This window comes from Harpegnathos saltator, unplaced genomic scaffold (genome assembly GCF_003227715.2).
Source record: "Harpegnathos saltator strain DR-91 unplaced genomic scaffold, Hsal_v8.6 scaffold289, whole genome shotgun sequence".
NCBI lineage: Eukaryota > Metazoa > Arthropoda > Insecta > Hymenoptera > Formicidae > Harpegnathos > Harpegnathos saltator.
The window spans coordinates 210,221-351,986 of record NW_020230082.1 but is presented as its reverse complement, the minus strand read 5'-3'; the positions used below and the strand labels follow the sequence as shown (position 1 = coordinate 351,986).

The 141,766-nt window shown below is 44.4% G+C and overlaps 11 protein-coding genes and 1 non-coding gene across 36 annotated transcripts; 9 read left to right on the top strand and 3 right to left on the bottom strand.

Moving 5' to 3' along the window:
• Positions 1–3,813: 3,813 nt before the first annotated feature.
• Positions 3,814–9,948, bottom strand: LOC109504550 (E3 ubiquitin-protein ligase MARCH2). The gene is made up of 6 exons (XM_025299700.1): positions 9,891–9,948; positions 9,616–9,789; positions 7,586–7,784; positions 6,429–6,603; positions 5,890–6,080; positions 3,814–4,341 (listed from the first exon to the last, which is right to left on the bottom strand). The coding sequence occupies exons 1-6, from the start codon at positions 9,946–9,948 to the stop codon at positions 4,149–4,151; spliced, it is 990 nt and encodes a 329-aa protein (XP_025155485.1). The 3' UTR covers positions 3,814–4,148.
• A 19,002-nt stretch (positions 9,949–28,950) lies between these two features.
• LOC105190662 (solute carrier family 25 member 44) lies at positions 28,951–34,928 on the bottom strand. Of its 8 annotated transcripts, none has more exons than XM_011153511.3 (6): positions 34,904–34,928; positions 34,276–34,504; positions 32,897–33,206; positions 31,949–32,253; positions 31,561–31,747; positions 28,951–31,122 (listed from the first exon to the last, which is right to left on the bottom strand). In XM_011153511.3, the coding sequence occupies exons 3-6, from the start codon at positions 33,069–33,071 to the stop codon at positions 30,803–30,805; spliced, it is 987 nt and encodes a 328-aa protein (XP_011151813.1). In that variant the 5' UTR covers positions 33,072–33,206; positions 34,276–34,504; positions 34,904–34,928; the 3' UTR covers positions 28,951–30,802. The 8 variants fall into 8 exon arrangements, with proteins under 8 accessions (XP_011151813.1, XP_025155471.1, XP_011151817.1 ...); XM_025299686.1 differs by lacking the exon at positions 34,904–34,928 and adding an exon at positions 34,734–34,839; XM_011153515.3 differs by lacking the exons at positions 34,276–34,504; positions 34,904–34,928 and adding an exon at positions 33,964–34,261.
• Positions 34,929–36,153: 1,225 nt separating this feature from the next.
• Ets96B (ETS variant transcription factor Ets96B) lies at positions 36,154–58,554 on the top strand. The gene is made up of 9 exons (XM_025299685.1): positions 36,154–36,444; positions 41,965–42,082; positions 44,848–44,901; positions 46,160–46,219; positions 49,415–49,547; positions 49,718–49,857; positions 55,427–55,950; positions 56,995–57,352; positions 57,501–58,554. The coding sequence occupies exons 1-9, from the start codon at positions 36,388–36,390 to the stop codon at positions 58,028–58,030; spliced, it is 1,974 nt and encodes a 657-aa protein (XP_025155470.1). The 5' UTR covers positions 36,154–36,387; the 3' UTR covers positions 58,031–58,554.
• Positions 45,036–45,108, top strand: TRNAK-UUU (transfer RNA lysine (anticodon UUU)). The gene has a single exon. It is a non-coding gene; the product is annotated as a tRNA-Lys (tRNA).
• Positions 58,555–58,869: 315 nt separating the features above from the next.
• On the top strand, positions 58,870–61,636 carry Ude (Uracil-DNA degrading factor). 2 transcript variants are annotated; one of them, XM_011153523.3, is made up of 4 exons: positions 58,870–59,150; positions 59,834–60,183; positions 60,259–61,023; positions 61,166–61,636. In XM_011153523.3, the coding sequence occupies exons 2-4, from the start codon at positions 59,840–59,842 to the stop codon at positions 61,443–61,445; spliced, it is 1,389 nt and encodes a 462-aa protein (XP_011151825.1). In that variant the 5' UTR covers positions 58,870–59,150; positions 59,834–59,839; the 3' UTR covers positions 61,446–61,636. The 2 variants fall into 2 exon arrangements, with proteins under 2 accessions (XP_011151825.1, XP_011151826.1); XM_011153524.3 differs by lacking the exon at positions 58,870–59,150 and adding an exon at positions 59,277–59,612.
• A 748-nt stretch (positions 61,637–62,384) lies between these two features.
• On the top strand, positions 62,385–64,093 carry BCAS2 (BCAS2 pre-mRNA processing factor). Its single transcript, XM_011153526.3, has 3 exons — positions 62,385–62,549; positions 62,700–62,962; positions 63,241–64,093. The coding sequence occupies exons 1-3, from the start codon at positions 62,475–62,477 to the stop codon at positions 63,653–63,655; spliced, it is 753 nt and encodes a 250-aa protein (XP_011151828.1). The 5' UTR covers positions 62,385–62,474; the 3' UTR covers positions 63,656–64,093.
• Positions 64,094–64,349: 256 nt separating this feature from the next.
• On the bottom strand, positions 64,350–114,237 carry LOC105190669 (colorectal mutant cancer protein). Of its 8 annotated transcripts, none has more exons than XM_011153530.2 (15): positions 113,348–114,237; positions 112,087–112,731; positions 97,646–97,875; positions 93,982–94,118; positions 70,424–70,685; positions 69,083–69,228; positions 68,742–68,969; positions 68,270–68,458; positions 67,987–68,177; positions 67,352–67,618; positions 66,655–66,850; positions 66,385–66,576; positions 66,048–66,235; positions 65,757–65,903; positions 64,350–64,477 (listed from the first exon to the last, which is right to left on the bottom strand). In XM_011153530.2, exons 2-15 carry the CDS (start codon positions 112,197–112,199, stop codon positions 64,474–64,476), a joined length of 2,490 nt encoding a protein of 829 aa, XP_011151832.1. In that variant the 5' UTR covers positions 112,200–112,731; positions 113,348–114,237; the 3' UTR covers positions 64,350–64,473. The 8 variants fall into 8 exon arrangements, with proteins under 8 accessions (XP_011151832.1, XP_011151831.1, XP_011151833.1 ...); XM_011153529.2 differs by having other exon boundaries at positions 65,773–65,903; XM_011153531.2 differs by having other exon boundaries at positions 65,757–65,875; positions 113,348–114,236.
• On the top strand, positions 65,120–65,449 carry LOC109504553 (small integral membrane protein 4). Its single transcript, XM_019844850.2, has one exon. It carries the CDS (start codon positions 65,170–65,172, stop codon positions 65,401–65,403), a length of 234 nt encoding a protein of 77 aa, XP_019700409.1. The 5' UTR covers positions 65,120–65,169; the 3' UTR covers positions 65,404–65,449.
• sloth2 (ubiquinol-cytochrome c reductase complex assembly factor 6 sloth 2) lies at positions 65,366–65,668 on the top strand. The gene has a single exon (XM_019844851.2). It carries the CDS (start codon positions 65,435–65,437, stop codon positions 65,606–65,608), a length of 174 nt encoding a protein of 57 aa, XP_019700410.1. The 5' UTR covers positions 65,366–65,434; the 3' UTR covers positions 65,609–65,668.
• LOC105190668 (uncharacterized) lies at positions 72,660–73,577 on the top strand. The gene is made up of 2 exons (XM_011153527.3): positions 72,660–72,797; positions 73,253–73,577. Exon 2 carries the CDS (start codon positions 73,273–73,275, stop codon positions 73,477–73,479), a length of 207 nt encoding a protein of 68 aa, XP_011151829.1. The 5' UTR covers positions 72,660–72,797; positions 73,253–73,272; the 3' UTR covers positions 73,480–73,577.
• Positions 114,238–120,070: 5,833 nt separating the features above from the next.
• On the top strand, positions 120,071–123,837 carry grp (serine/threonine-protein kinase grp). 10 transcript variants are annotated; one of them, XM_025299695.1, is made up of 9 exons: positions 120,071–120,208; positions 120,412–120,597; positions 121,012–121,124; positions 121,212–121,235; positions 121,390–121,710; positions 121,873–122,076; positions 122,694–122,911; positions 123,030–123,164; positions 123,303–123,837. In XM_025299695.1, exons 2-9 carry the CDS (start codon positions 120,536–120,538, stop codon positions 123,501–123,503), a joined length of 1,278 nt encoding a protein of 425 aa, XP_025155480.1. In that variant the 5' UTR covers positions 120,071–120,208; positions 120,412–120,535; the 3' UTR covers positions 123,504–123,837. The 10 variants fall into 10 exon arrangements, with proteins under 10 accessions (XP_025155480.1, XP_011151835.1, XP_011151834.1 ...); XM_011153533.3 differs by having other exon boundaries at positions 121,012–121,235; XM_025299697.1 differs by having other exon boundaries at positions 120,075–120,597; positions 121,202–121,235.
• An 823-nt stretch (positions 123,838–124,660) lies between these two features.
• LOC105190672 (probable peroxisomal acyl-coenzyme A oxidase 1) lies at positions 124,661–136,009 on the top strand. The gene is made up of 11 exons (XM_011153538.3): positions 124,661–124,981; positions 130,941–131,100; positions 131,399–131,567; positions 131,701–131,824; positions 132,414–132,533; positions 132,628–132,743; positions 132,909–133,078; positions 133,474–133,636; positions 133,833–134,176; positions 134,252–134,507; positions 134,671–136,009. Exons 1-11 carry the CDS (start codon positions 124,864–124,866, stop codon positions 134,929–134,931), a joined length of 2,001 nt encoding a protein of 666 aa, XP_011151840.1. The 5' UTR covers positions 124,661–124,863; the 3' UTR covers positions 134,932–136,009.
• Positions 136,010–141,766: the final 5,757 nt, after the last annotated feature.

The following is a 141,766-nucleotide window of genomic DNA, read 5'->3' as shown; positions in this document are numbered from 1 at the left end:
ATGTACTGATTCAGTCGTCAGAAGTAAAATTTGTTAAAAATGACAAAGGATCATGTTCAGCGTTCCCAAAAATATAATAAAAATACGTTAGTTTATTATTCAAAGCACTTGTAGTCTCCGACATAGCTCAATACACTATGACAAAGATTTTCAAAAAGTCGAAAAAATGGCTTTATTCTAGTCGCGATATCTTTTTCTAGAAGCAGAATTTTACAAAACCAGTGACAGGATCTCATGCTTAGCACACACGGAAACTCATATAAAAGCACATTTCTTTGTCATCTAAAGTACTTTTGGCTCTTGGGCGCTGATATTCTCAAATATTCTGCCTTTCTCTGGCAGTCTGTGAAAAGTCCAAAATGACAAAGATCTTTGTCATTGGCAGTTGAGGGGTTAATATCTATAGCTTCCGCAGAGAATCAATGAAGATTTAATTGACGTGGAAACTAGAGCCCTACTCAGCGCCTCTTAAATGGCGCAGAAAACGCAATTTGCTACTTGTAGAACTGATATCTCTACCGGACGTATTACACGTCGCGCATTCCCTTTTGCCGTCGATTAATCCACGAGCGAAATCTCGCTCGAGCGGAATAGCGCAATTATTAAGCAAATCCTCGAGCGTCGCATCCCGACGCTCTCTCGGTGTGTCTTATGACGTCTCACAACGGCGTGCTAACGAGAAAGGCCCTTTGGCCCGAGGCGACGTAGATCGCAATTAAGAGGAGTTCAAGTCTGATTTAAGGAGCCGTAAACGCTGATTGAACCGTAAACGATTCGCGAGTGCGCCGAAGCTACCTCGACGCCGGTAATTTGTTCGCCGCAAGGAGAACCGATAAATTCGTTCGCGGATAGAACGGATAGACTCGCGCTCTGCTCGAGTCGTCCCAGTCGATTTACCCGTCCTCCCTTGCTTTCGCCTCTTATTATTCATAAACTTAATTATCCGTCGTGATAAAGAACGAAAATGGAGACGCCAAGTCGAACATCGACAACGCGCGCTAATTGTCCGACCCTTTCGGCGAAACGTTTCCGAGTTGAAATTTAGAATCTACCGTAAATCTTGCGAGTACCGATTTATGTCCCTGATAATGTTCTCCGAGGCCGCAAGGCGCATCTTGATTATCCCGTCAACGCCTTTTTTCCACGGTTACATTTCCGGTAACCCTACTACCCTACTTAGTGTCAAGAAATCAACGATAACGAGAGTATATACACTCGTATATGGCATTCAATCAAAGAGAATTTCATTCTCCCGCCGACATTTCACAATCATCGCACCTTGTTTCGTGTCAGAGTCTTCGTCGATATCTTTCTCCGCGCGTCCAATGCTTTCGTCACGGCCGAGACTCGCGCCTGTCCCGCGCGTGGATCAAAAGATTTAAGGACTACAGGTCCACACTAAATCCAGCCGTAGTGAGGAACGTCTGTCAGCGAGACAAATATCCGCCGCATAAATATTACTTTTTGTCGCGCGACTGAACGGAGGAAAGGATTCCGCCGTAACGCCCGTTCGTACTCCGGGGCGGTATCCTTTTCGGTTCTTCTTCTCTCCCCCTTTTTTTCTATTCCCTCGCTGCGTCTAGGAGCGCAGAGCGAGGAAGAAGGGTTCCGCGCGCGCGCGCACCGTCGCGTAGAATCTGGAAGAACCGGATGCGACCGTGTAAGATTCATTTCTTCCTCGACGCGCCGACGAGCAGACTCCAAGTTCCGAGTTCTGTTTTCCAGCCGGGCGAACGATCGAACGAGGATTGAAATAAAAATAATAGCAATTACGAAAGATTAAAGAGAAAAGAAACCAGACGAGTAGAGGAAAAACGGTAAAGATTACGCACAACGAGATTTTCATTCAGCAAATCATTTTCCATTCAATAATTCGTAATTTAATCCGATAATTTATAAAACGAGTGAAATTTTGCTTTATATAAATATTCTGTTAACCAAATCTGTTTCAGAATATTTTACGCCAGACTTTCGCGCCATACGAATGAGAGAGAGAGAGAGAGAGAGAGAGAGAGAGAGAGAGAGAGAGAGAGAGAGAGAGAGAGAGAGAGAGAAATACGTCGATTTTGATAAAGCAATTTTCGGCAGATCCGCAGGGAAAACAGGTGAGACACTTCCGGCTGGACGGCGACGGAATTCACGCCTGACTCGGTGCGCACACGAGAATTTCAGCGATCTCGGCGAGAGATCGGCGCGAAGCTTCTCGGTCGGATCGTAATTATTACGTTTCATGAATCAACTACGACGCATGGCGGACGATACGAGTGATGCATGCCGGTCATTATCACGCATTAAAATGTAAACTACATGCAGGTCGTCCGCGTGAGGGATCCGCGCAGCGATTCTCATGATCGTACGCGCGCGACATTGATTGGAATCGACGCGACGCCGCGATGTGCATCCTATACGTACGTGTGTGTGTGTGTGCGCGCGCGTTAATAAGAACGACGTGTCACAGCTTTTATTGGTAGTTTCCCGCGGTTCCCGCAGCGAGTCATCGAGTTCAACCAGAATCACTTAGCTGAAATCATCTCGTTACGGTAGACGCTCTCCATTATCGGCCATAAATCGCCGAGCCATCGAGTTAATCGTGGTAATCGATGCGTCGCGCGACCGCTGGAATTCCAATCTTCGCGAGCAAAAGAGAAAAAATTCTGCGCAGCGCGCGGTAAGTTGTTCCGCGATACGTGCACCGGAAGTGAAAGAAGTGGCGAAGGTAATGAGATTATCGGTCGCGCTTGAACATCGCGCTTAATTAAATCGCTCGACTCAATGACACCGACGAGCGGAAGTGCCGACTCGTTATAGTCGATGAATTCGAGATCGAACAGCGGCGACACCGATCGCGCAACCGACGTTTCGAGATCTCTCATTTTGTTGTTGAACTGCGCATCCCTTCGCCTTAATCGTCGGATACGTCGCCCACGCGAGGACCCAGAAAAGCGATTTTAGATCTTGATTCGAGGCGATTCACCGCGACGAGACCATTTTGTTTGTTTGAATATTTCACGAAGATGAGGGCGGTCGAAAAATTTGTAGAAAACATTCGATGTTACTCAATGTTCGATTATTTCAATATTTCCTTTGCGTTTAACTTTTATTCTCAATTCCAGTAAACAATATATTTGTGTAGCTTTCTTAACCACAGGTGAAATATGTGCAATAAGTAAATATTAAATAATCAACGTAGCTAAATAGTGAGATAATGCTGGATAATAAATATTTATTAAAATATTTATTTTATTGGCATTGGAAATTTCAAAGAGATGAAGAGGAAGAGAGAAATCGTGAAATGAAAAAAGCATGAATCAGCTCCTGCGCGACGCATACAGTAAATTTTAAATCTTAACTAGGCCATTTTCCTGATAAGTACATACCATATGCGTCACGGTCCTGATAATTTGAAAAAGTCCTCAGAACGGAGCTCAGAACTCAGCGGAAAATGTCGAGATTGTTGTAATTTCTCAAGCGCTCAGTAGTAGACAACTGTTGTTGATTAGTGATGGATGGTGTACAGCCCTTTCTTGCCCATTGTTTTGGTATTTTCGTACGTCACATCCGTAACCAAGTTAATTTATGTCTCGAAGCAACAAGTGACACAGGGCATATATAACGGCGCGCTTAATTATATCGTTCCCGTTGGCTCGATTAAAATATCTAATCGATCAAATCGTTCAAATATTTCGTCGGCATCGCGTTTCGAATCGTGTCGGTGTCATTGCCAGTCTAAACTAGAATGCTGGGTCCAGAAGGCAGGATGAAGGATTCAGAATGTTGGAACTTTGACTCTGATGTATCATATATTTTCAGGTATATATATCAAATTGTTTATTTCGCAATTGTGTTCATCTAGTTTTACAATCGTGGTGAGAAAAGACCTAAACAAAATTCAAATAACAATATTAAATCCGGGCGAGATCAGACGCGGAAATGCGAGCCGTGTACGTCTCGATTTGACTTTGATGCTGCGACGAATCGGCTTCATTACGCGACAATGGGCTTCAATTGAAGTGTTCGCATTAATAAAATGCAATTAAATATCGCGCAGCTGTATAAGAGTATCGTCGAGCGGCAGCGGCGACGGCATATTCGAATGAAGATAAAAAATGATTGTCGCGATTAATCGAGGTCGTTGCGCAGTTCAAGGGTCACGCGAACTCCTCGATCTCCTCGAGCATCCACTGCTCGAAATCTTGCGCATCGGCATACTCCATTGATTGATGATCTGTCGCGTTGCCCTCGTTCGGAATCGTCCACGAATCGGAATTGTCCACGTTATTCGGAATCAAACGAATTACAAAGTTATTCCTCCAATAACGTCTCCATCGATAGCCATGCAATCTGCGATAGAAAATAGAAAAAAATATATTTCCGTGATTATATTTTTAATACCCACAGTGAAATATTTCAATTCTAAGATATTATTGTCACGCAATAGAATTAAAAAGAATTAGTGAATTTCGAAGAGAAATTATAATCGAAGGAAACATCATTTCTCTATATTATACCAAGTTTTTCAAAAGTAACGGACCTCCCCTTCTCCCCGATCTCAGAATCTATGCGTTATAGGGGAAAATGACCCGAACAAAAGCTTTGGGGTTCATAAAGTTCTGCTTCTTTTTGTGACCTCAAATTTGATCTCGACCTTGAGGGTCTTTTGAAGATCATCAACTTGCGTTTTTTAAACGGGAACCCCTATTTTTTATTATACTGTTTTCTTTCATCAATTAATTTGAATAACTTTTGTCTAAAACATTTTCTTATTTGCCTAATATTTTTTTAGATATTTGAGGAAAACTTGATAACTTTTTCAATATTTAACTTACGATATCTCGTTAATTATTTGTCGGAAGAAAAAATGGTACTAGATTTTCTTGCTTTATTTAGTCTCAAGAATATATTGTTACAATAGTGCCCTGATTTTTGTTAATTTGATAATTTTGAAATTTCCAAAAGTCAGTAAGTTAACAAAAGTCAGGGCGCTATTGTAACAATATGTTCCTGAGATTAAATAAAGCAAGAAAGTCTAGTACCACTTTTTCTTCCGACAAATAGTTAGCGAGATACTATCCTAAGTCGTAAGTTAAATATTGAAAAAATTATCAAGTTTTCCTCAAATATCTAAAAAAATATTAGGCAAATGAAAAAATGTTTTAGACAACAGTTGTTCAAATTAATTGGTAGAAAAAAAACATATGTAATAAAAAATAGGAGTTCCCATTTAAATAACGCAAGTTAACCTTCAAATGACCTTCAAGCTCGAAGTCAAAATCAAATTTGAGGTCACAGAAAAAAACAGAACTTTATGAACCCTAAAACTTTTGTTCGAGTCATTTTTCCCTATAATGCATAGATTTAAAAATTCTAGATAAATTATAAATACTAAATTACAAATTTAGGGAGATGATCTATAGAGAGATTATAATTTAAAAGAAAAAGTTAAAATTTAGAGAACTTCCGAGAACTTAAAAGAACTTAAAAAGCGGCACTTGAAAGAAGAAAATGTTGAAACGGTGAAAAATTTGCCTTCTTAGAAACTGGGAGAGACTCGATGAAATTTACTCACGATAATAATGTTCCAGAACAGCTTACAACAATACGCGGTTAAATGCGCCCCTAATCGTTTTTTCGATAAGTACAAGCGATTCGGTACATGCACTGCCGCCGTTTCTCATGGTTCGCCAAATTTTTTAAATATAGCGCAATCGCGAGCGTGCGCGCACTCTTCGTGATGCGCGATATCTTAATTAACCCGTTTGCCATTAACGATCGCGTTTTTACGGTGAACGCAGCGCACGAGCGGCGAGCTGGTTTAAACTTTTTTCTCCTCCCGCTCTTCTACCTTTTTTCTTTCTTTCCTTTTCTTTTTTTATTTCTTAACGGGCGTACCTCCCTAACGTAATTATCCATCGCCAATAAGCTATCAGCGTCAATAAGCAGGTTGGCAGCATGGCGATTATCGTCCACGGTATCTCGTAAAAGCCGTTTCGCAGCAACATTTTCAAGGTCAGGGTGCACACGTAGCAAGAAAACGCGGCCACGGGCGTGGTCATCACCAGATACCCGATGTCGAGTAACATCTCGCGGAAGAGAACAACATATTAAATCGATGTGAATGGTAATTGCGATTAGTTAATGTCAATTAAGATGCAATGTTAATAGTAATTAAGAGGCTAATTAGACACAGAACGGCATAGCTCGTAAAAATTACGTGTACAGCTTGTAACATAATTTTAATCTTGCGTTGCGGAGCTTATGTATCAAGATTATATAGTCGATCTATCTCGTCGTTGCTTCGGCCATGTTAATAACTTTCAAGAGGGAATTTGGATGTTCTACTTACATTTGAAAAACGTACCAAGGACATTATTGGAAGATATTAAGTGACTTACTGAGAAATACTGTACTTTGACGAACTGTCGTCTCACCTGTCGGGTGGCTATCACAGTGTGGAACCATATCGCGACGCTACGAAAGAGGCCGTAACGCGGCACCCTCTTCGTCGCGTACTTGTAACCGCAGAGTTCACATCTTGCGCGACCAGACTCAGTTAACCATCTCTCGAGACACTCGACGTGCACCAAAGCCACTGTGCCTCGGCACCTGTCACGTCGTTAAAAAGGGATATATGCGCGGTGCTAAGGAAAGAGGGACGACGAGAGTGCAAATGCCGTAATCGCAACCGCGATTTAATCTCGCCGCGATAGCGGCGTAATCGTGTAAAGTTTACTCACTCGGGCCTTTTGTTGACCCTCGTTCCTCCCGTTTCGCTAATGATGCGCGAGTTACTGATATTATTATTCATTTCCGGAAGGCAGAGTGTATCGCATTTGGATGAAAATTTTTCAAATCTGTGAGAACATGTGGTGCTCTCTAAATTTCTCTATTTTTGCTCGAAACGGTAACGAAAATACTTGACATTCGAGCGCTCTCTCTCTCTCTCTCTCTCTCTCTCTCTCTCTCTCTCTCTCTCTCTCTCTCTCTCTCTCTCTCTCTCTCTCTCTCTCTCTCTCTCTCTCTGCCTTTCGAGTGAAATTACATTCCAAGAAATGTAAAAAGTGCACGAATGGCTTCCTTCACGGCCGTCGCTACTAATGATCGACTCTAAAGGTAACATAACTTATCTAACGTTAACAAAAAAATACGCAATCTCTGATTACGATTCGCGGCAACCCGACGATCTTACACGTCTAAACTGTGATGTCCATCATCCCGCGGCGAAATTCAGACGATGCGCCTCTTCGCGCGTTCTCTCTTCCTCCTTCTCCTCCTTATGCGCGATTTTTTCGCGAAGAAATACGCGGAAAAGCACCTCGGGCGCATAAAGTCGGACGATACGCGGTGGAACACACGCGATCTACTCTCGTTACATTTTACTCTTTGGAGCGTGGCTCATTTGCGTTCCGTTACGTCGCAAAGAACCTCGAGGAAATCGACGAACGGCCGTTTCCTCGATCGAGAATTACAGTTGTTGCGCAGAATGTGCGCGTTCGCGCGAGATTCAAGTAAGCCTCATTCGTTCATCTTATTCGACTTTTTTCCCTATTATTTATCCCTACTTTTTCGTAACGGCTCGAGGGCTTACTTGCACGCTGAAATAAGAGGACTGAGGTAGATGAGGTTTGACGGCGTCGACGTCCATTCGCCCTGATTTCGCGACTCTCGTGTGAACGAATGATTCTCCGCAATCGAGCCGTGCCCGCCCATGTGGCAGATTCGGCAAATGTCGCCGAAAGAAACGCGTGCATCTAAAATTATTGTACTCGCTTGATTAATGCTACTATCTTGGCACCAAGTGTCAGATTAGAACTCCAATATCTAAACGATCATAGTTGACTGCTAGATACACGTGCTGAATTTTCTAATAATATTTCTCAGCATTTACTTTCCGTGCCGTGATAACACTTTAAGAGGATCAGAAAGGTTTGAAATTTCTTAAAAATCGAATTTTCGCTTTTTACATAATCGGTTAATACAATCTTTTAAGAACATTTAGGCGTAAAAAAAAAATTTTGATATTCGCAAAATTGAATTCAAGAGAGTCAAAAATGTAAGGCCGCTCACGGCCGCGGAGCGCCAGATGCGTGATAAGGAATGCTTGTTGGAGATAGACAGAAAATCACTGGCGTCAACAGAAGAGATTAGGACAGAAATCGACATTCTGCGATTGTTACTTAGATGGAAGCTGAGCTCGAAAAGTCATTTTACAGCACAGGCAATTTTGAGCTTCGTGTCAATTTTCTAGCCGTAATTATGTTGCCAAACTATAACTGGTTTTGCCTCGAAACAACAGTTTCCGCTAGTTTTGCCGCGATAACTCAAGAAAGTCTGAAGATATCGACTTCGGTTTTTTTTTTTTAATTAGAGATAAAGACGTATTACATAAACTGAACCCATGTCTACATATAAAAGTTAATTTTTTAATACCGTTTTAGCAACAAATATCTTGAATTTTTCGACATTTTTTATTTTCTGGCCGCCATCGCTCTGATTTTGACGTTTTTTTTTTTTTACAGAATTTAGGTTGTCTATAGAGAAAGATCTCACCAACAAAATGACGCAAAGAAAATCGAAAAATTCCAATTCGTTAACCCGGAATCGCGGCAAGAAGGAAGCAGTGCGCGAGTCACACGGTTGCCTTCATATATGTTACCGGCCAAACCCGATTTCGGGATAAACTAGTTTCGCCTAGGCCAAACTAGTTCATCCAAAGTGGATGTATCCAATAGGATGTATTAGTTTTGCCTAGTCCAAACTAGATTCTCCTAAGCATACTAGGATGAATCAGTTCGGCCTAGTCCAAATTAGTTTGATAGTGCGGTGCATGTTTGTACTTTTGAGTTTCTTGCTGCTATGGAAGAGGCTTCAATTATTGGACAAAGTCATCGAAGGGAATGGAGAGAGAGAGATTCTTGGCAGATATTTTAAAATATGAAACTATAATAAAAAATCCACTCATTTTATAATAATATGCTTACTAAGGACAACTTAAAGACAAAATTAGAAAAAAGACACCCCTCCAGCGAAGAAGGTTAAAACGATTTAATGTCTTCGGAAATCGGGGGTATAAAAAAGCTTGTTGTGGACAATAAAAAAATATAAAATACTGTCTCTCAGCTGATGAGACTAGATCGAACTGATTCATCCTAGTGTGCTTAGGAGAATCTAGTTTGGACTAGGCAAAACTGATGCATCCTACTGCACTTTGGATGTACTGCAGTTTGGCCTAGGCGAAACTAGTTTATCTTGATTACCGGGTTTGGCCGGTAACATATACAAATATTTCCCTTCATTGCTAATATTTTTGGAAATTTTAAAGCTTGTTTTGTTTATCAAGGATGCATTAAAAAACTTGCAAAAAAGAAATTTTGTGTATTATTTATTCGTTTGTCCACAACCGTCATTCAAATCTCACCTAGTTTTCGGCCGTTGAAACCTTCCTGGTCCCCTTAAGGGTTTGAAAGGTAAATATTGCCAGATATTATTATTAAAAATTCAGCACGAATATCCTGCAGTCAGCTGCAATTCGCCGAATACTCGCGTTCAATGATTTCGGGGGAAATATTTTTCCTGCTTCTTCCTACACGAGGAGAAATCAAGAATAGTTTGTTATACCGTTCTTCCGCGCTTTTGTATCGATGTATATCTCGGTATTTCTGTCCGTATCTAGCCTCGACGTAGCACCGAGCACTTCACTCGTCGTTTTATTCTCCACCTCGGTTCCCTCGTCGTCGACGATGGGTCTCTCCGATCTCGCTCCGGCGACGGATTTATCTAGCGCGTCCGCTGCTAGCAAACATTACCCCAAATATTACGTTGGAGGTGTAATAACCTCGTAAGTGTCAAACGTTGATCCGCGCGAGGATACGCGAGAAACTACGCCAACCTACCTACGTCGTTCGTACGTCCGCTGCCATTCTTGCGCTCCGCGTTCTCCACGTGTGACATCAAAGACACTTTGAGCGCATCGTGCTGTACGCTTCTCCGGATGAAATCGACAATTTTCTCTCGGGGCTTGCCAGCGTTTCACCGCGATCGGCGAATACGCTTTGATCTGTGTGACTCGCCGCGATATGTGACAGACCCGTCCTTGTGAACAATCGAATCGAAAATTCAAGTCGATTACTCTCAACAGCAAAATTCGTAATTTCCATTGGAATTGGATAAGCAGTTTTTTTCTCGCAATTCTCACGCTTAACTCAAAAGCCTCGGTCAAAAGACCTCGGGATTGCCTGTTCGAATATTAACAAGTTATGGCGGTTTCTTCGTACATTTGTAATATTTGATGTCATACAGATTATCATTCTCGAGTCTCTGTCTCGACTTCACGACGACGCGTCAATTGTTACGCGCAAAACTCACTTCGCGAGTCAGCCGGAGGAAATCGCGCTCGCGAGCGGCCGCTGATCGTCGCGATTGGGACCCGCGAAGGACAGCGATGTCCTGATGATCGAGTCGATACGAAATCTCATGGTGAACGGCTTTATTGAAAGCGACCGCGCGGATAACTATCCTGTAGGGAAACGGCCGCTGGCGTTCTTATCGGTCATTCTTATCGTCTCGCGCTCCGAAACGGCTTATCTCGATGCACGCCACTCACGCGAGATTAAATGATCCCGGACATAATGCGCGTCTCTCCCTCTCTCTCTCTCTCTCTCTCTCTCTCTCTCTCTCTCTCTCTCTCTCTCTCTCCCCTCCCCTCTCTTCTTAAACGTTAATAATTTTTCCTTTTTTTTGTTTCCCTTTTTGTCGCAACCGAAGCCCCCCATATGATATATTTCAGCACGGGAATCGTTTACAATCTCGTTTCTAGCGAGAAAAGTTCGAAAGCAATCAAAATCGCATGCAACGATGCAGCAAATCGGTGTGATTTGTCCTCGATAAAATATAAAATATACGCCGGCAGGGTGGCAGATTCGTATTAGCCTCGTTCTCTGCACTGTATTAAACGTCTCGGCAAGAAATTAGATTATAGATTAATTGCAAGTCAGCCGATACGCAGCGTCGGGCGTTAGAAATTGCCAGCCTCGTTGCGTCTCGTGCTCTTTGACGTGGCAGCTTGAGTGACGATATCGTGACGCGGCGACTCAACCGTTACCTTCGGTATCGAGTTTTAATTGGTGCGCACGATTTGACTGAAATTAAATTAAATTTAGATGGAATCAAAATGCATTTAGCTTTCTCGTGACGCGCTCGTAGAGCTCGTCTATCTTCGATCAGAACGCGAATTATCAGGCGCCGGAGACGGAGGTGTGTGTGCGTGCGTGTGAAGTGAGAATTGTCCTGGAAATGTTCAATTTAGCTTCCGGGTTGGAGCTCGTGGTTTCTGTAGATTTGTCTCTAATGCTTCGGGAGAACTTTGGTTCACCTTATCACACGGTCTTGGGAGCATTTAATCTCTTTAAAATATTACATCTCGTTGCGCCGTTCGTTATCTTTATCCTCAATACGGTAATTCCACTCGAAAAATGGAACGACAGCCGAGACGCTCGAGTTCGGGTATTTTTTTTATTCACAAACACTGAGAGGGAAAGATATCGAGAAAGATCAAAAATATTTACTTGGTAGACAATACTAATAACATATTCACTTGAATCTGAATTCTTTCATCTGCGATGGAATAAACAATTGTTTTCTCGTGACGAGCTACTGTTTTAGTCTATCCGCGGGAAAAGCGGCCGCGTGAAGCGCCGCAGCAACGTTTGTCGCGAAAGCGATCCTCCGTGTTTTTGGCACGCGACGCATCCCTCGTGGGCGGCGATTTCGACGCCGCGCGTCGCTACTCGGTACGCTCATTTGCGTGTTACACCTCTACTACATCTGTCCGCCCGCCGTGTCCAAGAGTGGACCGGCGGATTATTCTTTTAATGCTTCCGCGGTCTCGCACGGGATATTTCGGAATCGGTTTCCGGCACCGCGAAATATATAAATCTGGCCGGTGGGATATACGAGACACACGGGGTTTATTATTAGCGGCCGCGCGCTTACGGAACCCGCGTTTACGGATATCCGTTGACCCGACGAATTAAAAAGGGATTCTCTCTCTCTCTCTCTCTCTCTCCCTCCCTCTCTCTCTCTCTCTCTCTCTCTCTCTCTCTCTCTCTCTCTCTCTCTCTCTCGCAACTCTCGCCTCTATCTGGCAAGCGCCCGCATTGAAAAATCCCTCCTACTGACCGCGGCAAGAAAATGTCTCTTCTCGATCTTCTCCTCGTCTCGCGCGCATCATTTCGTTCGATAATTTCAAAGAAATATAACATGTCCCGTAATTCGCGTTATTCATATAATGCTATTTTTCATAAGAATTTTTTGATTTTAGTGACAATATCAAGAAAGGCCATTATTTCAACGACTTTTCAATGTTCGACATCATCATACACGTATATCTGAATGCAGACAATGATGATCTAAAAATGACACGATACCGAGCAGCTCACTTCGTCATTTGTCCCTTTCGTGTCTTCGTGTGTATCTCGAAGTATCATTTCTTTTTCGAGATTAACCTAGGGATTAGCTCTCTCTGCTTCGCAACCGCTGTACACCGCACAACTTGAATATTATATTCATGATATCGTCGTGATACCATCGTGATACCAATGTACGCAATGTACATGAAAAACGGAGCGATCAATGAATCGATCGGAATTGGACTTGCCCTGCTCTCGAAGAAGCCGAGAACGTCGCTGACAAGAGACGCTGACTCGGCAGGTGCCACCAAGTCCACTACCATCCCGTTTATTTCTCCGTTGCTCTCGTTTGCCCCTCCCTCCGCCCGCGTCACCGTCTCTGAGCTTGCCTGTCTCTTTGCTCTCTCGCAAGCGGAGGAAACGTCAAGAGTCGGCAGAGCCGTTTTCATGGCTGCTATTTCTGCCAGGTGGCCGACTAGCCGGTGCCTGAGCTTCTAACCGGCCGGCCGGCAGACCGACCGACCGACCGTCCGTCCGTCCGTTCGCCATTTTCCCCACTCGACGTTTTTGGTTCAAGATTAATTAAACGTGTCTGGAAATAGTTACGGTCGTCAGAGTCGCGCGAGAGTTGCCGAAGGGGGTGCGGAAGCAAAGGGATCTACCGGACTGCGATGGACGGTGCTCCACGCACGGTTGGATATCCGCAGCGCGTGATGTTAATCTTCGCGCGCACCTCTCCTGCCAGAAGCAATGAGAGCAAATAGTGCGCTTAGGTCGCGATCGGGACTCTGCGAGAAATCCCTCGGCGAGTCTCGTCTTCGCGCTCGTGATCGCTCGTGGTCGGGAAAGCGATTCTCATTGTATAATTGCCCCTCCCTCACTCAAGGCTAAAATCAAAGCCGCAGGGAAAGGCGTTCGAAATCGGTCGAAAATATTTCGAGAATATTGGAGACGGCAGATGGAAAAAGATGAGGTTCTCCAAAGAGGCGAATGCAAGTTATAGATACAGCGAGGCGATATTCATGCCAGCATTTGTCGATGTGTCAATTCGATGGCGTGTAGATATCTGTTGAGGGCGCCTTGCGACGCGACGCGACGTCTCTGTTATTATCGCGTTCGCCTTCATGTTACACTCGCGTGAGCTTCGTGAAGAACCTTTGGTCCACGGATCGATTTATTTCAAGTATCATAAACGACCGTAATATTAACGTAATAAATTAACGTAACAAACGTCGTAAACAACAAGATATAATTCACCGTTGTTTTCATCGCATTATTAAAATTTGAAATTTCAAACTGATTTTCCCCGAAATTTCCCCACGCTGTAAGCTGTTGTTCATCGTGCATGATGCTGCGGAGTCACGACAGCGGCTTGAGAACAGGCGGCGAGTGTCGCAGAATGAAAGTGACCGGGCTTCGGTAGACGAGCCGAGGATGGACCAAGGCTGGGACGCTGGGTCACGTTCAAGCTGAATGGACCTGGAGGCTCATTCATAATCGATATACTTGCGTGATTCCAACCTGGTCGCCGGTGCCAACAAGAATCCATTGAGTCGCGAGATTCCAGCGTGACCGAAGACCTTCGCGACCTTCGCGAGCGGGTATCGGTTCGTCTCGACCAATGAGCTCTCCGCGCCATTGTTATATTGTTCGGGTCTGCGTGCTTCCTCACGCAAATCAGTCTTGTACGATCCTCGGTCGACCCCCTCCCCGCCGCTTCTCTATTTCTCTGATAAAAACATAAAAATAAAAAAATGAAACTTCTCTCGGAATCGCCCATCGAAAAGTCCTGTAGGGAAAACGCGCGCCTTTTTCCTCCGGACTCTTCAAGTCCGAAGACTGCCGAGGACGAGCGGCGAGCATGAACGTTCGCGCGAATGCAGAACCGAAACCGTTTTTGCCATCGCACGTGTGCCGAAGGGAGCGCTGTTAGGGCCCACAAAACAGCTAAAGATAGCATCTAGGGGTCACTTCGCGGTTTCTCCTTCTCCTTCGCTGACCTTCTTCGTTTCTTCGCCTTCTCTTTCCACAGGATCGCAATTTATAGAAGCACTCGGCACCTGTCACCTTTCCGCGACTCGCCGAGAACGAGCGCGTATTTCGTTTCCACCGGTCGAGACCATCCAGGCCCCAGGAATAGCTTACGGATCCTGTCATGTCCGAGAGAGAGAGAGAGAGAGAGAGAGAGAGAGAGAGAGAGAGAGAGAAAGAGAGAGGGAGGCAGAGAGAGAGAGAGAGAGAGAGAGAGAGAGAGAGGGGGGAGAGAGAGAGAGAGGGAGAAGGAGAGAGAGAGAGAAGAAAGAAAGACGTTGCATTAATGAGAGACGGGGAGGGGGGAAGGAAGGGCGGAGAGAGAACACTTCGAGACATTTTATCGCTTTGCTCGCGGCTGCGAAACAACGGCTGCGAGTTCGAAGTTTCGACGGAATCCTCCGGCGAAACTGAAAGAAGCTCGCTGTCTTCTTCCAGTGATTGGCGTTATTTCGCGGACGTGAAGAAAGATGTTGGCTACATATGCAGACTAAACCGATCCCCCGTTATAAATTGCATGAAAACCCAAAAAGAAAGTGATATCGCTATAAATTGAAATCGCTCGTCGCCGGAAGATAATTCGAAGATTTCCCTGAACTTACTTTACTTTGAAGAGAATGATATATTCCTTTTTATCGAACGTAGCGAAAGCGCAAAGAGAACAAAAAAAAGAATAGAATACCGCAAGGCTCAAAAAGAATCGGCCTCTTCATGCGGCACCCGAGTATCGTAATTTACGATCGCTCCGTTCCGCGCAACCGTGAATTAGGGCGGCCCAGAAGACCGACGACAAGCCAAGAAGCCCGTCCGCGATCTCTCCCGAAGACCGAAACATCGACGACGACACACATCACTCGTTTCGGTTTATCGGTGCTGCGGTGCTCGTCGACGCGTACGCGCGCAACGAGCCGGCTAGTTCCTAGTTACATGAGACACGACATCAACTCGTTAGTACACGGGGCAGCGAGCGCTACCATTAACAGGAAGCGCACCTCCGCGTGACCCGCGCCTCCTCCGCCTCCTTCGCCTCCGCCGTTGCCCTTTAAGTATTAGCGACGGCATGCGCTTCGCCCTACGTGATCCTCTTGCTTTACAACGCAATCGTGCCGTCCATCGCGCGCGCGCGCGCGCGCGCGTCCGCGTCCACGTCCGTTCCGCAATCGCCGCGCTCAGATTAACACACCGGCGCGATCGGCGTTACGCGCCGAGATCCGCGCTGTTGAAGGAAGCGGGACCGCCCGCCGAGCGACCCGACACGAGCTCGCCGAGAGAGGAGTTGCGCAAAGGCGAATCGGCACCAACAAACTGCGGCATCGGGGAACATATACCGGGTCCCTTGCGCGCGCGCGTGTGTGTGTGTGTGTGTGTGTGTGAAGTTGCCGTCTCATTTGGTGGAAACTCACAATCTATTGAGAGTTCTGGCTTCTTTTTGGATAGTTCTATAGTTCCTGACAGGGTTAAACAAATAGTTCCGCTAATTAAAGCAAGAAAACCGCTTCGGACAAACTGAGACTTCGCCAACTTCACGCTGCGTCTCACTTTGCTCTCACCTACATGATTTCCGCGCCCATACATTGTGAGATTTGACTAAATTTACAGTTTTACAAGAGTTCTATAAAGAGTTCTGCTCCATAAAAGCAAAAAAGAATGATTATAATTAAGAAAAGATTAATGATAATGATAATATAGTAATAAGCGTGTATCGACTTGAGATGCCATCAAAATCTTGGTTCTGGCCTTTCCAAGAGTTTTCAAATAGTTTTAAGCATAAAAAAGAGTTTTCTAAAGAGTTCCGGGCACTAGCATGATTGTACAATTGTTAAATAAATTAATACTGCCCGAGCACAGCGTACTTCGGGAGAATAGAACGAGTCATTCTATTCTCTCAAAGTATGCCACGCTCGGGCAGTATTAATTTATTTAACAATCGTGCTACAATCATGCTACTGCCCATAAGTCTTTAGAAAATGCTTTGGTATGTTCAAAACTATCCACCTTTTCAAAATTTGAAAAAAAATTAGCAGAGTTCTGATTGCCCCCCAAGAGTTCTCTATCAATAAAACAAAGAGTTACGTTGATTAAAGTGGTCAAAACACGAAATAAAGTTATGGGAGGGCCAGCTTCACAATTGCGTAAATTTAAAGGGAATTAAGGAAATGAAGGCCATGAAGGAAAACCGATAGAACTCTTCGGGGGGCTACCAGAACCTGTAAAGAAATTGACCGATTCCCGCAAAAAATTTGTCTCTTAGAAAATTCGGCATCTGCGATACTTTGATGAGCCAGCTAGAACTCTTTCATTTCTGCTCGAATCGATTCGAGTCATAAGGAAACCGATAGAACTCTTCGGGGGGCTACCAGAACTCTCAAGAAATTGACCGATTTTCGAAAAAAATTTTTCTCTTAGTTGGACTTGGAAAATTCGACATCGACGATATTTTGATGAACCAGAACTCTTTCATTTCTGCTCGAATCGATTCAAGTCATCAGGAAAACCGATAGAACTCTTCGGAGGGCTACCAGAACTCTCAAGAAATTGATCGATTTTTGAAAAAAAAATTTATTATCATTAATTTATTATCATTATCATTAATCCTTTCTTCATTATAATCATTCTATTTCGCTTTTATGGTGCAGAACTCCTTATAGAACTCTTGTAAAACTGTAAATTTAGTCAAATCTCACAATGTATGGGCGCGGAAATCATGTAGGTGAGAGCAAAGTGAGACGCAGCGTGAAGTTGGCGAAGTCTCAGTTTGTCCGAAGCAGTTTTCTTGCTTTAATTAGCGGAACTATTTGTTTAACCCTGTCAGGAACTATAGAACTATTAAAAAAGAAGCCAGAACTCTCAATAGATTGTGAGTTTCCACCAAATGAGACGCCAACTTCACACACGCCCTTTGCGCTCATCGAACACGCGGCCGAGCCGCGTTCTGTCGTAACTCGACCGGAAATTATCTCGCCAAATGAATTTTACATCAGGTTCATTAGAAACATCAAACACATTATTAAAGCCATAGCTCCTCGCGTTAAGTTGATTTAATTGGGCGTTAGCGTGCTAAATTAATTTCACGTCGGCATTATTAAAAGCGTAATTCCTAGCGCTAATTCGTTTCATTGAAATCGTGGAATATAATTATATTTATATACAATTGCGTAAAAATAATACAGTTCTTTATTATCATGTGGTATGTCATATTATCTAGTATTATTTAATATAATTATATAATAATATCACATTATTATGTGATATATGTCAGTTTATGAGATTAAGCGTGACACACAAGCGTGAAACATTCCGTGGAAAAAATCGAGTAAATTATCGAGATTACTCGTCGGATGTATGATCGACGGAAAACGAAGAAATGCAGCTCTCTTTTCGGCTTTTTCCGTCTTCCGTTGAAATTGTCCGTATAAGGTCGACTCTGTGCAAGTACATGATGCAACTCCTCACTCGTGAAACGTAACGCGTTTAACTTGATTTACCGCTCCTTTCTTCGTGCCAGGCCGCAAGGGAAGAGGAAAAAGAGGAACGCGCGGACCTTGTTCGTTCGCGTCGATCGGCGCGATTACTCTCGGGGGATTTATCTCGGGCGGGGAGGAAGGGGGGACGCGTCTGGATTATTCGCGAGCCGCGGCAGAAACGTCTGGGACAAATGCCACCCTCGCACCGTTTATACCGCGCCGAAAGCAAACACAGACGGCAAAAAGGTCGTCGCTCGTAAAGGGTGATGATGCAGCGTCGTCTAGCGCGCGCGCAAGGGAGAGAGAGAGAGAGAGAGAGAGAGTCGTCGTCGTCGTCGTCGTCGCGACGAGTGCAGTCACCGTTGCAACGTTGACCGCCTTGCACTTACGTAAGCTGCACTCGGAATGTTTACTTTAGAGGCCGGAGAGACGCACGCGATTATTCTTAACAGTCACCGAGTCGCGACTGCTGTAGACACTACCCGAGAAAAATGCCCAAGAGCGAGAACGTCGTCTTTTGTATTCCACCATGTTTTAACTTTGTGTTACGCGACATTCAATCGATACATTTAAGCATGAGACGATAATGTTAAGAGAGAAAAAACGCACACGTGTAAAAACAACCGGACGCATCGGATTCATCTCGTAAGCCCGATTCCCCCGCGCGACTCCGTCGCGCAACGGCTCGCGATACGAACGACGGCGACACAATCCTATTTTTGTGAGTGCACCAGACAGTTGGACGTCTCTCCACCGGCGGTTCTATTTGCGTATCGTAGCGAGCGCGAGCGACGCCGTGGCATTATTAGCGTGATGTCCGTTGTCTGTGCACGCGAAACTTAATATGAAGGGATTACGTACGTTCCACTTTTGAGCCGGATCATTTCGCGCAGGTTTTATTTGTCGGCGCGCCGGGTGAAAGAGAAAGAGAAATGGGGAAGCAGTGTGCTCGCGCTCACGAAGACAAGAAATCGCAAAAACGGCTTTTCAGGAAATTGTCCCATTATTTAAATTCCGACTTACAGTTTCTCAAAGTTATCTTTATATTTCTTCCTCGCGAGACAATGCACGTCTACCGATACGTATATAACTAATTGGTAAACTCGCGTTTTGTTTCAGATCTGCCGATGATTACGTGGACATTTCCGGAACGTACAATTTGTGTGATGACTGTGAATGCTGCACCGGAGGATCCACTTCGGGCCAAGCAGAATCGGCTCGAAGGTGAGTATACAGATTCCTATTAGGTAAATCGGAAAGTTCCGTCCATCTAGCGGCAAGTAGCTGTAGCTACTAGAACTGTCGTTAACCTCTAACCGTCTAAACGAAGCTTAATGGTTGTTCTGACATCTGTCAATAACATTCAGTACATAAATGTATACGTTTGCGTCAATAACATTGCTTTTTACTGCATCGAAAATATCGAAATTTGAGCCAAATAAGCGTCGAAGCAAATTTGCGCGAAGTGTTAATCTTTTGCTTCAATTGGAAGAAAACTGCAGCTGAAGCTCATCGAACGAATTATAGTGATAATGCTCCTTCCGATAAAACATGCAGAGAATGGTTTCGACGCTTTAAAAGTGGTGATTTTGATGTAGAGGACAAAGAGCGTTCTGGACGACCAAGAGTATTCGAAGACGAAGAATTGCAGGCATTGGTGGACGAAGACTCATGTCAAACGCGAAAGCAACTTGCAGAAGCATTAAATTCAGTGCTCAATCTGTCATTTCCGGTCGTTTGAAAGCCTTAGGAAAGGTTTACAAGGAAGGAAAATGGGTCCTGTATGAACTGAAGCCAAGAGACATTGAAAGGGCGAAAAACCACCTGCGAAATTCTGCTTGCTAGGCAACAAAGAAAGGGGTTTTTACATCGTATCGTCACTGGGGATGAAAAATGGATTTATTTCTACAACCTGAAACGTCGAAAAACTATTTGCGATCCCAGCCAAACCTCAACATCGACGCCAAAGAGGAACATCCATGGAAAGAAGGCAATGCTCTGTATTTGGTGGGATCAGAGAAGGGTGTGCTGTACCATAAGCTATTGAAAAGTGGTCAAACAGTCACAGGGGATCTCTACGGAGAACAAATGATCCGTTTGAGCCGAGCATTGTATGAAAAACGACTAGAATATGAAACGAGACAGCATAAAGTGATTTTGCTTCATGACAACGCTCGGCCTCACGTCACAAAATCTGTCAAGGAAACGTTAAAAGCACTTCGCTGGGAAGTGTTACCCCATGCGGCTTATTCACCAGACTGTGCTCCTTCCAACTACCACTTGTTTCGGTCGATGACATACACACACACACACACACACACACACACACACACACACACACTTGCTGACGAATGTTTCAATTCTTATGAAGACGTCGAAAAATGGGTTTCTGACTGGATTAGCCTCCCAAAGATGAGTCATTCTTTCGCCGCGGAATTCGCTTGCTGACCGAAAGATGGGAAAAAGTCATCGCTAACGATGGACAAAATATTTTGATTGATGTACTTTTTCATTTTGTTTCTTAAATAAAGCCATACGTTTTGCAGAAAAACGGACGGAACTTTCCGACTGACCTGTATATTCCCTCAATTAACTCCTTGTTAAAAATCAAGTTGTACTTGTCGGGATAAAAATTGGATCGGAATCGCAAATTGCGGTTAACAAATTCTAATTGCGCGCACTCGTTCTTCAATCTAAACTTTTAAATCTCTCTCTCTCTCTCTCTCTCTCTGCGTCTTTAATCAGCAATGCTAAATTTTTATGTTACAGAATTGAAAGCAGAACGTGGCCGACCTTGTCTGCTAGTGTTTTGGTGAGTGACAAAAATGAGTTTAAAGATTGAAAGGTGGTGGGGTAATTGTAATATTGATAATTTAATTAATATTACAACAATATTATGAAATATATAATATTAGCAACTTAATATTAATAGAGAACATAAAGAGTCAACTACAAAAAACATTACATCTCATCAAAGTTGATGTATAAAGTTCAGGTTGTATTGAAAGTTCACTAACACGCGGTAACGCGTGTTTGCAGTGGTCCACTCTGTATATCTGGTTGATCAGAGAATAAGAAATAGAAAATACTACTCTCGGAATCTACGATGTCGATTCGCTTAAGAAAATTCGTACGATTACTATCGCGTAAAATGTGGATTTTCGGATGTCGAATTTCGCACATTTCGCCGAAGAAAAAAATATATAACTTTATAAACTTTTGCGCGAGATATCCTTTCGTGTAACCGACGGTGCGGCGCGGCGCGTCGCGCGTTCCGGTCTGATCGACAAGCCCTGTCCGCCGTATCGTGGCCCATCTATCTAAAGTGCGCTGCGAGACGCGAATCGGGATCTTCCTGATGACGGTGGAGATCCACGTGTCGCTACACGAGAATAACCCTCTTAACGAGAGACACGTTACGTTAATAAAAGTTAATTTCATTATCATCCCGATATCGGCAGCAGATCCGAGTCGTATTATATGATACAGCCTCCACGTAATGACGCGCAAGCCGGATAGTCTCCCGGTTTGTGATGGCCCGCTCGCGGCGAGAAGGATACCCGTGAAGGAGCATCGTGGCATTAAGGCTAATGGCCGTAATAAAGGGTGCCGTCTGTACAACGCGCCGGAACGGTTTGTCGTGGTGAACATGAAAATTCCCCGTGCGCGCGGCTATCCCTGCCGGCGAGGTCTCCTCTTCGAGGAGTGTGTCCTCCTCGCTGCGCCTGTGAGCTCGTGCTTACTCGCGTTTTATGCGCCCCGTTTCCAACTTTCGTACGCTGTGTTTTATTACTCGTAAATAAGGAAATGGATGAATAAATATGTAGCAGGGCGATTCCGCCTGGATGAGACTTAATAGATACATGGATAGATAAGTGGACGCGATTATTCCGCACGCTGGGAAGAATTCCCCTTAAGCACGGCGAGAAGTGTAGCGAGCGGCGGAAGAATCGCGGGGCACTTTTACCTCGAGGAAATTTATCAAGTCGATGCAAAAGCTTCCTCCATGTTTCTCAGATGAAATAGAATTTTCTAAATATGATCTTTTAAATAGATTGATAGATTGATTTGTCAGTACCTTGGGCCACAACCGCAAAGTCGGTAGATCCTCAATAAACCAAGAAATACGACAGATAATGAGGCAAAGAGGCGAAAAAGGCAAGAAAGGGATTTCTCGTGGACGAGAGCTCCGTTTCCATCGACACAGGAGTGTCGCTCCTGTTTTCCATCTTCCTGTTATTATTATTATTAGCGAACGCGTCTCCACCCTCTTTGCGGCGATGAGAATGTCGGCGGCGTAGTTATTACGGTACGGTCGTTATTATTATTATTATTCTCGGCCGCGTGAACTCGCGTTTTACAGCTTTTAGATTAAACTTACGCGCACCCGTCGAGAGCTATTGTCGCGCTTTCCAACCGCGCTCGTCTTGGATTTAGCGGCCGGTCATATTTCTCCTCGTTTCTCCTCGAGCGACGGAGGATTCTCGCTCTCGTGCTCCTCGAATTCCATTCCGTTCCATTCTACGCACCTATATAACGCGCGCCCGTTGTCGCTTCTTCTTTTTCTCGTTTCTTCTCCCCCGTGCTCTCCTCCTTGCTCGTTTTCGTCCTTTGAGTCCGCGAAGGCGGAGAACTCGCGCCGCGCCGCGCACCGAAAGATCAGCCGCGAAACAAGAGCTCCGCGGATATCGCCAAGAGGAACGACACGAGCTCGGGTCTCGGCTTGGTGTTGCTGCTTTGTGCGCCCGATTTAAGCCTTTCTGCTTGGCGCGACAGGTGCCTTCCCGCGTCGCTTTCGGTCGCGATACTATTACACCCAACTGGTGTCGCTGTCTGTCGCTGTCCCTTTGAAATTTACAGCCGACCGTGAAAGTTCGCGACCGTTTCATCACTTTGTCAGTGTGCAAGCGATCACGTCGCTTGCACGCTGAAAGATAACGCGTTCGGCCGATTCCTTTTTGAATATTATCTTGCTAAGAGAAATAGAGACAAATAAAATAAAAAAAAGAGAGAGAGAGAGAGAGACGCGCAATAAAAAAAAGTCGGTAGGTTCCAAAAGTTAACGAGGACCTAAAACCTACGTAAGGTAGTAACGATCGCGAATCATGCATCATGCAGTTCGTTAGAAAAGAAAGAGAAAAAACTCTCCAATTGTACAAACGGTAAATTCTTTGGCATGCTCGACTGGCTACTTTTTATTTTACTCGTGGTCTACGTAATTGACATCTTGCGTAGGCTCCCATCGGAGTCCTTTACAATCCACCGGTGGCCAAGAGAAAGAAACACGGTGCTCCCCGACCTGCGGCGGTCTGCTTCCGCGACTCTCGTAACGTATCAGAGTAATTTTAACACACCGTCCATCTCGTTCTGGGTATCTATAGTTTGCATCGTTCGTCCCTGCTGCGTGTTCCGCGACGACGATATTCGCGTGTAAGTATAGCGCCGTACGCACCGTAGCTCGACGAGCGAATCGCGACTAATCCCGCCGTTTCTTCATCAGCCGGCCGGGTAGGGAAAGAGAGAGAGAGAGAGAGAGAGAGAGAGAGTGTGAGAGAGAGAGAGAGAGAGAGAGAGAGAGAGAGTGTGTGTGCGTGCGTGAGCCGCTGCGAAGGGTTGCACCACTACTACTCTTAGCGATCTCTCTAAATTCGCGTCCGCGTAAATCATCGTGCTCACGCACGTGCGTGCCCGCGGCCACGCGCCGCACCACGTCGCACGAGCGTGCGTGCACGGTTACACCCTGTTTTTCTTCATTTTCTTCTTCATCTTCTTCTTCTTCGCTCTCCTCTTCCTTCTCCTCCTCCTCCTCCTCCTCCTCCTCCTCTTCCTCTTCCTCCTGCTGCCGCCGCCGCCGTCTCACATATGTCGTTTTTATCCGTCTCTTTTCCTCTTCTTCCCTGGGCCGGCCGTTCCTTCTTGAGCTTGTCGGAAGATCACCGTATCTCGTTGTACGTATCTCCGTTCCCCGTAGTTAATCCCGCGCCTCTTCGCCACGCTTCGTATCGCGGGAAACGTGTTACGCATTCGCGAGCCCTCGCTCGCGGTGAACGCGAGCTAGGGAGATCGCGGCCACGTCGCGCGAGCTCGCAAAAATCACGAAACGAGATTCTACATTGTATGCGGCTACGAGATTGTGGCAGGGGTTGTTGCCGATCGCGATAATGCGAGGTATCCTGGAATGAGGACGTTACCTTCTGCTTCCCTCTCCTTCTTTCGCTGCCTTAGGCTCTTATCAATGATTGTTATTTGAAACTTGTCTCAAGATGCGCCGCATCTTGCATTTGGAATTAAACACGCTTACAAATATACGTGTCACGTGCGTCATTTAGTTCTACCTATTCGAAGTTTGAGATTCTAATTCTGATATTTTCATATTAATTAATTTAATTTATTTATTCATTCATTTATAGAAAGCTCTTTCCATCCTCTTTAAAGTTTGTGAGACTTATATTAATTCGTCGTTACATGGAATTTATTTCAATCAAGATCTCGGACTTGAATGAAAAGTTAGAAATCTTCTCTGCGAAGAAGTTAAATCGCGATTACCAACTGAGATCTGTGTATCTCGCATAAAATAAGTTTCAAGTAACGACCATTAACGCGAGCTTCACAGCCGACTTCTCCCGAGCGAGAAATATCTTCTTCCCGAAGCATTTTATGTATTATGCATTGTTAGATCTCTTGATTTAGATTACGCGATTTCTCATTCGAGTGCTTTAACATCGGTGACTGTTCGAATCTCTCGTAATTTGGTCGATCGAATCTCCCGACATTTAACATTCAGTCAATCTCGATACTTAACCGAGCACTCGAGTTCGACGATCTAATGATGATTTAAAGAGCTATTTGTCGTCCACAGCCACGGCAATGTAACCAGTCGCGTATGTAACGATGACAGCGCACGTCGTAATAACCGTCGGGATCTTTTCTTTTTTAGCAATTTTATCGTTTCGCCGAGTCTAATGATACGGACGCGCGCACGCTACGCGGCATTGTTGCGCGTCGATTCGAACGGTGCGCGGAATCCAACGCGGTTCTGACGCCACGATGTTATTACAGGGAAGCGAGATGCGCGTCGCCGCGGGTGCGTTCTTGCGCTGAGAAAAACCGCGAAAAACGATGAAAAGTTCAGATCGAGATATCCCTCTCTTGTGCGCGCACAGTCGGCTAGTTAAGCGCCGCTCGCTCGCTCGCTCGGTCGTTCGTTTGTCCTTTCGCTCGCTTGTTCCTTCCTTCGTTCGTCCGTCGTGGCACGTGAGTGCTGCTCGCACGCACGCATGCACGCACGTGCGTGAGCGCGATGATTTACACGGTACGCGGATTTAGAACGTACCTACCTACCTACCTCTACCTCTACCTCTACCCCTACCCCCCCCCCCGTCGCGTCGCGTCGCTTGTGTTCCTTGTGGGAGTCGTGCGTGCGCACGACAGTATTTTGCGCGAGTTAAAGTATTTTTAACTGCTGCGTCTACGTGAAAAAAGCTCATTATGTAATATACACCATTAGGCTGATGCACGATTGAAACAGCCGAACGGTGAGACTCTATTTAGCTCTATTTAGGGACATTGACGAGGCACATTCTGCGAACGCCGATCTAAAAAATATTGTAGTATAGTAGAAATTTTATTATATAAAGATACAAGAAAATTTTCGGTTCTTATAGACCAAATTCGCGATTTTGAGAATCAGAAATTCTATTTCTTTCCTTTGATCAAAAGATGCGTTTGATTTGTTCATTGTCGCCTTAATTTGATCAATTTTTTTCAAACATCGCGATTACGAAAGGTCGTCAGGTCGTCGTTTACCTTCCTCTTCCTCCCGAGAAAGTTGAGTATATTTTTAGAATGACGTTTGACATTTCTGGTGGAGCGATTAGATGCGGGTTTAAAGAAGCGTGATTAGATACGGGATCCGTAAATACTCGGATTTTCAGTTCGAGATCGAACCAATACAGTAATTCCAGTTTTAGTTAGAAAAAAAGAAAAAGAGCGTGTAGACCTAAAAGATCGTTCAGAATTACTAATCGTCAAAGATAAGCTTCGGAATATTAAATTAGCGTTAAATGGCATATTGAGATCGAGAATAGCATCTCCATTAGAATCCTTAATCTAGGAATAATCCTGATCAGACTTGAACGAAACTCGCGTACGCGGCCGGCAAAATACATAGGTTCTATTTCTCCTAGGCGGCCGCACGTCGCGCTCGGCCAGACGGTTTGTGCTTCTTTATAACGAGCGCGCTTTTTCTTCGAGAGCCCTTAGTTAGTCGGAAAAAGGAAGCGACGTTAATGTCGCGCAACCCAGCCACGCTAGACGCTACGGCCGTGGAGGAGACCTTGCCGTAGTCTCTACCCTTCGTGTTTGAATTTAGACAGAACTTGTTGCCAGATTTCCAGGAAAAAGATATCGTGCAAAGAGCTTCGTCATTTTCGCACGCTGATCACTTCTGTCACGCTGCGAGAGATACAATCTTATCGCACGTTAAACTGACTACGATGTAAAAAAAACAAAAATGCACATAAATCTCAGAAATACAAATGTACTTTTAGCTCGTATCGCGATTCCGTATTTGAGTCTACGTTGCCGTCGCGTTTTGTCCTCTAATCGCGAATTTGTGCTTCGAGGAACTTGGAAGCGAGGACAGGGCGTTGTACGTTGTGCTTCACAATGTGGTGCTCTGTTCACTCGCGGTCGTTAACGAAATTTTCAGAGGTCCGCGCGTCATTCGGGAAGAGAAGGAAAACGCGGAACGATGCGCACCCGCGCGCGTTTCTCATTAGCGGCATTCGTCAGTCATCTCCCTTTCGCAGGGCACGGGGCAGTCTCTTTTCTCGAACGCCTCTCCTTGCTTCATTTTCCAAGGACTATTCTCGCTACCCTCATTATGTTCCAGCTGCAACGGGCAAAACAAATACGGCGACGGTCGTGGAAGAGAATAGCTCGCGGCGAGCGACGACCTTTCGCGCCGAAATGTCTCTTCGCACCTAAGGTGTACTTGGAACATTCGCGGAACAAATTTCTTCTCTTCTTCTTCTTCTTCTTCTTCTTCTTCTTCTGCATTTTGGTCACAACTTCCGCGTTTTCCCCACAATTTTCTGCGCATCAGTTGTAAAGACAAATCGAGGACAATTCGTACTGCAAAGGGTTAAGCTGAGGTCAATCGTTAAATTGAATGTGCCGTGGCACTCGTTCTAAATCGAGACACTTGATCTTCGCGAAACCTCCAAGGGAGATTAATAAAACAAACCGCACATTAATTAATTTCCGCTACAACGAGATACAGCGACCTCGAGTTAATTTATTACCTCCACGTATGACGTGCGTCGCGACATCGCGCGGCGTAACTCCCCTCCCCCCCCCCCCCGGAAAAATGATCGAACAGGCGACGGCCGATATTTCACGCTAACGTAAAACGTGTGATCTCGCGACCCTCCGCAACGGCTGTCATTTAAAAATCCCGAAGATAAAAAGGTAGGACTCGCCTTGATGTCCCCGCGGGATAAAAAAGTCCGCGCGACCCTTTTTAGACACCGCTCCGGCGGCGCGGCGCGGCGCTACCGACGAATCCTCAAAGAACGAGAGGAGAGCAGACGTTCGTTTGGTGCGCATCGTTCTCCGAATAATATTCCTCCATCCCCTCGCGTGCCGATCCGCGCGAATGTTTGATCTCGCTGGAAATAGGGAAGCGTGCGAACGCACTCGTGCGTCGTCTGCATGATGTTTGCGCGAGTGCGCGGCCGACGCGACGCGTCGCGCCGTTCTGCGGTTGCAGTTGCGACGTGCGTTTTAAGCGCGGTTTTAGCGAGAACCGAGATACATTCGAATCGAAACGTACATGATTTAGCGAAAATTTAAATCGAAATATATACCGCGAAGAGTAGTAATTCTAAATCGTGCGGGCATCTAGCGATGACGGTCGCGCACTAACGCAATTCAACGGGAAGGTCGCCCTGTGATCGCATGTGAGAGATCTAAAATGACAAGATACCCCGTAGATAAGAAGAACGCGCGCGTACGAGGCGCGCAGGATCGCGTTTCGATAATGCGTCAGCGCCACGGTAGATGGCCGTTGCACCACGTTGCGTGATAAAGCGGCCACGTGCTCACGCGTTATCATATACATGTACACACACACACACACACACATGTAAGTATAATAAAAAATTCACGCGCGAATCGTTTCGCGCGTATGTAATCGTTGCTCGACTAGGAAAATTGTGCAAGATTCATATTTCGACCTTACTCCGACACTTGACATTCACGCAACGGCTGAGCTCGGCACGAGGATACGCGCGGTGCACGTGCAATTATGCAATTATAAGTTTTGCATGTCGTCTGCGCGAAGGCCGTTTCGCTTGGATTCGATTAATCGCCGACGGGCGTTACCTCGCTGCTAGGTAGATAGGTAGGTAGGTAGGTAGGTAGGTAGGAGGTGGCCATCCAGAGCCAGCTAGCCGGCTAACTTAGCTAGCTGGTAATTCATGCGTCCTCTCGGGTAGAGGCACGACAGCCGGCATAGAAATCGCAGCGCCAATCTGGCGCCTGGTCATCGGAGATGTCAGATCGATCTACTCCGCGGTGCATACCAATCGACGACGCATCGTTGCATCGCGCGCGCGCTGGGTAGAGAAAAAGTCGGCCTTTGTCTACCTATCGCGAGGGAGGAGGTTCGTTCAACTTCTCTTTCTCGAGAACCTCTGCCGCGATTTGCATGTCGGCCAAGAGCTCATTTCAAAGCGGCCGCGCTCGTTAGATCGTTAATTCGGTTTTTTCGCTCGCTCGCGTCGTTGCACCTCGCCTCGCCTCGCCTCGCCTCGCCTCGCCTCGTCCCCGCGGTGGTATAATGCACGTGTGGTACATTGAAACTAATTAATCGTGTACGTTGCATTATGGATCGTCGTAACGTCGTACAATGCACGCCGCACTGCGCACTGAGAGGGAAATGTAGTCGATGTTATAAAAATTATAGTTATCTTCGATTGTATCTTCTGATGGTTCGAAGAAGAAAGTATGTGGTGTGCGTTGAACGGATAAATTAAACGACTGCGAGATTGATACGCAAACTTGTAGCTAATGCAATTTATTAGCATTTCTCCGGCTTTATTCGGTGACCTCGGTGACCTCAATTGTACGTATGTACACGACACAGGAGCGAAAACAATAAATAATAAATTTTTATATTTGAAATGGGTCTCTTTCTACATCGGTATCTCGGTGAACGCTAGTCTGCTCAGTTCAGGTATTATTTTTCATTTTACGCTCCATTCGTACTGTCGCGTCGACGACGTCCGATACATGTATATAAACATATCTATCTATATGTTATATACGGCTTGTGCGTATACACTTACATATGCCCTGAATTGACTAGGATCGTTCTATGGTAACATCCTATACACGTACACACACACACACACACACACACACATTACAATTACCCACATGTTCACACTCATACACCATAAGATGAGCGCGCACAATCAATATAGCGGATCGTCGTCGAGGCCCGAATGGGACATGTTTTGCGTATCACAGTAATATATCTAACGCATATTACAAACTTTGTACTCCGTGTGACGACGACGTAGCTCTCGCGTACAAAATGCGCGTCGATCTTCGCGATGAAAACCGCTCGTCCAAACTCACGGAGCACTCGTTGATCTCTACGCACATCTTGATATGCGAGGTCTTTCTTCTTACAGTTGTGCCTTTCGTCCGTGAGTGAGACGACATGTGACGTGTATCAAATAGCGCCCATCAATGTGCTTTCGGTAACGATACAAAACTGAAAACTGTACAGTGGCGATTATTTTTATTATTATTATTATCATTATTATTATTTTGCTTCTTATCGTTATTATTGTTAGTATTATATCATTACCGCTACTCCTTTGTCCGTATAACGAAAGCTAACGACGATCTGTGTAAATGTAAACGTTAACAACTTAGCACCTGTACAGCCTGAGGAAAGAGAGATCCTACAAAAACGTCGATGGAATACCGTCGTTATTTACTGAGAATGTGCTAATCGAACAGCCGCCATTTCTCTTCCTTTGGTACTTTGCGAAAGTGACGACACACACAGTCACGCGGACAGAAAGGTCACGCGCAGTGTTTTGTGCGAATTCCGGAACGTATCCGTCTAATCCAGTAGAAGAAATCGTTTTTTAATGGAAATATTCTCTCATCAGGCGAGACATATGCGTTCTGAATACGTTCGCACGAAAAATTACGGACAACCTTTCCGTTCACAAATTTTCGGTTTATCATAGCCAAATATGCAGAGAAAGAGAGAGAATGACTGACTCGCCGAGAACGGAACACTCGCACAGGCTTATCTTGTCGCGGAGATGAACGCGCAAAAGTACGATACAGCGGTGTCGAAAGACGATCATAATAATAATCTTAACGAATCATCCCGTCTCGAGCACTTCTTCTGCCTCGACCAACTTCTTTTTCTTCTTCATAGTCACCCGTCATTCCATTTCAGGATTATTGCGTCACTTTTTCTTTTCCCATGTCGTGTTTATCACCTTGCCTTTGTTTTTTGTACGCCGCACAGTCAGGATCGTGGATCGCGATAAAAACGGTCGTCGCAAACTCGAAGAGATCCAAAAATAAACGAGCGAAATCTTTCGATTACGATCGTTTTATTGGATTTTTTTTCGCTTTCCTTGACTCGCCGAGCACAAAACATGTCGGGAACGTTTTGCGCGCAATCATCTGCGCCTCACACGCTCTTCGTGTCTTCGAGTCGAAGAGATTTTGTCCGCGTTCTGTCTTCTTGGGCTTTGAACGATATCACCTTGCATGACGTGTCACCTTGTGTCACGCTCCCGCGGACGAAGCCGCTTGTTCGCGTTAAATTGGTCGCAATAATGGTGGCCTGCAGGTCCGAAACTTTCACCAGCGAATGTGTCTCTTGTACTCTTCGTTTATGCTCATTCTCTTGATGGTCTCGTATCCTAAAATTATCGAGAAACTAAAACATGCGGATTGCACGAGTCTCGCGGACAGTCCCTTGGTGAACATGTGTAGGCCTTCCTCGATCCATAAGATTCTAAAGGCGCTGATCATACTGTCCAGCCTCTGAACTTGCAGTCTCGCTCGTACGATGTCCAGGGGATTCGTGATGATCGTAGTGGTGAATCCGCCAAACGTCCCCGCGATGGCTTGTATACACAAGTGTGAGAACCAACTCGGAAGCAGACGTAAAAGCTCGTCTGTGCAATAAACGTGTGCGAAGAACGTTTATCATTTTTTATCAGTGTTCTTACATATTTAGACAGTTTTAAATGACTTTAAATTATTGCATGAGAACAATTTTTTAGAGGAAAACATAAGATTTTATAATTGAGGAACGTGTCGACATTTTGCCTCAATTTACTATCCTCAAGTTCCAAAAGTGCTTTTTATATGTTAGGAAAGTAAATGTTACTTTCTAAATAAATAAATATCTAGTGTCAATCCCAAAAATATAATTTACATCATTAGAAAATTTAGCATGTTCCTTAGAAGGATGGACTCTTACTGACAATCTGTTTCTGCGCTATTAACCAAACTTGAGAAACACGATAAAATTAAAAATAATTTACAGTCTATATAATATATTCTCTCTCTCTCTCTGTAAGCAGACCGTGGTTTTTTACAAGATCTTTTACCTTGATAAACTGTATACAATCCCCACCAAAGGGCGCTATTAGGCACGTACGCACACAGGGACGCCACGTAGCCTCTGTAAAAACCGCGATAACCATCCCTCTGATAAATCAGCCTGACTATTTCAGCACAGATTTGCGCGCGTGTCTTGCCGGGCTCGAAGGTTATACCCAGCGGGTTCATGCCGAACTGGAATGAATTCTAAATTAGTATTGCGAATTTGAATAGACTCAGTAATGGCCAACGAAATCACAATCATTGGATGACGCATAGCAGCAAGTACATATTTGCTCGAACAAATCTTCTTCGTCCGAGCAAATTCTCATTGATTCCGCTACTCCCACCCTCCCCCCGCCCTCTTTCTCAGTAAATAGAGACGTTGTGACGCACCTTGTCCACGGACACCCTGCCGTGTTTGGTACTGTGGATCCCGAGAACCATGAGGTGTTGGCTGAGAACGTCAAAGGGCACGACTATCGTTTGACCGACTAGACTGGCGGCACCACCCGCGATTAAGGCTTTGACTTTTGAGTCCACATGACCGACGGATGTGTCTGTGAGCAAGTGACGCACACCTTCGTACGTCGACACGTAAAATACCCCGGAGACGATTTGAATGGAGCTTATCCAAAAGCCCCTGTAGAGACCCGACAAGCCTTCTACTTTGTGAATTTTCCTACATGCATCTATCATACCTGTCGAGAGAAAAGGTTGCACAATTAGATTGTGTGATTCTTGTCTCGTGGATAAGTGATGAGAAGCTGCCTTAGGTCTAACTTTTTACACAGAGAGGATGTTGTAGCATTTTTTCCCATGAATTCTTGTCAATTTCACCGTGTCTTCTAGTAATACAGAGATATACCGTCAGTAGAGTTTATCTTGCCAAGGAACACAATAAATTTTCCAATAGTTTATGTAGAGATTCAGATTCTTCTCAGTTTCTGAGAAGTAATGCTTATAAAACGAAAATAAATCAAGGTAGAATATTGAAACATCCTGTGGTTATGAAATTTTACAGTAATTTCTTTCTTGAATTGCTTAAATCTCTCAAGGTCGAATACTGATATACTCTTCAGCCACAGGATTCTATAGTAATTTCAGTTCTCGATCACTTTTATACAACAGTTCTAAAGTAATTTTTCAAAGGATTACAAATTCCCTGTAAATAATTACTTGTACAATATAATCTTACTGTAAAACTCTCCGCACAAAAGAACATTACATTTCATGAAAGATACGGAAGTTACGTCTGTGATTTTCTACCTTTTTTCTCGATACCGATTTAAATCAATTCGAAAATGAGCCTTTCGGTTCACGCAGAAGCAAATCCGCACGTACCATTGTACATGTGATTTTGTCTCTGCACCTGGAGGCGAGTCTTGATCACCGTCAAGGGATACAGGCAACACCTGACCGAAAATGAGGACAGCATGCTCAGTGGGAAGAACTTGCTCTTGTCCATCATATCCCACTCGATGGTGCGGATGAATGGTGTAGCCTCTACCGCAGACATTTCTCGAGTGATCAGCGATATCGTAGCTCGCGGTGATAAATTCAAACGAAGAACCGGGCTGAGGATTCGTTCCAACCTGATGCCTCATATCTCATCGGTGTGTAACAGGCAGTGATGCCTCAAATTCCCAGCAATCTGTAAATCGACTCGTTAATTTGTCATCTGGACGTAATTAATATGCCGAACGAGAAGCGCGAGATTCCCATCTCGCTTCAGCATGTGAGATCGCGAAGTAGCGGAGAACAGCGAGGTGTCGAGAATTTAGGTTATCCTAACCTCCTGACGGAGGAGATTTTTTCGTGTGGTTAGGAATTTCACAGCATATATATATATATATACACATGATACGTTCGAATTTCGATTCGAGCGTCCTCCTTAAAGCATATTCGAGACGAATCGCGTCCACTTGTTCACGGAATAAACACGAGAATTGTCAGAGTCCCAAGAGAGCGGGACCCGACCTAAGGTGAAATTCGAAAGCGCGTTTCGCTCGTATTATTCGCGAAGCAAAACAGCCACGAAAATACATAAGCGGTTATATCTCGCGGCGGCGGATAATTTTAGTACAATGTATCCATAGCATGAGGAAGATTGGATATTGCGTTGCAAAATCGCGACTTTATCTCTCGACGACGCGCGTAACCGCTTGTTCGTCGCTACCACTTTGGCGCGACAAAACGATGTTCCCAATGTGCGAGTTTCTTTTTTTTTACCGGCCCTGTCGTCGTCGTCGTCGTCGTCGTCGTCTCTCTCTCTCTCTCTCTCTCTCCCTCTCTCTCTCTCTCTTTTTCTCTCTCTATCTCTCTCTCTCTCTCTCTCTCTCTTGCACTTGAGAACGGAGACGACAGTTGCGACAAATTCGCGGGATTTAATAAGGGTTCAGGATTGTTACCTACAATGGTGCAATGCGCCCTGGAGATGACGAATTTCGCCACAATCGACGTTCGTTCTCGAGGAAAAACTCTCCCAATATTGACGTCACAAGTGAGCGGTCATGCTGCTCTGCGCCGTACGTTACACCACCAAACACTCGCTACATTCTACGCCGGTCTTAAAATCGCGGAATTCATCGCTCGTCGGTGGACTAACCGTGACACCACGGAAAATTGCAGGTCCGTTCCTCCTAAGTTCTAACTGCACCGTGTGTACTCCCTTTCGGTATCTCTCTTCCCTCTTTTCTTCCCGCATCGTAATATGTGCTTACCTCATGCCGGGTGTAAAAAGTGCAGCCAGCACAGAGCAGACCTCGTGAATTGAGAGCATTCCGCGGGATCGTTGGCCTCTGGTGTCGCCTTCTGGAGCTGCACTTTCTTCTATTTCTCTATCTTCTTCTTCCCATCCAGACTCGAGTACATATGTCCATCTTTTTCCATGCATTGAGGACGCATCACGGTACAGTTGGCAGGAGCAGACCCGATAGAGTGAGTTGTACTCTGTGATAAGAAAATTACGCAACCAATAAATCCGCGGTTTTTTCTTTTTTTTTCGTAAAATAATAGGCACGAAGAGCGATCGATTGATATCGGGAATAAATTTACGACGACCATGGTACCAACTCGGAAATTAAATCAAGCATTGCTCTATATCGCGAAAGTCCGAAATATCAGCCTAAAACAAAATAAACGTAGATTTATTCGCTTCTACTCGAAGAATTATTTATACCAAGTCACAATAGTAGTTTCTTTTGTTATTTCTCATTTAGTTTTTGAAACAATTCATTTGACAATTATTCATTTGACGAATATTGCGAAACAAAAATCACAAGAAATTTTCTTGAGAAATCCGCCAAAGAACTGAAGAACTGCACTGCGCGGCGTGCACTAAGCACGCACCTGTCAAAGCAGCCATATGACGGAGCACGTGTTTCTGGCGCGTGCGCACACGAGAGACTGGACGCCTCACGCCAAGTCGTCGGAGCACATTGCGCGCATGCACATGTATTTCTTCCCACTAGCGACATCTCCGTATCGAATCCCGCGATGTTACACGATGTGAACATTTTTCTCGTACCAACCGTTACTCAACGTCGACTGCGAATGCATCGTCAACAATGTACCTTCGGTCGCATTTTACACATGATCCGAACGCGGTGTAATAAATCTGCGCATCTACGAAATCTCGAGGCCACTTCCTCGAATAACAAGAAAATGTGAGTTGACTTGCGTGCTACATTGTATAGCATCGAAATCGAAATCGAAAGAACGCGTTGAATATTTTGCTCAATATCGCGATTGTTAATTCGCGGTTAGGTTAGGTTGATCAAGGACAAAATTTGGAATTTCGTTGTCTCGGGGGGCAAATCGACGATTAGAGATTGCCATTTTCCTCCTCTTGGCACCGGTTTCATACTACCTTACGATTATTGAAATGAGAGCCAAGAGGAATATTTATAAGTATGACCGTTGCTCCCCCTCTCTCTCTCTCTCTCTCTCTCTTTTTCTCTTTTTCACGTCACATTTAGATTTTCTTCAGTCTCGAGCTGAAGAATCTACAATTTGTCGAAAGATGGAAAAGTAAACCTACTTACTATCTCGATCACATTGAACACGCATTAATTAACACTGTCTAAATATCGCGAGATGATTTTTCGTAGAAAAATTCTCTCTCGACAGTTTCTCGCAGCTCGCGGGAAATCGCCGGAACGCTCATCTCGAGAGAAACGGAGACGAAGAAAGAGAGAATAAAGAACGAGGGCGAACTGAAGGGCTTTCATCAGGGCTTCACCGCAGCTCTGAGCTGGTGCGGCGACCTCTCGATGGTGCGATCGAATCGAATTCGCAGCGGAGCTCCGCGCCTCGCGGCGCGAGGCGAGTACAACCCGAAGCGTCTCGCTCTCGTTTTATCTCTCTTTCTCTCTTTCTCTCCCCCGCACAGAAGTTCTCGCGACGCGCGGCACATCGCGTATATACCTGGCCGTGATCGGGAGCGTCATGTGCGTCGCCAATGAATTCCATGCTCCGCCCAGCACCCCGTTGCAGTGGTCGGTGTGGCGCGGATGAGCGGCGAAATACGCGCAGGACTGAATTCCACGTCACGTCGGGGGCGTGTACGCGCCGGGACCGGTACAACCCTCCGGCTCTCGTTCGGGGGTGGCTCGCCCTCAAGGGTAGCTGCGTTCGCGCGACTAGGAGATCAAATCACCCGATTCAGTGCTATCTTCGATCTTCGCGCCGCAACACACCGACGACGACGGCGACGGCGACGGCGACGGCGACGGCGACGGAGAGATCGGCCGGGTCGCGCGTTCACCCTCGGATCGCCGCGTCGAATATTCAGTGAAAAAGAGGGTTTCGTTTCCAATAACTTGCGGCTCGTTATGATGAACCTCGCTGATCAGGAGGTACCCGCTGCGACCACGGAGTTGGCGGGTTTAGTAAGTAGCCAAGTCAAAATCTATCTCTTATCTTCAGAAACGCTAAATGCCACACTGCTTTCGTCAGTTCGCTTGCGAATCGTCATGGATGTGTGATTCCCATCTGTCTCTCGGCCGGTAAAAAGTAATTGTAGATACTGAAAAGCGATACCCTCTATGTCAAATCTAGAAAATGGTATTCATAGTTGGTCAGGCTTGTCTTCTATCACTACTTTGGCTGCACTGCTCTTGCGCTAGTTATCTTTTTCCTTTTTTTTTTTTCCAACAAGTCTGTGTAGTTGTCTTTTTTTAAGTTTCGAAAGTGTACATATAGTTTAGCGATAGAAAACAAGCGTCTTATATTTAAAATACCTAAAGTGTATCTTGAGATATCTTCATCATCGATCATGTTAGACACGCAAAATTCAAGTTACGTAAAACCGATCTTCAGGAAAAACCTGATATTCCCGACTCTTCGTTTCGACGTGCCACGATACTTCGTATCTCCTGGTTTCGGCTACTTGCTTCTTCGTGTAACTTTCATCCTCGATTATGAGCGAAAAGTCGGACGGATATCCGGTCGACGCCGCGTTATCTGTCGCGTTATCGCGCGTAGCGCGCAGCCCAATCACATTCATATCGCCCTCGATCGAGTGATTAAATGCCATATCGGACAACATCGTGCGAAAATTGCGACTATCGCCAGAAAGAACAATGGAACTGTCAAGACGCGAAGGAAAAAGAAAACTCTGTCTTACGTATCATCGCAAAGATAAGATTAAAAGAACGTAAACTGTATCCGCTTCGATTACGCTCAATCATCCGTACCTTCGATCTTTTATACAAGTCTTGATATATTAAGAGAAAAAAAGTTTGATATCCGTGCCTACAATTGCATAGTACGGCAATTGTAATAGGAAAGGAGTATTTTATAACGAGTTATAAAATTATGTAAAATATGTTTACAAAATTATGTAAAATTCGATTAAAGCTCAGTTCGTCAGCTTTCCAAGTTGAAGGTCTAAAAGTTGAGGCTCGTTAAAGACCGGCGCGTAAAAGCGCATTGGCGTCACTTCGATCCGGATATCCGTATCCGACTTCCCCGCCGATACAATAGAGCCTCCACCAGCTTCCAGATCGCCGTGTTGGTTGTGCGTAACACAATGCGGGCCACTCGAAAAAGAGAGAGAAACAGATAGAACGAGAAGGAGAGAAGGGGAGAGGGGGAGCCGATGATCGCGTCGGATGGCCGAATTGCCGTGGCACGCGCCTCTACGCTCCACTGGCATCGTCCCACGGGTGCCACCCCTTTTGTGTCCTCTAAACACGTAATTGTCACCGCTATAGCCAGCTCGTTCCCGCGTGCATGGATGCGTGCGTGCGTGCGTGCGTGCGTGCGTGCGTGCGTGCGTGCGTGCGTGCCACCACCGTGATGACGCGACACACGAATCCGTGGGTGGTCGATGGATGCCACGCTTCTCTGCGATGAGGCAGAAAGAGAGAGAATAAGGAGGGGGGAATGACTTGCTGAAGAGAGAAGGAGCCGCTACTTGATTTATGTTTGTTGATTCTAAAAATCAGCCGATTCCCACACGCTCTCTCCTCGTGGCCGTCGGACGGCGGCATTTAACTGACTACTGCGCGAGATAGCATATGTCGCCACTCGAGTTTCCCATGATTAGGGGTGGCTTCTTCTCGGGGTCGGGGCGTGTGCCGCGGATTACCGGTGCTAAATGATTGCGCTGGGTCAGTGTTGCTTCTCTCTCAGCATCGCTCACCTGACTGATTGACTTTGTGCGTGTACATATGTTGGTAGCGGTATGGAAACAGCAGTTGACCGCGTCGGTCCTGGAGAGTAGATGGTCTTGCGATTATATCCGCGTAGATTCAATGCTCTGGCTATTGTTATTTTAGAGCGAGAGAGAAGGATCCCTCTACACGGAGAGAATTCCCAGATAGTCGGGTTCCTTTCAATTTTGTCATGTCTTGTATTAGTGAAGAAATAGACTGTCGGTTGAATTTATCCTGATATGTAAGAAGTATAGTGAATTGTTTAATAATAAATTTTTTCGGTCTTTGAAATATAAATATGACATGGATGATAGGGAAGGATAATAATAAATTAAGGCGGAATGTCGATGTGCCCCACGACGGTTACAAAATTCTGTGTTCACCAGAAAATGTTTTCTGTGCAAGAAGAAGCAGAGAACGATACAGAAATTGCGAGTCACCAAAAGTTTTGTCCACAACGTGATCTGTACGACGAAGAGCAATTAGCTGATAAACTTGACCACTCCCCAACGCGTTCTTTAATCTCGAGATCTCTCCCATATTGTCCTTCTCGAGTCAAGCATTGTTCGCCTTCTGCTTTTCTCGCCGCTATTGTCATTGTCTTCGCACCTCGCCGTCTCGCTGAGGATGGCGACTGAAGGCGGGAAGAAACTTTTTCTCGCTAAAGTAACAGGGCTCTTCTCGCGTGTAATTGGTAAAATTGTCTGCTATTATATATACCGACGTATAATTAGCAGTGAGAACTTCGCCTTTTATTTCGCCTGTTTCTAACTAGATTTGTCGCCTAATCTAAACGAATATACGCGAAATGTAATGGTTCTGTCTCATTTAATATGAGCAAAAATTACCGTTACATGTCGATTGCCAGAAACCTCTCCTGAGAAATTGAAAAAAATTTAGGAAACTATTTTCCCCGACGAAAATATCGCTGCTTTCAGATCTTCAACATTATGTAGTTTTATATCGGCATGTTTAAATTAAATTTTTCGAAAATCGATAAATTACCTAAACTTTGTGCCGGGAACGCTTGCTTGAAAGTTTCACATCCATCTTTAACTCCCTTCGAAAGTGACTCTTCGTAATTTAGGTCACATGCACCACTCTTCTGGTGCTTCACGTTCAGAATCTCGCTTCCGACTGTCCGTCGGCTCGAGATCGGCGATCGCGCGGGATCAGAGAAGGGATTAGGTAGTTTCGCAGCATGCTGTCTGCTCGATGACTTTATTATAAACCGAACCGAAGTGCACAATTACGAGGGTGGTGAACGGGGGGAGGAGAATTTGGGGAGCCGCGCTGCCGACCCCTTCAGCCCCATTGCGAACGACGGGGCGTTTCCTCGACGAATCGTCGTCGTCGTCGTCGTCATCGTGGATATCTCTCGTTTTCACGAAGCGCACGAACGAACGAACGTACACATACTTGCTCGATCTCGTTCGTCTAAAACGACATCCGCTGGGAAAGGTCGCGATGTCTGACGAATAAAGCGTTAAATGGTACGCGCGCGATCGTCCTTTTCCCATGTTTGCGTTGCCTGCTCACGCGTCATTGCCCGATTAATTCGCTGTTAAATCCCGGTATCCGGGGAAAAAGTTTCTCTGGAGGGTAGATCCATTTCGATCGTAAGATACGGCAATAGTCGCTTATGGAGGCAAACATTTATAATTAAATTAGCAAGAGAAATAAAAACTCGTACTCGGTATTTTATAGCTTCTTTTCGTATAGATCGTCTTTTGTCTTATCTTATTATCGTGACCTTCAGTTTCCAAAAGCAAAATAAATATAGCACACGTGAAAAGGAAGAATAATAATTCAGATTAAAAATATCGATGTTCCGTGCGCGGCTGTAAAATTCGAGATTAATTTCTGCTGTGCAATTCTTTTCGTGCAGATACACAATCGAGTGATATCAATGCGGGCAAAAATTAATATATATACATACATATAGGCTCTCATATACATTGGCTCGTTTATATTACTTGATTGAATTGCTAGTATTATAATTGGAAAGTTAATTGTGCATACAAATCGTGCATTAGAATTACATAAATATTTTTCATATCGAACGTTCGCGAAATGATTCTCGAGGCGTGGCCGTGCGCGCGATTGAAATATCCTCATCGGGCGCTCATGAACCTCGTTTTTGCCGTCAGTAAATATGTATACATAGCGGATCGGCGGGCGTATTAAACATTTAAGGCGGTATTAGTGAGTGTAATTAAAATTTATGTCCGAGCGCGCGCGCGCGCGCGCGCATGGCTCGCGCGGATTACGGGCGCCGTGCCATCGCGACGGCTAATTGCGGACGACGATTAATTGCGATCAAAGGAAAATCTCGAGGAGGAATTATGAACAAATAATGGAACTTCAACACAGCGTGACTCCCGATCCTGGATACGTTCGTTAATATCAATATCTGCGTTTTCCCGCCAGCACAGACAGGCGATCGTACGCGCAAACGGAAAGCTATAATTTCTTTCGTGCTTGTAGAATCCCATGGTGTCGGCATTTTTACTGTCCCGTCATTTTCTCAATTGTCCAAACAGAATTCTTGTGCAAAGAGAATTTTTAATAAATATGCATCGACATCGACGGAAAATGTTCCGAAACTTCGAAGATGGGATATCGATTTTGGATGCTAGATTTCGATATTATTAGCTCTCTAAGTAGTTTGATGTATCCCTTTTTAAATTTGAGTACACATCTCTTTTCCACACAATGCATGCCCGTCGAATTTCTGCGAGAGCGAAACGTTGATGAAATCTGGCATGAAATCAGCGTGTTTCGATCGGGAATAAATTTTGTGTACCTTTTTACGCTATATTACTTTTTTATTGATCGTTAATTTCTTCTCGCGAAGAAACGATCGACTCGCCCCTCTGTCAAGTCCGCAGTCAAATTTCGCGGAATCAAAGGTAACGTTCGCGTTATCGAAATTCCCAAAACCGGTAACTGAGTTTACCACTAGATTGCCCCGCAAGGAACAGTTGGAGGAAACCGTCCAATCGTTCACCGGATGTCTTCCTTGCCGCCTCTCTTACCCACTCCCTAACCCTCCTTCTATTTCTCACTGTGTCTTTCGCTCCTATACTGAGAGTCTCCGAGCCTTACACAGTCGTTCTCCTTGAAATTAATTGCATTCTCCTTTCGTACCCATCCACGATCTCTACGCGCTCTCTCTATCCTCGAAAGAAAAAAATAAGAAAAGAAAAAGAAAAGCGCATCAGTCAAATGCCAGTAGCATACTGCGGATACGTATACATTGTACTTTCCGGGAAGAGAAATAAATATTGCCGAGTATAAATTTCCAGAGCAAAATGTTTATCCTTCTTAATATCTTAATCTTTGCGCATCGTATTCAGAAGAAATCTCGAATGAATTTTCCTTGATACGTTACGTTTCTCCGCGATTTCTATCTTGTCATTTTTATTATTCTTATCAGTTTTACCTGCCAGTGTCATTCTACGTTGATTGTTTTGTCATAAACGTTAATATATGTCGCGCGTTTGTATAATGTGGCCCTGATCGAACTGTCGTTCATTTGCGATGTGAGATCCCAATGGAATCGTGTGTGCGAGGTATAAAACTGATGCGATACATCACGTTTGTTGCACTCTCGCAAAAGATCTCATCGCAACGCACAATTTCACAAATCTCTGCACGTCTCTGAGCTCGACTCGGCGTAGAATCGCAAAGATTCGGAAAGCTTTGCGCGCGTCTTACTAATCCACGGCTTACATTTTACTGTTGCAGCCCGGAAACGGATTCGGCAGACTACCTGAGCCGCTGCAGACAGTCACCGGGGAATATTGCTCCGCCAACTACCCGGTGTCTTCTCAGGCAACGGCGAACAACGAGAAGCTACACACCGGTGAGTGAGCGAACAGAATCTCCGCTGACACGGCACTTCTCATAGCTCCGTGTCAGGATCCGATATTCTTTCTCCCTCTTTCCCCTCCCCCCCCTCCATTTCCCCCCTCCCACAATTTTTCTTCCTTTTCTCGCTTTTCAATTAAATGCGTATCGGGGCGAAGGAAAGGGTGAGCTTGTGAGCCAAGATCAAATTTCCTATGCGCGCGCCGCTCTGTTTCTTCCCGTCTTTTCTTTTTTCTCCTTTTCGTTTTTTTTTCTTTTCTTTCGTTTTTTGTTTCTTTCTTCTTTTTTCCCCGAGAGAGAAAGTATCCGCGGGCTCTAAACTGCTTTGGCGTCTTAACGAGCTTGCGAGGATGTAATCAAGGGAAAAGATGAGTGACGCGGGGCAGAGGCCGACCGGTCGATTCTTCGATACCCCCCGTCTCTTCGACTTTGAAGCTCTTTGATATCGTCGTCGTCGTCGTCGTCGTCGTTGCCGCGCTCGGAGACGTTTCGCGTCGTCGCGTTTCCATCGGCAGTGCCTTCGACACGCACGAGACAAGCCGACTGTGTGTAAACGCGTGTAGTTCGCTAGCGTATACGTTGCAACGATCATACACACATATATACACACACGGGAAGGGCACGTTCGGGAGCACGTGCGGGGATGTGTACCCCGAAACGAAGCGTCGGCGAGGAGGCAAAGAGAGAGGGTAGCGAGCTGTACCCCCCGAAGAGAGGCTGTCACACGCAGGCAGACTCGAGTCGATATCTTTATATAGTCGCATCAACGACGACATTATTTTCTAAAGGTCGCGGTGACGCGCGGCTACATCGCCCGAGACAACAATCTGCCGCGATTACGCGCCGAAATGCTGCACAAATCGGCCGGTGTCTTACCACGAAATATCTCTTTGCGTAACAAGCTCAGGAGATTCACAGGAAAACGTCCATGATCGATTTAATACTCAGAGAGAATTTTACGGCGAAAATTATTGTCGAGTTTTTCTATATTTCCGGCTAACATATTCGATATTCTTGTTCGATCTATCATCTTTCCGTGTCATTTGTTATTTATATTTTAAAAACTAAAGTCTACAAAAAATTGTATCGTGTTCCTTAGCAAGAAATACGTTACTAATAGTCTATTCTTATATTATTAGAAAATAATAAAATGGAGAAAAACTTTTACGAAGGATTTTAAAAGAATTTATGAAATTCAGTTTAGGAAAAGTTAAAAATTCAATTTATAAGCATTTATATGATATTAGAAGAAGACTGTCATCGCAATTCGTCGAATACGAATGAAGGATCGCGGAGGAATTCGTCCCGGACGAGTCGCGAGATATCTTCGACGTCGTCGTCGTCGTCGTCGTCATCATTATCATCATCGAAGACCTGCGCGATAGGAATTAATCGTCGTCACCTTTCGTTACGAGGTGCTTCTTCCGTCGGCGAGACCGTCTTAGCCTTGACCTAGAAACGCGTCGCCAATTCCCCGATACGAAATTCAATAAGTGACGTGTTATCACCGCAAAGACCTCCCTTGGGCTCCTCTCGCAAGCGGGGGACGCGACCCCGTCGTACCCCCCGTACTTGCGAGAGCAAGAGAGAAAGAGAAAGAGAGTTGCACAGCTACCCCACCGGCGTCTGGCTGCCAGTGATTGACACTTTATATCTAGCATTGGCATGGGCCGTGGTGTGAGCCACCACTCAGGGATGGACCACCTCCGCCTAACTCAATCACTGCCTATAATGCCGCAATTTCTCTATCATAATCGCGTTACGTCCCCTCCTTGCCACCGCGGCTCGTCGATCCACTCCTCGACGACGATTCAGAAATATTGAAACTCGAACGAAAATACCGTGCATCCCCCCTCCTCTCTCTCTCTCTCTCTCTCTCTCTTTCTCTGCCTTCCTTCGCTTGACTTCAAACTTTTGATCTCAACTGGTTCATTTTAGACTGTTTGAAATAATTTGTTTCAAATTGCTTCAAACAATTTATTTCCAAAAAGTTAATAAACACATACACGATAATGTCCATCGATGTAGCTCGAAACTGGCTAAATCCGTCACGAATGATAGCGAATCGAGACGTAGGCTTGACACTCGAACATGAGAGCATCTTCACGGAAGGGCTTAACGAAGAAGAGGGTCGTAGAGAAAGAGTATCGTTGTACACGAGCAATGAGCTGTAGCGTAAGTAGATTCGATTCAGCCGCAGACCGGGTTTCTCCGCCGTGGAACAAAACGAGGTTACCGCCGAGTGGCTACCCATGGCGAATCCTGGAAGGCCCATTAAACGCGCACCCCAACGTTACAGTTTTCCGTCGCGGCATTCTTATGCGTCCGTTCGCGCCGAAGGGTTTGTTTTTGCTTCTGATTCACTCGGGTCAGCCTCCTCGGCCTCGTCACATTCCCTTTGTCTTCTCGCTCTCGCTCTCGGATCCCGCTCATTCCGATTCAGAGATCGATCCGCTTTCTTACCGTCTGGGCCGGAGATTCTGAGCGCCGATGAATACAAGGTCCTTTCTTTCCCAATGAACATCGAATTACCTAACAGTCCTGTGACTCACAATTTTGAGCATTAGATGCGCTCTTAACTTCATCAGAAAAGTATTTTCGGACCGTTTCGCAAACAATTTCTGCGTAACAATTACATCGTTGAGTGACCATTTATAATTTATGTAAAATGTTGCACTCTTGATGTTTGTCGGATATTTCTTGTATGTTGCATATGCTAAATATACACATGCATATGAACAACATTTATTGTGGTTGCAGGGGGCGAACTGTACATGCCGCATGGCTACAGGCAAGAGACCTGGCTGCAAGACGGTGAGTGTTCTATTTGATATTTCATCCGCCTCGTGCAATAATTCAATTATTTATAACATTGGTAATTTCGTGTTAATCTCTGCGCGTCACATGAGCCTGACTCGAGTACTCGCTTAATCCTACCCAAAGCATCAGCCCGGATAGCTCAGTCGGTAGAGCATCAGACTTTTAATCTGAGGGTCCAGGGTTCGAGTCCCTGTTCGGGCGTTTCTTTTTTTTTTCTTTTTCTTTTTTTTGTCATTATACCGAAAGTTTCTGCAAGTTTCCGATGAAAACGATATCATTGTAGTCGAATAATTAACTTTTTGCAGTCGGTCCGAAAATTATTTTCGACTTTCTTTCCCAACCGATCCGTAGAAACATTAATATAAAATATAAATAATATCGTACATTTTCGTTTAATTCATTAATATGATATAATATCATATAATATAATATCATATAATATCATATAATATAATATTAATATATTAACAATAAATTTATTTACTTTACAACACACACGATATAGCACGCGTAATTTGCGTTTATTTCAGTATTTAACTAATGCAACAAAATATATATAACAGTAATATATTTATATTGAGTACATTATTAATAATTAAGAAAGTTGGTTTATAAACTAGTACGAAACGCGACGTAAGGTTAAAACGAAAAGAGGAGATGGGCATGTTTTTACTCCTTTATGCAGTTTCACGAATCTAACAGCATGAGGAAGTAAAAAGTCGCATACGATTTGTACAGTTGGTAAATCGACGTGATAACGATGAAGAACGGTAATGTGCAACGAGTATTTGCGTTTGTTAATTGGAATTTTATGAAATGACGATGACAATCCTGGGAGAGTGATTAGAATTCGAGATGCTCTTTCAAAGTTCGCTGTCGCGAAAATTCCGGCGTATCGATTTTCGGAACCTATAGAGATGTAGCGTAAAATTATTCCTAAGCCACGCCGGGGCGAAGAGATAATTACGCACGGCCACACTGTTCGCTCGGAACATTAATTTTAATTAGCTCGTCCAACCGTGATGTAATACGCGATGGACGTGATGTAACGGACGATATCAAAATGGGATGGGGGGCGAACGGATTTTATACCGACCCTACGGGGAAACGCGTTCTCGTCAGGACTTCGAGTCGAACTTTCAGACTTTTTTCTCTATCTCTTTTTCATTGTCTCATCGCAGTCCCGCCGCAGATGCAATATTTTTTCTCGCAACCATATCGTATTTTAATCTCACGTGCATTTTCTGCGCAGGCAGCGGCTCCGATACCGAGGACAGCGAACAGTATGTGCCCGAATTTCATCAAATGTCAAGTGAGTGACCGTCATATTCTTTTGGATTGATTCTTTTCTTTTACTTTTAGATCGATACTTAACGAACGCGAGAAATAATCTACACGCCTTTGCACCAGTATTTTATCTGATTTTCCTTCATTTCTTTAATTTTATTTTCATCAAAGTCGTCGTTGAAGGGTCGACAACGCATTTAATGAAATTAATCGCATGCGGAAAGATTTCGCGCGACATTCGACGCGCCACGATTCACGGCGTCTGGGTAATTCGCGTAGATAAATAAATCCGGGACTCGCACGGGATGGAGGATGTCAATCTCCGCAGAAATCACCGCGCGGGATCGTGCGGCGCGCGAAACACTTCCGCGCGCCGCCGGTTGGCTTCTTCGGCCTCGAGATTGCTCGGAAAATCTGTTATCCTGTATTGCCGCACGTCTGGACGTTCAGAAATTCTCTCCCTTCGAGATACGCAACGCACATTCTCGACCGTTTCATAATAGCCGAACATTAATGAATTGAAGCAACGGCGAAGACGATGAATATTAAAATTTTTGCGAGAAACAGGAATTGACGACACTTTTAATTGAAAATGCAACTAAACATATGCTTATTATTAGTGTACAGATATTATATAATTTTCAACGTGCGCGAGAGATAAATTTGAACAATTTACCGCAATCTCTGTCTCTTTCTCGTTATTTTTGAAATATACGTATAAGAAAGATGGTTTATTGTTTCTATAGAAAAAAAGCACATATTTTTTTATATACTTGAGAAGAAGAGTTCTAATTTCACATGTGCAATAATACAAGATTCGAGAAGCATGGGATCTTGATTTTCCCGCTCGAGCCAATGTAACTAACTAGTGGTTAATCAAATTACGTTCCATACAACGCTCCCGGATTTAAGGGTTAAAGGTTAATCGTCGATATCGACGAATCAATTAGTAATCGGTTATACGCCGCGGGCGTGCATGTTTAATTAGCCGCCGACACTTTCGGCGTGCGCGTTGCGGTTTTATCGGCTGTTTCGGCGACGGCCTATTTTTCACTGACGGTCGAAACAACAAGCGACCGTGTGGTGCTCTCGATTTACAACGGCGGAATTTTCCCCGCTAAATAATCGCGGCTCTAAATCCGCGGCTTGTGCTGGCGGCGACGGGGACGGCGGCGCACGGTGCAATATCAGTCCTTTATTAAAAACCAGTGAGAAGTTTGACCCGCGGGGCAGAATTCTTTTCAGCGTCGAGAGAGAGAGAGAGAGAGTACGAGAGTACGAGAGAAGGAGAGAGAAAGAACGGAAAGAATCAACACGCGGACGCGCTTCGTCTCTCCGCGCGGCCGATCATCGATATCGGATTACGCGAGTAAGCACTTTATATTAAGCCAGCGGCGTCTCCTCTTTTTTTTCATCTTGCTTTAATGCCGCGCGATTATTAACGTCATCGTCATCGCCGCCGCCGTTATCGATAACTCGCCGTTTCCGTGATCGTTATTATAATAAACAGACAAAAATTCGACCGTCGTATTTGACTTTGCTGATTCGACATTGAAACTCTCTCTTTATCTCTAGATTTACTATACACGGTTTACATTATTCCGCGCTCGCTCGTACGGACGGGCAAGCCAGCGAGTGTACGAGTGAAATTCGCGTACGGTACGCGTGTAATTCAGCGTCGAACGTTGAACAAACGTATCGTCGAACATTTCAACCGGGCAGGCAAACAGCCAGAGGGAATCGGGGGCTGACTAATGTCTATATGCACATCCGTACACACACACACACACATACATGAAGGAGGAGGAGAGAATGAGTGAGAGAGGAGGGAAGAGAGAGATAGAGCACACACATATGCGCGAGCGTTCACGTATGCACGTATAAAGATATGCACTCACATACATAGGCACACATACGATTCCCAGGCTTCGCGTATCTTTCGCGAAATATTATACGTAGCTTGTGACGTATTTAGGAATATATACGTCGATACGTGTACGCTTCCTCTGCTGCGTCGTTGTACGCTGTGGGATATAACGCGAGGATATAACGCGAGGATTTTTACACGAGGTTACATGAGGTGAAGTGGATTAACTGAAAAATAGAATAGATTAACTGAAAATAAAATTAGTTGGAAATTTTAACTGGAGATTAAGTAGACATTCAACTAAAAGCGATTAATTAAATGAATTGAAATACAAATCTACGGGAGTCGCGAACGCGCTGGATAACGCTTACGCTGATAAACTACATGCGGTAAAATTAATCTGTCGCAATGCGAGAATTTTTATCTATTAGATCTGGAATTGTAGCTTTCAGTGTTTTCTTTAATTGAGGTAAAATAGATAGATTTTAATAGTGGATTTAATCTAATAGAAAGATATATATTTTTAGATATATTGGATCTATATAAATCTATTAATCGATTAAGATGTATCACGTTTTATCAGCGTGTGATGTCGACGATTCGCGTTGATTCGTGAAGAAAAGCCAAATGACATTGCAATTTTCTTTCAATCAACGGGAAGCTCCTTGCTGCAGCCGCTTTCGCGTGTTTGATGAAGAACAATTATAATATGAGATCGCGAACACGCGCCGCGCCGTCCGCCGCCGCCGCGAGATAATTCAATCTATCAGGCGCGCACCACCGTCGCGCTTTCATATCGGTAAACTTCCAATGTTTACAAATACAATTATCGCCGGAGGCTCGTGACTTATGCTTCCCACGGCCGGAGCCTGTTTGATTTATCGGGGGCGCAGCCCTCGCCCTCGCAAAATCCTCGGCACCCCATTAGACTCCACCTTCCCGTCCCTTTTCCCGCCCCTACCTCACGTGTCGCTGCAGCGATGCGTCTTTACTTCCGGTAGGACACGCGCCCTTATGTCCTCCGGCGCCCCGCCGTTTCGTTCGGCTATGAATCGTCCGGAGAAACGATCGTCGTGTACGCCGCACTCGATAAATGGCAATGATATGCGGCGAAGGTGGAGGGGGCAGATCTGCAAAAATATCACGAGACTTGTTCTCCTGGTAGCGGTTGAAAAATAAAAACTTGCGAGAAGACGTGGTCGACAAGTCGTCCGAATTGAAAGCATCTTTATATTTTTCCATTGCGTGACCTTTATAATCTGTCGATTTAAAAATATATGCGCAAGTCTCGTGATTTCGAAAAAATAATGACGACGCAAACGCCGATGTAATCGCCCCGCTTGTGCTAAACAGGTGCGAGCGTGAAACAAGAGTCGAGCAATTGCACGAGAAATGGCGATGGTAGTTATCACCCGCAGTATCAGTCCTCCGTCACGCACAGCCAAAACGGCGATTTCCTCGAGCTCAGCTCGGACCGTTGCTTCGGGTAAGTTCGAGACAGAAGGGCGATCGAGTTGTATCGAGCTCTCTTCACAGTATCGCGAAGCGATCTCAAACGCCGACCTTACATAACGTTACGTTAACGTCGGCAATACTGCATGGAAAACATAATTCTCTATGCACACGGCAAGAAATCACTCGTGTTACTCGTCGTAGGAATCGAAAGATAAATCCGCAGATTAGCAAGAGCACGAAGGACGTCGCCGTGAAGGAGGAACCGACGGACCGGAGCTACGTGGAGCCGCTTTCCATCACAAACGTATCAGCATCCGCGACGACTCAGGACACGCAGAACGGTAAGTAAGACTCTCCTCTCTTATCCCGATCATCTATCTTAGTTGAATCTGTCGAAAGAACAATGGATAAAAAGTGCCGATTTTGGCCCATTGTGGGGGGACGAACAAAACGCATCATTTCTATAATATTTTGACCTGCTGAACACGATGCCGTCATTAGTTTCCCTCTAAACCTCGGGAAACATATTCAAATCCGAGGATTTATCATCCAATAATCGAAGAGCCCGGGAGGCCTTTGCAACTATATCCTTTTGTTTATAGATGGCCCCACTTTCGAGATATTCACTGATCATTACTTTTTTTAAATGGAAACCTCAATTTTTTTATTATATCACTCTTTTCTACTTAATTAATTTTAACAACTTTTGTCTGAAACAGTTTTTATATTTACCTAATATTGTTTTGAGATATTTAAGGAAAACTCGGTAACTTTTTCAATATTTAACTTACGATATCTCGCTAACTGTTTGTCGGAAGAAAAAATAGTATTAGATCTTTTTACTCTATTTGGTTTCAAGAATGTATTGTTACAATAATGCCCTGTCTTTTGTTAATTTATCGACCTTTGGAAATTTCAAAATCATCAACTTAGGATCTTATTACAAGAAACCAAGTCGCGTCGGATAAATTTTCTAGGGCAAATATCGAAAGAGAGAAAGTTAGAGAGAGAGAGAGAGAGAGAGAGAGAGGGGGAGAGAGGGGGGGAGAGAGAAGGAGAGCATGATTTCCATGACTTCTCTCGACTTCTCCTGACTTTTGTCTAACGTGCACAACGAGTACATCCACACCGTGACAAATCTCCGCACAAAAGGATCCACGTGGCGCTATTCCACCCCACGAAGTCCATAAATAACGGGGGGTTCACGAGGGAGAGAGTATCGCTCTGTCCATTAATCGAGTCGACTTCCGATTAGCCCTTTGAGGATTTTTCGCAGTTGTATCGACGATAACATCAAACCGGATCGGTTCGTGCCGTTCTTAATTGTCGCTAATATCAATTTCGCCCGGCCATGTCGCCATCGCCGAAGCGTGTGAATATACAATTTTTTGCGAAATCCACAGCGAAAGAGAGAGAGAGAGAGAGAGAGAGAGGGAGAGAGAGAGAGAGAGAGAGAGAGAGAGGAGAAAAACATAACAATTAATTCGCGAAAAATGTCCTCTTGCGTAGCTCGCAGTTGTCGGGATGACTTTGCCTTTTTTCATCCTGTTTTGCCGAATAAGCTGTATTTTGCATGAAATCTCGCGAGGAGCTCGCTAAAACGGCAGCTGAGATCTGACATTTCCTATGAACGCTGCGAGGCTCACGGCTAATGCATCGCGCGCTCCGCTCACGCGTGACTGAGCGTGCGTAATTGAATAATTAAACGATGCTTTCAAGTCGAAAGCTATGGGCGAGCGTTTTGTAGATTCCAACGAAAAGCTACTGAAAGAGAGAAGGAAAGAGCGCGACGGGAGGCTAGACCCCTAGGGAAAATGTAAGTCGAAAGCTTTTCCTGTGATTCGCGCGGAGCTCACGCAACGGAAAGATTCTCGCTCGCAAGTTTCGCATTGTGTCCTCGGTAACCATATGCGTGCGCACACATACACACACACACACATACACACACACACACACACACACACGCAAACTCTACGGTCCGCGCACGGCTGATCGAATCAGCCGAATCGCCGAATAAACAACGGAAATAATCGCGAGCTGCTTTTACCGCCGATTTTAGCGCCGATGATGGTAATTATCTAATAGGTTGCGAATCGAAGGTGAAAATACGTAGCACCACCGTCATCACCACCACCACCACTACCCTGTCCCGTCCCGTCTCGTCCTGTCCTGTCCCAGCCGAGCCTGGCCCGGCCCGGCCTGGCCCGGGCCGTCCACAAAAGGTAGAGTCGGTCGACAGGGGTTGCAAGCTCATGCTTTGTAATCAAACCGATTAGTCTTCCTTTATTCACGCATACGCATGCACACACAGCGAGCAAATCCTTTAGGATCTCGGTCGGCTATACCCACGACTCGACACTGTATACGCGATACACTCCACCCGCCTACTACCAAGTCACCTGGGATTATGCTCATGCTTCTCTTCGCGTAATTCTCCCTACCATTAAGCCGTTTTAATTATTTACACGTAGTTTAGGTTAATAATAGGATACATTCCCTATCGTATCGATATCCCGCAATCTACTTACGATCATCCAATTTGTTGCCGGTCGGGACGGGAGAGGGAAAGAAAGTATGCGTACGCATTGTACCGAAGAAACTTTCTCGCTCGTGACGCGCACCCTTTGCTCAGAGTCAACGTTCGAGTGCAAGAACGCAAATTTGAGACGCGGCTTGCTTCATCGCGTCGCTGAAATATGCAACGAGAGCAAGAGACAAAAATCGCGTAAAAACGTTTCTCGCGGCGTGACGGGAAAAATGCCCGGAGCATAGTATAAAATATTCGAGATGATCTCGTTTAGCGGGACAAACAATTCGGCGAGCGGTACGATACGATACGGGCGGAATAGTAATAACCGGTTAATGGATACCGATTGGTGGTCCCACAGTTCCACTAATTAATACGAGCAGAGGATTACGAGGATTACAGAGATCGCGACGGCCCGTTCTGATCGTCGACAGTCGTCTGTCTGCCGATGTACACGCACGCGGAAAATTCGTTGAGCGAAACCCCCCCCATTCCGCCGCCCTTTTTTCCCGTTACATAATAGGTCGAAGAAAAGAAATTTGCACAGCGTCCAATCTTATGTGAGAGATAAGATGAAGACAGCTCATTATTCGAAATCTTAAATCCACACTTGAAAAAAAAATCTAATTTTGCGTTAAGAGGAAAAATCCCTCGCCGGCACATCACTCTGATGAAAAATCCTTTTCGTGTAAAATTATCCCGAGGGCAAAACGGAACGAACGAGTAGTGTATACATCAATTTTTCTCTCTCTCTCTCTCTCTCTCTCTCTCGCTCTCTCGCTCTCTGGCTCTCTCGCTCTCTCGCTCCTCACTTTCTGCATATACCGGAATAAATATTTCGACGAAAGGTGAAAAAAACTGCACGCGTGAGCGAGCGACAATCGACAACGCGGAAAAGGATTAAAAAAAGATATTTCCCGCTCGTTCGGGAAAGGACAAGGCGAACTCGTCAGAGGTTTCGCCGCTTGTTAGTCAGGTGGGTAGAAAATAGAGCTTGCATTATTAACCGAGCACTATGCCGGAATTCGAGGATCAGCGAGCAGTAGAGGAGAAAAAGCGAGCGGCGGAGCGAGAGAAAGAGAAAGAGGATAGATAGTGGGAAAGAGAGAAAGGATAAAAGGTCGGGGGACGGAAGGGAAGAGAGCAGCCAAATACGCAGGCAGACAGGCAGGCAGGCAGGCGAACGCGTTTCTCTCGTCTGAGAGTGGACGAGAGTGGAAGCCATCCTCTTTTCCGTACGAGCTCGGTCGTCACTCCCCAGCTACCCTTCGCCGCCCCTGACCAGTCCCCTGAATTCAACCCTTCTCCGTCCTTCTCCTCTTCCTCCACCACCTCCTCCTCCACCACCTGCTCGTCCTGCTGCCGCGCGCTGGTGGTACATCGCCACCGGTTTCATCAGCTCGCGATTAATTTTAATCTAAAACCACCCGCAAAGCCTCTGAACCCCCGCGCACTCTCTCGCAGCGGCTGAGGTCAACCCCTTTCGCCACCCCCGCGTACCCAGTGCTCCCGTACCCCCTCTCGCCAGTCCCCCTTCTCCGCTGCTTTTCGAGAGAGTGCCAGATTGGCCCAGAGCTTTCAGCGTCTCTTCCGATCCCCCCCGTCTGTCCGAGATCCGACCTGCGTTCGCCGAAACGCACAGGTGAGGCGTGGAGACGAACGCGGTTGTAACTTTCCGCGGCTTTCGAACGGCTGGTAAAACATTCGCAAAGACAAAAAAGCCCGATGGGCACTTTTTCTATTAGTAGCCTGCGAATTTAATTTCCGCTCGTGTCTAAGAGAGAGCACCTACGGTTTTTCAATGTTCGACATCGTGACACGTTAGGTTCTCCAACAGAAGCGATCTCTCTCTTCCTCTTTCTCTTCATCTCATTTTGGAATTTCAAATTTTATATTCAGTTTGAAATATTGGAATTAGAATGTTACATAATGATCAACGGCTGGTCAGATACATACGATCACTCCTTTCTCGTTTCTCTTGCTGAAGGGACAGAAATAAAGAAGACTCGCCAGAGTTCGTCGAAAGACTCGCCGCCGTCGCGCGGTGGATACTCGTTAACGGTTTAATCTTTCAAGACGCGCTCGCAGCCGCATATCCTCTCCATGGAGATCCTCTGGAAATCGTTTTCACGGATGCGTCGCCGGAAAGAGTCCGTGCTCTCACGCGTCGTCGCGGCGCTTCCGATAACGCTCTCACGGCTGCATCGGATGCGTTGCTTCGCGTTATAGCAGCAGCAACACGACGTCGTCGTCGTCGTCGTCGTCGTCGTCGTCGTCGTCGTCGTTGTTGCGCAAACGATGTATCGGTTATCGGTGCACTCCTGGTCTCTCCCTCTTGTCTCTTTCGTCGCTTATACACACACACGCGCGTACGCGCAGCAGCTTCTCAATTTTTCAATATTCCCCGTGCGCGACTTGGAGCGTAACCGGATTACGGCAGCCGAGAATGGCTCTTTCGGTATCCGCGACGTCGATGCGCGGCCGGGGGGTGATTGGGGGCTGCGACGGCACGGCCGAGAGGAGAGTGTCGTAGCCGCTACCCTCCCGCCGCGGGTACAGCGAAAGAAGAGAAAGGAGGAGCGAGGGAGAGAGAGATTTCTTGTACGGTGAGAAAGAGAAGAGGAGCCGGAGCGCGCTCATCCGATTAATATACATATCGTGAGTTCCCTCTCGGCTTCGATATTTCAAGGGGGCGGGGGTGGAGGGCAGGAAGGGGGCAACATCGTGCCGTGGCGCGCAATTCGCGAGCTTCGAGCGGCGGCCCCCGGTGGGCTTTGAATATCCACCAATTTCCTGCCGATATTTGTGTGACGAGCGCGCTTCAACCGGCCCGGCGCGTGAGTGCAATCGGTAATGCGAACGCGCTCCTTCTCTTTGCTTTCTTTCTTTTTTGTCCTCCCGAGAATTTCTCTCTCTCTCTCTCTCTCTCTCTCTCTCTCTCTCTCTCTCCCTCCCCCCCTCCCCCCTCTCTCGCATTTTCTCGCTCTTGCCCCTTGCTCCTTCTTCTCAGTCGTGCGGGATAATCCGACGCTTTTCCATCGCGTTCCACGTTTTTTTATTGCGTGCACTCGAGCACGCAATAACGGAAAAATTGCGTCCACAATGAAGTACGGGGTTCGTTCCGCGTGAAAATTGTACATTGCTGCATCGTCGTAGAGAGAATAATCATGCGGTGCGCTGTCGAATTGTCGCTGCGACGTATTACGTGTCAGGGTCAGGGGAAATTGCAGTTGCGTAAATTGCGGCCGGTCGTCGAATACACCTTGAGGGTGTTTCGGAGAGAAAACATTCCAATCATTTTGTGAACAAAAGTACGACATTTCTACCGTATCTCTTATTATCTCTAACCCGGAAAATCGCGCGGGATTACCATTTCCTTGCAGCGAGCGGCCTGATCTATCAGCAACGCCAGCAGCAACAGTACGGTAACGTGACGAGGGATCATCGGGGTTCCTCCCCGTCATCCAGTCGGCCGGCCAGCGCCTCTTCCTCGACCTCTCAGTGGCAGTCGACCTTCTCGTCCGTCTCTTCCGAGACGTTCTTGCCGCGGCAGGAGAACTGGAACTCCGAGATCTACGCCTCGAAACGGAGCGGCACGCCGACCTGGACGGAACTGGGCACGCAGTTGGATCCGCGAAATTCCTCCTGGGACCGGCAGAACGGCTGTTACCAGAAGAAAGGTTCGCCTGTGTCCACCTGGAATTCTGATCACATCGGCAAGAGGCCGTCCTCGGCGACTGGCGGTGTTCCAACCTGGAGCGACGTAGCGGTGGGCTATCAGCAACAGCGACGCGGTTCCTTGCAGTTGTGGCAGTTTTTGGTGGCTCTGCTAGATGATCCAGCGAACGCGCCTTGCATCGCGTGGACCGGTCGCGGCATGGAGTTCAAGCTCATCGAGCCGGAGGAGGTACGCAAAGAAGCTTCCAAGTCGCGTCGAACGATTTGTATTGAATTAAAATAGCACATATAAAACAAAAGAATAATAAGTAGAATATTTGTATGTAGGATATGCTTCAGAAATAATTGGCCAAACTTTAAGAGCATATTCCACTCATTCTAAGGATGAGAAAAAGTCATATAAACATGGGTTCGGAAACGCTTCCTTTTCAAGTTATAAACACTTCTTATTTACTTGACTTACAGACTGTAACAACATTTGAACTGCAAGAATATTTCATTACATAAATTGCTGGAAATTATTTCCTTCCGCATTGATGCATGCCTCGCATCGACATCGCATGGATTGTCGAAGACGAAGTTCAAAAATTCCTGGAGCATTTCGTATTTTGTCACACGAAGCGATAATACGATTTTGGAGTACTTTCACAGTAGCAACAGGAGTATCATAAACGAGAGTCTTAAAATGTCCTCATAAATAAAAATCCATAGAGTTCAGATCGGGAGAACGTGCAGGCCAAGTGATGGGTCCTCCTCTACCAATCCATCTATCGATGTAATTATTATTCAGGAACTCTCGAGCAGAATGCGGCTGAAATGTGCTGGAGCTCCATCATGCATGAACCATATTTGATTACGTATTTATTTATAACTTCGAAAGGAAGCGTCTCCGAACTCATATTTATATAACTTTTTTCATCCTTACAATGAGTGGGAATATGCTCTTAAAGTTTGGCCAACTATTTCTAATGCACCCTGTATAGTTTACACTAAATTCTACAGTAATAATATATATTCTTTCTATATAAAATTCCCCGTGCAAGATAGGCACACACACATACACACACACACACACACACACACACACACACAGACGACAGTCGAATTCTTCTGTAACATAATTAATATTTTGTGAAGTGTTAAAATGTGTTAATTAAAATGTACGCGAACATATTGTAATATATCAAACATTCCCCCGATTTTCTGCCGATTCCAAAAGCGGAGAATTCACAGAGATTAGAGATAAAAATATCTCGCTGTGCATTTGTTGCAGGTTGCGCGCAGATGGGGAGTTCAGAAGAATCGACCGGCGATGAATTACGACAAGCTGAGCCGCTCGCTAAGATACTACTACGAGAAAGGCATAATGCAGAAGGTCGCCGGCGAGCGATACGTGTACAAGTTTGTTTGCGACCCGGAAGCGCTCTTCAATATGGCGTACGGCACCGGCACGTCCTCCGGGATTACCGCTGGTGAAGTTCCGAGCAGTATGGTACGAAGTCACGCGGTACCCGGGAAAGGAACAGGCGGGAACGAAGTCCCGGATTTGATGAAGCATCCCGCCGCCGCTGCCGCTGCCGCCGCCGGCTACAGCGACGCAGTCTTCGCCATGTACTCCAATACCGCCGCGGGTAGTCTTTGCAGTCTCCTCTTTTATCCCAAAATTCGCTAATTAAGTATAAAGATTTACCAAGTCGTTTCGTCGAGAGGGGAGAAGGCAGAGAGGAAAGAAAAAGACAGCCTCTCACCGACCGGAAATCATTCGTCTTTTATTCACAGTATACGGACCCTCCAGCCTCCACCACCACCTGCATCAATACCTCGGGGGCAACGAGAGCTTCAAAACGCCACCAAGCAGATATCATCCGCACTACCCCCATCAGTACGGAGGTAATCACCACCATCACCACCATCCGCCCGCGAGCTACACGGAGACCTTTCTGAACTACAGTCGATTGTCGTCGTCGCATGAGCCTGTTCTGGACTCGAAAACGGCGCAGGAGCCACCGCCACCGCCGCCGCCGCCTCCACCACCACCACTACCACCACCACCACCACCACTACCACCACCACCACCACCACCTTCATCCTCGGTTGCAGCTACAAGAGAATCCGGATACAATATCCAAGATGCGGAGAGTACCACCAGAGATCGAGAGGCCGCGTCGATACCTTATGAAAGTGTTGTACAGAGATCGCAGTTACCGATAGCAGCCGCGCAGCCCTCGATACTGGTGGACGGTGCAGCGAGCTCCAAGATTGAACAAGCGCCGTACACGTGCCTGGGCGTCGGCAGTTGCGTCTGTTAAAATAATAAATCCTCGGGACCAGGATCTGTCGTTTGCGTGCATTACTCAAACGAGACCGTCGGCCCGGTCAATCGCGATCCGCAACGACAACGACGAGAAGGACGTTGTGTGTGTGATCCGCTCCGAGAATTGTCCAGGCGATCTTAGATCTGTGGTCGGTTGCTTGTACATCGGAGAGATCGCCTTGCTCTACCGACTCTCCAACGAGAGACACAAAGTTGTTTGACTAAAGATATTATCTGAACATAATCTTCAGAGCAAACCGATGTCTCCGATCTGCCAAGGCCAAACGCTGCTCTTGTATCTTGTACATAACATCGTTCGTTTCCCGCACGCACACACACGTGTGTGTACCGAATTGTGTGTACCGTCGAAGACGAAGGATCGACTTTTAAGCTTCGTCCATTGTTTCTCAATCACGAGACTCCGATTCTTCCGAGGCGTTATCTCCGATCGTTATTCTGCGTGTGCGTGTTCTAGTAGTTTATCGCGGCTGTAATATTTATTTTATAAATATTAAATAAATCACTTTCTCTCTGTCTCTCTTTATCGATAGAATAACGCCTTGTGGTGGCTGCTACTTTCCACCGTTACGCGCATCCAAAACTGATTGAAAAATTCGCGTTGCGCAATGAGATATGCGACTTCCCGAAAAATCAACAAGCATGAAGTCAGAGGATGCGTAATCCTCGGCGCGCGCTCGACAACGAAACGTGACATAAGCGTGCGCGACCGTGTGTATATTTCGGGCTCTGACACATACGAATCGAATATGTTTATACCGATGATGCCCTCGCTTTCTCTCGCTTACGCCATCGCTACCGGCCTTGCTCTTCCTCCGTGAGCGATGCGACGGACGTTTCGCTGGCGAGCAAAGTATAATCGTGCTATGACTTCAGCTGTTTCCGCGACCAAGTCTTAGCACACAGTGTGTCGGTCTTGCGACCCAAAAACTACTAGAAACACTTTGCGAGAGCGGAGCAAACCACGTCAACATATTTGGCCGGAGATATATTCGTGCGTGATACGCGACCGCTGGCAACCGCTCGTCGAGTGCGCTCGAATTCTTCAAGTATTGGACCGCGATTCGGTCGACTGAAATTTTTCGCGACAGAGATCGGTAAGTGTTCTCTTTTTTTTGTACGACCATTTCCTGGTTCGACCGGTTAGCGTAGTTTTGCAATATTTTGTGCAGGTTTTAACACATTGATCGCCACGCTGATTTCCATTGATTAGTACAATATTCGAGCTAAAATCAGCTGAAACTTGGCATGGCGATCGACGTGTTCGAAACGTTCGAGAACGTCGCATTTACGCGGTACCTGCCAAATATAACGGTTAGATATCATCCACTCCCGGTCGGTATTGATCCTCCTGCACGCAGCTCTCCCATAATTCCGAAGATTACGACAACACGCACCTCACATCCCGATTGACTGTATTTCCATCTTCACGCCGCGTTCTCTTCCTGCTGATTGGCTGATGTCGCTCAATCGATTGCTCCATGCATTATCCGAAATCAACTACATCGAACACGAAACTACGTCGGTGCCGCTAACGCATTCGCTTTCCTGCGATAAACGTAATTCATCATTTCCTCCGCTGCGTTTCCTTATTGAATCGCGATGGTGACGGAAACGACGCGGAGACGATTAGTCGCGAACGTGCGACACCCTTGCTCGACGAAGATTCGCCTTCGTATATGAACAAAAATCGTCGAAATCTATCTAATAATAAAATCTATAAAGCATTCAGTGAATTACATACTTAAATATTTATTTAAGATAATTGTTCTCGATATAGGTCTGGATGCTGAAGATGAAATCAGCGAAACAAGAGGAATCAGCTATGGGCTTCAAGGACAAGCAAAAGGCGCTCAACATGCTCAAGTCCCTGGATGGTCGCGATATCAGCTACCAGTATCACGTGATCTTGACGTTCATCGGTCGCGCAAAAAGAACAATACAAATCACACGGGACGAGGAGAAGTTGGCTAATCTGCGAGAGGCTCTAAAAATTTTCGAAAACTGGCTGGCGGACTATAAGGAGAGAAAACGAGGAAAAGAGAATCTCGCATATTTGCCAATTGAAACGGTCGAGGCTTTTCGTTGCCTCGCTAAGAAATACGACGTGTGGGATGATGAGTTCTTTAGGTAAGGAAAGATAATTTTTATTTAACTATCTTGCGGATAGCGTTTTGAGTCCTCACTGATTGATTCGATTGATAGGGCATACAAATGCGAGAAGGGTGACTATAAAGGCCTGCGCACCGTCAAGACACCCAAACAAGACACGACTTGGGACATTGAGAGGAATAAGCGACTAAAGGACATCATTGGCAGGATCAAGAGTGAGTATATCCAGTGGTACGAGACCGACGTGGGCGATTTCCGGGGGATGCCGACGAAGGAGCACACGCGATGCATCGTGCTCGCATATAGCCCCGATCCAGCAAAGCTGAAGAAATTGGCGGCTCAAGTGTGCGAGAAGTTCGGCGGGGAAGACGACAGCGAGGATGATATGGACGTCGAAGAAGCAGAACGCAAAGAAAGAGGTACGAAGAGAGCTCACGACAGTTCGTCATCGAGTGACGACAACGACAGCGAGAACGGCGAACCGGAGAAGAAGAGCGCGAAGCGAACGGGAGAAGAGGAGCAGAACCAGCAAAACGAGAAAACCGAGAATACGCTGGGCTTCAAGGACAAAGAGAAAGCCTTGCAGAGCATCGAATCTCTAAAAGGTCGAGACCTGTCGTATCAGTTCTACGCGATCAGCGGCCTAGTGAAGAGAGCGAAACGCGTGATCTCATGCACCAAGGATGAGCAAAAGATCAAGAATATGAGAGAAGCTGTAGAGGTCTACGAAAACTGGATTACCGACTACAACGTGAATAGCAGATCCAAGGAGAACTTGAATTACCTCTCGATAGACATCGTGCGGGCCTTTGAACCACTCGCCGAGAAATATGGTATCAAGGATAACGGATTCCTCAAGTAAGTTCTGTTTTATCAGCATACTTATTACTCATTTACTTATCTCGGAAAAAAATTATTTTTATTTACTAAACTATTCTAGTATTAGTATTCTAGTACAACTATTCTAATACTAAACTATTCTTTCGTCTGATTTTAATAGAGTCTACGAGGATGCCGAGGGCGATTACAAGAAGCTCAGATCCATGCGAGTGGCCGAATCGGATGTCACGTGGGACGTGGAGAGAAACGAGAAGCTGCGGACGTTGGTGAATCGCATAAAAGAGAATGGCATCCAGTGGTTTCATACAGATGCTGAATTCTGTGGCTTGCCCACAGCTGAACACACGCAATGTATTATGTGGGGTTTTAGCCACGACGTCGCGAAGCTGAAGAAACTTTTACCTACCTTGAATGAGAAGCTGAAACCGGCTGGGGACTAATGTCATAATTAACCAACGTTAGATCGTTGACAGAGAGAACGCCTGAAAGTAATCGCCCAAAGATAGAAAATCTGTCATCAATGTTATCTCGCTATTTTATGTATATAGACATTTATTATTTTAGAAGACGCTTTGTAGTTACGTTACACTTACACTCTAACATCATATTGTATAGTACATTTTATATATTATACAATACTATATAATAATGATTATATTAAAAAAAATAATTAATATAAATATGTTTTATACATGTATATATATATACACATATACATATATACATGCATACGTTATACATACACACACACACACACACATGTATACATACATACAGTATCCCATTTTAAATACCACAGGTAAATGTCTTGAAAAAATGTAAAAGATACGGCAAAACGTTTCGGACAAGTTGTTCAAATTAATTGGTAGAAAAAAATGATATAATAAAATTCTAATGCATTGTAATGAAAAACAGTAAAAAATAAAAGTGCGTTAGATATGAAATGACAACCGAAGAGGTATTCCGGCCTTCCGACGGGAATCTAGAAATCTCTGTTTCTCAGTTTACGAATTTTTGTATCAGGGACACATAATAATCGAAGAAATATTACGGCCTTCTGGCGGGAATCTAAAAATCTCTCAGTTTGTGAATTTTCGGTCCTTTTGTGTCACATAATGACCAAAGAGGTATCCCGGATTTCTGATGGTAAATTTGAAATTTCTCATTTACCCAGTTCTCGGATGACCTCATTTTTGAGATAACTTTAGTGCGTGTCGAATCAAATCCCTATTCGTTTTGCTGTTACTGGCTTATGGAATTGGGTATTCCGGATCATATCAAAGAAGAAAAAGTTGTGCTGTTATCATTGAGACGGACGTAGTTCATATTCACTGTCTCAGAGTGCGCGTCGGAAAAAGCGTCGCTTGAAATCCGGTCTGGTGGCCACTCTCTAGTTTGACTTATTCTAAGTACAAACATTTAATTTATTTACAGACTGCTGAAGTGTCGAAAGTTGATTTTATTTTTCGATGGCTGGCGAAGTGGTCGTCGATGCTTTGCCATATATCGATCAAGGATATGATGAACCTGGTGTGCGAGAAGCGGTAGATTTTTGCTTCTATTTACATAATCTAATAGTACAATTAAGGGTTAAGTTGGTTTAGGTTATGTTTTCAAAGAAATTTATTTGTATAATTATTTGATTGTATGCATGTTTTCTTTTCTCCTTGTGAATTCATCATCTCGAATTTCAGGCCTTGGCTATGGTCGAAGAAGAGACTCGTCGTTACAGGCCAACCAAAAATTATCTGGAGCATCTAAACCCTATGAGTATAACATTCGAAACGGCGGTATTAAAGCACGAATTCGAAAGGATGCACAGCCGCCTGCCAATGGAGGTACTTAGTATGAAACGTTATGAGCTTCCACCGCCACCGTCTGGCAAAATGAATGATTTGGCTGCATGGAACGAAAGTGTAGAGAATAGTAGCGCTCAGTTGGAACATCAAGCTACCAGGTAGACTGAAATAGACTGCTGATCATTTATCTCACATCTAATTATTATTACATATTAATATATACTAATACATTAATATATTATAAGGACATGAAGAATAGATTGCATATATAATTGGTTTATATTTTTTAAGTTGAAGTACATACCGATATGATTTTTGCTTTTGTATTTTTTATTTTAACCAAAAAATCTTATATTTAACTAAATTATATTTAATCAGAAAATTTTAATATTGCTTAATTGACGTTACATAATATTCCTTGTGCTATTGATTGTAGAATCTGTAATCTTGAGTTAATGATGGAATATGGATGTGAAGCTTGGAAGTCATACCTGAATGTACTAGTGCAGCTACTCGGTCAGGCTCAGAAGCAGCTACAAATGCTACGCAAGAAGATTCAAGAGGTGAACTGGCAGAGGAAGTCGATGCAGACTCAAGGCGGCGACAAACTGAGGGCCCTTGAGGCTCAGTGGGTCGGTTTGGTGTCAAAAAATTACGAAATCGAACAAGCGTGTGTGCATTTGGAAGAGGAGATACAAAAAGTGATGATGAACAAAGAAGCCGTCGAGATCAGCGACGTACCGGCGGAAGAAGGTCCAGACATGCCTGGGAAAAGCGCCACGGAAACGATGGCGTTACAAATGCAGCAACAGGAAGAGCAGGAACAGCGGGATCTTCTATTGGACTTTTGAGATGGCACCGATGGGACGAAATAATACGACAAAGACAACGGCGAAGAATGAACGTACGCGATGTACTTCGAATATTTATAGAGGCATTACGAAGTCCGTACAGGACTTCTGTAATAAAGCACAATTTATTTTATCGTGATTTATACATGTATCACACTCGATTTACGCTGACAATATACATATGTACAACGGCGGTATATCACTGTTTTAATCGACACAGCGCGATGCACTACTGATTAACAATTATTTATAATTTCACGATGGTGCTGAGACAAACGAAAGATTTGCTTTAACATAGTTACGTTCCACGTGTATCGACACATTTTCACACGTATTGCGCGTCGACTCAGCTGGTTTTATTTTATCTCATTAGGACGTGTGTTAGCGGCAATATTTAATACCACGATATAATTACAAAGCGAATAGCTAAGCGTTTAATCTTTTTTTTCCTTCTCTCTCTCTCTCTCTCTCTCTCTCTCTCTCTCTCTCTCTCTCTCTCTCTCTCTCTCTCTCTCTCCCCCCCTCTCTCTCTCCCCCCCTCTCTTTCGACCGACTATTCGTATGTAAAAAAATACGCGAGTTCACAATCTCCGTTTTGCCTTTCTACGTCTAAATTGTCGTGGACTGAACATGAGAGAAACGTCAAAAGTGATAGTCGGATTAGGCTTGCGTTGCGCATCACAATGCTCTGTCGTTTTATTCACTCGACTGTCATAATGACGTTTCGCTAGCGCCAGAACTTTGGGACTGAAGTGCTATACTTCCCTTATAGCCCATCGATTCCTCTTCCAGCAGAGTTATGCGTTGCTTCAACGTCTTCACCTGCAAATCACGAAATATTCAAATTACTTATTTATTTACTTTATTATTTTATTTTTATTTATTTATTTATATATTTATTTATTTATTTTATAATTCAAAAGAATCAGAAAAAGATTACTTCCCGTGAACGAAACAAATACACTGAAGATTTAAAATGATTATACTAATTTGCACAATAAACACGGTAAAGATATACAATAACATTAATATACAGTAAGTTATAATAAAGGAAAGGAAAAAAGAAATGTATAAAAGAAAGTAGGGAAAGAAATTAGTGACACCGCTGATGTGTTCGGCAAATTTAAAAATCCTATTTTGCAGATAAAGAGAAAGAATAGGCAGAATAGGATCTCTATTTTACAGCTTTATGCTTTAGGATAAATCTAAAATATATGAGCAACAATTAGGTACTATTACAAAATGAAAGGGAGAGAGAAAGAAAGTAGAATTTAGTAGAATCGAGTTTATAATTGGAAATATCGTTTTGTAGAAGAGAGTACAAGGACACTCTCTCTCTCTCTCTCTCTCTCTCTCTCCCCCTCCCCCTCTCTCTCTCTCTCCCTCTTTCTCTATTTTTAGCTTAAAAGAATGTATGTATATACACATGGACGGGGCGCGCGTGCGCGTTAGAATCGATCCAATATGGCGGCCGCGAGCTTGAGGAGACAGTAGTAGTCTCACAAGTCGTTCTGATGTACAGCAGAATATTACGACGACTAGTTAAAAAGTTGCCGGGGGAAAGGTACTTCGGCGATTTCCGGATCCTCCCTCTATTCTTTGCGCTCGGTGCGTTTATAGAGTACTCCATGATCCAGTGGCATGTGGGTGAGACTAATTTCTACAAAGTGTACAAACGCCGGCAGATAGAGGAGTTGACGAACAAGAAGTTACATCAGACTACACCGATCGTCGATAACAAAGCCTGAAGCCGCATTTGTAATCGACCATCATCGCGCAATGCCCGCCGGAGTGTCTTGGCCACGGTACATTATATTGTCCGCGAGCGCATTACTCTCAATGATGGCCGGTGCGCAATGCGTCCACCTGATATACAAACCGCTCGACGACCTGGACGAGCTCGTCGAGAAGCACATTAATGAGCAACTAAAGAAAGAAGGAAAAGCGTCGTAGAAGAATATGTAGTTTAGATCAAGTATGAAACGTGAGATGATGTTGAATAATAATAAATTATACCACTGAATGTCTTTCTGATGTCTTTTTTTTTTTTGTAAATACGAATCGGTTACACCGAGTGATCATAAAAATGTGAATACTTCACCTATATGCGGTCATACCTGCGCGGCATGCCTCTCTACCATCCCCAGCATCTGTTGCTCCAGCTTTTTGAGTCTGGACTGGTACTTCTTTTTCGACTTCTCCAAGGTTTGAACCAAGGCTCTGGGGAGAACAAGTGAGGGACCTTGTGCTTATTGCGGATGTGTAACAGTAAGTTATGAAAGAAAAAAAGAGAAATATATAAAAGAAAATAGAGGAAAAGGAATTGGCGACATGAGTTTGCTAAACAAATAAAATATCTATAGTAATGTATTTGTATTCGTGCGTAAGATACCCGTTAGCTCTCTTCAAGTCGTTGACGAGCTCGGCGGATTGCTGATGTCGCAACTCGGAGTTTTTGTTCACCTCGTCCAAGGTCGAGATTAGTTCCTGCAAGCGTTCCTTCAGTCTCGCTTCCCTACCTAGCGCTTCAATTAGCTCGGACTCCATTCCTTCGCTCTCGTTGTCGCTCAAACCTCGATCCTGTATATATTCTCCATTAGTTTACGTGAAGAGAATGATTTCAATGGCGCGCGATATCCATGGTTTGAGATTTTATATTCAAGATCATCGCGGTTTGCATGACATTTTAAGATAAATTTGACACGATCTTAAATATCGCCGTAAGATACCTTGTTCGTCGCCATCGCGAGCATAGCTTCCGCGTCGCTGAGTTGACCTTGAAGGTGCTGTATGGTGGCGTGCTGAGCCGCGATCTGCGTGTCGCGGGCATTCAATTTCAGTTCTATCGTGGCTCGTTCCTTTTCTAGAAGAAATACCCTCGCACGTAGCTCGGCCTTGTCCTCCCGCATAGCCATTAGTTCCTGAAGGCATTATATTTCCATGGTGTAGAGGGTCGTCCCTCTTCTCTGGATCCCTTTCCGCAGATAGCGAATACCGACCTGCATAAGAACGGCAGTCTCCAGATCAAGTTTCCTGGCCTCCGCCAGGGAGATGGTGTTCTTTGAGTTTAAGGGTTCCGCGTGCACACTCTCCAGCTCGACTGCCGTCGATCTGACCATGGTACGCTCTCCTTTGAGTCTGCTGATGTGCCGTCTAAGCCGTTGTTCGTCCTCCACGCACCATGTCACCTCCGACCTGTCGAGGAAGTGATTATGTAACACCGATTGTGTACATCGCGTGCGAAGTGCGAGAGAGAGAAGTTTCCATCTTTTAAGAAATGGTCTTGTAAAAAAGAAAGAGATGCAATATCTGTATTTCTTATTCTCCTTTGTTCTTTTCCTTTCCCACGAAAGATACGCTGTTGTGTAACGTCTTTTTTCTCTCGTGAAAATGTAATTAATACATAGGGTGTCTGAAAATTTATGACACAATATTCGTACGTAGATATACCGTATCTAACTGAACGAGAAAGTTCCCTACTTTTTTTGCAAACATTGTTATATAATTATTAAGGAATTAATTAAAGAAGAACAGCAAATGCGAGCGCGGAAAGAACAAATACTTTTGTTTAGTTTGTTCTCCATGCAACGGATATCGTACTTAAATTCAAACATCCTGTATATACTGTGTACATATGTAACACCCTGTATATATGTATTCGGGGTGTAAAGCGCTATCGCATTCCTCGATACATACTCATCCGATAAGACCATACTGTCTTCCCAGGGCGCGGCCAGCGCATTAGCGCAGTCGTTTTCGAGTCTATTCAGAACGTGATACGCTACGTTCTCGGCAGCCCTCCTGTTATCGATCGTCGCACTGTTTCTCTCGGTGGAGAGAGCGATCTCGCTTTCCAGCAGCGCGACCAGAACGTCGTAGGCCTCGATGGCGCGATCGCTGTAGGAGAGTGCAAGTCGCAATGCCGTCGCGTTCGACTCGTACTTGCCTACCAGTAAACTCAACCTGCAACCACGACGAGGAAACTATCCTTTGTAACACGCAAGTCGCCCGAGAGTTTCTGCCAATACACTCGCTATCACGTTTCATACTAACGTGTGATGCAAATTAACGATTTTATTAATTAAAAAAGGGAATCATCAATTTTTACACTATCACACAAAAAATATAAGATGGTGCGCAGAGGTCGTGATTCATTGACTCAAAAAATTTATAATTTCTTTTACGTACGGGTAATATATATATGTTTAAAGTTCTTACCGCAGGTACCGGGGAATATATGTATATATTTGAAATGGTAAGTGACTTTAGGACCACCTTGTGACTCAACCGAACGTGTTAAAACTCCGAAAGAAATATGATGAAGGTAATACCGATCGCATTGCGCCTTGCTCTCGTGCAGGGTGAGAGCCAGGACCGCGTTGTTAGCTCGCGCGTGTTCCAGCCGACTGTTCAAGCGCTCAGTTTCGACCTCAAATTGCTTCTCAGAACCGTTCAGTTCTTGCAGGTTCGACTGCTCCAAGAGATCCGACACAAGATGCTCGGCGACCATGGTGGAGCATACCTGGAACACGTTTGCACCTGTGACCACCACGTCGTTTTATCAAGAATAGAGTCGAGGGATTACAGTAACGTTGACTGAAGGAGAAATCGTACCCCGAGATTAGCGATGTCCGGCCCGGTGATGTGCCTCTCGTCTGTTCTCCTGAGTCTCACTCTCTCGGCCATCTTCAGAACTGGCGCTTCTTCCCTCATTACGTTCTTCGTCGGTGGTGTTTGCAGCGGCGGCAAAAGAGGCGAGCATGGTGCCGTCAGCGGTTCCGGTGAACTGTTATTGCCTCTTGTCTGTACAGAAGAGGAGATGTTCGCAAAAGGAACGAGGCGAGAATTGTTGTATTTTATCAACGTTTCTTCACCTTTGTGGAATTTGACGATGTTATTTGTCCGATCTTGTTTTCTTTTTAATATCACGATCTTTTCTTATCAATTCTTTATCAAAATATCGTTTTACCCAAATGATTTTTTGTTTGAACATATATAATACATATATAAAATCTAGTAAAAGAAAAACTAGCGCCAGTTTGGCGAAGGTGTCCCAAATGGAAATCATCGCGCTCTTTCTGCTCACTCTGATCTCCCGCCGCGGCGAATCGCTACCCGCTGTTTGCCTCTGACTGCCGGCCTGATTCTGGCTCTTGAAATGCGCCAATTGCGCCTGTAGGCTCACGATCTCGGCCCGTAGCGCCGTGATCTCCTCCTGCAGCGTCGCTACGGCGACGCTCTGACACGAGGCTGCTTGCTGCGTCGGCTCCGGGGTCGGCAACGCGGCCGGACTGCCCAGCTGCTCTCTATCGTTCTAACACGCGACATACAAACGAACATTCGTTATAGAGCCCGATACGAACTACGTGTGCTGCTAGTTACTTATATGCAACAGCTGCCATCGCGGAATTCCTGCTTTTCACTCACCTCAGCCGGTCGATTCTCGTCCTCGCAGCAACTGGAGTCCGCATCGCCCAAGGTGCGATCGCCGTCCCCTTGGATATCCCCACCGCCTTCGCTCTCCTCCACCGGGTTAGTGATGGACCCCTCGGCATCCCTGCTCGTTTCGACTTCTGCGTGCGAAAAGAAGAAAACACCACCCCCATCATCAGTCTATGCAATGTTTGCAATAAAGACACATGTAGTATCATGAAAATTAGAACACGGACGGTTTATAATTTATTGCAAACTTTATTCTTGAACAAACGCTTTTGAGGGAATCTGCATCCTAGAGCGCTCAATAAATAACGCTTTTTCCCTTCTTCCCCTTTTTTGTTCTATCATCCCCTTGCCGGAAGAAGCCGAAGATCGAATCTCGTCACGACGCAACCGTCTTCGCGGCGGCATGCGCCGCTTGAAGAACCCTGAGAGATTGCTCTTTCTTCTCGGTAGAACCGAGAACCGCGCATGAAAGATGAAAAGAGAGAGACAGAGAAAGAGAGAGAGAGAGAGAGAGAGAGAGAGAGAGAGAGAGAGAGAGAGAGAGAGAGAGAGAGAGAGAGAGAGAGAGAGAGAGAAGAGAGAGAGAGAGAGAGAGAGAGAGAGAGAGAGAGAGAGAGAGAAACAGAGCAAAGTCGAGGAATCGAGAGCGCACTAGCGTTGCTACCTAGAGTGATGGCTATTACTATCGTTATTGTCGGAGTCCGGGGGAGATCGCTGATTGCCCGGCGGGAATTACCCCGCGTGTTTCACCCCGGAGAATTGGTCGTGGCTACTCGTTTACCGCGCGAGTTGAAGGCCTCGTGCTGAGAAAAAAGAGCAAAGAGAGAAAGAGAGAAAGAGAGAGAGAGAGAGAGAGAGAGAGAGAGAGAGAGAGAGAGAGAGAGAGAGAGAGAGAGAGAGAGAGAGAGAGAGAGAGAGCAGAGAGAGAGAGAGAGAGAGAGAGAGAGAGCAGAGAGAGAGAGAGAGAGAGAGAGAGCAGAGAGAGAGAGAGAGAGAGAGAGAGAGAGAGAGAGAGAGAGAGAGAGAGAGAGAGCAGAGAGAGAGAGAGAGAGAGAGAGAGAGAGAGAGAGAGAGAGAGAGAGAGAGAGAGAGAGAGAGAGAGAGAGAGAGAGAGAGAGAGAGAGAGAGAGAGAGAGAGAGAGCAGAGAGAGAGAGAGAGAGAGAGCAGAGAGAGAGAGAGAGAGGGGGAAAGATCAGTCTCTCCTCTCCCTTTCTCGAAGTAGGTGACGGTGGTGGCAACGAGGAGGAGCGAAATCGGTACGCGGAATCGAGAGTGATAGTGGCAACGGCGACGGCGACGGTGTCGTCGTCGTCATATATCCTTACCGGACTCGTCCTCCTCGGCAATTACGGTGGCGCGATGCCTCTCCAGCTGTCTGCCAAGCTCGGCGATGACGGAATGCAGCTCGGTGAGCCGCTCCTCGTGCCGCGCCGCCTGCTGTTCCGCCCGCTGCTCGGCACGGGCCGTCTGCACCTCTGCCCTCACCAGCGCGGCCTCGGCAGCCTCTCGTGCGCGGGTTGCCGCCACTAGACGCGAGTTCAGCTCGGCGACCTCGGAGCGTAGCGACGATAGCGCGGCCGCGTGTAACTGCAACAGGAAAATTTTGTCGGGTTAGGTAATTTTTTTTTGTCTGACAAGGAGACTTACGGAAGCGTCACTCACTCTGATTTTAATGAAACTTTGCATACTTATAGAACATCGAAAAATAATCGACATGTATTTTTTTATTTTTGCAATGGTGCGGATTTAAGGATAGAAACCATCCCTTGGACGTTAGGGGTGGTCTCTGAACATAGACAGAAAACAATCATATAATTTAGGAGAAAAAATGCTTTCAGGGGGTTTTTGATGCAGCTAATTCTGAATCTGACGTCAAAATTACAAAATTCAAAATCGGCGGATCCAATGTGACGATCGAAATTACAAAAATTCTTCTCATAAAATTTATGTATCCTCAATTTTTAAAATTATTAATTTATTGAGAATAATTTTTACAAAAATGATATTCCGTAACAAAAGTGTATCACGCACAAAGATTTTTTACACCACGCACACCTCAATACCGACAATAAATGTGCACGAATCGCAAAATGCTGCACAATCTCTGAAACAAAATTCTACGGGATCTTCAAACTCAGGTGGTTCTTTTTGCAAATAACCGCTTTTGTACCACGCATAACTAATAAAATTTGAAAATGATTAAACATTTAATTACCCACTAGTAATTTTCATACGTTGTTATTTTAGAAGGAATTTTACAGCTATGAGAACTTTCAAAACATTTTTTCTATTAATTTATACAATTGTGCTGCCAATCTGGTTTGTGCTTTGAAAATCATCCCTTTGTCATGAGATGTAGTCGCCATTTTGAATTTTGTAATTTTGACGTCAGATTCGGAATCAGTTGCATCAAAAACTCTCTGAAAGCATTTATTCTTCTAAATTATATGATTGTTTATTATTTTCCGTCTATGTTTAGAGACCACCTCTAACGTCCAAGGGATGGTTTCTACCCTTAAATCCGCACCATTGCAAAAATAAAAAAATACATGGCGATTATTTTTCGTTGTTCTACAAATGTGCAAAATTTCATTAAAATCAGTGAATGACACTCCCGTAAGTCTCTCCTTGTGAGATTCGAAGATTTTCCAATGTGCAATCTCCGATATATCGTTCTGCAATGTTGAACATAAATAGTTTGCTTTATAAATGTCCTGGATCTGGCAATCGCAAGTTGATATATTTTTTCGGTAGTTACGCAGGGATATATGTGAATAGTTTCATGTAAAAATTTCACATGTTTGTTTGAAAAATTATATGATTGATAAAGTCGTCGGATTCATATAGACTTGTTATTTTTCCTTTTTCCGTTCTTAGAAGAGAATTACACGATCGCTACTATCCTGGGATATAAAATCTCGCTCTAGACATTGTTCTACAATTTCGCAACAAGTTTCTAATTTCTCATTTCCGACTGTACTGTTAAATCTATTTTTCACCAGTGAACGATGTCCAGTGAGCGATGGAGTTTCGCATTGTCGCTACCGCAGATGCTGTTGCAGATAACATTGTAATATAAATCGCGCATTTCGACGTGGATACGTGCAGAGCGATTACCGCAAAAACGAGATCTCATCGAGCTCGCAACAAAGCGCAGAAATAGTACGCGGGAATTTCGCGCGCATCGCGTGAATCAACGTCTCGTGTGTTTACCGATTCCAGTCCACGGTGATGTAATCCTGTTGAATAATTTAATACCGCGGATCGAGATCGGCTGTCGAGATCATGTTATTCTCGCGGTCTCGACCGCGAAATCAAACGGCGTAGATTGCCAAAGCTATCGGAACGCATCGTGGGCGCACTGATTTTCTTCATTCGCGTATAATCGCGAGTCTCCCTTCCTCTCCTTCTTCCCCTCTCACTCACGCTAGCGAGGCACACCATACGGGTAATGCCTAAAAAAAAAGGAGAAAAAAATAAGCGCGTCCTTCTCACGTGCAATCGCCCGTATCGGACGTTACGGGAGGCTAACAATTGTCGGTTGCGTAATTACAGCGCGACGCGATGGGAGGAAGTGAGGGGGCGATGATGAACGCATAAAAACGACGGACGCGCGGCGATTCGTGGCCATTCTTCGCTGGGACATCATCGTCGCAGAGAGGATTCCGAGACGAGTGTGCGAGTAATTTTCGAAAGCAGGTAAAATCGAATCGCTCAGATAGTCCGCCATATCCTCACGAGAGATTGACATTATTACAAAATTATGTATATATGCGCAAGTCTAAATATTATTATCAGTAAAATCGAGCGAAAATTCACTCCGAACAACATAGAAAATCGATCTCTATTCGGAATTACATAAAAGCGAGTGCTTCACTCAAGCTCAGAAGAGACTCTCTCTGTCTTCGATATCGAGTGAATATTTCTATTTCACAATACATTTTGAATTGAGGTATGAAATGCCTGAAATTCATCAATCGACTCTGAGCGCAAGTGCACACTCGACGTTTCAGAGCGTAACTCGGTTATCACCTCGCTCGAGTGAAGTTTCGTCGAGTGAAATTTCACTCCAAGGAATTTTGAGATAACACGCGATGAATCTATGTGCGTGCGCGCGCGTGCGTGTGTGTAAATCGTCTTGTATGCTGTCGCAGACAATCGAGGTGAATCGACGATGAAGCTAATCATCGTCCTGATGGCCATCGCCATCGTACTTTCGACCACGGTCACGGCGCAGGACGACTACATTCATCTGCCGGGGAAAAGTTGCGCGGATGCACCGCCTTGTCCCGACGGGAGACCCTGCGTGATGGCCCCACCTCACTGCAACGTCGGTACCTGCGGCAGAGATCCAGTACCGACTTGCGGGAAAAAGCCTTAAAAGGGGACGTATGGCGTAAATCCAAGCCAAGTATTACCGCTCGTTCATACCTTCTCCGTGTGTAACAATAATAAAGAGCGTTATTTCTCAAGAGGAAAGAAACGCGTGTTGCTAGTTGGCTACGCCGCCACCGTGTGGTGTTATTGTTATCGTCGTCCTTTGCCGACGACGAGATCGTCGCCGAAACAACGTAGATACACGCGTATTTCGAAGTAGCGTGGTTAAATATTTTGCAATGGGCAACGGTTTACAGAAGCCGCGATGTACAAGATGATGAAACGTTTGGCGTAACCGCGCGCGGCGCGAGGCCCCGCAATTTCCGTCCTTTCATTCACAAAGGATTCTCTCTCGCGCTCGGTTAAGGTCAGGGGTGTGTGCCGGCCCAGCGCAAACAGCGGGAGGGGGGACACGACGGCCGGAGTGTAATTCAAACAAAAAGCAATCAAGGATTCAATTACAAGGCCGTACGGCTGGCCGGCCGGCCGGCTATGCGGCACAGCATGGCGGCTCGCAGTTTCATCGTCGAGTAAGGTCACGAGCGAGATTCGATTACCGAACTCGGCCTCGGACACGTCGGTCGTCCGATCGCCGGACGAATTAGTAATCAAACTGGGCTGGTCTTCGTCGTTTCGCGCATTTTCCGCGCTCAACAGCGTGAGTGTCACACGATAATAATGACGCGTGTGAGAGAGAAGGGAAGAGAAAAAGAGAAAGAGAGAGTGTGTGTGAGAGAGAGAGAGAGAGAGAAGTAGCGGCTGCCTCTCTCGCGAGCGGTGCTTTCTGCTTGGATGATTTCAAAATTAGCAAAGACAAAAATGAGATAAAATTCCTTCCTCTTGGCACCTTGGTCTGATTACCAGATGAATACCAAATGCAATCTCAAGCTCTCAATGTCCTTTCTTTTGTCTTCTTTTCTCTTCGTTTCTTCAATTCCGTCCGCTTTGGTGGACGGAACTGACGTGGGCGCGGCGCGCGAAGGTGTCCAATGTGCCGAGAATCTCCGGTGAATATCAGTCCCGGAGGACGGAGGACAATCCTCCAAACGGCATCCCGCAGAATTCATTACTCCGCGAATAGGCATTTGTCGCGCGGATTTGTCGGTGCGCGCGGGCTCCCCATTATGACTGACGTGCAATTTATCGAGTAAGAGTTCCTTTGTATTTCCGTTTGTACGACTGACTGACTGACGCGTGCGCGCGAGTGAGCAAGCGCGCAAGCTCGGGCTCGAGCTCGCGGTGATTTATCGTGCTGCGCGCTGCGCCGCACCTCAAAAGAGCAATCCCCGTACGGTGTTATCGAGTCTCGGTTTTCCACAGGTTTTCCTGGCAACGGCGACGCCGGCAATGGCGGCGCGCGTGTGACGTCATACCGTCGTCACGGCGGAAAAAGTCGCAACTCCGCGCGGACGATAAATCAGCCGCCGAATCCCGCCGCGTCTTCGCGACAAATACGAGACAGGAGTGGTGAGCTACCTGGGGTCTATATATCCGGCATCCCCGAGGATGCGATGGAAAATTTAAGAGACCCTTCTCTCATCCTGTTTCTTCCTCTCCCGCCGTGCGCGCACTTGACGTGAGAGCTGTCAGCAGCAGCGTGGCGCGTGTCTCGAGAGTGTCAATTTTTAACGGAGTCCGCGAACAATTTCATATGCATTATATAGCATACATCTTTGCATTCCCTTTTTGGACACACCAATGGAATTTCGCCCGTGTACCAACTCAAGATCAACGTCGACGCGCAAGGGCTACAGAAATCGCAGGCCCCCCCTCCCTTCCCCTACATATCCGCGACACACCGTCTGCACGCACGGATTCCCCCCTTGCGCCTCCTCGCGTCTCCGTCACCGTCTCTCACCGTCTCTCACCTCACCTCCACCCGGGGCGCCCAAGAGAGACCGTGAAACGGAAACTTACTGCATTTTGCTTGTCCTTGCTATCGGCCTCGACCTGTATAGGAACGGTCTTATCGGCTCGGCGATCACCGGGGCAGCAGAGCCACGACCTAGACCTCGTGAGCCCTTTGGACTCCTCCTCCTCCTCGTCCTCGACCTCCTCGTCCTCCGTGGTGGCGCAGTGCACGTACACGAGGTCGTCGCGGCGCGAAGGCGGCTCCAACACCTCCTTGGCCAAGGCTGGCACCACATGACCGGAGAGCATCTGCACCGGGTAGCGCGGAGGCTGTTGCTGCTGCTGCTGCTGCTGCTGATGGTGCTGATGATGCTGATACTGCTGATACTGCTGCTGCTGTTGCTGATGCTGCTGCAGCTGCACGTGCTGCCGGTGCAGGTGATCCACGTAGTAGCGCGGCTCCGCCGAGCCATTGTTTACGGCTACCGCGAAACCCGCCACGTTGAATTGCGAGCCGCTGCCAGCTGGAGCCCAGAACTCAGCTCAGGAAGCTCATCTTCCGCCGTTCCGCGCGATATAACCCGCTCGATCGGCGATCGAGCGGACCGTTACGGATCGTCGCAACGGTCCAAGTCTTCGCCGCCGGTATCTTCTTCCTCCACGAGCGCGCGCGCGCGCACGTGCGTGTGTACGTGTGTATGTGTGTGCGGCGTGTAAGCACCGGATCCACCCGCCGATTAATTTATTTTTGATCTTATTCTCCTACCCGCTCCCTCCAGGCGGTCACCTGAGATCGACCGCGCTGCTGCTACTCTCGTAGGCAGCGGATGTTGCGGTTATCCTTCGACTGGCTAGCTGGCGAACGGTTCGCTTCCCCGAAGTCGCGCGATCGCTGCTTCTCTACGAGTTCAAGTGGAATCTGCTCGCTATCGGTCGGCCGTGTTGCCGTATGGATGAGGAGCGACCACGGCAGAATGGTTAACGAAGTGTTAACGGCGTTAAGCTATTGTTTATGCCGTCATTTAAAGTATCGGCGCCGCGGCCGAGAGGAGGATCCACTGGCGAGGAACGCGGCCGAGTGTACCGACGACGGGTCAACTCTGAGACCTGTTGGGCGACGGTTGTCGTGTGAGACTTGTCCTCACGTCGGACATTTGGATCTCAGCTTATACAATCAGACGAGAGGCGAGAGAACGCGTCGCGCGTCGGTCCGCGCGTGTGCAACAGGATATATCTCGCTCGTGCGTCTCATTCTCGCGCGAGTATACGTGCGAGTATACTCGCAGTAACGATGAAATATTTTCGTACGGAGAAATTGCGCGAGCAACGAGCGACGCGGGCAATCGCGAAATCGCCCGCTCCATCGGGGAGATCGCGCGAGGTCAGTTTTGATAGAGAGATGTACATCACGACGCGATATATATCGCGGTACCAGCGGCATCGATGCTACCCATTCGCACGTGATATTGATCGACTTCTATTTTGGACTCGGACTACATATATTTTTCGTACTCGCTCGTCGTAGCCCATCGACGCGGCGCGGAGGTTTGCGCATGAGTCCGACGATGTTTCAGCCGGTCGCGGCACATTCGTGCGTCCGAATCGATACTTGTTTCCGAAATACCGCTTTATCACGATAAGTACCAACCGCCAATTACGCTTCCGACGACGTGGCGGCGGTCGGCCTTCGGGGAACTTCGGGTTCGGGTCTAAACAACTCTTTAAGTGTCTTGGAAGGAAGTTTCACCCTTCCGAAGATCAGAGTCACAAGCGAATCAATCAGGTTTGAGTAATTTTTCATTCACGAATTGTCGAGTGAATATTCATGTCCGAAATTGAAGAGCGAATCTGACGTATTCCAATGTTACAGGAATAATTCATCTTAATCGGTTCATTTTAATGTAGAATCAGAATTCTAAACTCAAGTGAAACGACCAGTATCTTCTTCACTACCACTTTGAGCAAATTTCTACTTGCTTTGACTGAGATTTCACTCCGAGAAAGCATGCTAGAAATCGAACGTACGTCGTTAAAATAAAATAAAGGGAAAAAAGAAAAAAAAAAAAACGAAATAAATATTCTTTACTCGTAACGCCCGTAGAGGCTCGTATTCAACTCGCCGGTGAATGAGGAAGATTGTAGTAATCAAGAGACGAAGGGGCTGGTTTTTTAACGTTACAAAGTCGCCAGGGAGAATTCGAGTACGTGCGAGCGCGCGCGCGCATTCTTCACGCTCGCCGGAATCACCCCGGCTCGTAATAATTTTTACGCGCGGCGCTTAACGAGCTCGCCGTGACGCGCGTTCGTTAATTATTCATTAGTGACTCGGCGAGCCCGCGACATGATATCTAGCGGATCGCATTATTTTCGGAGATTAAAGTTTCCATCCACGCCCGCCTTCCTTCTTTTCACTCTACTCGAGCGGGACGATCGGGACAATATTCAGCGCCGTAAATGCCTAAATTATGCAACGCTTTTAAAACACTTCGTATATCGCGCGCGGGTGCGATACCTGTGGCGTTAAAAATTTTAAATGCGATTTATCCGACTGTCGCGAGTTTATTTCGCTAACGTGTGCGTATCGATCGATGCGAACTCTTTCTCTCTCGTTATACAAGCCCTCTGTTTCACCCTCCGCGGTATATATATATATCTATATATATCGCTTCTCTTTCTTTCTTTCTCTCCTTCTTTCTCCTTGGATCCTCTCAGCATCCTTCTTCATCTACGGGATCTTGCGACGTGACCGGTTTGTGTTACGTCTTTCCGCGATACTGGGCCACTGAGAAGGACGAACGCTCCTTCTTTTTCCCCTTGTTCCCCTCCCACCCTTCATCCACCCCTCGTTCGTGCTGAGGAAAATTTGTGGGACGCGTGCGGAAAGTTCCGAAAACAACCTCCTTCTCGTCGTTCCTCTTTCTTACTCGCCAGACGCGCAACCTAATTTCGTCGCAACGTTGTTTTCGCGGACGGGGGAGGTGGGGGAGGAAAGAGCGAAGGGGCACGCGCATAAATCTTTTGCAGGTGCAAACATATTTGCATATTGTGCGCCGCGCGCGTTACAACGGCGCGCGGCGCGGTATAAATTCGCCCGCAGCCGTTTTCCGCGGCTGCGATAGATCGCGGCGGGATGAAGTGCTCCGATAAAACTAGCTAAATAACGAGCGACGGCGAGACGAGGTGTGGCTAATGACGACGGTGAGCTCGCAGGCGAGCTCAAATAGATACGGAAACTCTCTTCGCCTTTAATCTCGGCAAGAAACCTGCCGCCGCCGCTGAGCCCCTTGCGAGTTCGATTAATCCTTTCTTCACGCCGAAGCTCATTAAACTTAAATGCGCGTTGCGAGGATGAGGTAAGAGACGTCGCTATTCCTTGGTAACGCTCGCTAATATTCGTAGTCGTATTGTTTAATTTTTCCCGTGAAAAATTCCAAAGGCGACATTCGACTTCGAAACTGCATTAGACTACGCCGCACAGTGGAGCAAAACTGACATTTTTGTTCAAAATGGTCAAAAGAGACTTCAAAACTTAACGAAATGAAACAAATTTTTTTTTAAATCACTCGTTGAAAGATAACGAAGAAGACCGTCTGAGCCGATTTTGGATAAAATTCAACCTTAAAAACCTACAGACTCATAATCCCATTAGAAAAATATACAATCCAATAACGAAGAACCACAACACATAAATTGGTAACTTTAACTCTAGAACCCCTTCACCCAATATGTCAGTCACACAAAAACTACTAAAATATACAACATAACGATCCCATAACCCCATAATCTAATAATTCCATAACCCAAAGACTTATAACGGAATAACTACCAATCAATTACTACAAATGACAATAAAATCATATTATAAAACCCAATAACATTATAAACAATATCCCCATAACCCAACAATCCTCACACTTCAATAACCTCAAAACCCAAACCATAAGTTGACAACCTCGTATATCGCAATAACCCATAATTCAATATCCCTATAATCCAACAATCTCGTAATATTATGTCTTAATAAACTGCAATGACCATATAGAATAGTTATTTTGTTACCCAATAATCCCATAACTTAATAACCAAATTTTTATATATTGTATTTAGAATGTACAACAATATATTCATACTACATATGAATTTATTGTTGCAAAAACTTAAGATTCTGTAAAATCGAACTTGAAGCCTCCTCGTGGTACATCCGGAATACACTTTTTCATCTGAAAAGTGTAGCTAATTCGGTTTGTACTAGACTATGAGCAAAGTTACTATAGTTAGTTATTATAGTTTTCATTTTAATTATATGGAGTCATGGAGTTATTGTTTATGGTGTTATTGAGTTATGATTTTATTATCACTTGTAGTAATTGATTTTGTAGTTATTATAGTTATTATAAGTCTTTGGGTTATGGGGTTATGGGGTTGTTATGTTATGTGTTTTAGTAGTTTTGGTGTGACTGAGCTATTGGGTGAAGCGGTTTTAGAGTTAAAGTTACCGATTTATATATTGTGGTTTTTCGTTATTGAGTTGTGTATCCCCTGGTAGAAATTCGTGCAGTTTTTCTAGACACCCAATCAGTTACTGTCTCTAGTATTACTATATTCTCATAAATTGTATCGAAACTGTATAAGAACTGGACAAGTATTTCATAGAGTTTTGCTCAGTAACTGAAGCAGTTTTCCTAGTCAAAATATGTACAGTTTGCGTAGATAACTGCCCATTTATTGTCTGGTATTATTGAATTCTCATATATAGGTGTATTAAAACTGCGTAGGAAATGAACAAAAAATGTTGCCCATCAGAAGTGCAGCGAGAGAATCAACGGCAAAAATCGAAAAAAATGTAAATTATAACTATTGTAATTTTTCGAAGACGATGCTTGAATTGCCGCGCGCAGCGCACAACTCAATTTTGCATTTCGGACCGTCGGGACTTTCCATCGGCGCGAAGCTGACGGTTTAATCCGGCCGAGTGCGCTCTGTGTACTTCACTCGCGCCAGACACACAGTTTCGCAAATATTTGAAGAGACCTGTTGGATTTTTCGAATCTCGAAAAGAGCAAATGGTATGCATACATATACGTGCGCGCGCGTGCGAAGGCGCACGGCGCGTGGGCGATGAATGCGCGAACGCTCTTTTCTCAAAACGGCTCGCAAGCGGAGCGGCAGGGAAATTAATTGCTCGCCGCCCACACCGGCGATGTTTGCATTTGTCCTCGCGACGCCCACAAGGATCACGCCGCGTTGCAGCGAAGTATTGCGCGATACACCTTGCAGCGTGATCGCGTGCTCGCTCGCGCTGGTCTCAAGAGCAGTCGCCGTCGCGCGCGCGCGCACTCTCGAAGATCTCCTTGGTCTAGAAAGTGTTTAATTACTCTTTAATTATTCAAACCCACACGTCGCGCGCGTGAAATGGAAACCGCCGAGCAAAAGCGCGCACGAGAGAGAGAGAGAGAGAGAGAGAGAGAGAGAGAGAGAGAGAGAGCAAATTTCAATCAGCGTCAGAATCCATTGTTAATTCAGCGCCACAGTTTGCATCCGGACATCTATATCATTATTGAGTCGAGCTGGACGAAGCATCCGGCGAGCATAAAATGCAGCGTACGAAAGATTAAAGATAAATTCGAAATATATAAATATTTGACAGAACGGAGATACCGATTGTGCAGATTGTCGTGAGAATGAACAGAGAAAGGACGAGAGACAGATAATTGTACGATCGCGCGTGAAAATGCGTCAACGCACAGTGGGCCAGAAGTTCACCGTGGTCGGCCAGAATTCAATTTCTTGAACTTACATGAAATCAAACATATGTGATATTATATATTTATATACACTTTCCTATACTAAATGCTGAAATATTATTTCTTTATGTTAATATCGAGATTTTGTCAAATTTGTTTCTAAACTGATGAGAATAGTGTTTCGAAGTTGCCGATTTTGAATTCATTCATCGCATTGCACTGACAAAAGCTCGAATTCTCGATAGTTTTTAGGATTTCCTATTTTATCATGTATTTAAGTGCAACTTATGCTATCAAATATGATTTCTCTCTGGCATTGTAATCAAAAGGCGCAAAAAGGCGCGTATTCAAATTATAGTATACATCCTTACGAGCAATTTGACGTATCATATGATTGATTTCAGAGTGGAGGCTCAGAGAAGGTTTCATTTGAAATTGAACAAGTGTACTATAAGATTCGAAACTATTAGCTTTATCAGACGAAACAAAGTCAATGTACCGTGAAGAACTTCGCGTATTGATAAAAATAACTTTATTTGTTCAATTTAAAAATATGAATGTACTGCTATAACATCTGATAAGATAAGATTCGTAGCAAAGGGCGTGTGAAGTCATAGAACGTTTAAATTTGCAAACATAGTTTTTTACATTCACGTCCTTCCACAAGCAATACCAATTAACATAAAGAAACAATGTTTCAGCATTTAGTGTAGGAAAGTATATATAAATATATAATATCACATATGTTTGATTTCATATAAGTTCAAGAAATTGAATTTTGACCACCCACAGTGGACTTTTGGTCACTTCTGTGCAACGCGGCAAAAGAGGATTTTCCGACGAATATCGAGGTCCCAAAGAAAGGAAGGAGATAAGGAGGATGGCGGCGAGAAAAAATAGAAATATATAGAGATAGAAATATAGATCGAGGAATGAGTGCGGATGATACGTGATCCTAGACGGACACGTTCCTGTCGTAACTCAGCGAGCCTAGTGGAAATAAAAATCATCGCTACGCGAGTAAGGGAATGAACCAGCCAACGAGAGAAGAGAGAGAGAGAGACAGAGAGAGAGAGAGAGAGAGAGAGAGAGAGAGAGAGAAAGAGAGAGAGAGAGAGAGAGAGCGAGCGAGCGAGTAAATGAGCGAGAGCACGACGATGAAATTCCAGCAATTCCGTGGCGCGTAACAAGGCGGGAGTTGCCGCTTATCGGGCTCCGTGCAACTCCGTTAATTAAACGAGTTAATTACTCAAGGCGGCGCGCCGAGAAAACCGCCGCGTCGAATTTAGGAGAGTGAACCGGCCAGGACAACGACGACGAGGACGACGTCGACGGCGGACGCTAATTGGAGGCAATCCGTGGTACCATAGACGCATGTTTGCACCGAGTGTGGCTTCAACAAGCCTCCTCTCTTAGGCATGGTAACCTGTTGAAGTTGCGACAAGCGCTTCGAAAGACAATTTTATTGAGACGCGGCGCGCGGTAGAAACGGCAGAAACGGCAGAAACGGCAAATTTCGCTAATCTCTGTGTATTAATTTCATACTGGATTTCATACTGATTTGAAGTGAATTATAGAAGCGCATACTGAGTAATAGCACGTGCAAAATATTATTATTTATATTTATATTTATAGAAGAATGTACACAACAATACTTTGCGTAATCAAATATGTTGTTGAATATAAACATAAAATAAAGATAGAAAGAGAGAATTTTGAGAAAATTAATTTTAATTCCACGGAACCAAAAAGAACGTGTCGCGAATAAAACGAATAAAAGTTAAGTGATATATAAATATCACGTAAATAAATAATAGCGCGGGTAGCAGAAAATTGCAATGTCAACGAGGGAGCGTGGAAAGATTCACGCGTAATGTCGATTTTGTTTTCAACTTGTTTTCTATGTAAACGAAAAAAATGTCACAAATAAAATTAACAAAACGCAAATAAATATATAAATACTCGATAGATAAATTACGCGCAACATCGCAATATCGGAGAGAGCACAAAAAGTTTCATGTGTCACACGAGTTTTGCTTTCAGATTTGTATTTTACGAGAAGACGAGAAGAGCTTGCGTGTATCGCGAGTAAAATGAATAAAAAGTAAATGATTTATAAATACGCACTGATAAATAACACGTGTAACAGAAATTTGTAACACTAATGAGATGGCATCGAATGATTTACGCGACGTGTCGATTTTGCCTTTAACTCTTCATTTCACGGTACTGAGAAGAGCGCATTAAAAGGCATGTAAAACGAGTAAAAAGTAGGTGATAGCAAACACGCGTAAATAAATAATGTATGCAACAGAAAATTGCGGTATCAGTGGAAGAGCATAAACGCATACAATAATAATAATAATAAATAAATGATGTACAAATATGTGTAAAGAAATTAAATAAATATAAATAATTAAAGAAATAAACAGCAGAAAATTTTGACATTTTTAGCAATGTGAATTATATTGTATTGCAACATCAATGAAAGAAAGAACAAAAAAAGAAAATTCTACGTCATGTCATTTTCGTTTTCAGCCTTTTATCCTTCTGAATAAAAAAACAGCGCGCGTAATATCGCGCCAATAAAAAAAAAATGTCACGCTTACAATGTAGCGGACGGGGAAGTGAAGGGCGCGTAATCGCTGCGTGATTCACACGCGTGCGGGTCACAGGTCACGAAAGGGGTGCCGAATGGGGCGGGATATTATATGAGTAATTAGTGACACGACGACATGCGCCACGCATACACACACACACACACACACACATATACGGCGCGCACGCAAAATGCGACAGCGTACACAGAGACTGCGCGGGTGCGTGAACGGGACGGAATGGTGCCGTTAGTAATTAAACGTCGACGAACGGCCGTTCGTTAACCGTTGCCGTTGCCATCTCCTCCGCTATCGCCGCCGCCGCCGCTGCCGCCGCCGCCGCCGCCGCCGTGGCCGCTACCGTCGCGAAAAATTCGACGATTAAGGAAGGATACGCACAACCGCGAACGAACGAGCGCGGCCGAATGAATGAATCCGCGAATAATTAATTACCGCCGCGTGGCCGCGCAGATCTGGATAAACGCGCCGACGGCGCGCTTGCGCGTGTGTGCTCACGTAATTAATTGCAAAGCGACAAGAGAGAGAGAGAGAGAGAGGGGGGGAGGCGGATCAAGTTGACACAAAGTCGCCAGCTCGCGATTAAACGTCCAACTAAAACGCGAAAATCGCTCCCGCGGAGCCCGATATGGGGCAACGCGCTCCCTCGTCGCGAGAATTATTTTTTTCTCCGCTCATGGGTGAAGATTGCGCGATGAAACGACGGGACGGAGAGGGGGAGGGGGAGGGTAGATAGAGCTATCACGCCGCCACGCGAAGGTGGTAATCGATTAAAATGCGCGCTGAACGTTCAGCGCGCGTGTATACATGGCCGCGTTTATATCGCCTAAGTGGCCCTTTCTTAAGCGAGTGCCTGGCTCCGCGCCTCTGTGCCTTTCTTTAATTGCGGAGCAACGCTTGCGTGGCTGGCTGCCGCCTGCTTGCCTACCTGCCTACCTGCTTGCCTGCGCGAGAGAGGCCTTCTCCTCTTCCTCGTCTCTTCTTCTCTTTTCCCGTAAGGCACAGCCCGCAAAAAGCCCATCAAAGAGTTAAGGAGAGGCCTCTCTCTCTCTCTCTCTCTCTCTCTCTCTCTCGGCTGCCGCTTCGCCGTGTCTCATTGGATCTCTCAATTTCCGTCCCCTCGTGTTGCGTGCACCTTCGAGCAGAGCTTCTTTTTCTTCTCCGAAGCGGAGAAGCAGAGCGGAGCAGCACGTGCGAACGCGGAGGAGAGGTCTCTCCCTTTCTTCCCTTCTCCGCCTGTCTATCTACTTGTCTGCCAGTCCATCTATTTTTTTTTCTATCTCTTTTTCCGTCGAGAAGAACGCGGAAGGGAGGACCACGACGCCTTGTGCGCAGAAAACTAGTTTGTTAAACTCGTTACCGATCCTTGAAACTGCTCGGTCGGTCGCTCGGCGACGCGCGTTGGCTTATTTACTCACTTATTTGCTTCACTTACTTCAAAGTGACAAAAGGGAGAGCGCGCAAAAATTTCACCTCGTTACGGATCGTCGCCGACTGTTCCGCGACCGGATTTAAGATCGATTAGCGGGCACGTGCGATCGATTGAACGGCGGTTGAGGTCGCGTAATCGCGTCCAGGCGTCTACAAGGGGTTAAGGTGCATGTCCAGATTTGTCGGTTATCGAGGATATATTGGGATACCGTGTGTTATATTGGGTATCGTAGCGAAGAAGCTTTGGTAAAAATATGGAACCGAACAGCCAATTAATAAACAGATTACCGCTTATTTCAAGTGTCTCTCTCTCTCTCTCTCTCTCTCTCTCTCTCTCTCTCTCTCTCTCTCTCTCGGCTTTCCGCGAGAGTATTAATAATTCTAAAGTACATACATGAATGGGAAAAATAAATGGGGAAGTAAATGGGAGATAAATTTAATAGAACTCTCGGTCATCAACGCCTGAATACGACTATATATTCCCACTTTAAAGTTTCAATTTTAGTACTTGAGATTCTCTTGATCGAAGCGTAAAGGGTTTATAACGTTTTGCTTCCAATTTAAATTTGGATGCACAAATGTGCAGTTAATTACGGGGTGATACATAGATCCTCACGGTAAAAGGACCGGCATTGCAATTAGAGTCGCGACAATTTTTCCGTCATCCTCTTTCTCCTATCGGAATTTCCAATCAAGGCGTAACGCGTTATCGAATACACGGCGCGCGCGCGCGCGACGAGCAATTTATTATCCGTCGATTGGATACGCGCGTTCGCGGGGGCTCGGCAGTGCGTAACCGTAGTTATAGAATCGAACCATTATTTCATGTAAGAGTCGCGCCAGGGCTTGTAAATCGTTCATCGCGAGCGTAAATAAATGTGTCACCGCGGTATTGCCCGGCAACCTGCAGTAAAAACAGTGCGGTAGCATTCGAGCGCGCGTATCGGCGCCAATGCATCTAACGATCTATGCAGCCGACCGACGACGACGAGAAAGAAGAGAACGCAGTCGTATTTGTGGTAAGTTCGAATGCACGTTTCTCGAGAGCGCTGATCAATGGCAGAATAATGACGATTAGAGAGAAGGAGGGAGAGGAAGCTTTCGGGCGAGTTTCTCCAGTAGTCTAGGCTCTATTCTAGTCGGACAACGAATGTACCGCCACCGCCGCCTCCGTCGCCGGACCGAGCGAGTCGGCGCCGACCGGGTATACCGGGTGGCGCACGGATTTAATGGAAGTTAAATGAATTGCATTGTTTCCCCGAGCATCGGCCGTCGGTCCTTGCTCTTTGGCGGCGTGCCAGCCGGCGGCGGCGCCACGCGAACGGGAAAATGCGACGCGGCTAGGAAAGTGGGATGGATAGGTAGATAGGTAAATAGATAGATAGATAGACAGACAGATGGATAGATAGATAAATAGATAGATAGATAGATAGATAGATAGACGGACGGATGGAGCGGCGATGCATTAACTACGGCAAGCCTATTTTCAATGGGCATCCCCTTTCGCTATTACATAAGCCAATCTCAATTACGCCACAAAGGACGTCGAGGGAGAGGGCCGGCCATTAACGTGTCACTTGTGCGCGCTGTGAAAAACGACGAGAAAAGAGAGGAAAAAAAAGGAAAGCATAACGCTCGTGAACGAGTATCGCTCTCAACGCGCGACGCGCGTGAGCGTGTCGCAAAGTTTACGCACGCGAGGGCTGTATATTGAGGGGACTCGTAACGACTTCGAAGTGGCGCGCGCTCGCCAATGAGCGGAATACTTTGCGCTATGGATTAATTAAGAGAGAGATAGCGGGAGAGAGAGAGAGAGAGAGAGAGAGAGAGAGATAGATAGATAGATAGATAGATAGATAGAGAGAGAGAGAGAGAGAGGGAGAGAGAGAGAGAGAGAGAGAAAAGGACAAAACGAAGACGTGACGCGCTGGACTCCGGTGGTGATGGTGATGGTCGATGGTGCTCTTAATCGCTCGATAATCTCGCGGCTTAATTCACCGGTTAATTATTCGAGAGTTACCGGCGATACCGAACGCTGCGGCGCAATTAACGCGAATCGTACGATTATAACGTACGAAAGTCAGCGATAGCGGGGTGCGAAACGGCCGCGTTTCATTAGCTGGCCTGCCCATTAATCGTGATTTCCTATCACCTAATTAAACGGTCGGACTTGGCACGTGACCACCACCACCACCACCATCACTACCAGCATCACCACCACTTCAAGTCTGAGGGCGTCGAATCGCGGGCCCCACTGAGACGTCTCTTATGTTCCTCCCCATCCTCCTCGGTTGCGACCGCTCATAAATCTCTCGTCCTTCCGAACGCAAAGCCACGGGGAATATGTCGGCAAAGGGTTATGCGATTACGTCGCGGGATTATGTTCCTCATAAAAGCATCCGACGCGCTTCCGCGACACCTACCGTGCGGCCGCGTCCTTGGATACGCCACCAAGGCATCGGTTCTCCTTCTCTCTCCCTGCCCCACCTCTCACTCACTCACTCACTCACTCTCTCTCTCTCTCTCTCTCTCTCTCTCTCTCTCTCTCTCTCTCTCTCTCTCTCTCTCTCTCTCTCTCTCTCTCTCTCTCTCTCTCTCTCTCTCTCTCTCTCTCTCTCTTTCTCTCTCTCCAACCAGTATTCCGCGAGAACGTCGAGGATATACGGTTCTCTCAACGACCGCGAATTGTGTAAAAAAAATTAACCGAACGAAACTGATGCGAAGTATTGGCGTTGAATTGATTCCTCACTTCTACCCACGGTGTACGTCGGCGCAGCTCGCGGCGGAAGCACCTTGCGCGGACGATATCGGTATTGCGATATATTGCGAAATTACGCGGCGAAATACGGCGGAGAAGGGATGGGAGGGGTGAGGGGGAGGTGGCAAATTTATAGCTATCTATAAGAAAAGCTGTTAGCCTTATGAAAGTGCCGGCCAGGGAGAACGTATATCAGACTGCTTGCGGGGGGTACGAGAGCTTACTCGATTACGGAAGAAAAGAACCGTGCCGCGTGGACGGCACACGGGAACGCGCGCAACGTCATGTACATCCACACCGGGAATATAGGGAGAATGATAACGTCGCCGTACGCTGCAGTGCAATTCGCGTTAGCGCCGTAATTGCTGTCGCATCGATTGTTCTTACGGGGTCACCCCTTTCTCTCTCTCTCTCTCTCTCTCTCTCTCTCTCTCTCTCTCTCTCTCTCTCTCTCCCTCTCCCTCCCCCTTTCTTTACTCGATAACATAACTGTGCCGTGCGGGGGAGAGAGGGTAGTTCTCGTGGCCCAGAAATTCGTTCTAAAACTTCGCGCATTCGTAAGCTCCTCGTAAAACTCGGACCTCGTTGGATCCTCCTCCTACTGCTCCTCGCGAGAGGAGCGCGTTCGTAAATCGCGCCTCATCGTTACGGGGACCGACCTTCCTTTTCTTCCTCAAATTGCGCGCAACGAAGAATGACTTCAATCGGATGAGCCGATCGCGCGACGCTCTCTTTCTTTCTTTCTCCCTCCGCCGAGAGAAAGAGAAAGAAAGAGAGAAGCGATTCTTACGAGATGCAGCCGAGCGTGCGTCCGTTTCGCGCGGACACGTTTCGGGCCGACGACGATGCGGGACGGACGATTCGTCGCTTCTCACTTTCCGCGCGGTGACATCGTCGCTGCGACGTCCGCGAGTCGCGAGTGAACGGACACGAGCGGACTTGACGACAACGCGAACGCGAAGACGTTCAGTGACAGACTGAAGCAGACCACCGAACGGACGAACACCAGCGGTTCTCTCTCCTACACCCCGAAGAGGTGTTCGAGGAGGCGCCAGCCGAGGGCGACCGAGCCGCACCGAGCGCTGCCGATCCGGCTCGTTGCACCGAAAGCTCTCTCCAGCTGCAGTTATCTATCTCTTGCTTGCTCACCCGCTCGTTGGCCAGCGAGCGAGCTGCTGGCCAGCTCGCTAGCTCTCGCGGTGCATGATACTACGAGCGCAGCGCTCGTTGTGGGTGGCATGGTAATGCATGGCCGCAAGTTTCTCGGAGCGGAGCCCGGAAGAGTCGGCGGTAATAGAGCCCACTAACCCGCCCGCGTTAACGCGTTCAGTGCCACGAGGAAAGAAATCGCTGGTTAACGGGCGGCGGGGGGAAGCGCGATTTTCATCCCGGAGTAAAATCGCCTGGAGGCTTCCTTCCGCTTTTGATCTTCGATCGTTCAACGAATAACCAAGCGACGAAAGAATGGGCGGGTAAATCAACTGACGAGTCGATTGATAGATCAAGTGTCAAATAACGATTCAATCAGGCAAACAGCCATTGGACGGCACACGGGGCGACCTGGAGGAAAAAAAGATCGAACCTGAGGTGACGATGAACGAACTGAATGCGTTCCGGCCGGGAACGCGGCAGAATTGTTTGTCCTTCGATCTAATTCGGGATTTTGAAATAACGAAATTTCTGCTCCTCATCGGACGAAACTCGTTTCTAACAAGTACAACCTACCCAAGTGTCCCACTCCGATTTTGATGAAATTTTGCATGCGTATAGAGCATCGAAAAATATTAGATGCGTATTTTTTTTATATTGGCCATAAAGCGTTTTTAGGGTAGAAACTACCTGTAAGATGTCAATTTTTTCGCTTTCTTGTTCTATATATAAATGCGCAATATCACGAAATATTTGAGAAAATAATGTTTCCAGAGGAACACATTGGTTGTTTTTGTTACCAAATCCGAATTCATCAAGAAATTTGAGACTTTCGAAATGGTGGATTCAATATGGCGGATCGATATCTGAAGAATATCATGATTTTGTCGTAATTGGCATACATTTATTAATTTTCTGCGATTTACATATCTCAAGGTCTTCAGAGCAAGAAGCACACGTCTAGAATCAGATTTTGAAACTCAAAATGTCGGATTCATCATGGCGGGTGAAAATTTGAAAACATTTCTCCGTCAATTTTTGGAATTGGTGTATGATTTTGTATGTGGCTTCTCTAGGCTGATGGTAATAAATACATGAGACGGATGCTTTGCCCAAATAATGAAGATATGTGGACCTATTCGGCTAATGAGTATATATGTGAAGTATATATTATTAAATGTAGTTTTCTAAGATACATGACTCACGAGAAATTAATAAATGTACAGGAACTTTCGAAAAATATCATATTCTCCAAATATCGATCCGCCATATTGAATCCGCCATGTTGAAAGTCTCCAATTTCCCGGTGAATTCGAATTTGGTAACATGAAAACAGCTGATGTGTTCCTCTGGAAATATTATTTTCTCAAACACTTCTTGACATTGAGTGTTTATGTACAGGTACAGGACAAGAGAGCGAAAAAATTGACATTGTAATGATAATTTCTACCGTTAAAACGCTTTATGGGGCCGATATAAAAAAAAATAGCTATCTAATATTTTTCGATGCTCTATACACATGCAAAATCGGAATGGGACACTTGGGTACAAGTTTACTTGTAAGAACTAGAGATTCAATTTCCTTCGATAGAAACGTGTCCGGTTCAGTCATCGTCATGTTAAGTCGAGCAATCCTTTCTTTCCTCCGTGCGCATGAGTGCGCCCGCCGGTGTAATACCATTAAATACGGTAAACGTCACGAGAGTGCGAGACGTTCGTGCGCGACGGCGAATCCGTAGCGTGCGTATCGATTGCGCACCAGCCACTGCTGCGCTGCGATGAGTCGATAGCGGATAACCGCCGCATGCAGCCGGGCATTGTTTGTCCGGCAGGATCGGGAACGCAGCACGGCCGGGAAGGATAAAACGAATCCATCCGCCGGACAGATCCTGAGAACGGATGCCCTTTAAGGTGAAGCGACAAGAACCCGCTTATACAACTGACATATAATCACAGGGCAGGAGAGAACGTGACTATTATGGCGGCAACGCGCGCGTGAGATTATTATAGCGGTTAGCCGAATAGCGACACTTAGGCGAAATTATTGGGATCGCCGCGAAGTGCTCCTGCCGAGCGCTCTTTCGCGTGACTCGTTAAGTAACGCGCATACGTGGCGGAGAAGGACGACTCCATACATTGCGAGTCGTGCGCGCCGATCTGTTCGCCCGCACGGAAAATTATCGCGCAACTCAGCGACGGATCGTCAATCTTGCTGCTGGCGATCGAAATGAACGGATAAACTTGCACGACGATCGCGCATAGACCGCACCAAGATGTGTGAGAGAGAGAGAGAGAGAGAGAGAGAGGGGGGGGGGAAGAAAAAAGCGGGGTAGAAAAGAAGAAAAGCGAGATGAAAGGTGCGAGCGAAACCGTCACGACTGTATTAGTGTAATTATGTGGACAGGACAGCTCGTGGGCGCGGCGGTCTTAATTAACTTTGCTAATTTCTCGATTAACGCGTTGCCCGGCGCAGCAATAACGGTGGCGCGCGTTTCTCCTCTCCCGCGGGAGGAAGGTAAAAAAACAGAAAAAGAGACAGAGAGAGAAAGATTAGAAGAGGATCGGGGACGACGGAAGCGACGGCGGTAATTTTTTTTCGTAAGAAGTCCCCGGTTGCGAGGGGGGGGGGAGGGCGGACAGCGTCGTCTTGTTCTATCCGCGCGAATTCAGGTCGCGCTTCGTTTCCGCGGGTCGAAAGAGGAAGTCGGCGCCGTCCCGGCGCTTAGCTTCGACCCGACTCTACGCGATCCACATTCGGCTGTTAACACACGCGAATTACGCGATGATTGCACGCCGACCCACCAAGCGGAGCGCAACGTCCGCGAGCGTAGTAGCGCGGCGCTTAATGGAAAACGAGGCGCTTCGGCGTAATTAAGGAACACGTCGGCAGTCGTCCTCCCCCGCGCGTGCATCTTTACAATCTCGTGGAGATGCCGGTGTCGATGTGAAGTACCGTTTCCGATTATGCCGTGAAACGGAATTGGATTGCGTCGCAGTCACTAAGCATCGCGAGAGAGAGAGAGGGAGAGAGAGAGAGAGAGAGAGAGAGAGAGAACTGTCAAATTTAGGTACCACGTATACCACGCAGCGTCGATTTTCCGGTCGCTGCGGATGCGCTGCGCAGTCTCGCCGTACACGGAGGAGGACAAATTTGCTCTACGCTTCCGCGATGTAACTTAACACACGGAAACATGTTCGCACCGTGTATCCATCTTTTTATTTGCTTATTTATTATTTGCACCGCAGGCCGATTAATTTTCAACACTGCGCTCCGGCACTCCGAGATTTTTCTCTCAACGAGTGGCGAGTGGAGACGGGAAGAAGGGAATACTCGGGTTCTTACTCTCGCACCTGTTGGCGCAATTTAACAGCCATCTTACCGTACCACGGCGCGCCTTTATTGCGTATCACGAGCGTATTACGAGAAATTCATAGCGAGACTCGCGCGAAAACTACACGACGACGACGACGACGACGACGACGACGAGGTATGAAATTCTTGGGGAGAAGAGGACGAGGACGGAAGTAAATATCCCCGGGAAAAAGGATGTGGGCGTCGCGCGCGATGGAAAATAACGATCGGCGCCCTAGAAAAACATCGTCCTTGGGAGGATATTCCCCGCGCTCTGGAGAGCAGGAGAAAAAGATAGAAAGAGGGAACGAGACCGGCGGAGTTATCGCGCGCTGATCGCGCCGAGGTCATTTGTTCGGGCAAAAATTACGGAATCTTATTGCGTATCGGCCGCGTTTATTACTCTTCGTCGCGTAACACACATACATGTACGCGGCCTTCATTTTTACGGCCTGCCGCATCCTTCTTTACACGCTCTGATAATAATCTGTCCTTCCATGGAACCACCTCGCCGTCTCTTCTTTCCGTACAAACACACGTACGACGGACGAACGGACGTACCATGCGGATTATTAATTTTGTACGCTAGTGCTTAGTCGCTAGTGCAGCGTCGATTGCACGTTACACCCCTTTCCCCCTATGCCCTGCTCGTCTCCTCGCGGGTAAACCCAGCCTGGCAATTTTCGCAGGGTTAACGAAGGGAATTAACGCGTCGCTGTTGCGTTTACTCGACGCGCAAGCGGCATCTCGCCGACTTGTCTATTCCATTTCTATGGAAATTTGCACAGCACGGTAACGCCAGAACGAAGCGCGTCTGCGGAGTGGTATGGCAATATCTCTCTCTCTCTCTCTCTCTCTCTCTCTCTCTCTCTCTCTCTCTCTCTCTCTCTCTCTCTCTCTCTCTCTCTCTCTCTCTCTCTCTCTCTCTCTCTCTCTCTCTCTCGTTCTCTCTGCCTTTCTCTCCCTTTTCCTCTTTCTTTCTCTCGCCATTTAAGAAAAGGAGTCATCCATTGCAGGCCAAGGAAGAGAGAAGGTCGCCACTCGAAGACGCCGGATATTTTTGTGCATTTTCCGGACGAAAAGAAACTTCCTTTTTCCTCTCTCCAGGTCTCATCTCAGCATCGTGATTATTCAAATTTACTCACCACTACGACACACCACACTCTCGACGGGACTCTCTTCCTCCAGATTCTCTCGTCGAATGCATCGCGCCGTTTTCCAGCGATTCATTCCTCGCATCGCGCAAACGAGACTTGCGTAGTTATCGTCTGCGGGGTTCAGACGACAACCTCGCGTCTCCCACGGGCCTCTCCGCACGAACGGATACGCAAATACGATAGGCACGATGGGTACCATCATCGCGGAGTTCATAACGGTAAGCCGACAGATCGACGTTTCGCCGAACGATGTTTGACGTTCGCGCGCGATCACGCGAGGCCAAAACTCGCGCATCTTGTACGAAGCATGCAACCATCATCATCTGACGACGCGAGGGGAGGACGGAGACAAAGAAACGCCACATTTGCATCCCCGAGCGATTCCGGGGATACGAATGTTCGATGCGGTGCCGTGCCGTCGCGGAGAAATAACTCGCAAATAGACTCACCTTATTCGCGAGGTCCAGCATATTTCCCGTACCGCCGGCGGCCGCCTCCACCAATTTCTGCAGGCTGTGAGGTTCCGGCGACAAATCACGCGCGCCGCTGTCGAATTCCCAGCTTTCGTGCCGTCCCGACACCGTTCCTGAAATAGAAATCGCGTATACCGCGTTCGACTAACCGGAAAAAAATGTGTGTGCCCGAATGAGTGGAAATTTTTATTCTACTTCCGACCTCAATATTTCATCTGACCATCTCATTTCACACTCCGAAAAGTCTATATCCACCCATTTTTATTTTATACGACTGTATTGATTGTGCATTTTCTGCTATTTGGAGGCGCTGTGTAGGATATTCGTTTCAATCAAAATTTCGTTTCAAATTAAATCGCCATCCCGCGCTGTCGAATCAAATGAACGCGACTGATATCGAGCGACGGCTCTTCAAGCCGTATCTCTTTCTTGATACGCAACAATAAATCTCCATTGACCGTAAGACGTGAAATTACGACGAAAATACAACGGCATCGTCGACTTGCATTTTATATTGCATTTATCGAGACGCGAGCGGGTAAGTCCGGGACAGATCGACATAGTTTTCTTATTCGCAAATAACACATCTGTATTAATACAATAAATGGTCAACAACGTATTAACACATTCAGTAGGACAATGTTTAAGATACAGAAGAATTTTTGTGAAAAAAAAATTCATGGGATGCCAATAATAACGAAATATTAAAATTAAATTAAAAATATTCTGCGAGGGATAGATGGTCACAGGTGTCCTCCAGGTTAGATGGTCATATGTCAAGAGATAGTTGGGCATACATCACCTCGGTAGTGAATTTTTAGGTCAAATACGATGTTTTTTAATCATTTAAGTCCAGATCTAATGTTGTAACTCAAAGTAAATTGTGTTCGCAAGGTATTATTCCGACAAGTAAAACATTTTGAAGGTTAATAGAAACATAAAATATTTATTTACTCATAATAACAGCGTTTTGGTGTATCAGAAAGAAACACATCTATTCGTGGTACATCTCATACAACTCCGATTGACCGATCAGTGTTGACAAGTTTGACATTTAATGTTAGATATCAGGGAAAAATGATAGTCGAATAGATACATATATATATATATATATATCTAGAAAATGTCAATCCGATATCTACATAGACATAGGAATATAGGGACAGAACATAGAGTTGCGGGGGGATAACCATTGCGGGACGGTGCGACGAGGTAAACTGTGCCTAAATCTAATTGGTGGTTGTGCCGTGTGTAAGTATTTGATATATACATAGATGTGTATGAAGTTGTGTGTGAGTGAAATTATGAAAAAAGAAGACACATGCATAACCTCTGCAAAATACTGTCAGTGTAAATAGTTCTTATCATTTTGTTACATTTACTATTTGCCAGTGGCAGTCAAGTCGTTGCATCATACACTCTGCATATGCGCACTATTGTAGCCAATGGAACTTAAGCACAGTCGCCCCCCGCAGCACAACTCCCCTCGCCTATCTTACGGATTTATGCTCTGTCCCTATATTCCTATGTCTATGGATACTTATTGCTTGCTATTTCTCGCTAAGTAGCCTACCCATCTATCTAACCTTGAAAAAAATGGATCATCTATCTCATGTTTGGAGAATTCGCGTAAAAATGCGTATACCGCGTAAAACATAGTAGTTCGGTGACGAATTTCGAGATTAAATAAGGAAGATACGATGTTTTTTTAGTCGTTTAAGCCCAAGTCTAATGTAACTCAAAATAAACCGTATTCGCAAGGTATTTTTCCGACGTGTGAAACCTTTTGGAGGTTACTCGAAACATAAAATATTTATTTACTCGTAATAACAGTGTGTATTTTTGTGCATCAGGATGAAACACACTTGCTCGTTGTACATCCGTGGTACATCACAACTGACCGATCAGCGCTAACGCCTAGCATACATTAACAAAATTATAGTTATACTTCATCATCTATCCCTTATGCCCATCTATCTTGGACTTACCCTATGAGAATAAAATATCGCGTTCTTCTTCTCTCACATTCCGCCGCAACATCATTGTAGAGATGTGCGAATTACTCGAATTCGAATTCGAATCGAATCTAATGTAATTCGTAATCCCTATCATTTGAATCCGATTAATTCGAAAATTTCGAATCGCGAAGATTCGAATACGAATTAAGTACATTAGTGTTTGCGCGCATCAGCTACAAAACGGACCACCGTTACAGAAAACCGAGACATTAATTACAGAAAAGTTTTACGTTGAGCATACGATTGGTTTCAAAGATATAGAGGGTCAAAGTGATCACTATCTACTGAGAAAGTATGACACTAATAACGCTTTATCGCACGAATTTTTGCAAAATCGGTATCTACGGGTTCTTTGAGTTGCTGATTACGAATCTGATGTCAGATTTTAAAAATTCAAAATGGCAGGTGCAACATAACGGACACACATAGTGAAATAATCATTTACTTTTATTGGAACTGTTATGTTGTGGCTTTTTTCGCTAGCTGATTGCGAATTTTCTTTTAGGTTTTCGAAAGTAATTTTTTCAACGACAATTTTTGAGTAGAAAAAGTATTTTTTTATTATCTTCTCATAAAAAAAGTATCAAATTCAAATTGATACGTTACATGACGCATAAAGGATAACGTGATGGTTTTATTGGTTATATTTAGAAACTTTTTCATTGCAGTTTCCATGACTCTTTATAACATACGTACCATTATATCCAATAATATAAAAGTTATCTAAAAATTCAGTTCTAAAGTTATCGGTTTTAAAGTATACCACAACATAACAGTTCTAATAAAAGTAAATAATTGTTTCACTATTTGTGTCCGCTATATTACATCCGCCATCTTGAATTTTTTAGATATGACATCGAATTCGTAATAAACAACTCAAAGAACCCGTAGACACTGAATTTCGCAAAAATTCGTGCGAGTAAAACGTTATTAGTGTCAAACTCTCTTAGCAGGTAGTGACCACTTTGATCCTCTCTATCTCTGAAACCAATCGTATGCCCAATATAAAACATTTTTGTGATTAATGTCTTATCATGAGCTATCATTTCGCATATAATTTAATTTAAAAATCGGGGACTGAAAAGCGGGCACTTTTTTTGCGGAGGTTCTTTTTTAATGATTCCATTCGATTTCATTCGATTCGTCTCGAAATCGAGTGAAATTTCATAGATTCGATTCGATTCGAATTCAAAAAGTGATATTCGATTCAATTCGACATAAAAATTCTTGATTCGCACATCTCTACACCATCGACACGTTTACTGTCCCGCGTGCGCGCGCGCACGAGAAAGAGAGAGAGGGAGAGGGAGAGAGAGAGAGAGGGGGGAGAGAGAGAGAGGGAGAGGGAGAGAGGGAGGGAGAGGGAGGGAGGGAGGGAGGGAGAGAGAGAGAGAGGGAGGGAGGGAGGGAGGGAGAGAGAGAGAGAGAGAGAGAGAGAGAGAGAGAGAGAGAGAGAGAGAGGAGAGAGAGAGAGAGAGAGAGAGAGAGAGAGAGAGAGAGAGAGAGAGAGAGAGAGAGAGAGAGAGAGAGAGAGAGAGAGAGAGAGAGAGAGAGAGAGAATGCGCGGTGTCCGTCGGTGCGAACGAAAGGCGGTAAATACGCGTAACCGCGGACTCGCTTACCGAGACTGTTGTCGCTGCTGGTCGGCAGGTATTCCGGCGTGTGGGTGTGATGCGGGCTGCCGCGTCGCTTGCCGGCTCTGAGCGCCTCGATTTCCGGCCGCAGCGCAAGACGCCGTCTGAGGAACTCCTGATAGGAAATGCGACCGTGCTCGTCCGCGCCCAATTCCCTCATCAATTCCTCCACTGAATTCTCCAGGTTCAATTCCCGGCATACCGTCAATAGGTCCTGGCTGAAAGTTCAAAAGACCAAAAGGCGCCGCCGTTAAAAGAGCAAAGAGCAATGAATGAGAACGGACCGTTCTCGCGGCGCGGCGCGTATAATTTCACTGAGATGAGAAGCATTCCTTCCTTCTCTCCCTGCAGAGCCAACATTTGTTTCGCTTGTTATATCCATCCAATTATCGCCTAACGATCCCTCGCCGCCGCCGCCACAAACTTTGTATATTTTTATGAAAAAGAAGGGGAAGGTATCTGTGGACAAACGGCAACGGATCGCGGTCGAGAGATTCGGGCGAAGATCGGCTGCGCTTCCTCAGGCCGACGTCGATTTTCCGCATTCGCACGTTCGAGCTATGCGTTTACCGGTCGCGGAGAGTTTCGACTACTTAACGCGAATCGCATAATGAGCACGCCGTTGCCGCTGCCGCTGCCGCTACCGCAGATGCCGCTGGTCGTATCGCATATTAAGCGGAATGTGTATTACGAAGACTTGGAATACTCTTTCTATGAATAATTCATCGCGTGAATAATTCATCGCGTCGGACAGGCCGCTCGCGGAAGACGAGGGCACAAAACAGTTAAAAGTGAAGGAAAGAGGCACCGGGGTGTCCGACGAACGATTCGTCCTATCGATATCTCTATGTTCCGATGTTTCCGAGAAACAAAAGGAGAGAGAGAGAGAGAGAGAGAGAGAGAGAGAGAGAGAGAGAGAGAGAGAGAGAGAGAGAGAGAGAGGAAGAAAGTGAGCGTTTAACAATCCATTATAGAGATAATCGCGCAAACTCTGGTGAACCTCAAGACAAGGTTCGCGAGGTCGCGTACACTGCAAATGGACGTGCGCAACAACAGAATCGAGGAGACTCCGCGCTTCTCTCTCTCTCTCTCTCTCTCTCTCTCTCTCTCTCTCTCTCTCTCTCTCTCTCTCTCTCTCTCTCTCTCTCTCTCTCTCTCTCCTCTCATTTTAACGATACCGTCGAGATTCATTTAATTAGAAGGGACGGCTACGCGCGCTTGTCACATCATCCGTACGGCGCGGGCGCCTCGTCGCTCCTCGTCCATTATGATGCTCAAATAATTGTCTAACCGGTTGGAAGAACCCGAGCCCCGAGCCGAGCCCGTCACTCTTGATTATCGGTCGCGCCGCGACGCGCCGATTCGCGTCAACGAACGTGGGCTGAGAATCGCGGAGGATCCGTCGCCGCCGTTGACGATGCTGTGTGCTTGTGCGGGTGGGCCAGGTCGACGGGACAAAATTAAAGATTCACCAGTTACAGCCGTCTGCTGCCATCCGGAGAGATGGCCGGAAAATCGTTAAACGAGAGAACGACGAAGAGAGAGGTGGATAAATGGGTAGATAGACGCGCCGACGTAATAATCGCGAGCGTCGCGGCTCGAATATCACGCACATTCGCGTAAATTGCAAGAATCATAAATTAACGATCTCGCGCCTGCACATCTACGGCGGATAACTGCCGGAAAGCATATAAAGAAACCTTAATTAATACGTAATAAATTCGGACCTATACGTAATTTAGCGAATGTCAAAGATAGTAAACGAGTCTCCGGAATTCGAATTACAGATCCTCTCGATCTCCCTTCCCCCTTGCACACTCGCCTGCCCTTCCATTTCTCACGGTTAATAAAGTCCGCTGAGATTGACCGAGCTATTTCCGAGAGCCGCGTCAATTACCACCTGCGAGCGCGATACGCTATTTTCCGACGAATTAATTCCCGGTATAGACACGCATTGTTCTGAACAATCGAAATCTCGAAATTCGGAGAGCAGGATAATTTCCCGGTCCGAAGTCATAATAATGAAATTCGAATGCCGAGATGATAATATTTCGAGCGGACGTATTGCAGTACGCGTGTATTCTCCCGAACAATCAAAATCTCGAAATTTGAAAGCTGGGATAATTTCACGAGAAATTATAATATCAAAATCACGAATTCCCCCGATAAATATACACTAACCTAAGGAATGACATTTGTTTCTGTAGGGAGATCGCTCGGGTGATCTTCTTTTGTTCGGGCGATGCGGTATCATAATTCTTTGAAAAAAATTGCCCACCTTTCAAATCCCTTTGGTGATAATGCACCGTCCACTAAATTGTTCCCTCGCTTACTTATCAGGGAGACACCGCGGATGTCGTCTCTTGGCCAATCAGTTGGCATTATCAGTTCACTCGCGCGAACGCGTCGTTAAGGCTGACCCTTTCGAGAGGCAAAAGCCAACGCACACGTTTCCATCTCTCATCGCGAGACAATGCCGCAGCCGCCGCCGCCGGTTTGGGGACGGACGAGCGCCGCGCGCGAATTAAACGTCACGCATTAATTACCCACCTCCGTTGCCCCGCGACGTCCATCGCGCGCGATATTAATGGATTATCGTACCACATCGTCACTTCCGCCGTCGGGATGGACGCTGTCCCGCCGAACGGGTGAAAAGCTCGATTGATACGCACCGGCCGTTGCACTCGAGTTGCATTGCGCGAGCGAGCGAACGCGCTTTCCGCTGTGACGCAACCTCGATTACATCGCGAAATACGGCTGCGCGATTGCGCCGACTGTGAATTTCGCCGACGACGACAATGACGAATCGTCGGCTGGCGCTGATAACTTCGTCGCACAATGTCCCGCAATTGTTCACCTCCTTTCCGCCCTAATTTCGCCCGTTACCTCTGCGTTCTCTCGTTTTGTTCTCTCTTTTTTTCACTATCAGTTAACGAATCCCTCAGACTGCTGTGAAAGAGTTCCACGTTGATTTAAAACATAGCCAGAGATTGACGCACGTGATTGTGAACAGCAATTTTATTCGTCTGTTTGTAAGATTGTATTTTTTTCTATATTCGTAATTCGTACGTACATGGCACTCATATTTACCACATAGAACAATGAAATATAGTAAAAATATAAAGTGCAAAGAAAATTGTCAAAATTTACTCCAAACAGTATGCCGTGTAATACGAGTATATGACAAAAGCTTGAGAGTATAAATTTAGAACGTAAATTTGCAATTTTATATTAAAATGAAGAATTTCTACATCATCTCTAGAACGAAGCCGCGATGTCGAGGTATTGACTCGGCTATTCTCGAGAGAAAGATCTTCCCGGGAATTTTAGAAACTTCTCGCGCGTATCAATAAGACTGCGGAAAGTTAAATAACGGCGTTGGGGCGAGGTCTCAGGACGATAATTATTTTCCCCTCAACGACGTTGAATGGCGGACTTCTTAAAAGACGCGCGCACGCGTCGCTGGCGAGGTGCGAAAGTGAGTAACCTTGCCGGCGGCTTCGTTTGGCGTTTATTATTAGACAAAAAGGGAGCGCGCGCGCGCGCGCGCGCGGCTCTCTTCAGGGTGCACCCAGAGACACACCACGCACGCACACATACCCACACGCTGATACGTACGCGAAGTGCCATCGCGACGCTCGGCTGTGTCCGCGTCTATGTCGAGACAGTCTCTCCAGAGTTCTGCTTTCCCAAGGTTTCAGCGACTCCATCGTCCTCCACCTCTCGCGCTATACCGTCGTCGTCGCTCTTCATTCGCCGTTGTCAACAACGATGACGATGACGACGACGACGAAGATTGTTCGCTTTCAAATCACTTTCGTGTTAACACGCACGACAAGCGGGAACGCAAAGTCGCGGCTGACGACGGGACGCAGTTACCGATACGCGGAATAAACTCCGACCGTCGGACCTTCAATCGTGAGGGCTGTAAGTACACGTTTGATGCTCGTCGCATATGCCGTGCAGTCCAGCAAGAGAGACGAGCGCAAATATCAAATCAATTTCTTCAGAAATCTTTGGATCTTTTGTGAGGAACGATCTCTATTCGTGTTACCCCGACTGGCTGCTCCAGAGCTTCAAAGAGCGTTCTTTACGGCAAAACTGATGCCAGCCATGCTGCCCTTCATTCGTATTCATTACTTTTATATATGCGACTTTAAGTATTTTAACAATTTTAATTAAGAATTTCATAAGTGGATTATATATACATAACTGAAAGCGAAAGAAGTGGAAAGTATCGAGAGAGCACAATTGATCAAATGCGTCGCTTCAAGATTTCTCGAGGTTATCAAATTACGATGATACAAGCAGGTGATCTTTCGTTCGCGATTTCAAGCGGTCGATCGAGATGGACCACGGCAAGTCTGCGACGGAGGGACGGACCTCGGAGTTTGCAAAGAACGGAGTGAATCGCGCACGCAACAGCGTCGCGACGTCGCCGGCGCGCCGAGTGCCACTGCAACGCGCGGATAGATGCACTCCGTGCTGCGCTGCACTGCGGTGAAGTTCGTAAGATGAAACAAAAGAAGCACGGAAGAAAAGAACGTTCCGCGTGTGTACGCAACGTGCGTGTGCGCGTATATCGTTGGCGCGCCGCCGCCGCCGCCGCCGCCGCCGCTGTCGTCGTCGTCGTCGCCGTCGCCGTCACCGCCGCCGACGTGAAAAACGAGCGCAACTTAATCCAACGCGGTGCGTGTCACTCTCTCGTCGTTCCGTTCGCGGCGCGTATGCGGTTTTACGCCCGACACGCGAGTTTATTTTAAATATGCACACGCACACGCGCACCTTGCGTGCTCTCTTTCCGCGCGAGCGAACGCGCGCTGCGGCTCGGCCTTTCCACAACGCGAAAAAATCTCTCGCAAGCGAACGAGAGCGATCGTTGTGACAGAAGAGAAATACATGGCATTGGATCTAGGGTTGCCAGATGCGAAATCACTATCTCCGGGACATTTTTTAGGCGACGCACTGTTTGGGACGTTTGGCCTGAAAAGCTGGCGAAAAGTCAATTTTCGTAAAATCGTCCTGGGCAATTGAATATTTGCGGAATAATGAGTCTATGCTTTTGTTCATCCGCGATAACATGAAGTGGTTTGATTAGTCGAAATTTGGATATTATTCGTATTGCACGCATCAATTCTTTAGCGCTTTATAACGTACAATCTTCGATCGAGAATTTTAAGTTTCTTAGAAGTAGCAGCACCAAATTTTTCGTTATGGATTGTTTTTCGAGGAAGATATGAAGAAATGTTTTAGACTATATTTATTACAATTGAATTGTTATTCACATAGATAACGATATTGAAAATAGCATTCAATAGTGTATCTTTTTGCGTCCTCGATGTCAAACTCGAAGGCTTTGGTTATACTTTAGGGTATATCCCTGTTACGTTTCTTGGATGAAATGAAAGAGTAATCTCTCCGGATAAAATATCAGAAAGAATTAGCCGCGAGAGACCGCGGATGTAGTTTTAGTAATTACTTTTGTTTCGCTAAACATAAATTAGGTTGTGTCCCAAGGTTATTTAGACATAAAGTTTCCTTTTGTTCTTTCCTTTTGTAATATGGACATAATTGACAGACTTCTATTAAGTTATGACTCGTTACTAACAAATATGAGACCCGTGCCAACAAAGAAATCTAAACTATTTTTAAAGAAAACATTGGATGTGCTTCTTCTCACACTGACCCCGCACCAAGAAGAGGAGATATTTCAGTAGATGAAAATGATGTTGATTCTGAGAATGGAATACACTCATTGGATGAAGAAATTTGTCTAGTTATAATACTTATTGATGTGCAATATTATGCTTTCTTAATTATTAAAATATTTTCACATATATATATGCACTTTATTTCATGAAAAACTTATACGAAATCTTCATAATGATCATATATATAATTAGTAGCACGTTTTAAACCGAAATTCGTAAAAAAATCATTTTGGCCAACTTTTTGGTACAAACGTTCCACTATACGACGGTTGAAGAATAGGTTGTTAAAGAATTTTAATTAAATTTGAGAAATAGAAGGGTAAGACGGCTAAGAAATGCCGCTGTGCATTCGCAACAAATAAATGCATAAATTAGGTACCAGCATAGAGAAGTTTGGACATAAACCGTGCGATTGTATTTTTTACCACGCGAACGGCATCACTTTTCTTAGGTGACACGTTGAAAAATTCGACCCAATAAATCGCGGTGACTGCTCTCAGGTTTCTTTCTGGTACTAATTATGATTTTATTGAAATTCTTATTTTCCGGGACAGAAGACTTACATAAATTCCTGGACACAGGACAAGCTTAGGAATTCTGGAACATTTCCGGAAACCCTGGCCATCTGGCAACCCTAACTGGATCGGTTTGTCATGTTTATGCAAAATAAAATAAGAAAAATTGACCATCGCACTGAAAGATGTTTAGAAAATGCAATCTCCAAGATAAAAATAAGGAAAGATATATTGCAATAATGAACAATCGTATTAAAGTATCCAATATAGTCGAGATACTTGTTAAATAGTCATCCAAACTCTGTTCTGAAGAGCTATATAGATTCTCGATGGTCCTTTGTTTCTTTCGCGTGATTGCGATCTGCAAAGTTTCGCGAGACCGTTCGAGCGGCGAGAATCTCGATCGATCTCGTGGACCGATCGATCAACTCGGAGCTCCAGCAGACGAATAAGAAAAGAGAGACTGGTGAAGTTGAGAAAGAAAAAAGAAAGAGAGATTAGCAGGATATCTTCGACCGGAGCACTCGAAGAGACTGAAGAGAATTACGCGGATGCGCACAGCCGAAGAAGCGAAGAAAGCACTCGGGGCATTCGCGAAGGGCGGTCGCCGGAGTAACTTCGCACGCGCGACACACAGATGGATCGAAATTATCAGCGAAGGACACTCGAGCCAGTCGGAGAGGGCTCCTCTTCGCAGAGGGCCCCGAGGAAAATTCCGAGGGAATAACGTAGGAGTAGCGCACGTCGATACCGCTCGTGGCGCGCGATTGGATCAAAACTCAATTCCCGTTGCCGTCGACCTGCAACGCGCTGATCTCGTTACGGCCCTTCCGCTCTTTTCGATCCGGCGAATCCTCCCGCCTTTACTTTTAATCAGCGCTCGTGAAACAACCGGAGAGAGAGGGAGGAAAGGATGGAGGGAGGGAGGGAGGGAGAGAGAGAGAGACGAGCTGGCGCGGCGCGCCGCGCCGTTGGAAGGAACAAAAGAATTCGGGACTGAGTAGGGAAAAAGGAAAGAGGAAAGAGGAAAAGCAGGGAGGAAAAACGAAACATTCAAGAGACGGAAAATGCAGGGAACGTGTTTCGTCTCTCTATCTCTCTCTTTGCTCCACTCCGCTCCCTGAGCGTTCACAGCGATGGATGAATAATCTTTATACAGAGTCCGCCACTTTTCTCGATATCAGAAGCGCATTTCACCGCATAATACGTTTTACATCCCGTTAATGTCCCGACTGTGAGACGAAGAGCCAACTGGCTAGCTGTTGTTGCGAATAAAAACTATCACGGAAGACCGGCAGAGATTTCACGGATCGATAGAAAGGAAAAGAGGCTCGGTCGCGGCTCGCGCCTCTTTCTCCCTCTCAATTAGCCGCTATGAATTTTCATAACGTCCGTTACGCTTTATCGATAGCCACGCTACAATCTTTTGCGAAAGTCGCGGGGAGCAAATCGGGCTCGATTCGGTGAAAAATAGTTCCTTGATTGTGAATTTGTAATCATATGATTGAAGCTTATCATTTAAATTGTTAAAAAACACTTGATATTATTATTGTAATTGCGATTAAACTCATCCCTAATCATATCTAACTTTCACGTCTAACTCTAAATTAAAAATTCATATCTAACTCTAAATTTAAATCCTAAAGTATATCTCACTTGAAGACAAGTTTGAAATGATAACCATTAATACGGGCCTTAGGATCTGATTTCGCACAGCTGGCTGAACGAACCCGTAAATGCCAACGATTTTTTTTTGCAACGAGAGACGAAAATCTATTCACGTTTGCGCCGAAACTCACACACATTGGCAGAAGAAAAGGGACAGAGGGATGGAGAGAAGGATATACACATATATACATACATACACACATATATTCATATATATATATATAGAGAGAGAGAGAAAGAGAGAGAAAGGGGGGGGGGGAAGCCGACCGTCAATTTCAGCGCCGCGCGCGATCACCGATAATGCAGTTAATTTCGGAATCCGACTGGTATTAATAATTCGCGGGACACAGACGACGCGGGACCTTGACGTCGGCAACTATGATATCGGCGTATCGACCAGCGGGGAGATCCATCAAAATTGCAGTAGCCAGCAGGCTCCGAAAATAATTCGTTTATCGCGAAGGTCTGCTCCGTGTAAAAAGCGCATTTTCCGTTCTATTCCGAAGGTATATCTCAAGATATTGCCTTGGCAGGGATATTCCACTTGCAAAGACGCCGGCGAATTATTCACGACGACGGTACGCGATGGAAAGAGAAAGACAAGGGAGGCTATATTCAAGAAGAAAACATTCTCTTGTTCCTTGAAACACAAAATCGGCCGTCTAATCGCGTCGCATCGGTTCAATTATCATCCATCGATATCCCAATGGCCGTAGTCCGTTTGATCGCTCGACAGATCGTTACTCGTCAGCCCAATTACCGTATCAAATGCGAGAATCGACGAGCTAGATAAGCTTGCGAGCGTTGGTGAGGCAGAAATACGGCAGCAGCCGATACAATTCGCGTGCAATATCCCGTGTCGAAATTTCAGTTCGCCATTAATTCACCACAAATGCCGTCCAACTCGGAGCATTAACACGGAGAATCTCGAGATATAATGCTGTGCTGGCTATTGTCGTATCTTGTTACTATAGATTGTTACTTACTGCCGTCTTCTCCATCTTGTGATTCGAAGAAGCGATTATTCGGGAATTATTTGTAATATTTCATCGTCTGAATATCCAATCTGTATTTCCAAGTCGAATAAAAATATATTTTAATTACGCATAAACAGTAGTAGTCATATGTGATGTTATACCTCAAAATTCCTCATTAATCTTTTAAATCTGGAATTCCTGTGGGATTACTGTGGAAGCGAATTTTCGACTGTCGGACTGCGTGACGATGACAAGGACGACAATCGTGAACGCGCGATGTTTATCGCACCGAAAATTTCCCACCCAGAGCGGGATGCGCGCGTATCCTCCTCCCTCTGGCCTGACACACGGCCGGAAAAAGAGAGGCGTAAATAACGATAACTGGTCGGGATGATTTCGAGATTTATCGCAGGTGAGTCGAAGCGAGGCGAAATAAACGAGGCTGCAAGAGCGCGCGGCGAGCTGCCGCGCGCGTAACGAAATTACGAGTGCGGGCTTGACCGCGTAAAAAGCCGGGATGGGCTGTGCTTTCGAGAGAACGCCGCAAAATGCGGTCGTTCGCTCGCGCTGAGATCCCGATGTTGAACGGCGGTGCGGAGCGCACGATCCATCCGAGAAAGAAAGGGAAAGACGGGAGAGAGAGCATAGGAGAACCCACAGGATACCGAGATTAAGCGGCGATCGCGCTCGTTCCTTTATTCCAACCGCGTACTTCTCCCGGCGCATCGACGACCGAAATTTTACGTTTACGACGCACGCTTTCGTTCACGGAAATCTGTTGCATTATTGCTGTTGCAACAACAGCAGCAGCAGCAGCAACAGCAGCAGCAGCAACGGTGGCGATGGCGGCGGCGGCGGCAGAGATGGGATGAAGGGTGCACAGGCCGTTTCGAACCGACTGTATTTTACGTGGTAGGAGAAAGTCAGCCGCGGGGGAAAACGGAGATAGAGAGAATAAAGGGGGCAAGGGGAACGGTAGACGAAGGTAGAGGGAGAGAAATGCCGATAAACGAGTCTGCAAAGTCTCGGTCTGGCTACGCGCGCGCGTCGGAGGAGCAGTCGTATAACCAAAACGAGAGGGGAGGAGAGAGAGAGAGAGAGAGAGAGAGAAACGAAAAGAACCTGATCGCGGTGGTGTGACTCACTTGCCATAAAACGCGGCAGCAGCGTCGTACCGCCACCCTCCGCGTGCCTTCGGGCCAACCCTCGGGGTATCGTCGAGGGTTTGCATCGACGGCGGAATCGACCCTTCCTAGCATCTCCCGCGCACTCGTGACTACTACTACTACTACTACTACTACTACTACTACTACTACCACCACTACCATCACTACTACTATATCATACTACTTCTACCACCCCTCCGCTTGCCTCTTGTCTATTCATGTCGAGAAACACACATTCTCTCTCGTGCTTTTTCGCAAGACCAGGAGAACAGCATGCGCGCCTCTTGGAGAACTTTTCGGACGTCGCCGCGCGTGAAATGCCAAGCCTGTCCCGGAAAATTGGGTCATTGGCTTCAGGAAGCACGAGCTTGGAAAGTAGGGAAATTATAGTGCTGAAGCAACGGAGGTAACGCATCCGATTATCTCGTTGCTAAGAGAAAGAGCAAGAGATTTCCGTACACACAACGATTGTATTCCGATGTCGACTTTGTACGTTTACAATTGGAGATAAACTTGTGAAATCCGACTGTTAAGCGAACGACAACACTTCGCCGTGTTTCGTCTCTCTCCCAGTAAGGTTTGCTTTTCACGAGAGAAACTTCACGTACCGCGATTGCTCCTCGCTTGATTTTATGTCGACTCTCTTAACTCCTACGAGTCTAATTGAAGACAAATCTGCAAGGATCAATTCTTAAACGAACATCGGACGCCTCCGTATCCCATCTCTTTTGTTTCTCTTTCCGTCTGGATTTCGTTTCGGAGTTCGCTTCTCCGCTCATCGTATCTCGATTAGAATTTACACTTTTAATTACGGAGACACTTCCTGTGACGGAATTCGTCGGAGCCGAAATCGCGAACACCCTATAATACCGTCGCGTGCATACAAGCAAAGAAGGCCGGTGAGACTTTGCGTGTCACGTAAGGGGTCAAAAATGTGCATCGGTAGTCCTGGAGGCGAGCGAAGGTAACGAGGTTACGAAAGCGTGCCGTAATGAATGCCAACGAGTCGGGGAATATTGTTTCGTCTTTCTCTTCTGTTCGCCGGTGCCAGTGGCTGCCGGGTTTACTCTCTTAATTTGTTTGTAGAACGCGAGCTCTTGCTCTTCCTTCTCGTCCTCCTCTACCTCTCCCCCCCTCCCCACCCTCGTCCGTCTCGTCGTTCCCTCGTCCTGACCTTCTTATAGCTCAGCGAATCTCACTTAAAAACGCATTTATACACTGACTAGGTGCGCCTTGTGCGCAGTACCTCTCTCTCTCTCTCTCTCTCTCTCTCTCTCTCTCTCTCTCTCTCTCTCTCTCTCTCTTTCCCTCCTTCCCTCGAACGTATCACATGTGGTCCGCAGGAATAAAAGGTAAAATGAGAAGAAAGGAAAGAAACGAGAGGAGAAAAAGCACGAAGAATAAACGTACGAGAAGTCGCTCTCGGGAGCGAGCCGCGTTGATCGCTATAAAACACCGCGATGCATTCGCCGCACGATAAATTATCGCTCGTTAACGAATCGATGTTATTCCCTGCCCGTTCCTGCTCCTCCCCCTCTCGGACGCTCGCTACCCATCCCACCGAACCCCGGGCGATAATTAACGACGTAGAGGCAATTATTATTTCGCGGGGGAATAGCGGTCGCGATTATATAAATCACATTGCCGTTCTCCAATCTCGCGGACGTCGCCCGGTTACGCGGTCGCGAAGCGGGGTGAATTTATATTGAAACAATCGGCCTGCGACTCGTTAACGACGTTTAAAATGTCGGTGACAGTGTGATCTCTCCCTTTTCTCCTTTCTCCTCCTCAAAATCCCGAAGAAGACCGTTTCGAATGTCAACCGTGGTAAAAGTCGATGGTTACCTCCGTTCGCGCGATTGAGAGACGACGATAACGACGATGAAGAGAAGAGGAAAAAGAAGAAATATCAAGTCGTAGTCTTAATTTGATTCTTCTTTCCGACAGATTTGCGATTCGGGAAAAAAGGAGGAGATGCGGATAACGAATTATGTTGATGACGAGAAAAATCGTCAGTCGAGTGTGACTGGATTTTCTCTCAGGCTTCAGCTCTCTCTTTATCTATAACTTTCGTGGTTTCTCATATTTTTGCTCTCTTACAGATGTTCCATTTGGCGAAAATAAAAAAGAGATAAAGAGGTTTCAAAGGAAGTTAGAAGTTGATGAGACAAACGAGAACAAAGCTTCACGCTGGAGGATTAAATCGAGAATAATACACGTCTTTCGTGTGCGTTAGTGCCGAGATTGTTTTCAAACTGGGTTTCGAAAGCCGCTCGCGATATTAAAGAACGAGTAATTAAACGACCCGAACGAAAGAGCCTGGTTAAAAAGAGAGTAAGAGAGAGAGAGAGAGAGAGAGGGGGGGGAGCAGAGAGAAGTTGCAGCAGTGCTCGAGGCCTCGCTCGAATTTCCACGTAGCTCACGTATTTTACGCGTCTACGCGTGGGATGGAGCTCGTGTAAACATTATATATCTATAATACATAGGACCGAGAGACAAACAGAGGGAGAGAATAGAGTAAAAAGAGAGAGAGAGAGAGAGAGAGAGAGAGAGAGAGAGAGAGAGAGAGAGAGAGAGAGAGAGAGAGAGAGAGAGAGAGAGAGAGAGAGACAGGGAGAAAGAAACCATGCAGACGTAATTTTATAGCCCACCTACGGCAGCGCGAAACTGCATGCGAGTCTCGCAGTGGGCGGAAGAGGCAAGATACACCATAACATTCGACGAGCTCGCAATAAAAGGTGCACCTAAGCTTCATTGACGAGAAATAAAAGGCAGTGTAAGTCTCTACCGTATACACGTAGGAACATATGTATACGGGGTCGCTGGGACGACGCGGCAATATCGAGGTATCGTCAGTCCCACCAGCGACGGAAAAGAAAAATAAAGTAATACCGTATATCGAGAGACATCGATAATATCGGCGGAAACGGCGCAGGCAACGAACAAAATGGATAAAGCGGTAAAAACAGAACGTTCTTTCTTTACCCCTCCCCCCCTCTTTCTCTCTCTCTCTCTCTCTCTCTCTCTCTCTCTCTCTCTCTCTCTCTCTCTCTCTCTCTCGCTCTCTCTTTATATTCAGCTCTGTCTGCTTCTCGATGAGATCTAATTTAAGTGCCGGTCGCGAAAACGACGTGCACTTCTGTATTTCGTAACTCTACCGGAGTACGCACGAAACCGAATTATCCACTTCGTGAAACGCGCACGATCGTTCAATATAGTTCGCAAATATTCTTGCAAAATTGATTCTTCAGAAAGGAGAGAGAGAACAAGAGAGGGAGAGAGGGAAAGGGAGAGAAATCGTGATGTATTTATAACTACGATAAATTCTCACTGTACGAGAGTGATTTTCTTTATAGTTATTACTATTGAAAAAAGAAAAGAGAAAACGCGCACAAGACCAAGATGTATGAAACGGTGCTCTCGCGGATGAAAAAAGCAAAAAAAAATCGAAGAGGCGCGTGTCATATATTAGATAGCGAAATAAGGGAGGGAAATAAAGCTGCAGTACATAGTTTGCGGGTACGGTCTGCGGGAAACTCTTTTTCTCTCTTTCTCTTTCTCTCTCTCTCTCTCTCTCTCTCTCTCTCTCTCTCTCGTGTTCTTCGTAAATTATCACGAACTTTATTATTAGAATCTCCGACAGTTTACTCGCCAAAGAGTTGGCGCGTCGAATAAAAAGAAATATGCCGCGCGCACTCGTTAAGTCCCGCGAGAATCAGCTCGCGGTACGTATTCCAAAAAAAGAGAGAGAAGAAGAGAGGGGGCAAAGCGCTCGCACGTGAGAGACGGCTCTAATTAATTGAAGAAATAATTAAAACGCACGTGCAGACCGACGGCGGGTAGACGAGCGAGCGAACACGTCCGTATGCGCGCGCTCGTCAACGACGAAAATAAAGAATTCTTTACATTCCGTGCGTGCGATATCAGTCGTTAATTGTGTAACCGCGCGAAGCACCGAATTTTCCGCGAGTGGAATTTATTCCTGTACTGTTATTTTACTGCTGCCGCCGTGGAACGTGGACTAATTTCGGACGAAAAATAATGAGCGCTAATCGCGGACAGAAAAACTGAACTTATATAATTGAATTTTTATTCAAATAGAGTTTAAACTCAATCGGGTTTAATCGACTAATTAATTCAATAGACACGGGCAGTAAGACACCTGGATCGAGAACAATTTGTTGATTCGCTCGAAGTCCAGATCAATATTATCAAGATCAAACAATCCGATTCATTCAAAGTTAAAATTCAAATTATCAAGATCAAATAATTCAATTAATTCCAAGTCGGGATAAAAATGATCAAACGAGATCAAACGAGATTCAATTATCCAATTAATTCAAAGCCACGATCAAACAATTTAATTAATTCGTTCAAATGGAGTTCACTCACCTATCGATGTATCCATCGCCGTCGCCGTCGCATGCTTGGAACAGCTTCCGGACGCGTTCCTCGTCGCAAATAGAGCCTGTCTCGCTTTCGGCATCCGCGGTCTGCGACATCATTCCTCTCTCTCTCTCTCTCTCTCTCTCTCTCTTTCTCTCTTCCTCTCACATCTGGAGCTCGCAATCAGCCATCGGCACGAACGGTCTCACCGGTGATAGTGGTATCCTCCCCAACAGTCGTCGCCCCGCGTCGTTGTTGCTCTGGTGCGCTCTACGCTTCATTTGCGCGCTCGCTGGTCGAATTTCAATCTTACCACCGAGAAAAAAGGCCTTCTCTCTCACTTTCTCTCTCTCTCTCTCTCTCTTTGTGTGCCGTGCCCGCGGGAAGATTTGCTCGCGAGGAAATAGCGCTTTTCGGCCTTTTTTTCGTTCGCGGTTATCTCTCGACTCTATCTCGCAGTAGCCGACGACGCGTGTCGAACACGAGACGAAAAGTCCTCGGGTGTCATCTCGCGCCGCTTGGCCGACCCGACGATGATAACGACGACGACGAGTCGTCAGCCTCTTCGCGGAGTGTCACGCTACGAGAAGACACGGCTTGCCTGGCGTGAAGATGCGACGCATTGCACTCGCTCGCTCAGCTGAAACAGTACTGCAGGAGAAATGAATTCGTTAGCGGCGGAATTTATTCTCGTGAACATGGAAATGAGAGGAACGCGATTGGCCAAAATGTAATGGGATCGCGCTGGTACAGGAGGGAGAGGTCGGCCACTCTCCGTCGTATGGAAAATAATTCACGAAATTAATGTCAAGATTAAGCGATAATGCAGTTCATTAGAGGTTATTTACGGTCAAAATTATTAAGATCAAACGATTTTAATCCATATAAAGACAAGATCAAAGTCGAGATCACTATTACCAAGAGATCAACGAATTCAATTCACTCAAAATCAAGATGAAATAATTAAATATCGTGATCAAAGTTTTGTTGATCAAAGTGAACGAGTGAACACTGGTGGTCATTTTCCAATAACGAAATCAATGCCCATCGAACCAGATTATCACATTTTAATTATTCAAATTGAAGTGAAAATCATATCGTACGAGGACACACAACCATCATAGAATTATAAATATAAATAAATATAAATAATAATTACATAAATGCATAATTATACAGGTACAGCAGCAGGCAGGCAGGCAGGCAGACACACACACACACACACACACACATACACTTTCTCTCTCTTTGCAAACAATGTACTGACCTTACGATGACCTCGCGATTGACCCAGCTTGCACAAACAGAAACACGGACTCACGACGACGATATCGACGACGTCGTTGACATTGATGTCGACGCGACGATGTTTACAGGATCGTTCAATCAGAAACGGCGACGGGGCCACTGTCAGAGAAATGCGGGATTCGCGGTGACAGACACATCGGTCGCCGGGAGGCGCGTTTCGGATTCATTGTAAATTATTCGTCGCCGGCGAGGTCGCTGAATGCGGAAGATGCGAAAGGTCCAGGAAACCAGTCGTCGGCGACGCGGGGGCGACGGCGCCGCACACGTTGGCGTGTCACGCGCCTCGACCTCGTGTCAGCGACGCGTCCCGTTCTCAGGATTCCGTCGGTGCTGGTCCGCCCGCTACACTCGTCGTCCTTTCTCGTCTACGGCGGAATCCGCGTCGACGCGCGCCGTTGGAACCGCCGATACCGCCGCCGCCGCCGCCGTCGCTATTTTTAGACACGCACGGTGGATGCCACCCGCCGCGGTGCCCTCTCGTATGCTAACCGTTATATCGTGCACACGATATAAACAAAGATCTCCGCTCTCTGTCTTTTTCTCACTTTCTCTTGCGCGCGCGCGAGAGCGACAACGACCGCGAGGAGACGCGTCGATGATCTCCTCCGTCAGCTTTTCGTCTTCTGTATATGTGTTCTGTATATGTATGTGTGATGAGGGAAATAGGAAGAGAGAGAGAGAGAGAGAGAGAAAAGATACACTGAGAGTACGATATGTATTCTCGTGAGCGAAAACGCACTCGCACAATATGCACGAAAAATCTCACCGCCGCCGCCGAGTGTCACCCAGTCACTAACCCTAACCTCACAAAACCGGACTCAAGCAAGGCTCAACCTACCCACGACTACAACTGATAAAAACTATCGATTGCGCGGGACGCGGTCAAAAAACTCTCTCGAGTCGGCCGACTATATTGCCATCTGACGTCTCGTGGTTAAATCAATCGGGGTTTGAGGGCAGAAGGAAGATAAATGCGAGTGCAGTGAAGTGCACGTGGAAATCATATACTGGTGTATGATCGATTGTAGTGTGAGGTTGGCGAGTAAACTAATTGATGATAACGCCGAAAGGTGGCGTTAGTCAAAGATGAAATTGGTTGTAAGGCCCCTTGCACAATGCGAGGCAACAAGCAATAAGAATAAAAATAGACCAATCACAATCGACTATTACAAGAATAATCTATTGTGATTGGTCTATTTTTATTCTTATTGCCTGTTGCCTGGCATTGTGCAAGGGGCTTCAGTTCTAATAGACCAGGGTATCGATCACGTAACTTTTCCCCTAGAGTGAAAAGTGAAAGATTAGTGGTGGTCCACAAACATTCATATTCATTAATATTTTATAAACTTTTATATATTTTTTAATATTATTTACAATAACATGTGTAACGTTTTATTTAAATTTATTATTTGCTGCAGTTACTTACCGATATAAAAGAATAAATTGACTCTCCAATATTTCAAAAGGATTAAATATATCGCGTAAAATTCTCCTTTATGTCTTTAAATTTCTTCTTTCTTCTTCTTCGTTTGCAACTTGAAATAGCCACCATGCTGCAGCCATAATAAATACTAATAAATACTAATGAAAATACTAATATAATGCAATTCGTGCGAAGACAGGAAAATTAATGCGCGCGCGATTTTCCTCTGATTTTCAATGCAGTAGTAATAATATTATATTCCGTATTCGTCGTGTCACTAGATTTTCACTTTTCCGCTAACAAGTTTAGTGACGAAAAGTTTACGTGAAAAGTTGGTGAAAAGTTTACGTTTCCATGTTTCCCCTAGTTGTATGATCACGGCTAAACAACATAAAATTACAAAAAGATGTTTTAAGAACATCCAAATGACGTTCTATCTTTTTTTAAATGTCTTTTAATACATACACATGATATTTTGAAGTATTTTGTGTTGTCTGGGTAACTTCACGAGAAATTTTTCACTTTTCACTTTTCACTTTAGGGGAAAAGTTACGTGATCGATGGCCAGTTTTTACCACTGAAATATATACTAACTGGAACGAGCGCTAGGCCTGAGGCGCGAGTAGAGAAAAAGAGCGTCACTGGGTCTCTAAAATAGCACTGTGTCTTTATCTAGTACAGTCCGAATCAAAAACTAAATTGGTCCTATATACATATCATATGAACAGGGTTCGTTTGACGTTGCAAATGCTATTTTTTTTTAATTTTCTATCTACAATCTTTTTATAACGTTTATAATTTCTTGCTCTTTTTTTCACTCTTACTTCTTTCACTCTTTACTTTCAGCGACTAACTTCTTCATTGACTGTACCTCATTATCCCCACTCTTGACGACACTGTGGGTGAGACAAGGATAAGAGAAGAACTGGGAACCTCTCTCTCTATTCGCATGCAAACAATAGGATCGTACGGCAACGCTCGTTCCAGTTAGTATATATTTCAGTGGTTTTTACAGACAACTCACTGTAGCTTGTACACATGGATTAATAAAAAAAAAAATGTATTGTGATTTGTTTTTTATCACTGAACTAATACACACTTTCGAAAATTAACAAGAAGTCTTATATTTATATTTAATTTGGCATAAATACTATTTTTAATTAATGCGATAACGTGATGCAAACTCCGAATTCTTATACGACAAACGTAAAATAAACTTATCCCTTGACGGTTCTTGAAACTTCTTGGCACTTCGTAATATTTCTTCGTGATACAAACTGATCACAAAATTTAACTTTGCACAACACATTACAGGCCTTTCTCACCACATTCGATACATGCGCGAAACTCACATTTGGCAAATCCAAATCGCGGAAAATATGCGCGAACGGCTTCTTGAAACCAAACACTAAACGTTGCAATCAGTTTCATTTACCCATATTCATAGTCAGGAGTTATATATTTGAGGCCTCCTTATATATATCTTTAGATGCTGCGCGGATTATTTTATTGGCTACAGATCATTTGAAAATAAATAACTTAAGGAAGTCTTTTTTCACACTTAATCATTTTCCACTTTAAACGGAGTTTAAAGCAAGTTGTGGAACTGGACCTTAATTCACTTAATTTACACAATTCACTTTTCACTTGTGCACTAACTCGATGAACACATATCATTACTAACCAATCACGATGTTTTATTTGAAACCATACGATCCGAAAAGTCGGCCATGACAAAAAACGATTATGAAACTTCACTCGGCACTCCCGACGATCAGTGACTGCTTCTAGCAGATATTGAACAATGCTATGGCACATACAATGATATGGCACGTGTGTTAGATTATTGATATCTAACGATAATTCACAGATTCCGACTCAATCGGTGAGTCGAGAACGCGAATCTCAGCGATACGAAACCCGAAATGCCGTTACGTAGCGAACGGACGAAATTTTACTCGGCACTCCCACGACTCACTGCACAGTTATTGAATAACATTCCATTGTGACACACGTGCGAATTTCACTTTCAGCATTCCCGCTAGCGATGATTGAGACGTGAGACTCAGCTATAGCGAATCAAAATTACGAGAATTTATGGGCAACGGTTTCTGGCACAAAACATTATCCCGCAGCCCGCGCCATAACTGAACATAACTGGTTGTGAGCAGCGCTGCGATTGGAATATACGAGGGTACAGTATACACACACAGCGACACTCTCTGTTGGCACTTTTGATGTTAGCGTCTCCAAAAATGAATTGCATATGCGCAACCTTGTTACCTAACCAATAACAAGCAGGATCTACTTGAGACTACAAACGTTTTGAACGCTAAAAGAAAGGCTATTATACGGTGTTTAAAACATTTAATGAATTGTACTCTGGCCGGTATTCATAGTCGGATCTTATATTTAAGACTGTCTTAAGTTCATCTTCAGATGCTACAAATTTTTCATTGGCTACGGAGTATCTGAAAGTAAACTTAAGACGATCTTAAATATAAGACCTGACTATGAATACCGGCCTATATGATTTAATAAAAATTTAAATAAATATATGTATAGAGAGAGAGAGAGAGAGGAAAAGAGAGAAAGAGAAAGCATAAATTGAAATTAACGATTGTAACAGAAAAATGGTCTGCACTTTTTAGCTGCACTGCTGAACTAAGTGTAATAAGTTAGAGTAAGACATATAGTATATTTTTTCTGCGAGAAAGTGAGATAGAAAAAGATGTCTGTAACGCTATTTAACACTTAAGGTTAAATAACACTGCTGCGCATGTGCAATTCATTTCTGGAGACGCGAAATTAGAGAGTGTCGTTATTGTGTATAATGTGACGAGGGTGAATCAATAAGTACCCGTGTTTGAAGATAGGTAGCGTTGCTGAGGGAAGTTGGCATTACCATCGCGTACCACCATCCTTCAAACACTCCATACAAAATTTCAGACTGATTCATAAGTTAGTTTTGATTTGACAGCCATTTATATTAAACGTATTTGGTGTTTTTTGATATGAATGGGAAAAGAGCAATATCGATCCGTAATTCGTTTTTTATTTTTGAATGGAAAAACGTGCGAAGAAATAAAAGCGAAGTTGGATGCTATCTATGGAGACTCTTTACCATCTATAACAACCGTGAGATATTGGTTCAACGAATTCAAATGTGGCCGTACATCTATTTTTGATGAGGAGCGCCTAAGCCGTCCGGCAGACGTGATTACTGAGGAAATCGTTGAGAAGGTCCACGACATGATTCTCGCTGGTCGCCGAACGAAAGTGCGCGAAGTAGCAGAGGCCGTAGGCGTGTCGTATAGAACGGCAATCAATATTTTACAGGATAAGTTAAGAATGAGAAATTTGTCGGCTAGATGGGTGCCGCGATTGTTCACGGTGAACAACAAGCGGATAGGGCAGTCAATTTCGAAGCAGTGTTTAGACCTCTTTAAGCAAAATTCGCAGGAGTCTTTGCGTCGAGTCGTCACCATTGGTGAAACCTGGATCTATCATTATACGCCAGAAACCAAGCAACAGTCAAAACAACGGACTTTTCCGGGCGAATCTGCTCCGAAGAAGGCAAAGACGGTCCCATCGACTGGAGAGGTCATGGCTACGATTTTTTGGAATTCGAACGGAATAAGTCCTCATGGACTTTTTGGAGAAAGGAAGCACAATCACGGGGCAGTATTACAGTGAATTATTGAATCGATTCGACAAGAAATTGAAGAAGACATGGCCCCATTTGGCAAAGAAAAAAAATGCTGTTCCACCACGACAACGCACCAGCTCACTCATCCGGAATCGTCGCGGCCAAATTGCATGAATTGCGCTACGAATTGCTGCCACACCCACCGTACTCGCCTGACCTGGCTCCCTGCGATTTCTTTCTGTTCCCCAACATGAAAATGTGGCTCGCGGGAAAAAAATTCAGCTCAAACGAGAAGGTCATCGTCGAGACAGAAGTCTATTTTGAAGAGTTTGACAAATCGTATTTTTTTGAAGAGTTTAAAGAAATGGCAGGGACGTTGGGAAAAGTGTATCGTTCTAAAAGGAGATAACGTTGAAAAATAAAAATAAATTTTTATGAAAAACTTACGTCTTCGTTTCTAACGCGAGTACTTATTGATCCATTTTCGTACGAAGAACTTGAGTCGACCAATGATTTGTTTCGTTGTTTAATTGGCGCCATTTTCAAATTCGAGATACGCAAAATACTTGGGACGGTTCTGATATTTAAAACATTAATGTTATTGTCAAGACAAAACCACGAGTTTTTCGATTGTTGGAAAACTGAATTTTCAAGACACTTATTATGTGTTTATATATTCTCTTTTAAATTTCTCAACGCGATTAGTTTTATATTTTCACCTGGGGCTCGATTCGTAACGGCGTGCGAATGAGCTGCGCATGCGAAAATCTATATTATATGTAACGTGAACTGTACATTTTCGCATACGCATCTCATTCGCGCGCCGTCAGGAATCGAGCCCCTCGTCCAATTACATTAGCTAGAAATAAATCCAAAATGCGACATGCACTGTCATCTGCATGAGGTGTACGGTACCACACTGCATATGAAAACAGCCAATGACAGGTCGTTGTATTTCTGAATTACACACAGTAGTTGCCGATAGTATAATCGGAGAATGCACCTTGATGGCAATGAAATCTAATCTATTCTTTTTCGAAGATCTTTTTAAACTGGAAAATATGATGGTGGTATTGTTCATCATGTCGAAATGAAATAAGGACTACCTAACGATAATCGCACATAACAAAGAGATTTGAGTCTCGGCTAAATGACCCGCTACAACTAGACCCATGATGTTTTGTTCGTTCAAAACCAATCGTATGGTCTGTTCTTTGTAGCTGCACTGCTGAACTGGTGCAATAAGTTAGAATGAGAAAACCTATATTTGTCTCACTTTAATTTATTGCACCAGTTCAATAGTGCAGCTACAAAGAACAGACCAATTGTCATCTTCGACGAAGAATCGAGATCGTGTAACTCGATGGCGTATTAGACACACTTTTCTCCTGAGCTAACACTATTCGACGACGGAACGAACGATCATTTAATTTCACAAAAGACATTCTCTTTCTCGCTTGAATGTTCCTCCTTGAATATTATCGTTCCTTGAAGTAAATTCTAAATGAAACATGCTACTTCGTCGACTTGGCAACAAAAAAGTGCAGCACCGAGTGCAACATGTTAACTAGCGCCTCACTCGCCCATCTTCTCTCCTCGCGGAGTCTATGGCCGCTTGAATTTTCGTGGTTCCCAGAAGAAATGTGTCGCACAAGGATTTCGGCCGTTTCATCAGCTCGTCTTCATTGTTAACATGTGACTGTCCGTTGGCCTCTCGCATGTTGGACGCGATCGCACGGGATCGTGAGGTAACACGCGGTTTCCGCGTATCTCATTTTCACACAACCCGCGCCGAGCGGCCGGCTCCAATTGAATTCGCGCGATCGGTTCTCTCTCTCTCCATGTAACCCACCGCTATGTAACCACGTGCTTGAAATCCTGTCCGGCCGTTGTGAACCGGGCTCCGCGTATCGTATATCGACGTGACTCGGCGTGCTCTCGACTTCCACAGCTCGCAGATCGGATAGTCCTTCCTCCACATCCTCGCGTGGCTCGTCGCTCGTTTTTGAGAGGTCGTGGCGTGACAAAGCGCCGAAAATTGCTGCTCCTGCATCGAGATATAAAGGCATGCCGAGATGACGGAATTCGTGGACGGTTGGTTCTTGGGCCATACTCTCGGCGAAGGATCATACGGCGAGTACGTTTTTTGCATGTTCCTTTGTTACGCGATGATGATCTCTCGTTATTTCAAAGCGTTTTCGGCTGATTTACTGCTGCTACCGAGATTTCCCATTGTTCTCGGCGCACACACACACACACACACACACACACACACGCACACACACACACACACACACGCACATACGCGCGCACACACACACACACACATGCACACGCACACACACTTCCGATGTGCTTGATCCTCGTCGGCATAAAATTTTATTACAGATTAATTAAATCTGTTACACACAAATTAATTTTTATCGTTTATAAATTTTGTTTTTTTCTCCAGAATAATATATTGGATCTCTTCGAAGGATGTGTGAATTATAATAAATAAAAGATTAATTGTCGATTAACTAGATAATTAATCGAGTTTAAATATTTGTAGGGTGAAGCTGGTGATCAACAGATCAACTGGTGAAGCAGTCGCCATGAAAATGATCGACATTGAGAAACATCCAGATGCAAGGTATTCAGTACGCAAGGAAACTGCTATTCATCGTATGTTGTCAAATCCTAATATTATACAATATTTTGGAAAGCGTAGCGAAGCTAACATGGAATACATATTTTTGGAGTATGCTTTAGGTGGAGAACTGTTCGACAGGATCGGTAAGAGAATAAGAAAAGGAAAAAAGAAAGAAAATAATAGCCCTTATCAAAGACTGCATGTACTGTAAAATTGTTCACATTGTCATCCAGTTAGATCCAGAAGTTATACAGAGGTTTGCAAAGAGATGTGTGATAATAAAGTCACCTCTTACAGAACCCGATGTTGGAATGCCAAGGTACCAAGCGCAAAAATATTTCAGGCAATTGATTTCTGGAGTAGAGTATCTACACGGTCGAGGGGTCGCGCACAGAGATCTCAAGCCGGAGAACTTGCTTCTAGATGGTAATGACAATTTAAAGATAAGCGACTTTGGATTAGCTACGATATACCGTCTGCAGGGTAAAGAACGTCACCTGGAAAAGAAATGTGGAACATTACCTTATGTTGCACCAGAAATATTAGAAAGAACATATTTGGCGGAACCAGCAGACATATGGTCTTGTGGAATTATCCTAGTAGCTTTATTGTCTGGAGGTAAATTTCACTCGAAATATATAAAACTAAATCAAAACCTTAAATATTACGGCTACACCACTACGGATAGACCATTTATGCAACGCAAATGATAACTTGACGCAATATGTAATGTCTCGCTTGCATTCCTCAGTTTCTAACTGGTCCCTATCTGAAATCTAGAACTGCCTTGGGACAAAGCCTCGGCAGAGTGTCCCGAATACGTTGCGTGGAAAAACGGGAAGTACATGTCGTTGACACCATGGAAGAAACTGGATAATACGTCATTATCATTGATCAAAAATATTCTCGCGGACTCGCCGTCGGCGCGATACAAGATCGCGGACATCAAGCAACACAGGTGGTTTGTCACAAGTTTCAACAGAGGTAAAGGATAGAGCATTTTGCAGCGGTGTCTTTAGTATAATCCCACCGACCATCTTGCGTATTTAGCGGTGACGTATAGTCTGTTGTCGTTTGCGCTGAAACATCCCCACGAAAGACCTTTAGCGCGTTAGCCAATGGAGGCGCCAAACAGCATAGTGTTTACTTAGTCAGGTACTGAGTGACTCTGAGTATCAATGTAATTACTCAAAGCAACTTGGTACCTAATTTAGTGGATACTGCACACAACAGCCCGTTCATGTCGCTTCTCTTCCTGTGTAAGTGCTTTCGCGTCGACTTTAGCAACGGAGAATAGCACCGAATACCAACGCCGCACTTCCGCCTAATCGGTGTTGAGGCTCTTGCCTCTTCTTTGGTAATACAGCTCTATGAGTTTAATCGAGCGTCATAAAGCTAGATTACCAAAGCAGAGTGCATTGGCGTACACTTCCAGATATGTGTGCGTGTAATATATGTGGATAGTCTTACGTAGACCAGTAGCGAATAATTAACTGTAGACTAACTTTAACGGTTATCATTTTCACGAAAGCTGACCGATGATATCTCGTTGCGTTTTCTACGTTTGAGGAATGCCTATGCAAATAATTTGCGATTTGCAGGGGACGAGCCAGATGGACGAAATCCAGCATACACGGAAGATGAAAATCTGAGAAATGTTTGTCTATCGCAACCCGAATTGCCGGGTATGGAAAGTAACAGTGTTATTCAGTTTAACTTAAACGGGCGACCGGCGTTTTCGTTTTCTCAGCCAGCACACGTGGAGGATCTTTTGTTGTGTACGCAGTTACAAGCTATGCAGCAAACGCAACCAAGCCAGGTAGCGTGTTCTTGATCGGATATATATGTTTAATATATGTTAATATATGTTAATATGTGTTTTGCCAAGTTGTCTCTTTTCGCACATATTAACTCGCTATACTTTACTCGTCTTGCAGCAAAATACCCTTCAGAAACTAGTCCGCCGAATGACCAGGTTTTTCGTTAAAACGGAGTGCGGGGATGTCATAAAGAGGTTAATGAGAATCTGCGCGAAGGAGAATTATTCTTGTCGCGTTAACGAGTGCGGAACGGTAAGCAGGGATGCGTTGTGATATTGTCCACCGCGACAAACTTGCAATAGCTTTTGCATGTGAAAAACTTGCATCAGTTTCTATGTATCAGCGATAACTAATAATGATATTACAACCAACAATTAATAATGTTTGTAGGTTACTATATCGACGATAGATCGACGGAAAATGACACTTGTTTTTAAAGTGAACTTTATAGACATGGACGGAAACATACTGGTCGATTTCCGTTTGTCGAAAGGTTGCGGCTTAGAATTCAAGAAGGCGTTCATCAAGATCAGATCCGCCTTAGAGGATGTTATTCTGAGGAATTCCATTGCGTATTCGAAATTACAATAGCTATGAGAGGCTCTTAATATGCTGACCGCCCGTGAGATTCATCGGTGATCAACGTTATGATTTTGCTGCATCTCGTTGGTTTACGCGTCGAGCACAATTGATCGAACTTGACTAGTTGAATACAGGATCGGTAGGAAATGAATAAAAATCAGCTGACGAATCACATATATCTGACGGCTGATGTATTCACCATGGCTTTTACAGTCTTCAGTTGAGTTCTTCGAATAATTCGTGTGAAAATCGACGTGGCAGTCGACGTATCAGAATCATGTGAAAATGTTTGTATTCCTTTTTATATTTTTCCTGCAAATAAAACATTTTGTACATTCCTAAAGATTTCACGCTGGTTGCGTGAACCTGTTCGGTTGGTTGCGTCGTACCTGTTTGGAGATTCGCCGCGAATGAGACAATCGAGCGTGAAAACGTTACGTTGAAGATGCATGTAAATCGATTGGAACCGGTTCGCCGCTTTCTACTCCAAGCAGGTTCGAAGAGCTTCCGTCATTTGCGCACGAGATGTCGTAAGTGTTGAGTGTATCAAAGGCACATTTCACATATTCGAAGTGCTACTTCATTTTTTTCCTGTCCGCCGTGAAACGCACGATATTCTCCTAATCATCCTCTTACCAGTTATATTCGCGCAAATGCATAAACGACTGGCACGCACGAGGCGGACAGGATAGACTCGGGGTCTGTTCTTTATAGCTGCACTGCTGAACTAGTGCAATAAGTTAAAGTGAGACAAACGTAGGTTTTCTCACTTCAACTTGTTGCACCAGTTCAGCAGTGCCGACAAAACGAACAGGTCTATTGTCGCACATATCTCGAATACAGTTCTTATATATATTTCACGGAACCCATGGCCTTATGAGCCAGAGCACAGACTTCTGCATAACGCATAATACACAACGCGTAAGAGAATCAACAACAAATCAGAGTTCTTCATTTCTGTCCTGAGGAGGGAAATGAAGAAAACTAATTAGTTTATTCTCTTATGCATTATGTATTATGCAAAAGCCTGTGCTCTTGCCCATACTCTTTTAAAGCATTCACATACACACATATATACGGGGATGTGTATGTGTACATACATCTGAGCTTCACAGAGTGTGCATGAGTGAGTGAAAGAGAGAGAAAGGGTGGGGGAGAGAAAACGAGCGGAGCAAATCCACATCGTTCAGTCGTGTTCTTGTCAGTGATCGTGAGCGTTCATCTGACACAGTAAAGTGCGCATATTGTGCATAGATATCGGTGGATTCGTCTTTGGCGGTATTATTGGTGGGTACTAGGTGGCGTTAACGCGAAGCGTTCTCACTTCTTCACAAAACGACGAGTTGAGTCGCGTAATTTTGACGACAACATGGGGACGATGAACCCGGACCTGCGACGAGAGCGTGAAAGATGCAGTTTCGATCCTATGGAGCTTACGCACTTTTGGGATGGCAACGTGGAGAGGACGTTGGAGCGGCGCGAGCGAGGTTCGTATTGTTTTCATATTGACGATTAGATGTACTCTTTGTAGAAATAGCAGGAGCAGCAGTCGTTGGTGCGTATGTATGTATGTGTATATATGTATTATTATATATATATATGTGTGTATGTGTGTATGATTTGCTTGATTCTCACGCTGCTAGTGTTATATATGACATGGAAAATATTTGGAAAAAGCAGAAGATACACATCTTTTTATATATATATATATATACATATAAAGATGTGTATCTTCTGCTTTTATATATATATATATATACGTATGTATATTTTTTTTATTATGTGTATAATAATCTACTTATGCTATACTGCTAATAATCTACTAATATATAATGATCTACTTTTGCTGTGTCGCGTAAAATTATTAAACGCATTGACCGCCGCGTCGATTTTTGTCAATTGTTTGAAAATTTAATTGATGAACGATTGTATTTATCAAAGATACAATAAGTATAATTCGTGAAGTACGTATCTTGCCTTGTTTCTAACGTAATGAAAGTGGTAATTTCATATGTAATTATATATCATATATATATATGTGTGTGTGTGTGTGTGTGTGTGTGTGTGTGTGTGTGTATGTATATATACATATATAGTATGGCATTAGCAATATATATTCAACTTGTTTCATCGAGGAGGAAAGAAATTCACATAAAATCCCAGCCACGCTGCGGAGCGTGATTTCCGGTGGGTTACAGGCGGTTGCTACATTCTCACACGAGCAGCGAGATCAGCCGTTTCTGCGAAATTTGATTAACGTAATATCAGTTAGATATCAGCCGCAAAAAAAGAGATATCTCATTCCATAGTACACAATGTGTTATACATGAGAAAGAGAAGAGAGAAAATTGTTAAAACGTCAAGGAAGTTCTTATCGAATTAAATCGACGGGACATGGCTATGGCGACAGCAATATATTGGAAAATTAGTGTGTGAGGAATAGATCGGCTAATTTTAATATTGCACATAAATATTAATATACGCCACAAATTTACAGGCTATAGGCAGATTGTATTTTAGATATCTATGTAAATATTTCGTGCCACACGTATATCCAATGAGGAGAATATGCGAATTGTGTATGCATACGCATCTTATACATTGTATGCATTGTTTGCAAGTGCAGATATGTCGATATGCATAAGATGTATGTTAATGTACATTCGCAAATGTGCGCAAAAATTCCAGAAAGTGACTTTCAATTCGCGATTGCGATTTTTTCATCATTCTTGCATATTGTACATCTTCTCTAATCTGCAGTATACGAATATTTAATTCTTTGGCACGCTAATTTTCGAATAAATTTTCACTCAAACTTCAAATACACAATCAATAGAAAAGAGAATAGAATAGATAAGTAACTGCGTTACTTTTATCTCGATCAATCTCCGAAAGCAACAGTTTTTCTTTTTGTGATTTCGTTACTTTTCTCTTGTCATGTTTCTATAATTTCTTTTCTTATAATTCAACAAGGAAAATATATCTCTTGTTGAGCGATTAATATGGAATATATTCGACAGAAGAAGTTGTTTTCTGAGCAATAAAGTTCAGACGATGGATGATCTTATTTATCTCGGCTACTGACTACGTCACTGAAATTCATTGTGACAAACATCGTTTTGCAACCTTCTTTTCACTAAACGCACACGCGAAAATCGCGATCAGCAATTTTTATTACATATTTATAAATAAGTCTGCTTGTGACGTGTACATTATTGATGTAATAGTCACACAGAATATATACTGGATGAATATATACTGAAAGACACGTATCAGCATTCGCCATTCGCAGCGCGCGCGTGAATCATTTATACTGGTAAGAAAATGGTCGTTTAAAGTAGCAAGAAGTGCATCGGTTTGCTGAGGGAACTGCTTCGGGTCCGAAGTTCAAAGACTGACCGCGTCGCAGTAAATAGACAATTATACCCTTTTTGCTGCCTTCTCGAGTACCCTTCGCGACAGGAGCTGCAAAGGCGAAAGCGCTGTGTTATTGCGTATTTTCTTTCAATCTTCTGTGGCCGGTCGGATGCGGCAAAGGAACGTGCGTTCTCCCCTGTTCCTTTAATGTGTGTGTGTGCGTGTGTGCGTGTGCGCGTACGCTGAGAATAATATCCCATGTTAGAGCCGCTTAACAAGCGATATATCCTCTGTGTTAAGTTACAAAGAGAAAAATGAAGCGAAACATGATGATAAAAGAGAACAAAGCAGATATTTTGTCAAACTATATAAGAAAATATATATTTCTTTCGGAAATTAAGAGATAATATATAAAGAAATAACAAAGTTTATTAAATTGTGTGTAAAAACATGAATTTTTTAATATCTTTCATGCAAAATTTAATGAAATATTGACTTTGTCACACATTTCTTTCTGTATTTTATATAAAAATTTATATAAAGTTTCTGAAATAGATCATAAACCGAGATTAATCATGGTATGTAATATAATTTGCATTTCTGTCGAACAAAGAAAATTTGATATTTATTGTCCTCATTATTCGATTATCTTTTTATGTTAACAGTTATATTGTTGTGTAATTGTGCATCTCGAGTATTCGCTCTGTTCGATAGATCAAAGAGACTTACATAAAGCTCTCTCGTCGGTTTCTATGTCTCTCTTCTTTTTAAGTCACAGTTCAAAGTTTAATATATATTAAGTTTAATATATAAACAGCAACACATTTTGACGACTAAGACTAAGCAACGATTATTGTAATCACCTACGCGAGAGTTTATTATATTTAATTACAAACTGATCGTTTCAAATATATTTAAAGTATGAAACTAGCGATAGCAATATACATACATATATATATCCACAGCCACATACATATACAAACATACATTTGTATACTACGTTATGTAAACGATATATGTGAAATGAAAAACAACATGACAAAAAAGAAATTTTATCTGCAAAAATGTCGTTTCACCAAATGACCCGTCATTATTATGTTTTTTCGTCGATGACTCGTCGAGATATTTGTGGGTCATTGGTAATTGTAAATACGCGCCGTAATAGTTTCAGGAGAATCTTATCTTGCATAACTATCAGATAAATATTTTATACCGACAGCAAATCCTATTTAAAATAAACATTTTTATTTTGTCATAACAAGAAGGCAGAAAACTTGGAGATATCAGTGTTTCGATTAGAGATGTGCGAATCAAGAATTTTTATGTCGAATCGAATCGAATCATTAAAAAATTTAACATGACTAAACATGCAAATAATGATGGAAAATTTTAATATGAAAGGGAATATTAATATTGTAATATCACCTTAAAGTAAAATATATATTTAAATATTTAAAGTAATAATAATTAATATAAATATAAATATAAAGTAATTTATAATTAAGTTATTAATTATAAGTTAAGTTAATTACAAGTTAAGGGTTCAAACACACAAGCCCAGATGGCCCGTTTTATAGCTGATGCACGCAAACGATAATGTATTTGATTTCTATTCGAATTATTTGGATTCGAATCATAGGGATTCGGATTCGAATCGAATCGAATTACGTTAGATTCGATTCGATTTGAATTCGAATAGTTCGCTCATCTGTAGTTTCGATATGTTATGATATTTTATCAATGATTCTAAAGACACCAATTGCGAGATTTCACCTCATGAAATATACAGGGTCTGCCAAAATTTCCGGAATGGCTAATTATTTAAAAAAATAACGATAGTTTAAAACAATGTTTGAAACAAAAGTTGTCGGGCTTAAAAAACGCTATCAGATATTGATAATTGTTTGATCTTGGAATAACCTTGAGAAACGTTATCAAGATTAACATAAAAATCTTAAATGGAAACTCTAATTTTTTATTACACCGTCTTTTTCCACCAATTCATTTGAACAACTTTTGTCTGAAACATTTTATTTGCGTAATATTTTTTGAAATATTTAAGGATAACTTGATAACTTTTTCAATATTTAACATATGATATCTCGCTAATTGATTGTTGGGATAAAAAAATAGTACTAGACTTTTCTATTCTATTTGATCTCAATAATATATTGGTACAATAATGTTCTATTTTTTGTTAATTTATCAATCTTTCGAAATTTCAAAATCATCAAATTAACAAAAGTCAGGGCGCTATTGTAACAATATATGAGACCAAATAGAATAGAAAAGTCTAGTACCATTTTTTTATCCCGACAAACCGTTAGCGAGATATCGTAAGTTAAATATTAAAAAAGTTACCAACTTATCCTTAAATATCTCAAAAAATATTAGGCAAATAAAAAAATGTTTCAGACAAAAGTTGTTCAAATGAATTGGTGGAAAAAGACGGTGTAATAAAAAATTGGAGTTTCTATTTAAGATTTTTATATCGACCTTGACAACGTTTCTCAAGGTCGTTCCAAGGTTAAACAATTATCAATATCTGATAGCGTTTTTAAGCCCGACAACTTTTATTTCAAACATTGTTTTAAACAATCATTATTTTTTGAAATAATTAGCCGTTCCGGAACTTTTGGCAGACTGTATATTTATTAAACGTGAGCAGGTAACGTGCCCGCCTCGGACGTTCATGCAGTTTTATAATTACACGAGAAAGAGCTTAGCTTACAGAATGAGAATCAGAGAGTACCGATTGTACATCTTTCTCCTCAATGTGAATCCGTGAAAAGTGAAAAGTTTTACTGACGAGTATTGAATTCGTTAATCCGAGTGATTTTTCACTAAAACAGAGTAAATATCCTCCACTCTGAATTCTTCACCAGCCATATCCGACGTTTCTTCATACCGCAAATATCTCAGATATTAAATTCTCATGTCACTCAACAAAAACATCGATAAAATATTTCCACTTTCTTGAGCATATATTGTCTATGCTCGCTTTGACATCGCTTCTGTTATAATCGTTAGATATAACATATCAATATTTTTCTCGAGATAATATAATTCGCTGTATAGAAGACGTTTCGTTACGTCAAAGAGTGCACGATTTGTTACAAATGTGGTTGGCACTTTACACAACTATTCGTCAAACTGTTATTTTCTCCTTTCTTATTTATCGAGTACACAATTATTATCCCTTCGGTACATCTCGCAATTTTCACGTGCATTACGTGCGGGAGTACACATCGTCAGTGACAACAAGGCAAAGTCGAACAGGTGGTGTATCGCCGCTCAATTGATACGGATCATTAACGCATTGCTCGTCACCTGCCTGACTGACAGCTTTGACTCATCAAAGAAGCCATCTCGCGGGACCATCGCTCGTGTCAATTAAGATAGACACACGATTAAACTGCAACGTAATTGAGCGACAATAAGCTGACAGAAAGACGACAAAGTGCTTATTTACGAATCGGCTGCAAATGTGTTCGCATATATTTGTGATAATGTGACGATAACGGCCATGACATTACTAACTATAATAACTTCAAAACAAATAACAATAAAGGAGAAAACACAAAAAAGACAAAGTCATCTATCGTTAGCGCAAATAACCGCGTCAACTGGTTCAATGTCCAATGTGCGAGATTAGGCTTATCGAGTATCGTATTTTTCGTATGTAGCACTTGATTTTACGAACGTTTTTTTATCGCTTTGTATTATTGCCTGCATTGATGACTGAGCAATTATTTGGAAACATTTCTCGTTAATGTAATCACGAAGTCGTTTTTCAACGTTGGAAATAACGGCAGCAATCGTATCAATTATTCGAGTCAGTCGTGATGCCGAAAATCTGCTCATCGAATTTCAAAACATCAACGTCCAACGATGCTATTTGATGGTTTCATTACTCGATTTAAGAGAAACTCGAATTTTTTTATCAACAATTTTGCACCTTGCGAAATGGCACGTCAATATCGTCGCGTACCGTTTTACAATTGAATTTATCTATAGCGAAAATGGCCGATATATATGTATACTTGTATGTGTGTGTGTGTCACAAACTTATGAATTAATTGTTTGCAGAGAATTTCTTCCTTAGCGACCCGATACTGCGCGACAAGATACCAGCAAAGTACAAAAGCCACAAGGAGATCTATGAGGATGCAGTAATGAAAGGGTGCAGAGTGATCGAGAAGGTTCAGGAACTGCAGGAGTCTGGAAAAGGCGGCATAGAGGTTTTTTCGTAAGATATCGACAACATTATTCGGCGCTTAATTCTTCTCATTGATTAAATCTGTACCTGCCGCTTTGAGTTTGATGTCCGACCATTTGCTATAGATATTCGATCGGCCTCTTACAAAGTCACAATCATTTCGAAAACGTCGGAACGACACTTCGTATAAAATAAAATATTTATGTCGTTTAGTTCTGAAAGCACGACAGAAGATGTCGACAACATTTTCAGTCATTCTTTCAATAGAACCGAAGAGAAGATATTCTTTCGTAGGCGATTAATCGGCGGAATCGCGTTCGCTTCGTAGACAAATTTTAGGAGGCATGTTAGGCTCGGCAATATTGAAAGACGGAAATCCACTGACGTTACACTACGTGATGTTCATACCTGCTATTATGGGACAAGGCACCGCCGAACAGCAAGGCTACTGGATATCTCGGGCTTGGAGTTGTAATATCATCGGTACTTACGCTCAGGTATGCTGGCCATTCACTTGGAATAAAACGTCCATCGATAAGTGGTTCTGCTGTAGGTCGAATCATATATTGGATACGTCTAAACTATATCTATGTGTATATAAACTATATTTATATGTACATATGTTCTCAGACGGAACTAGGCCACGGCACGTTTATCAGAGGCTTAGAGACTACAGCGACTTATGATTCTGAGACTAAAGAGTTCGTATTAAACAGCCCCACTTTAACGTCGTACAAATGGTGGCCCGGTGGTTGTGAGTATTCTCTCTCGATTGATTTGACACTAACGCTCGATTTAGCATCGGAAAGAGAGGAGAGAGGAGAAATCCGTAGGACCAAATTTTAATCTCACATTCCACCAAAAGAATTTTCACTCTATTGTCAAAACTTCGCTCGAGAATAACTATCCGCTAATTTTTTCCATCTAAGTAAATAAAATTTAAATAAATGCAATTTAACAATTTCAAATAAATATCAAAAAAATTATATTTTAACTAAATAATTAAATTCAACTTTAGTTTAGAAATTTCAAGCTGAAGACGACTATAATTTTCAAGAATTTCTTTCTTAAAAGTTTATGCTTCATGACTCCTTGTTTCCTCTTAGAGATTTCTTGAACAACAGCAGAGATTTATATAAATAAATAATAATGCAAGTAAGAACATTAGTTGCTGATTATTAATGCTGATGCTTCAGCCATTTTTATATTACATTTGAAATTTTATTTTGTATTTAAATAGGATGAAACTTGTCCTATTTTAAATATCATGTCATTTGGTATACCAAAGATCAATCCAGATTTTCAACTTGCTCTCGGCTTACGGAGGAAATGTGTACTTTCAGTGGGTCACACGGCGAATTATGCGATAGTTGTGGCGCAGTTGTTCACAAGAGGAGAATGTAGGGGCATCCATCCCTTTATCGTGCAGCTCAGGGACGAAGATACCCATGAGCCCTTACCAGGTATACGAATTTGCATTTGCTGTCGGTGCACGAGCGTTATTTATATTCCCGACGATGCGAATAATGATAAAAAGAGATTCGCTTTTACTTTCAGGTATTAAGATTGGTGAAATTGGCACCAAGCTAGGAATGAACGCTACCAACAACGGCTTTCTTGGCTTCGACCACGTCAGAATTCCGCGGGAAAACATGCTGATGAAAAACTCTCAGGTAACGGAGAAAGCGACATGCGGAATTCGCAGTTGAATCGAGCTCAGGAGATGAAGGGTGGGGAATTTTATGGGCAATCATACAAGTTTTTCCTACATTTATCTCCTTTTCTTTTAATTATTTTCTCTCTCTCTCTCTCTCTCTCTCTCTCTCTCTCTTTCTTAGGTGCTTGAGGATGGAACGTACGTAAAAGCGTCCAGCGATAAACTTACATACGGCACGATGATGTTTGTTCGAGTAGTGTTGGTGCGTGACATCGCCAGCTATTTATCGAAGGCCGTAACGATAGCTGTGAGATATAGCGCAGTAAGGCGACAGAGCCAAATAAAACCTGAGTACGTACGACAGGTATTTTAACATAAAATTAAGGGAAAAAAGTGGATAACCTTGAATTCTCATTTGCTTTCGGTGGCAGCAAATTACATACTATCTTTTATATAACTTTTTCTTGGCATATATTTATTAGTATTCGGAATTCTAATTACGGTAATTATTTTCCACTCAAACACTCGTTTTATTTGTATATAATTGCACGATACAACGTTTGGAGATTTCAGCGGAATAAATTTTCATTTCGTCTATTGCACGCGTTGGGAATAATAATAACCGACCCGAATCCGAATCAGTTTATCTGACTCTATGAATGTTTCATTGTAAAATTGTCGACAAAAACGTAAAAATTTACGATACGCTTGCGTGGCGAATGTCTTCATTAATTGATTAATTTCAGCGAGCCGGAGCAGCAGATTATGGATTACGTTACACAACAATACAAACTGTTCCCCAATCTCGCCGCGTGCTACGCGTTTCGGATTTCAGCCGACTGGATCTGGGATATGTACAATAACGTAACAGCCGAATTGGATCAAGGAGAGCTAGAAAGACTTCCTGAGGTGTGTGAAAATTCCCAGGCTTGGGAAATGACATGTTACGCTGATTATGGTGATTAATGACGTCAGAGGCGAAAAGATACACGCTCTTGAAATTCTTGGAGAATACGTGGAAATAAAATAACGCGTTCTGACACGAAATGACGAGCATTAAGATTTTCGTCACGAAATAATTACATTATCAAACCTCTCTTTTCAGCTCCACGCGCTAACGTGCTGCTTGAAGGCAGTCGCGTCGTCGGACGCGGCCACTGGCATTGAGCAATTGCGACTGGCATGCGGCGGCCATGGTTACATGGACGCGAGCAACTTGCCGGCAACTTATGGATTCGTGACTGCCACTTGCACTTACGAAGGTGAAAACACGGTCTTGCTGTTGCAAACCGCCCGGTATCTAGTGAAAGTTTGGCGGCAGGCCGCCAGCGGTCAACGATTGCCGCCGACCGTAGAATACCTGGGTATCCTTTTGCGCAGAACAAAGCAGCAACCCTGGAAGAACACGTTGACATGCATCGTGACCGCTCATCAGGCGGTCGCCGCCGGGTAAGTATTCAATAATTGATTGGATATGTTATCTCACGGTTTACAAAGTGGTTTACAAGAAAAATCTACCAACAGGAAGATCCGCTTGGCAACGGAGAACTTGGATCGCAGAATACGCAGCGGTGTGTCGCCAGAGGATGCGTGGAATCAAACCAGCATCGAACTAGCGCACTGTGCGGAATCTCACTGCCGAGCTTTCATAATGACGCGATTCGTTGAGATCGCCAGGAATTTAACGTCCTTGTCCAAAGAGTGCCATCAGGTTTTCATGCAGTTGTGCGAACTGTATTCGATATATTGGGTCTTACAGCGACTCGGAGACTTTCTACGAGTAAGTGGCGCTATATTTATAATTTTGACGATTTGCTTTATACTGAAAGTTTAAGGCGATTGATCATTTCATTCATTAATCATTGAGCATATTGGCTAATATGAATGATAATAGTCTGTATGTAATAATAATTCATGACATATCTTTCTCTCTGTGGTTGCAGTTTTCCTGCCTGAATACCAAAGATATACCGGCATTACAGACGCGCTTCGAAGAGATGCTCGCCGCGATCCGTCCAAACGTCGTCGGCATTGTCGATGGTTTCGATATTCGCGACGAGATTCTCGCATCTGCGCTCGGCGCGTACGACGGCAATGTATATGAGCGTCTATTCGATGAGGCGATGAAGAGCCCATTGAATCAGGAAAGCGTGAACCAATCCTTCCATAAATACCTCAAGCCTTTCCTTAAGAGTAATCTATAAATATCGCGTTTATATCGTTAAATAATGGTTGCACAATCGAATACACACACACATAAACACACGCTAGAAATAAATAGACTTTATATAATTATAAGCTCATGTATGATTTTTATCTTTATACATGATCACATATGTAAACATATATGTGCAGCAAGTGAGCAAACAAAAACTCTAACTGTATTGATTTAATAGTATTTTTATCTGTGTGAACGTATATAATTACTTATGAAAATATGTACGAAAATAGGTATATGTGTGTGTGTGTGTGTGTGTGTGTGTATGTATATGTGTGTGTGTAGAAACAGGATTAATTTGTTATATATAATTAATTTTCCTTGTACGTATACTTATACGGTGGATAGCTACAATGGAAAGTTCGAGACATTCCTTGTTTATTCGAAAATCTATATTATTAAAAACGCGGGGAAGAATCATTTGTATACGACTTGCAGTATTTTGCGCGATTTTGTAAACATTCATGATAACTTTAACTGACACCGTAAACCCGAAGTAAGATGACAAAGTGCGTACAAATTTATCAGTTAATTTTACAGCGTAACTCCAGTCATCCTCGCACAACACACCATTATAATGATCTTAGTATTACGCATCGTCTATAAAACTGTCTATGAAACATTTTCCATGAAATTGCTACACGTCGCAATGTGTGATTCCCTCGCATTCCTCGGCGAGGCGTTTTGTATTGTCATTTAAACGCAGGATACACATGTGAAAATTTTCTACGATGAAGAGAAAACAAAAACACGCAAAACGTTTCGCGCATCCCTATGCACAATATAGCAAAGAAAAAAATAGGACTAATATATTTTTGATAACGTAATGTTTTATAAAGTATATTATATGTCAAGGGAGACGTTAGAGTTTATTGTGATGTTAGAATTAATTCAGTATCTTTAACAGAGTTGGCTGTCTCCGAATTTTGTATCTACAGTTTTATGATTTACCGGTGCTGGAGTATGTGTACACATGCTACGGTGAGATGTAATCTGAGGGCGCTATCATGTTGCACATGTAAAATTTGATACAAATAAAGCCAGATAATAATCTTCCCTCGTTATCTCTGTGTTATTTATGTAACTCCCGCGAGTAACCCGACCGTAAGCGTGCGAAAAAATTGTTTCCTTATTTTTAAACAGATTACACAGATTTTCAAGCACCTCTAATTTCATGGGCCCATGAAATCCCCAAAGAAAACCTGTGGAATTATCAAAAGTTTGTTGATAAATATTATTATTAAAAGTAAAATATGTTGAATTTAAAACAGAAAGAAGATTTTTGTCTTGTCCCCAATAAGAAGTTCCCAATACGTTTCCTTAGATGGTACAATGTTTTATTTACAGAATAGGAGCGACGACATACATTATTGTTTGTTATTATACTAATGTAGTGCAATTATTAATTTCCGTTAATTAATCGTAACGTATTACTTCGGTGCTCGCAACAACGGTAACAGGGACGTTCGATTGTCCGCGTCCGGCTAAAAGCTACATCTCGCGGTGTCTCATCTCGACTCGTCTTCGTGCGCACATATACGCGCGCACGTGTGTGTATGTGTGATACTCTCTTATATATATTATAATATATATAATATATACAATATACTTATATATTGTATATAAAACTAATATATTATACGTAGTAGTGTGTGGTGACTTGCTTTTAAACTTCGGGACAAGAGGGAACGATAAGGAGAACACTTCTCGACGAAATCGAATCGCACCGTCTTACCGCGATCGCGAGCCACTATATATGTATATATGTATATGTATATGCATATATATATATATATATATTTATATATATATACATATATATACATATATTTATATTTATATTTATTTATAAGTACATATACATGTATATACTTATTTTTTTGTGGGTTCGTGCGTAGACGGAGATATATACACATATATGTAATATATGTAGATCAGTTAGGGAACAATATATAGACAAGAGAGGACGAGGATGAGGATAAGGAACAGGAAAAGGAGGCGAAGGAATAGGGAGAGGAAGAGGAGGAGAGGGAGAAGAGAGAGAGGATGGCGGCCTCTGGGATGACGATACTTACACTTAAAAAATAACATTGTTAATTATATCATTATTATTAAATATTAATTATATCCACTTTTAAAATTATTTTCATTCACCCCTCTGTGGCCTATGGGCATTGTCTAGCGATTTAGACAGACTTCATTGCTATATAAGTGATCTTACGGAATACGTTTTTCTTATAAAATATGATCTCATTACAATTATTATTTTTCTTTTTCTCATCCCTTCACTCTTAGAACGTAGTGTGTATCTCTCGTGTGTGCATTAATGAGCCGCACGATGAGGCGCGCGAGTCGGCGAGCGTGACGCCATGCGGCTGATTAATTACTATCTAACGGACAATGCTTCTCATCTCTATGTCATATATGATTATTATTACAGTACAGAATACGATCCAATTTTCAGGTTCCTCTGTCACTTTGCATGGGACGAACGAAATGAACAATCGAGAGAGAGAGAGAGAGAGAGAGAGAGAGAGAGAGAGAGAGAGAGAGAGGGAGGGAGGGAGAGAGAGAGAGAGAGGGAGGGAGGGAGAGAGAGAGAGAGAGAAGAGACGATAGAAACAAATAGAGAGAAGGAGAGAAAGAGAGAGAATATAGCGGGAATCTAGTAACAAACGTGTCTTGCAAAATGCGGCGATTTCGAAACGTTGAACAATTGACGAGAAATCCGTGATAATATTGAAAGAATCGAATCGACGTGAAGAATTCGTTCACTCGCCGCGGAAAGCGCACGACGCGTCCGTTTCTCCCGACGAACATCTTCTTTTCTTTTTTAGAGTTGAAGGAGACAAACGATAATATATGCGCATACAATTGGCGAAAAGTGATGGTCCGATCGAGGGAGAAGAACGTCTCGTCGATTCGATAAACAGGACGTGGAAAATCCAGCAAAGACAAAGAGAATGCAGGCGTTTATTTGTTTGTTTGTTTGTTTCTTTTTTCCTCGATCACACACATAATCGTCATTAGATCTAACTATCGTTTACTAATGTCCTTATCATTAATATTCTTATTAGTTGATTCCTATGTACCATTTCAAATTTGGACGCGCTAAGAAGAAGGGTCTCTTATGAGCGCGTAAGCTGCGCGAGATTCGCATATAACTCTGCGTAAAATCGACTCCCATGCGTTCGAAGACGCGAATGACGCGCGTCGGCACTTCAGTAAAATAAATAAGATTATGTCATGGTATGCCCTAAAAAAAAATGGACAGAGAGAGAGAGAGAGAGAGAGAGAGAGAGAGAGAGAATGCGAGAGAAGGGGAAGGAGAGATAGAGACCGCGTGCTTTCGTCGAGACGACACCGCGAATGACGCGCGTTTTTTTCAAAATCAACAAAAGTGCTCTTCGAATTAACATGACATGACGCACGTTGCGGTTATAATGACACTCGGTAATAACGAACAAAATTAACAAGGCGTTCGCAGGACGGAGTTCCGTACGCACTTCTCGCAGTAGCATTGTACAGTCCTCTGACAGAGTCGAGTTTCTCCGGGCATGAAGAGCTGGCAGGACCGACTGGACGAATAAAGAAGGTGTCCGGATGAAATGTCGCGAGTTCATGCAACTTCGCGATCGTGTGACTTTGTGTTCGAAGATAATCCAGAAAAACATAAGAAGCGAGAAGTTTCACGCGTATTCGACAGTAGCAAATTACAATCATACAATTTGTCGAGCAACAGAAATGTGGAATGCTTCGCACGAAACTTTTCACTTTTCACGTTCCCACTCTTGAGAGAAAGCTACACGATCGCTGGGGTGATGATGATGATGACGATGATGACGATGGGAAAAAGATAAGGAGAGAAAGAGCATGATGCACTAGGAAATGATGTACAATGTGAGATTATATGGCGGATGCGTAAGAGAGTCTCGTACCATATCGCTGTTCCTTACGTAATTATTATATGGCAGTATCGGCATGATATATACTTCGATATACTCCAACGCGTCCGATTTTCCGCAATGCAAATCGGGTTGCTACAAGAGAGACGACGCGCGACTCGTATCGTTAATGGGCAATGTACGCCTCCTCGAGGTGGGTGTAAAATCGCAGGGGTTACGGAAGATAAATATACGAATGACGAGATAGAAAGAAGGGAATAATGACAAACGAAGGCAAAGAAACACCGCCGGACAAAGAGAGATAAAAAGGCAGAAAGAGAAAGAAAGGGAGGGAAAGACCCGAGCAAAAAAGAATTATATATAATTCTACAAAGTTATATATAATTATATGTGTAAGTTATTTATAATTATACATAATTTATATATATATATATATATAAATCTTGCTTTATATATATATATATATAGATCTTGCTTTATGTGATCACATATATAATCACATATAGTTATATACATCCAAATGAAAAAAAACGCTGTTGAATGAAGAAAAGAAGAAATAGTTTCACACATCCGAGTATTAAACGTTTACATTATGAGCTGCGACAATGTAAGTAGTTGCTTTATTTGTACTTGTGTAACAGCATTTTTTTTCCATGTGCAAACATATATAATTATGTATGATTATATATTGCCGTAAAGACACAAGATTTATATATAATTATATATAATTATTTTTCATCGGAGGAAGAGAAATTGTCGCGCGACGGATGCGCCTCGATGACAGACGACGTCCATCCATGGTTATGGCGACGTGGATTTATATATACTCTAATTTTTCTTTTTCTCTTTTCCCTAAATCAAGACATAGTCTTTCGACAGATCAGACGCGGAGAAACGTCGTCGTCGTCGTCGTCATCGTCGTCGTCGTCGTCGTCGTCGTCGTCGTCGTCGTCGTCGTCGTCGTCGTCGTCATCATCCTTGTCGAGGATTTTGTTAAAACATCAGAGTTAGCCGTGATAATAGAAACAAATGCTTTATCCCGTAGTGGAAGGAGGGCGCGTCTGTGACGTGTCGCTATTGTACGACACGATTCGTCAGAACTGGATTTTGGCGAGTTGCAACACATGTTCGTTCGTCCGAGCCTGTTCTAGAGGCGAGATCGGAGGAAGAAAACAAAGTGACATACGATACCACCCTTGTGTGTAAGTAATGAGGGCGTTCTCTCTTTCTCTCTCTCTCTCTCTCTCTCGCTCTGTCTGCACGAGATTCGTTATATTTCTATCTGCTTTCTTTTTTTCTTTCTCTCATTGCGGCAGAATTGCGGTCTTGGAAGGTGGCAACGTTGGTCGCGGTATCGTCGATGACGCGCATACGTATAACGGCTAGTTAGTTCGCGTTCAAAAATATATATGGCACACTAATTGTAAATTCGCTTTATTTTGCTAAATGCATGGCAATTCATACAGTATAAGAATCCTATACTCGCTAAATGTGTGACGAAGATGTGAGACATCACATTCACAACTATCTCGCGAGAGGGTTTCGGGTTGGGAGAGAGGGGGAATACTTTATACATAATTTCTGGTGAGACAATATCAAACGAGATTCTTACAAATGTGACCTAAACGGGTTATATGTTATATAGGAGAAGAGGAGTGACGGAAACAGTCTTCAAAGTTACGGATAAATTTGCGCGCGTATTTCAATTATCACACATCGAGAGAGAGAGAGAGAGAGAGAGAGAGAGAGAGAGAGAGAGAGAGAGAGAGAGAGAGAGAGAGAGAGAGAGAGAGAGAGAGAGAGAGAGAGAGAGAGAGAGAGAGAGGGAGGGAGAGAGAGAGAGGGAGAGAGAGAGAGAGAGGGAGAGAGAGAGAGAGAGGGAGAGAGAGAGAGAGTCTTATCCTTAAAATGAGGGATACACAATTTCTTGTTGCGAGAGACACGCAGGGGAAAAGCTAATGTGGCACTGGCAATGAGCTCGATAAAATCAATCAAAAAATAAATAAAAACAAAAGTATGAAAAAAAATGTAAAGGTAAGGAGAAAAGAGTAAAATCGAGATGTACGGGCGAGTATTTTGAGAAAAATACGACAACTCGCCGTCAATCGACGTTTCTCTGAGTGGAGAGAAGTACAACAATGGAAAACAACATTGCGAAAGCTGCGCATATGCGCGGAGAGGAGGTATGTACGTATAAAACCTCGCATACATGTTTTAGAAATTAATAGCTATCTTTTTAACGATATGTACAGTTCCGGCGACCAATCGACCGATTGAAATCTCTCCGTTCTCTATGCTGAGGCATTTTGCACGACATATATTCATCGAGAGGTAATACATCGAGACTAAATACTTGTCTTGTTCCTTGTTTCTTCTGTTTTCAACCTGCTTCGTCCGACTAATAGTGGTCGATACGGTCGCGCTACATAGTTTAATGCCTAACAAATAATCTCAATAAAGGCGCCCTTTTATTCTTTCTTAACGGTCGATCGATACGGTTGACAAGAGAGCGTCTTATTCCGCCATTGTTCGCTCTCATTGAAACATGAATGCTTCAGGAAATCATTGAAATCCCAAGTCTTCGTAGCAACGAGTCGTATTAAACACTCATACATCGAATAAATAGGTGAAGAAGTGGTAGGTAAATTAAGAGAGAGGGGAGAAGAGGGGAGGAGTGAGAGAGAGAGAGAGAGAGTGAGAGAGAGAGAGAGAGAGAGAGAAAGAGGGAGAGAGGAAATAAAACAACAAATAGACAGAGAGGAAAAGTAGAAGCAACAGCAACGCGAACGAAGTTGCAGTTCTACTCCTCGACTCGTTGCTGTTGGAGAGAAATCACGGGTGCCGCAACGATCCTTCTTCCTTCCCTCCTTCCATCGAGACAGAATGATTAACGACATAGCAGCAGCAGCGTTTATC

Excerpts from the sequence above, each read along its gene's own strand:
- BCAS2 (XM_011153526.3), top strand. The coding sequence starts at position 62,475 with ATGGCTGGCGAAGTGGTCGTCGATGCTTTGCCATATATCGATCAAGGA. Across the intron at positions 62,550-62,699 it reads AACCTGGTGTGCGAGAAGCG|GCCTTGGCTATGGTCGAAGA; the intron begins GTAGATTTTTGC and ends CTCGAATTTCAG. Across the intron at positions 62,963-63,240 it reads TTGGAACATCAAGCTACCAG|AATCTGTAATCTTGAGTTAA; the intron begins GTAGACTGAAAT and ends TATTGATTGTAG.
- Ude (XM_011153523.3), top strand. The coding sequence starts at position 59,840 with ATGCTGAAGATGAAATCAGCGAAACAAGAGGAATCAGCTATGGGCTTC. Across the intron at positions 60,184-60,258 it reads TGGGATGATGAGTTCTTTAG|GGCATACAAATGCGAGAAGG; the intron begins GTAAGGAAAGAT and ends TTCGATTGATAG. Across the intron at positions 61,024-61,165 it reads AAGGATAACGGATTCCTCAA|AGTCTACGAGGATGCCGAGG; the intron begins GTAAGTTCTGTT and ends TGATTTTAATAG.
- LOC109504553 (XM_019844850.2), top strand. The coding sequence starts at position 65,170 with ATGTACAGCAGAATATTACGACGACTAGTTAAAAAGTTGCCGGGGGAA.
- LOC105190668 (XM_011153527.3), top strand. The coding sequence starts at position 73,273 with ATGAAGCTAATCATCGTCCTGATGGCCATCGCCATCGTACTTTCGACC.
- LOC105190669 (XM_011153528.2), bottom strand. The coding sequence starts at position 112,199 with ATGATGTCGCAGACCGCGGATGCCGAAAGCGAGACAGGCTCTATTTGC. Across the intron at positions 68,178-68,269 it reads CGGACATCGCTAATCTCGGG|GTATGCTCCACCATGGTCGC; the intron begins GTACGATTTCTC and ends AACGTGTTCCAG. Across the intron at positions 65,876-66,047 it reads GACTTGAAGAGAGCTAACGG|AGCCTTGGTTCAAACCTTGG; the intron begins GTATCTTACGCA and ends TGTTCTCCCCAG.
- LOC105190662 (XM_011153511.3), bottom strand. The coding sequence starts at position 33,071 with ATGTCTGCGGTAGAGGCTACACCATTCATCCGCACCATCGAGTGGGAT. Across the intron at positions 32,254-32,896 it reads ACAAAATCACATGTACAATG|GTATGATAGATGCATGTAGG; the intron begins GTACGTGCGGAT and ends TTCTCTCGACAG. Across the intron at positions 31,123-31,560 it reads ATTGTATACAGTTTATCAAG|ACGAGCTTTTACGTCTGCTT; the intron begins GTAAAAGATCTT and ends TTTATTGCACAG.
- Ets96B (XM_025299685.1), top strand. The coding sequence starts at position 36,388 with ATGATGAACCTCGCTGATCAGGAGGTACCCGCTGCGACCACGGAGTTG. Across the intron at positions 46,220-49,414 it reads CGAATTTCATCAAATGTCAA|GTGCGAGCGTGAAACAAGAG; the intron begins GTGAGTGACCGT and ends TGTGCTAAACAG. Across the intron at positions 55,951-56,994 it reads AGCTCATCGAGCCGGAGGAG|GTTGCGCGCAGATGGGGAGT; the intron begins GTACGCAAAGAA and ends CATTTGTTGCAG.
- grp (XM_011153533.3), top strand. The coding sequence starts at position 120,536 with ATGACGGAATTCGTGGACGGTTGGTTCTTGGGCCATACTCTCGGCGAA. Across the intron at positions 121,236-121,389 it reads AGAACTGTTCGACAGGATCG|AACCCGATGTTGGAATGCCA; the intron begins GTAAGAGAATAA and ends CACCTCTTACAG. Across the intron at positions 122,912-123,029 it reads AGCAAACGCAACCAAGCCAG|CAAAATACCCTTCAGAAACT; the intron begins GTAGCGTGTTCT and ends CTCGTCTTGCAG.
- LOC109504550 (XM_025299700.1), bottom strand. The coding sequence starts at position 9,948 with ATGTCACACGTGGAGAACGCGGAGCGCAAGAATGGCAGCGGACGTACG. Across the intron at positions 9,790-9,890 it reads CGGACGTACGAACGACGTAG|CAGCGGACGCGCTAGATAAA; the intron begins GTAGGTTGGCGT and ends AATGTTTGCTAG. Across the intron at positions 6,081-6,428 it reads CTGTGATAGCCACCCGACAG|ATGTTACTCGACATCGGGTA; the intron begins GTGAGACGACAG and ends CTCTTCCGCGAG.
- sloth2 (XM_019844851.2), top strand. The coding sequence starts at position 65,435 with ATGCCCGCCGGAGTGTCTTGGCCACGGTACATTATATTGTCCGCGAGC.
- LOC105190672 (XM_011153538.3), top strand. The coding sequence starts at position 124,864 with ATGGGGACGATGAACCCGGACCTGCGACGAGAGCGTGAAAGATGCAGT. Across the intron at positions 131,568-131,700 it reads TCATCGGTACTTACGCTCAG|ACGGAACTAGGCCACGGCAC; the intron begins GTATGCTGGCCA and ends ATATGTTCTCAG. Across the intron at positions 132,744-132,908 it reads TGCTGATGAAAAACTCTCAG|GTGCTTGAGGATGGAACGTA; the intron begins GTAACGGAGAAA and ends TCTCTTTCTTAG.